The 143362-nt window shown below is 39.1% G+C and overlaps 10 protein-coding genes and 2 long non-coding RNA genes across 14 annotated transcripts; 7 read left to right on the top strand and 5 right to left on the bottom strand.

Annotated features, from left to right (window-relative positions):
- The first annotated feature begins 13685 nt into the window (after positions 1 to 13685).
- Positions 13686 to 18090, top strand: LOC122056277 (putative disease resistance protein RGA4). Its single transcript, XM_042618154.1, has 3 exons — positions 13686 to 17263; positions 17711 to 17850; positions 17945 to 18090. The coding sequence occupies exons 1-3, from the start codon at positions 13690 to 13692 to the stop codon at positions 17960 to 17962; spliced, it is 3732 nt and encodes a 1243-aa protein (XP_042474088.1). The 5' UTR covers positions 13686 to 13689; the 3' UTR covers positions 17963 to 18090.
- A 25532-nt stretch (positions 18091 to 43622) lies between these two features.
- On the top strand, positions 43623 to 46303 carry LOC121968175 (WRKY transcription factor WRKY24-like). The gene is made up of 6 exons (XM_042518650.1): positions 43623 to 43756; positions 44102 to 44509; positions 44622 to 44771; positions 44850 to 45277; positions 45389 to 45550; positions 45648 to 46303. Exons 2-6 carry the CDS (start codon positions 44111 to 44113, stop codon positions 46075 to 46077), a joined length of 1569 nt encoding a protein of 522 aa, XP_042374584.1. The 5' UTR covers positions 43623 to 43756; positions 44102 to 44110; the 3' UTR covers positions 46078 to 46303.
- Positions 46304 to 48645: 2342 nt separating this feature from the next.
- On the top strand, positions 48646 to 49059 carry LOC122054785 (chaperone protein dnaJ 11, chloroplastic-like). Its single transcript, XM_042616218.1, has one exon. It carries the CDS (start codon positions 48646 to 48648, stop codon positions 49057 to 49059), a length of 414 nt encoding a protein of 137 aa, XP_042472152.1.
- Positions 49060 to 49822: 763 nt separating this feature from the next.
- Positions 49823 to 53778, bottom strand: LOC122056275 (ras-related protein RABB1c-like). 2 transcript variants are annotated; one of them, XM_042618151.1, is made up of 8 exons: positions 53650 to 53778; positions 53299 to 53394; positions 53028 to 53110; positions 52796 to 52935; positions 51776 to 51858; positions 51497 to 51701; positions 51332 to 51400; positions 49823 to 50199 (listed from the first exon to the last, which is right to left on the bottom strand). In XM_042618151.1, exons 2-8 carry the CDS (start codon positions 53334 to 53336, stop codon positions 50107 to 50109), a joined length of 711 nt encoding a protein of 236 aa, XP_042474085.1. In that variant the 5' UTR covers positions 53337 to 53394; positions 53650 to 53778; the 3' UTR covers positions 49823 to 50106. The 2 variants fall into 2 exon arrangements, with proteins under 2 accessions (XP_042474085.1, XP_042474086.1); XM_042618152.1 differs by lacking the exon at positions 53650 to 53778 and having other exon boundaries at positions 53028 to 53122; positions 53299 to 53440.
- LOC122056276 (protein transport protein SFT2-like) lies at positions 53587 to 56380 on the bottom strand. Its single transcript, XM_042618153.1, has 4 exons — positions 56075 to 56380; positions 54691 to 54958; positions 53972 to 54076; positions 53587 to 53897 (listed from the first exon to the last, which is right to left on the bottom strand). Exons 1-4 carry the CDS (start codon positions 56278 to 56280, stop codon positions 53787 to 53789), a joined length of 690 nt encoding a protein of 229 aa, XP_042474087.1. The 5' UTR covers positions 56281 to 56380; the 3' UTR covers positions 53587 to 53786.
- A 115-nt stretch (positions 56381 to 56495) lies between these two features.
- LOC122056274 (coiled-coil domain-containing protein 22 homolog) lies at positions 56496 to 63570 on the top strand. The gene is made up of 7 exons (XM_042618150.1): positions 56496 to 56799; positions 57067 to 57173; positions 57248 to 57518; positions 60943 to 61118; positions 61749 to 61889; positions 62084 to 62308; positions 62854 to 63570. Exons 1-7 carry the CDS (start codon positions 56527 to 56529, stop codon positions 63095 to 63097), a joined length of 1437 nt encoding a protein of 478 aa, XP_042474084.1. The 5' UTR covers positions 56496 to 56526; the 3' UTR covers positions 63098 to 63570.
- An 8335-nt stretch (positions 63571 to 71905) lies between these two features.
- LOC122054784 lies at positions 71906 to 73653 on the bottom strand. The gene is made up of 2 exons (XM_042616217.1): positions 73234 to 73653; positions 71906 to 72355 (listed from the first exon to the last, which is right to left on the bottom strand). The coding sequence occupies exons 1-2, from the start codon at positions 73651 to 73653 to the stop codon at positions 71906 to 71908; spliced, it is 870 nt and encodes a 289-aa protein (XP_042472151.1).
- A 15124-nt stretch (positions 73654 to 88777) lies between these two features.
- LOC122056273 lies at positions 88778 to 90492 on the bottom strand. The gene is made up of 2 exons (XR_006133088.1): positions 90256 to 90492; positions 88778 to 90170 (listed from the first exon to the last, which is right to left on the bottom strand). It is a non-coding gene; the product is annotated as an uncharacterized LOC122056273 (long non-coding RNA).
- On the top strand, positions 89297 to 91393 carry LOC122056272 (probable trehalose-phosphate phosphatase 6). Its single transcript, XM_042618148.1, has 10 exons — positions 89297 to 89572; positions 89652 to 89792; positions 89899 to 89970; positions 90050 to 90139; positions 90216 to 90269; positions 90358 to 90459; positions 90575 to 90652; positions 90742 to 90811; positions 90899 to 91062; positions 91167 to 91393. Exons 1-10 carry the CDS (start codon positions 89297 to 89299, stop codon positions 91221 to 91223), a joined length of 1104 nt encoding a protein of 367 aa, XP_042474082.1. The 3' UTR covers positions 91224 to 91393.
- Positions 91394 to 112622: 21229 nt separating this feature from the next.
- LOC121968174 (plasma membrane ATPase-like) lies at positions 112623 to 116828 on the bottom strand. Its single transcript, XM_042518649.1, has 13 exons — positions 116589 to 116828; positions 116386 to 116505; positions 116180 to 116278; positions 115956 to 116093; positions 115235 to 115874; positions 115024 to 115145; positions 114819 to 114941; positions 114326 to 114743; positions 113738 to 114252; positions 113475 to 113648; positions 113205 to 113387; positions 112927 to 113117; positions 112623 to 112843 (listed from the first exon to the last, which is right to left on the bottom strand). The coding sequence occupies exons 1-13, from the start codon at positions 116643 to 116645 to the stop codon at positions 112747 to 112749; spliced, it is 2877 nt and encodes a 958-aa protein (XP_042374583.1). The 5' UTR covers positions 116646 to 116828; the 3' UTR covers positions 112623 to 112746.
- Positions 116829 to 118622: 1794 nt separating this feature from the next.
- LOC122054782 lies at positions 118623 to 119765 on the top strand. Its single transcript, XM_042616216.1, has one exon. It carries the CDS (start codon positions 118623 to 118625, stop codon positions 119763 to 119765), a length of 1143 nt encoding a protein of 380 aa, XP_042472150.1.
- Positions 119766 to 131022: 11257 nt separating this feature from the next.
- LOC121968173 lies at positions 131023 to 132545 on the top strand. Of its 2 annotated transcripts, none has more exons than XR_006107978.1 (5): positions 131023 to 131183; positions 131366 to 131404; positions 131537 to 131600; positions 131951 to 132025; positions 132233 to 132502. It is a non-coding gene; the product is annotated as an uncharacterized LOC121968173 (long non-coding RNA). The 2 variants fall into 2 exon arrangements; XR_006107979.1 differs by adding an exon at positions 132509 to 132545 and having other exon boundaries at positions 131024 to 131183; positions 131951 to 132416.
- The last annotated feature ends 10817 nt before the right edge of the window (positions 132546 to 143362 follow it).

The raw sequence follows: 143362 nt of genomic DNA, 5'->3' as shown, positions 1-143362 counted from the left end.
ATATTTTTAAAGCATATCCTTCCCTTAACCTGATATTACTTAAAAATAATCATCTATGACTCATCCTTATTTAAATATCTAACTTTTAGTTACTAGCTATCCAGAAGATAGTTTTTACTTAGTTAGTCAAATTAAGTATAATTATCTAATTAGTAGTTTACTAGGGAGAATTACTTAACTTGATTAATACGAGGTCATATTTTTCACCCAAACTTATGTTGATGCATTGATATAAATATCTGAAGTCCAGGCAAGACCCTATGCATCTCATGTTATTCTAAATCTTTTGAATACACAAGCAAGGTAATCTTAGTGTGTTTGTGAGATGCTGGCTGCCTAAAATTATAGGATTATGCTTTCTAGGGGCAGAACCTAGGCTAAGTCCCCCAAAAAATATTTTCTAAAAATACTTTCTATTTTCAAAACTCTTTTTGATGATAAAATTTTTGTAAGCAAAATATTTTTTTCAAAGTAAATATTTTCCCAATATATTCTCCCCCTAAATTGACACCCCCCTTAACCTAACATTCTTTAAAACATGTAAGGTATAAAAATAATAAACTAGAGGAAGCAATCAATAGATATCCAAAGACACATATACTCAAAAGAAACCAGTAAATAAGTCAAACAGATAGAAAGTACAAGCATATCCAAAAAGTAACATAAACCAATAAAGCAACAATGTCTAAGGATCGTCAGTGGATAGGGGGTGAGGGAGGGTGAGTCAAATGTAAATCACATAGAATGTCCTCCATCTGCTGATCCATTTGCTAAAATCCAGTAGCCACCTCCTCTCGGAGACTAGAAATGAACTGCTCAAGATGAGTGGATGACTCCTCTAGTCTTGCAACTCGCTCGTCTAAGGACTGAGAAGTTGAAGGTGGGGTCAGAAATGCAAAGATATTGGGAAAGGTGAACTTTGGAATCTCCTCCTCAGCTGCTTCGTTGGCCTCAGTTGGGACAATTGGTGGGATACCCACCTCTAGGTCAGACCCCCTTGAGCAGCTGCCTTTATATGGATTAATGATAACTATCACTAGCCAAACATATCATATTCACTAAGGGGAGTGAGTGTACCCTTAGTGTCATCTAATCCTATAGCCGAAAATATAGATGGTAAGACGTGGCAATAAGGCATATGGACTCGTCCCCTAGTGACAATACTAGATACATGAATGAAATTATGAAACATATACAGAGCAATATCTATGTCCAACAACTGACACAATGCATAAAGAAGGGAATCGGATGGATGCATTGTAACAACATTGTGAGTGTGATTGGTAGGATGTAGGTCGTAAGAACTTGATATAACACATAATCCTACACCCTCAAGGAGAGGGACTTAAAGTCAGTCATAGTAGGTGCTTTTTCCTCCTCAAAAAAATATATATAAATAGTATCTAAGGTAATATAAAAATAGAAAGTGCCAAATGGTAACTCCATACTAGGGTAGCTCAAAATTGGGCATGTAGACTGTCGCAATCCTAAGCAATCAACTAGAAGAGTGGGGGAAAAATTAAAATCTTTATCAGCTACTCTAGTAAAAAATGTCAAGTCATCTAGCCTAACTAAATTATTATAAAATTGAGCACACTGGTCTATATATGTTGACTGACTGGTTACAGAAAATAAGGTGATTTAATTGATGATAGTTAATAATTTAATGTTATTGGGGCAATGATGTGTAAAGAAAGCTCTACTCAGATACATAGTTTTAAGAGGTACATATGTATTCTCTGAAAACTGTAGCCTAAGTTGTACAGTGAGAAATCTATCATCAGTAGAGAGGGTACGACTAGTACAACCAATATACGGATTAAGAATCCATTTTTCTCTAAATAAATAATATTGCAAATATATTCAAGAAACACTTCAAATATGTAAAAATTTATGGAAAGATTCGAATTTGAAGTTACCTAGGAGGCATATTGGAGAAGAGCACATGAAAAACGGATAAAACGTGAGTTGGGCGGCTGGAAGGTGCTTTTGAGTTGAGGAAATGAATAACAGAAATAGTGAAAATGTCATCTATTCTCTGTTTAATTTTGGATTAGAGGTGCCTTTGACTTTATAGAAGACGCCTCGAACGTGATTTCAGTGAAAAAACTGCCGCCTCTTTGCGAGGCACCTTGGCTGGTCCAAGGTGCCTCAACTGAGCTTAACTAGGGTACCTCAGTCAGTTTGAGGTACCTCGGTTTTAGGTTCGCCGAGTTATAGGTTTTAATTTTAAATTTTTAATTAAGTTTTAATTGAAATGTAATTTAGGTTTTAATAAGTTTTATTAAAGTTTTAATTAAGTTTTAATGAAATTGAATTAACTTTTATTTAAGTTAAGTTTAGGTTGGATTTTAATTAAGTTTTAATCGAAATGTAATTAAAATTTAATTAAGTTTAATGTTTTAGTTACGTTTTGAATATCGTTTTGAATACATTTTAATTTAAATTATGTTTTAAATTAATATTTAAATTAGTTTTTAATTAATTTTAAATTACCTTTTAAATTTAAGTTTTAAATTAGTTTTTAATTACGTTTTAAATTGAATTTTAATTAAGTTTAAAATTAGTTTTTAATTACGCTTTAGAGTGATTTTTAATTAAGTTTTAAATTTAGTTTTTAATTAATTATGTTTTAAATTAATTTTAAATTACATTTTAAATTTAAGTTTTAAATTGAAGTTTTAATTAAGATTTTAATTATTAATTTAAGTTAATTGTTAATAAAGTTTAATTTTTCCTTATTTATCTCACCCGATCTATATTTTCATCAATATAATCCTATAATTTTAGATTTAGTTTTAATCGTTAGTTAATTAAATATATATTTAAAAAATTGGCTTCCCGACTATGGCAAGGCATAATGACCTTCTTAGGTATCGGAGTAATGACCACCTCCCGATAAAACCTTTTTAAGTAATTAGACATTTACTTTTTCTATTGATAAACCTTGATTTAACTAGTCTAGGATATGACAAGGTATTTTCGGTTAGTTCCAGTTAGCTAATTAGACCAAATATGGTACGCCTTACCCTACCTGACTGCCTAGACCAAACTTTCCTAACGTACTATCATCTCACCCTACCTTGATATTATGTTGGACAAGAGTCAAAATATCTTTTTCATTCTAGTCCTAATTACACAAAAGGGAAGGCTATATTTTTGAGGTGCCAACTAATTTAGTATCCCCTGAATCATATACTTTATGTCTTAATTTTATATAGTAAATTTAAATTTTGGGTATATAGAATTAATTTTGTCTTACTTGCTTTTTAGGTAAGCTTTTTGGAACTCAAGTTTTGATTTATTTTTTATTTTGATTAATTAGTAAAATAAATGATTTATTTGTTAAGCTAAGTTTTATCTAAATCCGAACTTGTTTTATAGAGCTCTTTGTGATCCAAATATTAAATCTAAATTTTGGATTTGTAGTGAAAATTTCTAATAGTCTTTTAAGTTTATCAACTTCACATTTCAAAAAAAAGTTCTCTTCCTCAAGTTTTACCACTTGAGTTGAGTCTCCATTTTGAACTTGTTTAGTTGAGGAGTTTAGGTTAAGTTGTTCCTTAATATTTTGGTTTTTGTTAATGAGCAAATTATTTTTTTCAAATTCAGATAATTTTTATCAAACATGAAATTACTTTAAAGAACTTTGCATTTAAAATAAGTTGTACCTCATTGGAACCTTCGGAAACGGGTATGAATGCATGGATTAATTCATACTATGACTTATTTTCTTGATCAGAGTCGCTTTCTTACTCGAGTTCGACTACCATTAGTGCGAGGTAGTTGTCTTTCTTTGGTACTTTTGTGTCTGAGTCTTCTGAGGAGAATTTGTCCCAGGTCGCTTGTGTAGGTCTCGAGTAGGCCGACTAGAGGGGGTGAATAGCCTACAAATAAAATTAGTACCTCTCTTGCTTTGTAACTTAGTAAGGACACACAATTAGTTAGAAATCAAAATAACTTGAATAAAATAAAGTAGGAGGCTAAGAGTTATTTGGTTACAACTTGAGTGGTTGTTAATTTAAGGTAAATGTAAGCGAACTAAACAGAACTCCTTCGGTGAAGGTGGAAGAGCCTCTTACAAATGTTGAAAGTACTAGCAACTAAACTGTAGATTACAGAAGTTAAAACACAGTGTGTTCGCATGAACTTTGAGCACCAGGACTCTATTTAAAATCCATTAGTCGAAGTTAACCGTTAGCTGACGTGACACCTCCCGAGCGTCTGGACTGGTTCCAGCACCTAGACTTAGTCGACTCGATCCACTCTACAACGACTTCTTTCGAATATGATTTTCACTTCTTGGGTGTCTGGACTCGTTCGGGCACTTAGAGTCGGCTGACATGGACTCTAGTGTCGATCTTCTCTGTAATGGCTTGCTGATGTGGCTGACATGATCCGGGTGCCTTGACCTGGTCTGGGCGCCTGGATTCTAGGCTCCTCAACTTGGTCAGGCGCTTGGAACTAGCCAACTTCTAGGTTGACTGATTTTCCAGGTTGGTAGCTTGGGTGATACTCTGACCATCCAGATTTGAGCTCACTCGAACCAACTTTGGCATTCTCTTCGAGCAGTCTTTCTTTCGACTTCTCGTCCCTCTGAAGCGCCATGCGTGTCCTTCTCGTCCTTTGATGTACTCTTCCGTAGCTCTTTATCCATCGGATGCACAAAGCTCATTGACTCGATTCACATGCCATTGTTCTCGCTTGCTGCATCTTTTGCTCAACTTTTTGTATTCCTAATTCCCTCCATATTTAGACACAAGGGATCAAACCATAGAGCCTAACTTAATTCAGTTATCAAAACTCACATGAGATACTTACAATCTTTCCTTTTTTTAATGTGAATTAATCCAAATTAAGTTAAGATTAAAATAAAATAATAAAATAATTTAATCAAAATAAATTTGCAAGTATTAAAAAAAAATTGTAATCAATTCAAGAAAAGAATATTAAATTTTATACCTCCCCTTAACTTAATCCCTAAATTATCCTCCTTTGATTACATTAAAAAAGATAGGGAAAATGTAAAAAAAAAAAAAAGTTAGAAAAATATTGGAACTTTTTCTATTGGTTTTAAACAGAATTTTTAGTTATATGTCTTTTTACCAAAATTAACTTTTAAAAAGAATAATTTTTATCAATTAATTCGTAGGTTTGTCAAAAATAATTTAAAACTATTTTAAAGGTTCAAAAAATCCTAAAAATTGTTGTCCGTAACAATTGTAAGCATTTAAAAACATGATCAAAATTTCATACACAGAATATTTATATTTTAACCTAATAAATATTTTGAATAGATAAAGTTATTTTTAAAATTAAATATTTAAAAAAAAATCGAGTCCTAAAAATTTGGTTGATTTTTTTTTCACATTCATAATACAACAGTAACTTTCTAAAAAATCAGCTTATATAATCGTCAGAAAATCTTAAAATTTTTTTATCTAACAACATAATTAATTATCAAAAAAAAAAATCAAAAATAAATTTTTGAAACATTTTTAATCGTTAAAATTTATTTTTCAAAAGAATTTTTTAAAGAAAATATAATAGTAAAAAAAAATTTACAAATTTTCTATTAGCAGATAATATTTTTATTTTTGACAAAAAAATAAATAGAAATTCATAACAAAATGTCTGCAAATTTATTTTTTTACTAAAAATATTAATAAATTAAAATGATTAAAATTTCAAGCATGCTCATGAAATTAATTTAATAATCTAGTATATATTTTGGTATCTAAAATAAGTTTCTATCTATTAGATTTATCAAATATTTTCTAAGAATATTATTTTTAACTTTTCATAATTTAACCCTTATGATTTCTTAAATGCTAATTAAGTTTATATTATCAAAAATTTGATATTCGAAAAATATTAGGACTTGAGCATACAGAATTCTACTTTCAATGTTTTCATTTCTTCTTTTAATTTTGTATTTTCAATTTTAATTTTGTTAAATTTTTCTAAGAAACATGTGCATGGTATTTTTCTTTCAATTTTAAATATTTAGTCCTATTTTTGTAAAGAGATCTAGATAGCATTTTAATACCATTATATAATTGTTTGGGAGGTAAGAGGCGTACCTCACTTATCGTGTCGGACTCATAGTTTGACACTCTCCCTTTATCATTGCTTTCGATACTTATGTCAGATAAGCTTTCTTCATCTTCATCTTCTTGATGACTTGTCATAAGTGCAAGTCCGACGTAGACGTCGATCTCGGACTCTGACAATGACTCATTTCACGTGGCTTTTAGATTATTGTGCTTCATCCGTCTTAGCCCTTTGTCTTTGTCTTTCTCCCTTTTCCTCAACTTTGGGTAGTTGTTCTTGATATATCCTTCTTCTTTGTAGTTATAGCAACTAACCTTTCTTTTGCTTTGTAGTATCTTTGTTGCTTGTTTCCTATCAAAATTATTAGTTTTAAAAAACTTACTAAACTTTCTTACAATGTAGGTTTCTTCATTTTTGTCGAACAATTATTCTGACTCTGACTCGATCTTCTTGTTTTTGAGTGCTAATTTCTGAGTTGACTTTTCTTCTTTATTTCTTAAATCTACATATCTTGATTCGTGTAATTCGAAAGTAAAAAATAAATTTTCTAAAGTATTTATTTCCAAGTCCTTGGATATGTAAAATGAGTCCACTATAGATGTTTACTCGGGAGTTCTCAAAAAAGAATTTAATGCATTCCTTAGGGAATCTTGATTTATTACCATTTTTTCGAGGTTCACGAGTTCGATGATCAGCTCCTTGATTCTTGTATGTAGATGAGCTACTATCTCTTCCTTTTCCATTCGGAGGTTGCTGAGTTACTTCTAGAGCAAGTCCCGTCTTATGAGTTTGACCTTTGAGGTTCCTTTGTGTAGTTCCAAGAACTTCTCCTAGAGCTCTTTTATGGAGTCATTGACACTAATTAGATTGACTTCTTGGGGCGGAAAAACGTTCAGTAGATGGATTTACTTTGCCATTCGCCACAAAGTCATTTTGCTCCTTTTTAAGCCAAACGTGTTCTTTTTTTTCCTCTCCATGCTGATATCTAAGTGCTACAAAATTATATTTATTGTTAAAAGAATTTCAAAATATATTTTAAAAAAATACTTCTATGCTATGCTTCTATAGTACAAACTCCCCCTTGAATTTTGTTTGGTGAATGCTCAATCCGGCCATCTTCTTTTTACTTTAGTAGGTGGTTAGCCCTTTTAGAGTGATTTGACTCTAATACCATTTATTAGTCCAAGTAGGCCAGCTAGAGGAGGGGGGGATGTGAATAACCCTGAAAATAAAGTTAGAAAAATCTCTTGATTTTTGAACTTAGCACGGACACAATATTAGTTAAACAAAAATAACATTAAAGAAAACAATAAGAAGGTTCAAGAATTTACTTGGTTACAACTTTAGTGGTTATTAATTCAAGACAATTGAAAAGCTCCACTAAAAAAACTCCTTCGCGAAGGTGGAGTAGCCTCTTACAGACTTTGAATGCTCAAGAATTACTTAAGAAATAAATACAAGAGTTGTTATTCAATTCCTAGCTCTAGGAGACTTTTTATAGCCTCTTGAGAGAATGCTATTGTTGGCTGACGTGGCTCGAAGGCGCCTCCAAAGGGATCCAAGGTGCCTCCAGTGCGGATAAAATTTTATCTGAAGTGTAACGGTTGGCCAACGACTCTGCTCAATGGGAGGCACCTTGGTTGAACGAAGGTGCCTCGACTACTGTTCATCCAAGTCACCTCAGATCACCTAAGGCGCCCTCGCACTCCATAGATTGGAGGCGCCTACAGCTGCCTTGAGGCGCCTACAGCTGCCTTGAGGCACCTTAAGTCCTTTTCTCGGCAACTTCAACAGATGGGCATCCGAGTCACCTCCAAATATCTAAGGCACCTCGGGTCTTCAAGTCAACTTTTGAGATGACCTCTTTCGCGCTCTTGCTTGCTTGAGTGATGTTCCAGTCGACAAGAGTTGAGCTCACCCAAACTCAACTCTGTCTTTCTCCTCAAGCAGGCCACTTCCTCCCAGCTTCATGTCCCTCAAACGCTACGAGCATGTCATTCTCATTCATCGGTGTACTCTTCTGTAGCTTTTCATCCCTTGGATGCACCAAGCAGGTTGACTCATTTTCCGTGTCATCCTTCTCACTCGCCACTCTTCCGTTCGACTTCTTGTGTTCTTAAATTCCTATACACTTAGACATAAAACATCAAAAAATACAGGACCTAACTTAACTCGGTTGATGGTATCAAAATCAACCTAGGGTACTTACATACACGACTCTAAGAATTAAGTGGTGAAAGTTAAAGGATGGAAATCAAAACATATTTAAGGAGAAGGTAGGAGTATAAGCATTAGGTGAAATACACAGTGACTCTAATATAACATGGGATAAGATAGTATCAAAGTTGAAAATAGTAGCCAATAATGTACTCAGTGAGTCAAAGGGGCATGTAACACCAAGTAAGAAATCTTAGTGGTGGAATGAGAAAGTACAAGAGAAAGTGAAAGAAAAATGAATAGTTTTATAAAGAATTATATATTTGTAAGAACGAGAAAAACTTAAAAAAAAATATACAATAATCAAGAAAAAAACTAAGAAAGTAGTGAATGAAGTTAAAAAATAAAATAAAACTTTTGAATAATTATATCGAAACTTGGATACAAAAGAAAGGAAAGAAACATTTATAGAATAGCTAAAGTGAGAGAGATAGGAAAATAAGAGATCTTAGCCGAGTAAGATGTATTAAAGATGAATACAATAGAGTACTAGTAAATGATGGATAAATAAAAGAGTGATCGAAGATATGTTTTTATCAACTTTTTAATGATAATTTAGGTGACCAACTTAACTTAGGAAATTTAAGTATGTCAAATGAGTATAGAAATTTAAATTTTTATCATAGAATTCAAACTTTAGAAGTAGAATAAGCTTTAAAAGGAATGCAAAATGGAAAAATCATGAAACCAGATAATATTCCAATAGAGGTGTGAAAGTGCTTAGAAAAACAAGATATTGAATATCATACAAAATTATTTAATATGATATTGAAAATAAAAAAATGTCTAATCAATGGAGGATAAATACTCTAGTTCTCTTATATAAGAATAAAAGAGACATACAAAATTATATAAACTATATGAGTATTAAACTAATTAGTCATATGATAAAACTTTGGAAAAGAGTAATAGAAAAAAGAATAAGAAAGGTGACCACAGTGATCGAAAATCAATTTGGGTTCATGCTTAGAAGGTCAACAATAGAAGCTATACATTTTCTTAGACAACTAATTGAAAAGTATAGGGAGCAAAGTAAGATTTACACATGATATTCATTGACCTAGAAAAAGCTTACGATATAAGGTCCCAAGATAAATTATATGGAGAATTCTAGAAAAGAGAGGTGTTAGTGTAATATATATTGAACTAATTAAGGATATGCATGAAAATGTAATAACCAGAATGAAAACCTCAGGAGGGTCCCAAGATAAATTATATGGAGAATTCTAGAAAAGAGAGGTGTTAGTGTAATATATATTGAAATAATTAAGGATATGTATGAAAATGTAATAACCAGAATGAAAACCTCAGGAGGGTTAACTGAAATATTTCCAATAAAGATAGTGTTACATTAAAGATCGGGTCTAAGTCCCTATCTTTTTACACTAATCATGGATGAACTCACTGGACACATTCAAGACCATAGTGCATGTTATTTGTACATGGTATTGTTTTGATAAATAAGGCACGTAAAGGAGTAAATACTAAACTAGAATTTGATAAGAAACACTAGAAGTGAAAGACTTCAAGCTTAGTAGAGTAAAGATAGAATATATGAAATTTAAGTTTAGCAATATTAAGTGTAATAAGACAATTGTTAAGATAGGTGATGACGAGTTGTTTGAAATTGAGATCTTTAAGTATTTAGGATCATTTTTGTAAGATGATAGAGGGATTGAGAGAGATGCCTTACATAGAATATAAAACAGGATGATTGAAATAGAGGTTAGTGTCGGTATAAAGTACCTCTAAAATTTAAAGGGAAGTTTTATAAAATGGCAGTTAGACCTGCTATATTATATGACATTGAATGTTGGGCTATGACTCGAGCACATGAGCTGAAGATTAAAGTTGCAAACATAAGGATGTTAAGATGGATATGTGGACATACGAGGATGAACAGAATAATGAATGAGAGCATTAAAGAGAAAATTAAAATTGCATCTATTAAGGATAAACATCAAGAGACGTGTTTAAAATGGTCAGACATGTACTTAAACGACCAATAAATGTTTCGGTTAAACAATATGAAACTATGACAAATACGTACATCAAATGAGGGAGAGGAATGCTAAAAAAAAGCTTGGGTCTTCAAGTCAACCTTTGAGTTGACCTCTTTCGTGTTACTGCTTGCTTGAGTGATGTTCTGGTCGACTAGAGTTGAGCTCACCTGAACTCAACTCTATCCTTTTCCTCGAGCAGGCTGCTTCCTCCCAACTTCTCATCCCTCGAATGCTCTGAGCATGCCCTTCTCATCCACTGGTGTGCTCTTCAACAATTTTTCATCCCTCGGATGTACTGAGCTCGTTGACTCATTTCCCATGCCATCATTCTCACTCGTCGCTCTTCCACTCGACTTTTTGTGTTTCTAAGTTTTTACACATTTAGACACAAGGCATCAAAAGACTCATGATCTAACTTAACTCGATTGATCACATGAAAACTAACCTGGGGTACTTACATACACGACTCCTAGAATTAAGTGGTCAAAGTGAGAGAATGGGAAGCAAAATATATTTAAGGAGAATGTAGGAGTACAAACATTAGGTGAAATATATAGTGACTCTAATATAACATGGGATAAGATAGTATCAAAGTTAAAAAATAGTAGCTAACAGTGTACTCAGTGAGTCAAAGGGACATATACTACTAGGTAAGGAATCTTGGTGGTGGAATGAGAAAGTATAGGAGAAAGTGAAAGAAAAACGAATAGCTTATAAGGAATTATATATTTGTAAGAATGAGAAAAACTTTAAAAAATATACAATAATCAAGAAAAAAAATAAGAAGGTAGTCAATGAAGCAAAAAATAAAATTTTTGAACGATTATATCAAAACTTGATACAAAAAGAAGGGGAAAGAAATATTTATAGAATAGCTAAAGTGAGAGAGATAGAGGAAAATAAGATATCTTAATCAAATAAGATGTATTAAAGATGAATTCAATAGGGTACTAGTAAATAATGGATAAATAAAAGAGTGGTCAAAGATATATTTTCTCTTGAGACCTTGACGTTCGCTAGAGGGGGAGGTGAATAGCGTCTCACCCAAATCGTCACTTCCTACACTTGTTAGTACGTAGCGGAAAACAAAAATACAAACTAACAAGAAGATAGCTAAACCCTATAAACAATAAGGAAAGACAATAAACCAAAACAAATCGTAACACAAGGCATTTACGTGGTTCGGAGATTAGGGCTCCTAGTCTACGGCTCTCCGTAAGGTGGACGATCCTGATCCGTCGGTGGATTAGTCCCCGGCAAACTCTAGCTATCTCAAACCTCCTTGTGGGTGGAGAAACCTCACCACAACTTCAACAAAGCACACTTGGACACAAGAAAACCTTTGAGCACTTGTTGACTACTAATTAAGGTTAACCACCACTAATTTCGTCAATCTCAACCAAGCTCCCAAGGCTTGGTTATATAGGCCACGAGTTGGAAAACCCCGCCTACCAGTCGACTGCCAAAATCATTAGTTGACTGTCCTCTTGTGGAAATTCGACCATTACATCCCAACGGCTTGATACCAGTCGACTAGTAAAAGTACCAGTCGACTGCTCCACACTGACCGAGCGAACATAAGCATTCTGTTCGCTCCCAGTCGACTGCCCAGTCGACTACACCAATCGACTGATGAAACCATCAGTCGACTGCTACAATACTGCTACAGTAATGCTACAGTACTGCTATAGTAACGCTACAGTAAAACCCTAATTCTAGGATTTTACCCCCGAGTACATTCACTTAGCACTCGTCCTCACCCGACCAACCTAGACCTATCCTTCTAGCCTCCTCCATTAGTCTTACGTCCCTCAGATGCCTCCCCATCCTTCACATCTTGCCTTCTGGAGCTTCCATCGACCTTGTCATTGTTGTCGGGTCTTCCTTTGCCAAGAGGTTGCATCTTTAGGACTTCGTCCATTGCCAAGTCACACTTGGACTTACGTTACCAAGACTACATGCTTGAACTTACACCGCCAAGACTCATCCTTGGACTTTTCTCCTTTGCCAAGATCACACTTGGACTTTCCTTGTTGTACCTGTATCCTGCACACTCACAATGCATATCAAATACAACAATAAACCTAACTTAAACTTTTGCCCAAACATCAAAACCTAGGGTACCCAAATTACTCCAACATTTTCATCAACTTTTTAATAAAACTTTAGGTGACCAACTTAGCTTAGCAATTTAACTAGGTCAAATGAGTATAAAAATTTAAATTTTTATCGTAGAATTCGAAGTTCAGAAGTAGAACAAGCTTTAAAATGACTGCAAAATGGAAATGCCATGAGACCTAATGATATTCCAATAGAAGTATGAAAGTGCTTAGGAAAACAAGTTATTGAATGACTTATAAAATTGTTTAATATGATATTAAAAATAAAAAATTTCTAATCAATGGAGGGTAAATACTCTAGTTCCCTTATATAAGAATAAAAGAGATTTACAAAGTTATGCAAACTATAGGAGTATTAAACTAATGAGTTATACGATGAAACTTTGGAAAAGAGTAATAGAAAAAAAGATTAAGAAAAGAGACTATGGTGACCCAAATCAATTTAGGTTCATGCCTAGAAGGTCAACAATAGAAGCTATATATCTTCTTATATAACTAATTGGAAAGTATAAGGAGAAGAGTAAGATTTACACATGATATTCATTGACTTAGAAAAAACTTATAATATAGGGTATCAAGAGAAATTATATGGAGAATTCTATAAAAGAGAGGTGTTAGCGTAATATATATTAAATTAATTAAGGATATGTATGAAAATGTAATGACTAGAGTGAAGACCTCAGCCGGATTAGATGAAATATTTTTAATAAAGATAGTGCTACATTAAAGATTAGCTCTAAGTCCATATTTTTTTATACTAATCATTGGCAAACTACGACAATAACAATTAATTGAAATATTGAAGTAGCCTTTCATTATTGACTACATTAAAATTCAAGTGAATAATCTAATAGCTTTTTATTTTCCTCAATCACTTTTTAATAATTTTATTTATCTTTAAATAAAAATTTAGAGACTGAAAATTATCAGATTAGAGGTTTCATGAATAAATGAGCTATTTAAATGGTAATTTAAAAATATAAAATAGATATTTTAATCCGGAGTGTTTTTATAATAAAATAAAAAATTTATAACTATTTTGGCATTGATCAAATGTTGTGACTATTTTAACATGATTAAAAAAAACATAGCGACGTCAATTAAAATATGTCGATATTTTTTTCCAAGTAAAAGAATCCTATTTGGCAGAAAAACTTGTATTTTTTTATCCCTTTTTATTTTTTTAAAATACTTTTGATTTTAGTTAAAAAAAAATACTTTTGTTATAGATATACTCTTAATAATATAATAATAACCCAACAACTTGTGCATCGTTCAAACTTGCAGGCATAGCTATGGAATCTTCGGCGATTGCTGCGGCTGGCTTCCTGGGCAAGAGGGTGTTTGCTCTCCTCCAACTCGAAGAGAAACTCAAAGAATTGGTTGGTATTGAAGCGAGGATGGAGAATCTTAAGGAGTTGTCAACAATTATTGACACGGTAATCCAAGATGTTGAGGCCTGTTCTGTGACGGATGCTGCTTTGAAGAACTTGCTTAGGAAGCTCAAATACTTAGCCTACGATCTGGAGGATGTCGTTGATTACTATGACACCGAAGCGTCGCGGAAGGAAAGATCAAGAGCATATTCCAGGCCGGTGCGCGATTTCTTCTCTTCTAATAATAATCAACTTGTATTTAAGAGCAGGATAAGTGGCATGATAAAAGCAGTGAGGAAGAATCTAGATTCTATTTTGAAGCAAAAGTCCATCCTTGAAAATTTGCGACAAGGCACTAATCGGATCTCACTAAGTGCCTACAGAGGGATCCACCCGCAGAATAGCTTGGATGTTAAAGGGAGAGAAACAGAGAAGGAGATGATTGTCAACATGTTAACAGCTGATGAAGGAAGCAGCAATGATACAATGAAAGTCATCTCCATCGTTGGTATGGGTGGCTTGGGGAAGACTACACTTGCTCGGCACGTTTTCAATGACGAGAGGGTGAAATCTTATTTTGGAAATTTTAGAATGTGGAAAGTTGTTGGAGCAGAATTTGATCCCACCAAAATAATGAAGTCTGTTTCAGAACTGGCTGCTACTGCCATTGGCGCACCGGTCAACACTTTAGAACCCGGGATATCTAATTTACAATTGGCTACGCAAGCACTGGTCAACACCTCAGAACTAGAGAGAATGAAGTCTATCTTAAAATTGGCTAAGGGTGCACCGGTCAACACCTCAGAACTAGACTTAATGAAGTTTATTTTACAATCGGCTAAGGGTGCAGCGGTTAACACCTCAGAACCAGAGTTAGTGAGGGGAGAACTGGAAAAAGCTTTATCAGATAAGAGATTTCTGCTCGTGTTGGATGATGTATGGGATGAAAAAATATTACAGTGGAGGGAACTGAAAGAAGCCTTATCATGTGGGGCAAGAGGAAGTAAAGTTTTAGTGACTACCCGTAATCAAAATGTCTCTTCGATAATGGGCTCATTCAAAACCCACCACATACAGCAGTTGTCCCGGGATGATTGTTTGTCCTTGTTTCAACAATTTTCTTTTGGAGACGAAGAACCAAATGAGAATTTGAAGGAAATCGGTGGAAAGATTGTTGAGAAATGTGGTGGTGTGCCCTTAGCTGCCATATCTCTTGGCAGCATGCTCCACAGCACTCGAGATGAAACTTATTGGTCCTCGGTATTGAATAGTGAAGTATGGCAGCTCAGAGATGAGGACCAAACATTATTACCTGTGCTCAAGTTGAGCTACGACGCTCTCCCTCTACGGTCAAAGAAGTGCTTTGCGTTTGGGTCTCTATTCCCAAAGAACTACGTGATGGACAAGGATGAGTTGATTCAGATGTGGACAACAAATGGTTTCGTATGTTCAGATAGGAATTTTGATGCTGAAACACTTGGCAACCGCATCTTTGATGATCTAGTACTGAGGTCATTCTTTCTCTTGGCACCTTCCGAGAAGTGCGATGATGGTCGTCATGTAACCAAGTGCACAATGCATGATTTGATGCATGACCTGGCACGATTAGTATCTGAAGATGAATATTGCAATATTAAAGATAATCAAGCAAAAAATATTCAAAAGAGAACATACCATTTAAGGATAGAATATACAAAAGAGAAAATTTCTTTATTCAAGAAGGAGAAGCCATTCTACTTGCGCACCTTGTTATTGAGAAAATGTAATTTATCTGGGAAGGTTCATCTGCTTCAGTTTATCTTCTCAGAATTGAAATTCTTGCGGGCATTAGATTTAAGTGAAAATGGCATCAAAGGGGTGCCGACATCAGTTGGAAATTCGATACATTTGAGATACCTCACTTTGTCTAAGAATAAGATTAAATTTCTACCTGACACCATTACTCTTCTCCAGAATTTGCTATTTCTCAATCTCACTGAGAATCCCCTTCAAGAGTTACCAAAAAGATTAAGGTATATGCAAAGCCTTTGGTATCTTTATTGCGATTGTGATTCTTTGACTCACATGCCCCCCGGGTTGTCTGGACTGACTAGTCTTCGAAGTTTATCAAGCTTTGTTGTCGAGAATAGAACTGGCTCATGTTCAATTACACAACTTGAGGATTTGAAGCTTCATGGAGCAATGGAAATCAAATTTTCCAAGAATTTCAGCAGTTATTCTTGTGGTGGTAGAAAAATTTTCACGAATAAAGATTTTAATGAATTATCTTTATCATTTAATTGTTCAACCACTAATGACATGAGCATGCTGGATGATCTTTGCCCCAACACAAGTTTAAAGAAGTTGAAGATATGCAATTACGGGAGCCGACACTTTCCAACATGGTTGATGGAGTCCCAGTTACCAAATTTGGTTGTAGTTATTCTACAAAATTGCAATTTCTGCGAGCATATTCCTCATTTTCGAAATCTCCAATTTCTTAGAAAGCTTGTCCTAGATGGAATGAGTGGTGTGAAACACATGGTTGCCGAGTGTCATGGGCACGGACCAATCAGAGGCTTTCCTTCCCTCCAAGAGTTTAAATTGATATCGATGACTAATTTAGAGGGATGGTCAGAGTCGGATGGTGTCGATGAGTTGTTCCCTATACTGAAGAAACTGGAGATTTGGAATTGTCCAAAACTGAAAAACATACCAAAACTTCAAACAATTGAACTTCTTAAGCTACATGACTGCAGTGGGAGCCTACTTTCAAGTGTTGGAAGAATGACTTCTCTTTCTCATCTCAAACTGGAGGACGTGAAGGGCATGACATCTCTTCCAAGTGGCTGCTTAAGAAACCTCACATCCTTGATGAAATTGGAAATTATAAGCTGCAATGGACTCCGATTTCTACCTATGGATGAAATGCAACAGCTAACTATGGTTCACTCATTGTTCATCCAGAAATGTAACAATCTCAGTCTCCAAAATTGTGACAGCAACACACTGCAGCCAGAAATACTTGTACAAATCCTGAATTCACTGCATGAGTTCGACATTCAGATTTGTTTCAAGAATGGGAATTTACGAGGGCAACTGCAACACTTACACAGACTCGGACGATTGTGGATAAGTGGTTCACATCATGTTTTTGATCCATTCAAGTCAAGTTCCATTAAGACAAATTTAAGTATTTGTTGTTGTGATGAATTGGAATCCTTGATGACAGAAGCACCATCGACCAGTGTGCTAGAAGATCTACACATATGCTATATCCCCAACCTCACGACCTTACCTGAATGGCTACAACATCTCGGATCACTTCGTCAGCTATGGATCTACAACTGCTCCCGATTAGAATCGCTTCCAAGGAGTCTACAGGAACTCCGTTTGCTGGAATATTTGACGATTTTTGGGTGTCACAGACGACTGAACAGAAGATGCAAAAGGGTGACAGGCGAAGATTGGCCCAACATTTCTCATGTGCGATCTATTGAGATTTATCCAGGAGGTACGACTAAAATCAGTCATTTGAAAATTCAAAGTTTGATAAAAAGAAAAAGATAAGTATTCCTTTTAATCAAACTTAAGCAACTGTTACTGCAGTCTTGCGGATTTGTTATTTAAAAAAACAAATCCTATTACTTAGGCAATTAATACAAAACCAGATGAAGAAAAAAAGGAAATTTTTTTATCTCATTTTCATGAATAACATACCGAATCCATAATCTTATTTCATTCTCATCATATTTATTTTCCCTTGAATATTTATTTATTGCTAGCTGAGAAATTTGTATATGTATGATATTATGATTTTATCCCATCATTTAGTTTGGTAGACGTTCAATTGCATTAATGCAATTATTGAGTTTTTTTTTTGTTATGTGATCAATTGTTTGTGCTAATTTGCTAATAATTTAATTATCTCCATTATATTGTTTTACTATTATTTTTGCAGAAACTCCATGCTGTGTTGCAGCTCTATGCTGTGTTGCAGCTCTATGCTGTGCTGCAGCTCTATGCTGTGTTCCATTAATCTTATGTTACCCTTTGTTCGAATATTTAAGTTCTTCAGAGTCGATCCCACAAGATCGAGAGGTAAAGATACAATACAATCTACATCTTAATTGGTCTACAATAGGATTATTTATTTATTTATTAAAAATAACAGAGTGTTCAAAATTATCCGCAGAGACATAATTTCAATTGACAGCAAGGAAGCAGACCAATTGGTTCTACGAGCTCTTGGACTGGCTGTTGGGGGTTTTGCTAAATATTTCTTTTAAATTGACTTTGTGCATAATTAGACTTGTTATAAACAAAAGATATGTGATTAGCTATGGAATTATTTTGAAAATAAACTTTTCACTACTCTTATTGCCTCTTGTGAGTGTAACATCAGTCATTAGCCGATTTGATTGAATTGATGAACTCAATCGGCTTGACTGAATTAATTAACTAGACCAATTGGCCTGATTGAATCATCCAATTTGATTGATCCAACTGGATTGATCGAGTCAATCTATCCAACAAGATTGATTGTTTTAGTTATCTCATTTAGCAGGACTAAAATCAATTAGCTTACTCGAGAATATGAAGGCAGGCTTTTTTTTATAAAAAAAAAAAATCAGCAAAGATTTCTCTTTAAAAAAAATATCAAACGTAAAAGATAATCAAAACTCACTCCAAACTCTTAATCTGAAACACCAATAATAATAATAAGTTGTTCGTAAAATAATTCAAAAGCAAGAGAAAGCTCAACTTGGTAGGCTCAGATAATCATGTGATGGTCGTCAATGCCGAACGATACGGTAAAATTGTCACTGATATTATGCACAACTGCAAGTAAATCATTTATCATCCTTCTTGTCCTCCCTCCGTTGCATCAAAAGTTGTTCTCCCCAGGTTCGAAAAAAAGTTGTTTGGCCCCAAGAAATGATGCAGCGTCAGCGCCTTCTCAGTTTCAATTGTTGCAGAGGATTAGGACCAGTAGCCACACCACCACTCTCTTCTTCTCCGCCTCATCGATAGACAAGCTTCCATTAACACTCATTCCTCCGTGAAGAACCCCACAAGCTTCCATCAGCACTCTTTTCTTTGTTACCATTTTCTCTTCCACCACTTTTAGGACTGAATTCTGCAAACCTGTCACGTTAATTCAGTCCTTCAATCCAGGGCCGTCTCAAGGTTCTATGAGGTCCTAGGCAAAAAAAAAAAAAAAAATTAGGTCTTTAATATTTTTTTAAAAAAAAAATTCTCTCACCCTTTTTCATTCAGACTTGGGAACGACAATGGTGTGTTTAAATTTTTTTTTTTAAAAAAATAAACTATTAATTTAAAATATTTTTTTTATATAAAATTTAGTTTTCTAACTTTTTGAGATGCAAAATTAGTAATTAAATCTTTATATTCGAGTTTTGATAATATTTTTTTTTCAATTGATAAAATTGTTAGATTATTTAATCTTTCTTGAGACATTATTGAACGTAAATAAGACTTTATTAATTTTAATTTTGAAAAATTTCTTTCTGCTGAAGCTACACTAACAGGTATAGTTAATAATATTCTATAAGCTATTCATGCATTTGGAAAAGAATTTAATTTTTTTATAAGGTTCTGTTGGTGCAGTGAGCACCAGATGATCGAACCTGAATTTTGATTATGGCAAATGGCTCAAAGTTAAGTGGTGGTATTATCTAACAAAGTTCATGGAGCTTGCAGGAAAGTCCTAAGTGATACTTAGGCAAAAGTCCTAGCTGCGGTTAGGCAGGTGAAAACCCTAGGGGGTGGTAACCCTAGGTCATAGGGGGTGGTAACCCTATGCGGAAAGTCTTGGCAGGTCGATGGCTTCAGGCAGAAGTCCTAGGGGGTGGTAACCCTAGGTGGAAAGTCCTGGTGTCGCGAACCAGGTGAAAGTCTGGACTAGCCGGGAAGCGGATGTCCAGCAGAAAGTCCGAGAGCCTCGAGTGCCGAGCAAAAGTCCAGTCGATCTGGAGGATCGAACTGGCATCAGGTAATCTCTCCTGAGGGGAGTAGGTGAGGACGCGTTCCCCGTAGAGGGAACAGTAGGCGTCGGGTCGACCTAGGATTTTCGGGTCGGAAATCCGAAGTCAGACCCGGACAGTCCGGAGACTGTCATAATATTCTTTATCATCTTCATATTTATTATTGTTTTGTGCTAACTTTGTGCTGCAGGGTATTTTTGGGATTAACATATCTTGCAGGGGCAAAAGTGCACAATTACTCTCGGATGAACAGTGTCCGAGGCGCCTCCATGGGGCTTGGAGGCGCCTCGGGTGCAAAACATAAGCTGGCTGCGAAGCAAGCTTCAAGGCGCCTTGGATAGGCTTAAGGCGCCTTGAACAAGTTGATGAAGGCGCCTTGGAGAGGTTGGAGGCGCCTTGAACAGGATAGAATTCGACCAGGTCGGTTCTGATCCACGCGGGTGATGCGGCCAGCCTGGAGGCGCCTTGGAGGGGTTTAAGGCGCCTTGAACACTGTTTATAAAGGGGATTCGACTAGCAGCTTGGATACACAACATGCAAGTCTTCCTTCTGCATTTAGCTGCTAACGAACTCGTCCCGAAGTGCTGCAACTCGACACCGACAACCCGAAGCTTCAATTTAGTATTTTCCATTGTCGGTATAAGATTATTTACTGCATTACTTGTAATTCATCTTTGTATACTTTCAAACTTATAGTTGTTGCCCACCGAAAGCGATCAAGGATCGCGGGCCTTCGAGTAGGAGTCGCCTTAGGCTCCGAACGAAGTAACTCCTTCGTGTCTGTGTCTCTTTTAATTTCCGCTGCATTAACTCTTACGTTTTACGATTCCGATAATCGAACGATTTTAGCCACGAGTGCTATTCACCCCCCCTCTAGCACGATCTCGATCCAACAGGTTCAATACCTCAAGTGCGGTTTTTAATTCTGGATTTATTATTTCTCTTAAAACTTTTAATTCTAAAAATAAATCTAAACCATCAATATCAGATAACATGTCATGTTTTAAAAAGTTTTTCAAGATTTAAACACTTTAATTTTAAAAACTAATCATCAAACAATTTTAACTTTTCTACATCATATAAAAAATTAAAATTATCTTCATATATTTTAAATTGTTCAAATCTACTTTGAAGTGAAGAAATGACATGGTCAATAATATAATTAAAGTAATTAATTTTAAAAGATTTTCAGGTGAGAGTTTCACTTCATTAATTTTATTCTCATCAAATCGTTTATTTCTTCTAATTACATGTTTTTCACGAAATTTTGGTTCTATATGTTGGTGCAACCTTAGGTCAAGGTTGACCTGGTTGACCAGACTCGAGTTGACTTGACTCGAGTTGTGTTTTGATGTTTGACGAGTTATGTTTGACAATGTTTGACGTGAACAGAAAAGTTGTATCTTGATGTTTTACAAGGATACAAGCTTGGGAGATTGTGGGTGCAACCCGTGGTCAAGGTTGACCTGGTTGACCCGAGGTGAGTTGACCTGACTCGGAAAAGTCCAAGCAGGGAGCTTGGCACGGGAAAAGTCCAAGCAGGGAGCTTGGCATGAGAAAAGTCCAAGTAGGGAGTTTGGCATGGTGAAAAGTCCAAGCAGGGAGCTTGGCACGGGAAAAGTCCAAGTATGGAGACTTGGCACGAAGAAGTCCAAGTATGGAAGCTTGGCACATGGGAAGTCGGAGAGGGCTCGGTAGCTCATTCTCCGGACTGTGGTCAGAGAGGGCTCGGGAGCTCGTTCTCTGGACCGGATGGAAGTCGGAGAGGGCTCGGTAGCTCGTTCTCCGAACTGTGGTCAGAGAGGGCTCGGTAGCTCGTTCTCTGGACCGGATGTGGAAAGTCCTGGTGAGTGAAGCCAGGCAGTGGGAAAGTCCTGGTGAGTGAAGCCAGGCAGTTGTGAAAACCCTAGTGAGTGAAGCTAGGTGAAAGTCCTGGTGAGTGAAGCCAGGCAGTGGGAAAGTCCTGGTGAGTGAAGCCAGGCAGTTGGAAAGTCCTGGTGAGTGAAGCCGGGCAGATTGGAAATCCTGGTGAGTGAAGCCAGGTGAAAACCCTAGTGAGTGAAGCTAGGTGAAAGTCCTGGTGAGTGAAGCCGGGCAAGGGAAAATCCAGATGGATCAAGGGTGATCGGACATCTGGTGTTGAGAAGGTCAAGTAGGTCAAGGGAGTGACCGGATACTTGACACGAAGAGAAAAGCCCAAGTGGGTCAAAGGGATTGACCGGACACTTGGTGGGGAGTCTTAGCAGGTCAAGGGAGTGACCGGATGCTAAGCATGATGTACCAATAGGTCAAGGTTGATCGGATATTGGTTTGGGCAAAAACCAAGACCTGGATCGGTCTGGTGACCGATCCAGTGATACTGTGGTTTCCTGATCGGTCTGGAGACCGATCAGAAAGCGATCAGTGACTCTGTGAGCTTACTGATCGGTCTGGGGACCGATCAGCAGGAAGCCTGATCGGTCCCCGGTACGCACAGAGAGTTGGGCAACTCTCTGTGAAAGCAGCCTGATCGGTCTGGGGACCGATCAGCATAGAGCCTGATCGGTCCCCACGACCGATCAGATCAGCCCCAGACCGATCAGGGTGATGCCTGATCGGTCTGGCCCTAGCCGTTGAGAGACAACGGCTAGATTCTTCTGCTGTTTTTGGCCTCTGTTCTTATCGCAGGTGGATGCAGGCTATAAAAGGGCTGAGGGCTTCTACAGTGGAGACTCTCTCTAACGCTTCTACTTCTCCGAAGCTTCTGCTTCTTCTTGTTCCTGCCTCTTCTTCTTGCTGCTGCAAGTTCTTCTGCGAGCTTTGCTGAGCTCTTCGTTCCTGAAGCTTTTTGTGAGCTTCCACTCGGCTGGGACCAACTGATCAGTTGCTGTTGCTGTTGCTGTTGTGGTTGGATCCGAGAAGCTACTGCTTCATCCAGTCGAAGAGAATGCAAGTAAGCGAAGGTGTTTCATACATTTGTATTGTATTTTGCTTCTTGCTGCTTTCTACTCCTGTATTGCTTTTGCAAAACATTGTGGCGAGGTTTCTCCACCCAGAAGGAGTGTTACATTAGCCGGTTCTCCGGGGTCTCATCCACCGACGGATTGATAGGCTTCGTCCACCTTACGGACACGCCGAGGAGTAGGAGTATCATCTCCGAACTTCGTTACATCTTCGTGTTGAGGTTTGCTTCTCCTTTTTCGTTTCTATTTGTTATTTCCGCTGCACTAACCCTAATCGTAGGAAGAAACGAAAGAATTTGGGGCGGCTATTCACACCCCCCCTCCTCTCTAGCCGCGATCATCGGTCCTAACAAGTGGTATCAGAGCGAGGTCGCTCTTCGCCGGATTAACACCCGAGGGAGCACAAGCTAGAGATGGATCAACTCGGAGAAGACATCAACATTCCACCTTTCTATGACCGCGACGACTTCGCGTATTGGAAGGTAAGAATGAGGTATTTTCTTATGACTAACCTTGAAAATTGGAGTTGTGTTCAATTAGGTTTCAAGCCTCCGATGGACAAGAAAGGAGAAACCCTAGAGAAGAAGAAGTGGACCAAGGAACAAGTCCACCAATCCATAGTCAACGATGAGGTATTGAAAATTTTTGAATTTTCTTTACCTAATGATGTTTTGTGTAGGATAGGTGGATATAACGATGCCAAGGAGTTGTGGAACAACTTGGCGAAGTTCCATGAGGAGAGCTCCAATTCAAGCCATGAAGAGGAGTCAAGTGAGCCAAGTAGCTCACATCATGGAAGTGTTGAATTAGAAGTTGAGGGCTAGTCAACATCTAAGGATGAAGAGGAGGAGAGTTCTTCTTCAAGTGCGGAGCAAGAAGAAGAAGAAGCGTCTACCTCCGGAAGGGATGAAGAAGAGAGCTTTCATCCATCCTCAAACCTAGGTAACTCAAGCATTTTAATTTCTAGCAAATTACATATAATGTGCTTTGAGTGTAGGGAATTTGGGCACTACAAGAGTAAGTGTCCAAAGAGGATTAGAAAGTCTCCACCGGCGCCAAAGGTCAAGAAAGTCGGAGTCCCGATACGCAAAGGCAAAGAGCACGTGGTGTGCTTTCAATGCAATCAAAGGGGACACTATAGGAGTCATTGTCCGAGGGGGAGGCAATCTCACAAGGACAAGAGACCGAGCACGTCTATAGGGGGAGCTAAGATAAACCCTAAGGTAATCTCTAAGGCTCATTTTTTGCAATTCAAATAGAACACATGCTAGTAGTTTTGTTGCAATTGTTAACAATAATAAGCATGATAACCTTAGAAATCAATACATGTGCTTAGGAGCAAAACATGTTAACCTAGGTAAGGAAAATACTAGAAATGTCAACCCTAGGATTAACTCATCTAAGGTTAAGGAGAACCAAGGTAGGAATCCCAAAACAACTAGACATATGCCTAGGAATACCTCAAAGAAAAATGACAAATCAAGTCTTGAGGTATTAAGGAAGGAAATCAAGTCTTGAGGTCAAGACTTGACATTCTAGAAAAGACCCTTAAGAATTTGGAGAAGTCAACTCTAGGGTCTAAGGATCAAAAACCAAAGACAAAGGACAAGAGAGGTTTGGGTCACAAACCTAAGTCCCAAATGGTCAAGCCCACTTATCACAATGTTCCATTCGATTATGGAACAAGACCTAGGGCTAGGAAGACCATCACCAAGGTCACAAGGGGAGTCACCCCTAGAGTTGATCTTGATGAGTCCCAAATGACCAAGGCTTTAAAGCCTAAGAGGGTCATTAGGAGGGTTGCTAGGGAAGTCATCCCTAGTGAATATTTAGTGAACCCAATGAGCTCAAATAGGTATTGGGTTCCTAGGAGCGTGATTTCATCACGCTAGATGAGTTAGGGTGTGCCAACCTTACTTGAATAGGTAGTTAACCTAATCATGGCAAAAGGTGGCACTTTAGGAATTTTCAAGGTCTAATCAAGGCTTGAAAATGAAAGTAAAAATTATTCCTAAGATAATTATGATGTGCCAACCACATTTGAGGAATTTTCTAGAGTCAATCTAGTTGGCACATAGTGATCTAAAAGTCTTGAGGATATGATTTTAGGTCTATTACACTTAGGAATATAGAATTTATGGCAAAATGATCAAAATTATCAAAAATGGCAACTGAGGCTAGAATTAGGTATTTTCTATACCTTGACATGTTATTTGCCATATATTGTTTGTCATATGTCATGTCATGACATCATATTTAATCTATGATCATTTGAAATGTCATGATAATGCTTAGGTTATTTATATGTCATGCTTTATTTAAGTTTCATACTTTTTGCCATGACATCATGACATTGGCACATGTTATTATGTATGATATCATTTTATACCATGTCATCATTTCTTGCATTTATAATCAATGAAATTGATTTAAGGTTAAAAACACAATTTGATATGGAGATCAAATTGATGTTTAGAAATTGCATGAGACCTTAGCCTAAGATAATCTAAACTCATATCTCACATCAAAATTGACTTGGATGTGTTTGATACACCTTAGATGTGTGTGAGATATTAGGATGATGAGTTAGGAACAAGGTGCATAGTTCTTGTACCTAGATAAGCCTAATTCAAAATTGGGGATCATAGGGAAAGCTTATGTACAAGTCATGTACATTTAGCCCAAAGATTGTGGTCCTAAATTAAATGGTTTAAAATCATTTCAAAATTGATTTGAAAAACCTTGATGAAGCTTTTCTAGTGATAGCATTCATCATTGAGCAAAGTGATACAAAGATGAGTTAACTTTGAGCTATTTCAAAGACTTTTGAACTTTGTATCAAGATTTGAAAATGGAACTTATTTTCATAGAAAATTATTTTATCATGATAGTATATGTTATGAGGAATGCATCCTCAAAATTTTATAATTTTTGAAATTTTCTGTGATTTTCTAGAGGTTTCTGAATTTCGGGAGAAGAAAAATTCAGAAATCAGAAATCAGAGGTCGTGGACCGATCAGGAGGTTCCCTGATCGGTCCAGGTCTGTGTGGATCGGTCACTGGACCGATCCAGAGGGAGTGACCGATCAGGGCGTGCCAAATTGCTGAAATTCGACTGGTTGTCTGAAATTTCAGCTCGGGAGTTGGTATTTTGAAGGTTTGAAACTCTCCAAGACATTGTTGGTGCAATGGTCAAGGGGGAGTTGACATTTAGGGGCAATTTTACCTATTAGTCAAGGGGATTTGACTTTTAGGGGGAGTTTTTACTCCTAAAAGACTTAAGTGATATGGGATTATCACTAAGTTAATTGTTGACTCTAGTATCAAGGGGGAAATTAAGAGTTTCAATGAAAGGTATGAGACTTTCATTAGGAAGAAACTCTTGACCTTGATTCACTCTTTTTGATGTGTGTCAAAAAGGGGGAGAGTAGAAAGGAGAATGGAGAATGTCTAGAGAATGTTCAGGGAAGAACATTGGAAAACCTAAGTTAGGTTATCGGGTTAACCTAACTTGATTATGAGTTTGATTATGGGTTTTGTCAAACATCAAAAAGGGGGAGATTGTTGGTGCAACCTTAGGTCAAGGTTGACCTGGTTGACCAGACTCGAGTTGACTTGACTCGAGTTGTGTTTTGATGTTTGACGAGTTATGTTTGACAATGTTTGACGTGAACAGAAAAGTTGTATCTTGATGTTTTACAAGGATACAAGCTTGGGAGATTGTGGGTGCAACCCGTGGTCAAGGTTAACCTGGTTGACCCGAGGTGAGTTGACCTGACTCGGAAAAGTCCAAGCAGGGAGCTTGGCATGGGAAAAGTCCAAGCAGGGAGCTTGGCATGGGAAAAGTCCAAGCAGGGAGTTTGGCATGGTGAAAAGTCCAAGCAGGGAGCTTGGCACGGGAAAAGTCCAAGTATGGAGACTTGGCACGGAGAAGTCCAAGTATGGAAGCTTGGCACATGGGAAGTCGGAGAGGGCTCGGTAGCTCGTTCTCCGGACTGTGGTCAGAGAGGGCTCGGGAGCTCGTTCTCTGGACCGGATGGAAGTCGGAGAGGGCTCGGTAGCTCGTTCCCCGAACTGTGGTCAGAGAGGGCTCGGTAGCTCGTTCTCTGGACCGGATGTGGAAAGTCCTGGTGAGTGAAGCCAGGCAGTGGGAAAGTCCTGGTGAGTGAAGCCAGGCAGTTGTGAAAACCCTAGTGAGTGAAGCTAGGTGAAAGTCCTGGTGAGTGAAGCCAGGCAGTGGGAAAGTCCTGGTGAGTGAAGCCAGGCAGTGGAAAAGTCCTGGTGAGTGAAGCCAGGCAGTTGGAAAGTCCTGGTGAGTGAAGCCGGGCAGATTGGAAATCCTGGTGAGTGAAGCCAGGTGAAAACCCTAGTGAGTGAAGCTAGGTGAAAGTCCTGGTGAGTGAAGCCGGGCAAGGGAAAATCCAGATGGATCAAGGGTGATCGGACATCTGGTGTTGAGAAGGTCAAGTAGGTCAAGGGAGTGACCGGATACTTGACACGAAGAGAAAAGCCCAAGTGGGTCAAAGGGATTGACCGGACACTTGGTGGGGAGTCTTAGCAGGTCAAGGGAGTGACCGGATGCTAAGCATGATGTACCAATAGATCAAGGTTGATCGGATATTGGTTTGGACTTGGTTTGGGCAAAAACCAAGACCTGGATCGGTCTGGTGACCGATCCAGTGATACTGTGGTTTCCTGATCGGTCTGGAGACCGATCAGAAAGCGATCAGTGACTCTGTAAGCTTACTGATCAGTCTGGGGACCGATCAGCAGGAAGCCTGATCGGTCCCTGGGACCGATCAGGGTACGCACAGAGAGTTGGGCAACTCTCTGTGAAGCATTCTGATCGGTCTGGGGACCGATCAGCATAGAGCCTGATCGGTCCCCACAACCGATCAGATCAGCCCCAGACCGATCAGGGTGATGCCTGATCTGTCTGGCGCTAACCGTTGAGAGACAACGGCTAGATTCTTCTGCTGTTTTTGGCCTCTGTTCTTCTCGCAGGTGGATGCAGGCTATAAAAGGGCTGAGGGCTTCTACAGTGGAGACTCTCTCTAACGCTTCTACTTCTCCGAAGCTTCTGCTTCTTCTTGTTCCTGCCTCTTCTTCTTGCTGCTGCAAGTTCTTCTGCGAGCTTTGCTGAGCTCTTCATTCCTGAAGCTTTTTGTGAGCTTCCACTCGGCTGGGACCAACTGATCAGTTGCTGTTGCTGTTGCTGTTGTGGTTGGATCCGAGAAGCTGCTGCTTCATCCAGTCGAAGAGAAGGCAAGTAAGCGAAGGTGTTTCATACATTTGTATTGTATTTTGCTTCTTGCTGCTTTCTACTCCTGTATTGCTTTTGCAAAACATTGTGGCGAGGTTTCTCCACCCAGAAGGAGTGTTACATTAGCCGGTTCTCCGGGGTCTCATCCACCGACGGATTGATAGGCTTCGTCCACCTTACGGACACGCCGAGGAGTAGGAGTATCATCTCCGAACCTCGTTACATCTTCGTGTTGAGGTTTGCTTCTCCTTTTTCGTTTCTATTTGTTATTTCCGCTGCACTAACCCTAATCGTAGGAAGAAACGAAAGAATTTGGGGCGGCTATTCACACCCCCCCCCTCTCTAGCCGCGATCATCGGTCCTAACACTATATTCATTTCATTTGCAATCTCTTTAGCAGAAATCATAGCAGATATAAATCCATTTTCTCTATAATCATTAAAAAAAGAAACAAAACCTTTTAACTGATCTAATGCAATAGCAATGTTCATATCTTTATAATGTAAAAATTTACTAACAGTGTTAACTGCAAATAATATATCATACCAAATAACCATACCTAATAGAAATTCAAAATTTTCAAACTCATATGTTGCTAAAGAATTTGCTTCACTTTTTGTTTTAGGATCATCATTAGTTTCTGCAAGTTTATATAAAGCTTCTTTTATCTGCGGAGCTTGATATTTTATTGCTTTAACGCTTTCAAGATGACTTTCCCAACGTGTTTGTGATAATGGTTTAAGAGTTAAATTAGAAACATGGTCTTGTAAAATTTTCCATCTTTTTGTAGAAGAAGAAAATAATGAGTAAATACGTTGTATCACACCAAAAAATGTTATAGCACTAGGACAAGAATTAGCCATATCACATAGTACTAAATTAAGACTATGACAACCACATGATGTATAAAAAGCCCTAGAATTTATATCTAACAATCTCTTTTGTACACCTTGTTGTTTACCTTTCATATTAGCTTCATTATCATATCCTTGTCCTCTTATGTCATTCACATCCAATTCAATTTTCTTTATTATATTAATAAGCGTATCAAAAAGACCTTTTCCTGATATATCATCTACTTTTAAAAATTCTATAAAATATTCTTCTATTTTGATTGGACTTGTTGAAATATCTACGCATCTTAATATAAGAGACATTTGTTCTTGATGACTTACATCAGGAGTACAATCAAGTATAACTGAAAAGTATTTTGCTTCTTTTATTTTTTTAATTATAATATTATTTACTTCTTTTCCTAATATATTTATTAACTCAGTTTGTATATTATGACCAAGATAATGATTATGAATTTTACCATTTTGAATACGTTTAAGGTGTTCTTGTATTATAGGATCAAATTCTGCTATCATTTCAATTAAACCTAAAAAATTTTCATTGTTATCTTGATAAATTTTCTCATTTGTGGCACGGAATGCCAAATTATTTTTTGCAAGATTTTTAACTATAGCAATAGTTCTTATTAATACATTCTTCCAATGTTCTTTTTCCTTATTTATTTTTTCTTGTAAATTTTGATCAATGGTTTTATTTTTAAGCAATCTCATTTCAATATCAAACCAAATATTCATATTTATAATATGTTCACTGCTTGTTTCATGACTTTTAAGCTTGGCACTATGATTTTTCCAATCACGACACCCTTCGTTTGGTAATTGAATTGTAATTGATTTTTGACTAAATAATTTACAATAAAAACAAAATACTTTATCTAATTCTTTTGAATATATTAACCATTTTCTATCATGTTTTTCTCCATTTGGTAATTTTCGAATGTAATGAATTATAGAAAAATGTCTAGAACTTTATCATTTGGAAAAGAAATATTGATTTCTCTAATTGGGCCCTTCAACTAATAAATCTATTAAATTTGTATTTATATTTTTCCATTGTACTAGATCATATATATTTTGAATAATAGTTTCATCAATATTATTAAAAAAATTATTTTTATGATTTATTAAGTCGTCTTTTTCTTCTTCTAAATTATAATTATTTTCTTCATTAATATTAATATTAATATTCATTAGAAAGTTCTTGATAGATTTCTTTTTGTCCTAAAGTATTATCTTCCGGTGAAAATTCAATTAGTTTTTCATTTAAATTTTCAATTATATTATTTTCTGAGTTTTGATTTTGATTATTAATAATAAATCTATCGAGTGCGCCTTTTTGAGATTGAATAAATTCTTCTATTTTTTTTTCATACGTTTCATATATCCAGAATCATATTTTTTCATAGACATATTTATATTAAAATAATATTAGAAAAGAAAATATAAGTCTCTATTATTTTATCAAAATAAAATTACTTAGAATTAAATGAACAATAAAATCTGATTTACGCCGTGTAATTTTAATTTGATGATATTTCAAACTGATTACTGAGTATTACCTACACAAATATAATAAAAAAGATAAAATATTAAATTTGATTTGAATCGGTTAATTTAAGCCGTTTATATTTTATAATAAATTATACTTAACAAATATATAATAAATGAGATAAGTGCATAAATCAAGTTTACGATGGTAGTAATTTGTTTGCAAGAGAGGAAAAATGAGAAAAAAAATTTTCATACAACTTCTAATAATCTATTTTTCCAACCATATTTCATATTTGGATCCATTTCATCAAGACATCAATAATTTATTATTCATACAGAACAATAAAGAACATTTCAAGTGATCCGGCGGTTAGAACAGGGGACCCCTATTTTGAGGGGCCAGGTGGCCGACCGGAGAAGGATGGGCCGGCCGGGACCTCCAAGGGGGCTGACTGGAGAAGGATGGGCCGGCCGGGACCTCCAAGGGGGCTGACCGGAGAAGGATGGGCCGGCCGGGACCTCCCGGCCGGCCGACCGAGGAATATCTGACGGTAAAAGGCGCCCCGGCAGGAGTCGGGGTTCCGACGCTGAGTGGAACAGTAGCAAGACGCCGAGCGGAAGGCCTAAGAGAAGGTGATGCTGCTAACAGTCCCTACATAGCGCCCTATCGAAAATATCCCCAGCATATCGATGTCAACGGCAAGCCGGACGTGGTGTGAGTGCCGTCCGGCCGGCGCGTAAGATGAGGGCTGGCCGGACGAACTCTCCGTCAAGCCGGCCTGCCGGACGCCCCGGCCTGCCGGACGCCCCGGCCTGTGGTCGGTAGAGAAGGGCAAGAACATCTTATGACAACTGTCAAGTCCTATGGCTAGGCCATACTTCAAGTCTGACAACGAGATGTTCTGTTGTCCCATCGAGGACGTGCTTGGACTGTAGCAGTATGACGTCAGGTAAGCTTTCTGACAGACACATACCTAGGTATGGGCTGCGGACGTGCAGGCGCCTTGGTGGACGTGCAGGAGCTCTCTCACCGCTCTATATAAAGAGCCTCATATTTCGCCGGAGGTACACGTTCGAGACCTTTTGGAGCCACTTTTTACATTGCTTGCTTGCCTGACTTGAGCGTCGGAGGGTCACCGCCGGGAACCCCTTCCCGGCCCGACTTCTGTGCAGGTTCGCCAGAGCTTCGTGAGACTAGCCGGAGATCTACATCGGCGACCCGGAGAGCGCCACGTGTCCAGCGTCCGTTGATTCAACATTCGGACAGGATCAATTTGGCATCGTCTGTGGGAACGCTCCTGCATCCGATCGGAAGCAATAGACGAGGCTGGACGACCGCCCGCGATGATGCTCTCCACGAAGGAGCTCGACGCTCTAATCAAGGCAAGAGCAGCTAAGCTCGTGGAGCAACAGAGAGAGAATGCGCAAGCCGAGCGGCTGAAGCAACAAACAACGTCAGCATCAGGTGGCCGAGCGGAGGCAATGATCCCCGAGCGGATGTCTCCCCCGAGACAATGATTCAACCGGCATTCAAGGGGGACCACCGCCGAGCGGATGAAGATGGATTGGGACTTGGATCAACCATGAAGCGCAAATTATCTCTAGCCTTTCCGGGGCAGGATGAAAGGTGCGCCAATGTAATGTATGCTGTATACTTTCCGTTTGGCTGTATATTTGAAATGCAGGAAGCAAAATGTTAAAAAACGCAATTGGCATTATCCGCCAAACGGCCTATCTCCATGATATATAAGATCCGAGCCACCGACTCAATGGCGGAGACCCCGTGCCGATCGGCCGGGCATATAGTTACACGAGTCAAAAACTCAATGGCGGAGACCCCGTGCCGATCGGCCGGGCGTATAGTTACACGAGTCAAAAACTCAATGGCGAAGACCCCATGTCGTTCGGCCGGGCGTAAAAATTATCCGAGCCAAGTCATCGAAGACGAAGACCCCTCGTCGCTCGGTAGGGCGTATATCATCCGTGTTAAAATTAGTCTTAGAGGCCGTCGATCTCCGACGTTAAAAATCGAGAGACGAGCCGGCGTCTATAAACGTCCGAGCTGAAGACCGTCGAGCTCCGACGTTAAATATCGAGAGACGAGCCGGCGTCTATAAACGTCTGAGCGGAAGGCCGTCGAGCTCCGACGTTAAATATCGAGAGATGAGCCGGCGTCTATAAACGTCCGAGCGGAAGGCCGTCGAGCTCCGACGTTAAATATCGAGAGACGAGCCGGCGTCTATAAACGTCCGAGCGGAAGGCCGTCGAGCTCCGACGTTAAATATCGAGAGATGAGCCGGCGTCTATAAACGTCCGAGCGGAAGACCGTCGAGCTCCGACGTTAAATATCAAGAGACGAGCCGACGTCTATAAATGTCCGAGCGGAAGGCCGTCGAGCTCCGACGTTAAATATCGAGAGACGAGCCGGCGTCTATAAACGTCCGAGCGGAAGACCGTCGAGCTCCGACGTTAAATATCAAGAGACGAGCCGGCGTCTATAAACGTCCGAGCGGAAGACCGTCGAGCTCGACGTTAAATATCGAGAGCAGCGGCGTCTATAAGCGTCCGAGCGGAAGACCGTCGAGCTCGGCGTTAAATATCGAGAGACGCGGCGTCTATAAACGCGTCCGGCGGAAGGCCGCGAGCTCGGCGTTAAATATCGAGACGAGCGGCGTCTATAAATGTCCGAGCGGAAAACCGCCGAGCTCCGGCGTTAAATATCGAGAGCGAGCGGCGTCTATAAAGCGTCCGGCGGAAGACCGCCGAGCTCCGGCCGAATATATCGAGAGACGAGCCTCTCTCGAGCCGGCGTCTATAAACGTCCGAGCGGAAGGCCGTCGAGCTCTGACGTTAAATATCGAGAGACGAGCCGGCGTCCGAGCGGAAGACCGTCGAGCTCCGACGTTAAATATCGAGAGACAAGCCGGCGTCTATAAACGTCCGAGCGGAAGACCGTCGAGCTCCGACGTTAAATATCGAGAGACGAGTCTGCGTCTATAAACGTCCGAGCGGAAGACCGTCGAGCTCCGACGTTAAATATCGAGAGACGAGCCGGCGTCTATAAACGTCAGAGCGGAAGGCCGTCGAGCTCCGACGTTAAATATCGAGAGACAAGCCGGCGTCTATAAACATCCGAGCGGACTAATGTAGCGATCATTACTCAGTCAGATCGGCAGTCCAGTCAGTCGGACTTCGCCTCCTTCGACTAGACTCGAGGGGGAGGCAAGTGATCCGGCGGTTAGAACAGGGGACCCCTATTTTGAGGGGCCAGGTGGCCGACCGGAGAAGGATGGGCCGGCCAGGACCTCTCGGCCGGCCGACCGAGGAATATCTAACGGTAAAAGGCGCCTCGGCAGGAGTCGGGGTTCCGTCGCTCAGTGGAACAGTAGCAAGACGCCGAGCGGAAGGCCTAAGAGAAGGTGATGCTGCTAACAGTCCCTACATAGCGCCCTATCGAAAATATCCCCAGCATATCGATGTCAACGGCAAGCCGGACGTGGTGTGAGTGTCATCCGGCCGGCGCATAAGATGAGGGCTGGCCGGACGAACTCTCCGTCCAGCCGACCTGCCGGACGCCCCGGCCTGTGATCGGTAGAGAAGGGCAAGAACATCTTATGACAGCGGTCAAGTTCTATGGCTAGGCCATAATCCAAGTCTGACAACGAGATGTTCTGTTGTCCCATTGAGGACGTGCTTGGACTGTAGCAGTATGACGTCAGGTAAGCTTTCTGACAGACACATACCTAGGTATGGGCTGCGGACGCGCAGGTGCCTTAGTGGACGTGCAGGAGCTCTCTCACCGCTCTATATAAAGAGCCTCATACTTCGCCGGAGGTACACGTTCGAGACCTTTTGGAGCCACATTTTACATTGCTTGCTTGCCTGACTTGAGCGTCGGAGGGTCGTCGCCGGGAACCCCTTCCCCGCCCGATTTCTGTGCAGGTTCGCCGGAGCTTCGTGAGACTAGCCGGAGATTTACATCGGTGACCCGGAGAGCGCCACGTGCCCAGCGTCCGTTGATTCAACATTCGGACAGGATCATCAAGAATGAAGAAAAAATTAAAAAAATATTACTTGGCGATTAAGGAATGCGAAGGGTGTTTTGTTGTATTCAGTATTTTGAGACTGAAAGAATCACCGTCGAGATGATGAGAGACAAAAAATACAGATTACAGAGGATGAAACTTAAAGGATGAAAATATGAGCAGGATGAGACTTGAGAGTATGAGACTATAGAATGAAAAGTAGTTTTATATAGAATTATATGAGAATTATATAATTAATTGAAGTTTGAATAGGTGGTTGTACAGTGTGTTACTGCATGCTGCATGGAAATCGAAGCGGCAGTATGCTTGTGCAATGTGCACAGCAAAAAATAGAAGCGGCGACGGTACATTAAATATCACTGTGCACGCCTGCACGGCAATCGAAGCGCCGAAGCGGCCTTGAAATGAAACGTCTACTTTTAATTAAAATTAAATTTTAATTATTAAATATATTTTTAAAAAATCTAATATTAATGGGCTCCAATTATATTGAGGCCCTAGGCATAGGCTTATAAGGCCTATGCCTTCAGCCGAGCCTGCTTCAATCTCTTGCTCACAAACATTGCTGAGCCGATATTCATGTGGTAGATTTGCAGATTGAGCATGGGTTGAATTCTTACGAAAATTATGGAAATATCTTTCTATATGAGGGTCTGTTCGGTACCTGATTTACTCCCTTCTAATAGTGTGAGGCAATTGTGAGAGATTGATAGGACGACAGATTTCACCTATTACAAAATTCAATTCTTCAATCTCTTGACTTAGTACACAAGAAAACAAACCAGGAACGACCAAAGTCAATAAAAATGAGACCAAAGCATCGACTCTCGTCCTCATTGCCTATCACGGATTAAAGCAGAGCAAGCTTGTTGAAGGACAGAGAGAAAGCATGAGTTGAAAGAGCAAGCTTGTCATCGCCATTGTTGATCGTTGGGATGGGTAGCCTGGGAAAGACTACACTTGCTCAGCAAGTTTTCAATGACGAGAGAGTGAAAGCTTATTTTGGAAATTTTCATATGTGGAAAGTTGTTGGAGCAGTGAATTTTATCCTACAAAGATAATGAAGTCTGTTTTAGACTGGTTACCGGTGCACCAGTCAACATCTAAGAACCAAAGTCACTGATGAGGGAACTAGAAAAAGCCTTTATCAGAGAAGAGATTTCTGCTTGTATTGGATGATGTATGGTATGAAGATGCATTCAGTGGAGGGCATTGAAAGCAAGCTTAACAATGAGAAAGTGTTTTTTACCTGAGATGGTCCATCTAAGTCAGTTTGTCCTCCCATAATTGAAAATCTTGAGGGTGTTAGATTTAAGTGATAGCATCAGTTGGAAAATTTGATACATTACCTCAACTTGTCTAGGAATAAGATTAAAGTTCTACCTGATGCCATTACTCTTCTCCAGAATTTGCGATATCTCAATCTCACTCAAAATCCCCTTCAAGAGTTATCAAAAAAATTAAGGAATATGCCAAACCTTTGGTATCTTCATTTCGATTGTGATTATTTTGACTCGCATGCCCCCTGGATTGTCAGGACAGATTAGTCTTTGAAGTTTATCATGCTTTTATTAGTGATAATAGAATTGGCTCATGTTCAATTAGAGAACATGAGAATTTGAAACTTCATGGAGAAATGGAAATCAAATTTTCTGAAAATTTCAGTAATTATTCTTGTCACCCCTAGGGGTATAGTTCCCAATACCTCATTTGGTGATAATATAATGTAAAAAATCTTAAGAATCATTTAAACATAATAAACAGGAAATTTATCAATTTTGTATATATCATATTTTTTCTAGACAACAAAACTATATAAGTAACATGACATATGAAATAAATTATAAATACAACGAAATGAAAATAAAGCATACTAGAAATCAGCATGTTGAGATCTCTGAGCAATTTTATGTAAATCCGAGACCAACTATAATATTAAAAAGATCCATGTAGTTGTAGAACTAGAGGCCAAGGAATGCAGACAGTAAGCCAAATGGCTAAGTGAGTAATTAGAAAAGATGTGCATGAATTTAATCTTGTTTAAGAAATCAGAGAAGTAGAGTAAATCATAATATCTTATTACAACTTTTGTAAGTACCCCGGGTGAGTTTTGATGTGATTAACCAGGTTAAGTTAGGTCATGTTATTTTTAATCCTTGTGTCTAAGTGTGTAAGAACTAGGAACATAAGAAGTCGAGAAGAAGATGCAGTTAGCGAGAAGTATGGAATAAGAAGTGAATCGACAAACTCGGTGCATACAAGGGACAAGGTGCTACGGAAAAGTACATCGGGGGACGAGAAGAATGCACGAGGTGTTTCCGATGGATGAGAAACTGGAGCGAAAGACTGTTCAAGGAGAAGGTCGGAGTTGGGTTCAGGTGAGCTTAATTTTGAATGACCGGAAAATCGCCCAAGCGACTGGAGCATCAGCTGAACAAGTCAACACAAAATTGACTTGCCCAAGCGCTTGGACTAAGTCTAGGCGCCCGGACTCTAGGTGCTCGGACTGCCCTAGGTCAGCGCAGGGCGCCTCTTCGAGTCGTTGCAGCGTGGTTAGGTCTTGGGTCCACGTCAGCAACACTCCAAGCGCTCAGATTAGTCTATGCGCCCGGACAAGGATAAAATTTTATCTTCAAGTCGTTGTGAAACTGATAAACTTGTATCGCAGGAGGCGCTCGGATCGGGTCTAAGCGCCCGAAAGTGCCACGTCGTCAAAACAGCTATTTTGGACCAGTGGGATATAAATAGAACCCTGGTCCTAAGAGTTCAGAACAACACACTTTCTATAATCTCATTTCCAATTATGTGCTTTTAATTTTTGCTTTCAAAGCTTGTATGAAGCTTCTCCGCCTCCGATGATTCACTCGTAGAAGGAGATCTTAGTGAGCTTTCATTGCCTTAGCTTGGATTAGCAATCATCTGATTGCAAACCAAGTAAATCTGGTTGTCTCGTATTTCCTTTATGTATTTCATTTTACTTTAATTAAGTGTGTATCTGCTAAAGCCCAAAGATGACAAAGGTTAACTTCTATTTCAGGCAATTCACCATCTCTTGTTGGCTGCATCAAGACCAACAAATAGTATTAGGCATTCGGACACCTCAAAAGAACTAATCGTCAACTAAAGTAACACGAAGATGGCCAGAGCGAGTATTCACCCGCCAAAGTTTGAGGAAAATTTAGCCACATGGAAGAAAAGAATGGACGTATTTTTTAAGTCTGATTTTGAAATTTTATTAACAATCATATATGGATTTGTAGCACTCAAAGATCAATACGGAGTAGAGAAGGAAGAGTATCTTTGGAACAAGGAGCAGACCGATGTAGAAAACGGTAAAGCAGAATTCCATCTACTTACCGTATTATCGTCCCAAGAAGTTAATCACATCAGAACCTATGACACAGCAAAAGAACTTTGGGAGAAGTTCCTGGAACTACAGTAAGGTACCTCAGAGGCTAAACTAACAAGACACGACCTACTCTGAAACTAGCTAAGCAACCTCTGGCTGGAAAAAGGGGAAACAGTAGCTCATCTACACGCAAAGATCAAGGAGCTGATCATCGAACTCAACAACCTCGGAGAAACGGTAAGAAACTGGGATTCAATAAGGTATACTCTAAATGCACTCTTGAGAACAACAGAATGGGCATCGATAGTCGACGCCTACTACATCTCCAAGGATTTAGAGGTAAGTAATTTAGAAGAATTATTTTCTACCTTTAAATTATATGAATCTAGATGTGCAGACTCAAGAAAAGAAAAAAAGTCGACCCAGAACTTAACATTCAAAGCTGAGAAGATTGAACCGGACTTTGACACATTCCTCGATGAAGATGAAAAGGCTTACGTGGTAAGAAAATTTTCAAAATTCTTTAAAACTAACAAATTCAACAAGTTTCAGGCAAAGAAGCTTCCACAAAACAAAAGAAAAGTATGATGCTACAACTGCGATGAGGAAGGACACATAAAAGAGAACTGTCTGAAGTTAAAAGTCAAAGAAAAAAGATCAAGCAAGCCGAAACAAAGGAGAAGTATGTCGAACTAGTACTAATGGCGAGTCATCAAGAGGAGAGCATCGATGAAGGAGGAGCTACTTCAGAGGAAAACAACGATGAAGAGGGAGAGTCAAACTTCGTGACTGACATGGTAAGTCAGATATGCATTCTTACTCCTAACTAACTTTATGAAGGTATAAAATCAATGTCTAAATCGTTATGTAAGTTTAAAGCTAAGAATATCAAATTGAAAATGGAAAATGTGAATTTGAAAATAATCTTAGCTAAAGATGTTCACTAGAAGAATTTGATGAAGTTAAAAATGAAAATGCAAAATTAAAAGAACAAATAAAATTATTGAAAAAGAATGATACATGCTAAAATTCAAATTTTTTCTAAAATTCAAATTTTAGAAATTATGGTAGGCTTAACTGGTATTTACGAAATCATAGGGGCCAAATTATAAAAGTAAATAAAAAATTTATTCTGAGAAAGTATTTGAGTCTAAATTAATTTTTATCCATGCCTCAAATATAAATTTAGCTCGCTTTTAATATTGCTGGAAAAATTAAATAATTTCGTACACTTACTCTTGATAATTTAGGTTGAAATTTTTTCTGTGTAAAATAAAAAACATTATCCACTCATAGAAATATTTTCAAAATTTTCTTCTTGTTATATGTATTTTAAAAATTCTTCTTTCAAAAATGAGTTTTGACAATTTAAAATGAGTAGAAAATTGATTTTTCAAAATAATATTTTTTATATAATCATGAGTTATGTTTTTTGTTAGAGTAAAAATTTTAAGAATTTTTTTAAAAGTTATTCGATTTTTTATGAACTTTTAATCAAAAAATGTAATTTAAATTTTAAAATTATTTTGGAGATTAGTTTAAAAAATTTTGTTTTTTTTGGAGATTAATGTTGTATTTTGAATATTGAAAAAAATTAGTCAGTTTTTTAGACATGGAAAACTATTTTTAAAATTTCATTTTTGAAAACAATTCTATTTGTTTAAAATAATTTTTATGGTTAAAATAAAAAAAAATTATACTTGAAATTTTTATCATAGTTTTAAATTATTATGATTATCATTGAAAAAATATTTCAAGAATTTTAGACACATTAAAATAATTTTAAAATTATTTTTTTTAAAGTTCTTATTAATTGATTAAAAAATATTCCTTTTTGAATCTAATTTTCATAAAATTTGCGTATAACTGATGGTCATTTTTCTAACTATTTTTCCTTTTTTTTTTTTTTTTTTTTTTTTTTTTTTTTTTTTATGTGGTCGAAAAAATTAAAAATTAAGTTTAGGGAGAGGTATAGATTTTAAGATTCTTTACTAACTTTAATTGCAAACTTTATGTAGTTAATTGCAAAATCAATAGTTACTTATTTTATTATTTATTTTTCTTACTCTAACTTAATTTGGGTTGATGTACATAAAAAAAAAGAGATTACAAGTACCCCGGATGAATTTTGATGTGATCAACTAAATTAAGTTAGGTTCTGTTGTGTTTGATCCTTGTGTCTAAATGTGTAAGAATTTAGAATACAAGAAGTTGAACAGAAGACGCAGCTAGTGAGACGAATGACATGGAAAGCGAGTCGACGGTCTCGATGCATCTGAGGGACGAGGTGTTGCGGAATACATCGATGGACGAGAAAGATGCGTGTGACACTTCCGAGGGAAGAAAAACCGGAGCGGAAGACTTTTCAAGGAGAAGCCCATAATTGAATTCAGGTGAATTTAATTCTGGATGACATAAATGTAGAACCATAAAGTACGTTTAGCTACTTAATTTTATTTTGAGAAATGATATTCTTAAGGAAAAATCTCAAGGAAAACTCTTAAGGATAGACACATAAATGATGAGACCTATAAAAAATAAAATGATGGGTCTCATCATTTATGTGTCTATCTTTAAAAAATTTTCTTGAGATTTTTCCTTAAGAATATCATAGCTCTTTTATTTTATTGTCACGATAACATCCGTCCAACATTTACGTCTCAATTTCATTATTTATTTTCTTGTCTAACTTTGATAAAATATGGTGGCAAAATATAACTATTCTCATCCCAACGCCCCGTTAACTCTGACAAAACATACTTCAAGGATAGATGTGTCAAAGGGTGGCAAATTAAAGGTTCTATAAATAAATTAATCATTTAAAAGAATCTCCATCAAAATTCTTATTCTTCAATGAGAAATTATCTTGTGAATATGTTTTAGCATCTGAAAATATGATAACATCATTCGAGACTTGTTTAATTTTATTTTTATAATAAAATTCTTGTATAAAGTAATTCTTGTATCTGACGACCAAATTAAATAAATATCTCAGTCTTCGACACTAAATAACTCTTGCTAATTTTTTGAAGAGATGCATAATTTTATTGATTTGTGGTTTAGTGAAATAATTTATATTAAAACTAATGAAATCAATTAATCTTTTATTTTAAAAAGTATAAAAATTAAGCTATTAGAAAATGGACAATATTTCTTTTTTGTTTTTATTTATTGAATTATTTTAAAGCATGATAATCTTTCATCAAATAACTTGATGATTGAAATAGATAGAATTAAATTAAATTTCCAATCTTCCATTATTTATTAAATTAAATGGGTAATTGCTTTCTATTCTTAGAAAAGGTTACAATTTGTCAAATTATTTAAAAACTAACGGAGCCCGCTATTTTCTCCTAATTATTTATCTCAAACATAAAAAATACTAGTCAAATAAAATATGAAATTGCCTCTTATTGATTTTTAAAACAGAAAATCATGTATTAAATTGCCTTATTTAAATTTGAAGATAATTACGAACATTTTTTATAAAAAGAAAAAAAGACAGTAAATGGTGTATTTCGTAATAATCAAGTTCCTTTGAACATATCTTATATATTACGGGTATTTATTTTGGTAAAATCCTATAAAAATAATAATTTATTTTTATTTAAAAAAAAAAAGATAATTCAGCTAGTCCTGCTGAATTTATTGGGGAATTTTTAAGGAAAAAAGCAAAGACGTATTTTAATAATTATTAGTTATAAAGTCCACTTTCACAAATCTTATTGCTGTGATAAAATACTTTAGAAATAATATATTTTTTAATTTTTGAAAAAATAATTTATATTACTGCTGATTAATTATTCTTTTGAGTGCACGCTTAATTAAAAATTTTGTTTGAATTAGTTATTTTTTAATGCAATGAAAAAGCATGACATGCAAAAACTTCCGGTGAAAGCACTTATATAACATATAAGGTCTCTATAAAATTTGGCATAGTAAATTAGTAATTATCCGTATAATTTTAAATTGTTATTCTTACCCTTCTATAATTATAAATTAAGCTTAGTATGTGGAAAAATAAATATATTATAGAATATCAAATATATTAAATTTACTTACTAATTCGCCTTGATCCACTTATGGAAATCGTATATCTTCTCTCAGGCATGCTTTAATTTAGTTGATTTAGTCCATTTTAACTATGTGAAATTAATGTGCGTTTGTTGTGAAACTTTCTATTTGTTCTGTATCATTCATCAGATACAAGTTATTAAGTTATGACTTGTAAATTTGTTGTAACTTATTAAGACCTGAGATACTTTTTATGAATTTCTACGACTAATCAAATCAATTTTTTAATATTTATCCGTGAAACAAAATTCCTGGATATAATTTATAGTTCTTTAATTTGATTCCTGGGATGTTTTAAAAATTTAATAAAAAATATTAATTATTTTAAATATTATCTTAGATTATTTTATTATTTATTTAATTCATAAATAATAGATAAAGTTAGATCAAGTCTATGGGATGTGTTTGGTAAATATTTTACTAAGTCAAATCTTATCTTCAATTTAGTATATAAAAAGGAGGCGTTTTTGTTTTCTACCATTACAAAAACAATGTGCACATGTTTTCCTTTTTGGTTTTTTTGTAAATAAAACATTATGTATGTTACTAAATTATAAAGTGTAATAAGCCTTCTAACTTTAATTGTACTTTTGAATAGAGATTTGGGAATTTTATCTTTATTTTGATTTCATAAATTTATTATCTAATATTTTTTTAACATGTGAGTAGACACAAATTTAACATATTAATGTGATTATTATCTTGCTAATTTAATTTAAATGTATAAAAAATATTATATTTGTTTAAATTATTTATAATGAGCTAAAAATGAGACATTGTATGTACAAGTCTTATTTATTAAATTAATAATTTAACTCAATCAATGAATAATAAACTTAAAAACCTTCAAAGTTTACTTGGCTCAACTTATTTACGACTCTATTTCCTTATTCATATCTCATTAAAGTAAAAAAATATCACCGATACATATACTTTCATCCTTTTATGGAAGTAGTTTACAAGGAGAAAAGTTTTACGAGGAAAAACAATAAAGAGCCGAAAGTGATGAAAATACAAAAAAAAAAAAAAAGAATATTATCATTTTTTAAAGTTATTCCATTAAATCAAATTATCATTGTTAGTAATAAATGTTATTAATTTTAAATCCATAATAAATATATGATTTTAAATGCAGATTATCCAAATTGATTAGTAATAGGATGTTTTTAAATATATAAAATTATTACCATATGATATATATGTAAATAGGTAAATGGCGTGGATCTTCAACTTAAACTGCATTGGGCTAAGTTACAAAAATAATAATACACGAGATTTTAGAGCATAACGTCGTTTAGCGAATAAGATTGAGCTTGACTGAGTTATTTTCAATTATTCTTGATTATTTTAAATTTAGACTCAATATATTAATTTAAAAATTACTGAGGTGCATTGGGCTCTATCTAGTGCAACCAATTTTAACTATGCCACTATAAATAGGTAGTTATCTTTTACATTTATCAATTTAGATAATTATTAATAACAACTATATATCTTTAAGCTAATGGATAAGTATCTTTATGTTTTTTTTTTTTAAAAAAAAAACAAGTTTTAGTTATTAAGATATAATTTTATCATTAATTATTAACAGCAAAATTATCATGATTATCATCTCATCTTCTCTTTTATAGTTTAGCCGTATTAGTGATTAGATAAATATAAATTTTTCTAAAATATAGAGACATTTTAAAGATAAAAATAATAATAATTTTAAAGAACATAGAAATATAATAAATTTAGAGGGTGAAATTTAATTTTAAGATGGGTAAAATTGTAATTATAAGTTATTGCATCATTCATCTTAAAAAACCGAATCCAAATTCCAACGCCTTATAAAAGTTTAAAGCCCTTCCCCTTTTCTCGTTGCTAGCGAAGCTTAGCCGCTTTCTCGCTCATCTCACGGCGTGAGCGATTGAGCGACTGCCGGAGATGAAGTAGACGGCGGCGCGCTGTCTTTGGTCATCGCCAGCGTTAGAATCTGTATTCTTTTGATTGGGTTCCTATTTCCCTGTTTTTTTTCCTTGTTAATCTTCTGTTTATTTTGTCAAGAAACAAAGTTTCTATATATTCTTTTTCCTCTTCCGAACACGTTAAAAATATATCTCTTATTCTGATTTATGTTTTTGGCTTGAATCTTCCTGTCATTTTTTCTCATGATTGTTGATGAAATTGAAGACAGCGTGTTCTTTACATAATTTCTTGGTTGTTTTTTTTTCTTTTATTATTGTCTGTTTGATCATCTAATAACTAAGGTATATGATTGAATGCATTTATTTTTACCTTTTCTTTGTCTTCCTTTTTGTCTCATAATATCATACCTTACAGGCATTGGCAATGAGTCAATCTCGAGAAGCCATGCCTGGATCGTATGATGATCAACAATCATCCTCAATCTTCTTCGACAATTCCAACGATGAGCTCGATTCGATACTCATGTCCAACTGGGCCGACGGCGAACTGGAAAGCATGATGCTCGATTGGCAATTTGATGATCAAAAGTTTGTTCCGGATAGCTCGCAGATTATAGGAGATCATCAGGTTGCGACAGGAACGCAAAGTTTATCTGCAGGATGTGATGATCCCTCATTACAAGCATGTCAAGATGGGATGGCATCAGAAACCAAAGACATAGCTCCATTATCAGATATGTTCACTTCCTGTCTTGAACTCGAGCAAAGCTTCATCGATCCCCAGCTTTTCAAAGGATCTCCATTTTGGATTCCAAACTATACGGTATATGTGATATCGTAAATTAACATCAAAGTCCTTCAATTGCCATATGTAAACAAATTAAGGTTGAAGAAACTCAATACTGTTTCTTCTTCTTCTTCTTCTTCTTCTTCAGGTTCCAATTTCTCCTGGAAGCATGCATCAGCTTCCGGCAACGACTGCACCATTTCTAAATGGCTTATTAAATGATGAGATGTATGAAAATAATATTCTTCGAATGTTTTCCTCTGAGCCTCCCCAGGATCTTCCAGTTCCTGCCCAAAAGGTTATAAGCCATATACTCACTACAGCTTTCTTGATCAGTAAAGATCTATCTAGTTATTTTGAGCATGCGTGTTTTTAGTTTTTGAATGTTCAGCAAACAGAGCCATTGATGATGATGGAGGAGGCCATTCATCCGGTAGAGCCTGCGGCAGCGCCGGACTTGGCCAATCCGTCGACCATCATCAGTGATCAGCAGCAGGGCGCTGCCGGTATCGTTCAACCTACGAGAGGACCTCGTGCCGTTCTTGGTGCTTCAATTAAGGACGGATACAATTGGAGAAAGTATGGGCAAAAAAATGTGAAAGACAGCAATTCCCCCAGAAGCTATTACAAATGCACCTATCCTCACTGCAAAGTGACGAAAAAGGAAGAACGCTCTCCTCAAGGAAACGTCACTGAAATAGTCTACAAAGGGGGGAGACACAATCACCCCCGACCAAATCCCTCTTCTAGTGCTTCTTCATACCTCAAGCGTGATGCTCCTCTCAATGCCCGGCAACAGAACCAGTATGGCACTCGTTTTTTTTCGTCCAATCATTGAGCAAGAGAATGTTTGTCTTCTCCATTCTCCTTCTCCTTCTTCTATCTTATTTCATGTTCATGTCTAATTGGTCTCAGAAATATGGAATTCAATTCTACTGAAATAACGCGCCCATCTTCAAAATCCGGTCGGCAAGTTAAATATTTGGTCGTAGCACTCGCCGACATTGACGTTATCAATGACGGGTATCGTTGGCGCAAGTATGGCTCAAAGGTTGTGAAAGGAAACTCAAATCCAAGGTACAGTATCGGTTCTATTATTTGGGAAACTCCAACTGGTTCTTGTTAATTTAGAGACCAGATGAAAGAAGTATGAGAAGTTGATGTATGGGTGCAGGAGTTACTACAGGTGCACCAATTCAGGATGCAAAGCAAGGAAGCTCGTAGAGAGGTCGCCGGATGATTTAAAGAAGCTGATGACGACGTATGAAGGCACCCATAACCATGGAGTTCCAGGGCCTAAAAACAGCAGCACCGGTGGTTCATCTGTGAGGTCGTCTGCGCTTCCTCAAGCGAATGGCAGCCTTGTGCCGAGATTCGGGTGCCCCAATCTCATTTCTCCACCAAGGTCCCTCCCCAACCTACCTCCTTCTCTGGCACCATTACCCACGAGGATGCGGATGTCGGTGCCGATTCTTCCTCAGCTTAGCTCCTACTCGGGATTCCGTGGGCCTCTTCAGCCAGCTATGATGACGATGGTGATGCCCAAATTAGAGACCACAATTCAACCCCCTCCGTCGAAGACACAGCGACACAGCTGCCTCTGAACCCATGAATTGTTGATGGCCGGGTTCCCTCTACAACGTCAGATGTGAATATACATTAAAATGTTCTCTCTCTCTCTCTCTCTCTCTTTTTTTTTTTCTTTCTTTCCAATGCAAGACTCGCGTGAGCGATAAATTTCTTTAAGAAAAATGCTGGGACATGATAGGATGGAATGCTTGATTGGTTCATCATTTAGGGTTTAGGGATTATGATTTAGGGTCTACAAGACGAGGAAGGAAAATGCTACCTCTTTTGGAACAGAGCATTGTTAAAGCAGAGCACCAACAGCTACTTCTTTTGGACGTTTCTTCTTCTTCTTTGCTTCTCTTCTCTTCTCTTTTCCTCAAGTGACTCCCAGTTGCATCCTTGGTCCAAAGGAAGCTCGAGGAAGAAGAAAGAGATGTAACCGTGTGAAAAAAAAGTTCTAGCAGAAGAAGAAAAAGAGCAATAACCGCTATTGGTGCGTTATTTTAGTTGAAAAAACAATTAGTTTAACTTATTTTAGGCTCGGTTATTTTAATAAAAGTATTTTTCAAAACAATATTTTTAAATTTTCTAATGCTTATATTTTTTTCAAAAAATAATAGTTTTAAAAGTATATTTGTATTTTTATTAATAAAAATTAATTGATCATAATTTTCTACTTTATCAAAATTGAAATTTTAAAATTTTTTAATTTTGGCTAAAAGTATTCGATTACCATTCATACTTTAAAATCGAGGGAAAAACTATTAGAGTGCATGCTTGTTTGATACAAATGATATAGTGGTCAAAAGTTAAAATAATATGGCAGTCAAGGGCAAAGGAAGAGGGCATGCCCCACTTGACTTTGGCGCTCACCCAGCATTAGGTCTCTAGGGTTTAGCTCTTACAAGCTGGGCTATCAGAGGCCAACCAGTCCTTAAGCTGATCAAGCATAAGGAGCCTAGTACTTTACTGAAAAGGTAATACGTTTGGTTATTCAATAGTTGACTATGTCTTGAGGAGACCAACCTTATAGGTCGGACGGAATGTCAGACACATCCCACAATTAACCAAGCGTAAGTATGGTCAGGGTATAGTTGTATCGGTTAGCTTCTTCGAGACTCACAAATCTCTCTATGTATGTCCGACCAATTAAAAGGCAGGTCGGGCTCAAGGCTCACAAAGCTCTATATGCGTGCCTGACGAGGTAAAAGGTCGGCTGGGCTTTAGACACGTAATCTCATATTGCTACTTGGACGAATGGCCAATACTGAGACAAATATACAAGCGACCGACCTTTCTGGCCGACCGAGAGATACACAAGATAAGACATAATAGAGCGAACTATACAGAATATAACTGGGTAGCTTAAGGCAGAAGCAAATATAAAGGTGACTGATCTTATTGACCGGCCAAAAGATACTTAGCAGACAACATCCTAATAACTTGTCAGAATAAAAAAAATGTGTCAGAAAATATTCTTCTGGAACTTTCATCAGGAACTATCTTGTCTCCTATCAGCCGACCACTTATAATAGTGTATTCCTACAAATGGCCTTAACAACGACCCAAGGTAAAAAACGACAAAAGAGGTATATATGTAGGTAAAAGAAATATTTCTCTAATAATTATGGCATATTACCCAAGTTGTACCTTTCCCTTTACTTAGCAAACTCTGACCCACTACGTTACCTTATGGTTGCGGAGGTTATATGAAGTGTTATATAAAGGAGAAGTACTCTCCATAGCAAATGTATGTTCTCTAAATATTTGCAACTTACTCTCACATGCACGTTCTTACTGTTTTTCATTTATCCATCCAGACTACTACTGACTTGAGCGTCGGAGAGCCTTCGCCAAGGATCCCTTGATTTTAAGACGCTGACATTTTGTTGATTCATCTTCTTATGCACAGGATGAAAGTAAAAATTTTCGACGAATCAACTATCAATTCATCATAATCTAATGTATCATCTTTATAGTTTTCAGATAGTATCATTTCAAAAATAATGAGACATTTTTGTTAATTATATAAGAGAGAGAAAAAAAGATAAATATGAATTATTATGTTTATAATTTGATAATCATGATAAAATGTACCTATTTTTCACATTATTAATATTATATCATTGAAATGATATTCATCTAGAATTTTCATCTAGAAAATTCATCTAGATAGACACATAAATGATGGGCCCACAAAAAGTAAAATGGTGAGTCCCATTATTTATGTGTCTATCTAGATGAATTTTTTAGATGAAAATTCTAGATAAGTATCACAACTCTTTAATGAAATACATCCACTATTTCTTCAAGACAGAGACAGCTTCTAGATTAGTTTTTGTCTTTTTCTTTAATTTTCTTAATGGAGTTGCCATTTTATTAGTGCGTGGGCTGCTCCGGTCCCCACTGCCTGTCCTACTCCCTTCTAGAAGACCCGCCCTCCACTTAACACTGTTACGGTCAGGTCATCTTCCCAATCGGAGTTTAAAAATAAATAAATAGTGAAAACGGAGAATCTATTCGCCTATAAATAAACGATCCCATTGACAGGTCGTCGCTCGTCAAATTCTTCTTTCAATTCATCCCTCTGTAATTCTTCGTCCATGTCGACTGTACAGGTCACTTTCGCCGGAATGTCTTCCCTGCCGGCCAATCCCGTCATTTCCCTACGGAGACGGGCGACGGTGGCGGCGGCTTCTTCCGTCCAACGCGGCAGAGAGGTGCCGACGAACTTGTACCAGGTGCTGCGGGTGACGGAGACTGCGACGGCGCGGGAAATCAAGACGGCTTACCGGTCCATGGCCAAGCGGTCACACCCAGACGCGTCGCCGCAGGTAGGCGGTGGGGCGGCGGACTTCATCGAGATCCGCCGCGCGTACGAGACACTGTCCAACCCAGCGGCCCGGGCGCAGTACGACCGGTCCGCTGCCGAGCGGCGGCGAGAGCCACGGACCGGCGGGATCGCCCAACCGGTCCGATTCCGGTCCAGGAGATGGGAGACGGATCAGTGCTGGTAGATATGAATTAGGCCGGAAATGTGAAAGTCCATGCATATAAATAACTTATGCCGAATTTCTGATTTCGTTCATAACTTTCATAATACCAAACTCAAAAGTCACTTTTCTTGAAAGTTTTGTTTTACCCCTTCAAAAATTTATTACTTTTCACTTACACGGTCAAATTTAAATCTGACAACATAAATAAGACTTCCAAATTCCAATCATATGTACATTAATTTTAATTTTAAATAATTCAGAATTTTATAAGTTTATCAGTCCATTTCGGATAAAATGACTAGGATAATGATATTTACTGACCAATAAAATTCTAGGATTCCCTTAGTTTAAAAAATAATAAATTTTAAAATAATATAGATCCATCAATCAATTTAAAAATTAATTGATGGATCTAGAAAATTAAAATCATTTTAAATTAAAACTAATATACTCTTAAAATCTCCTTAATATATCTATTTTTAAAAGTCTCTTTAAAATACTATGTCAAATCTGAATTCGAAGTAAATTGAGAATCGTAAAATTTTTAATGGGTAAAGGAAAAAATTTAAATATGAAAACAAATAAGAAAAAACAGGGCATAACGGAACAGACATGTTCTTGGAATTCCGAAAGTTGAATAGAAATTTTCTCCCACGGTTCAGTAAATGTTGTAATTTATTAATGCTAAACAGTCAACATTTGTCCTCTAATCACTAAAATAGAAAATCTAAACTAATTTGAGTAATTTATAGGTTAGATATTAAAAGTTGAAATTCAAGAGGCAACAGTTAACTGATATATATTTAATTTCTAAAATTAAATAACAAATATGCAACTATACAATTAAAAGAACAAAGCACTTATTACTAGGAAATATGCAAGTATCAAACATGTAAACATACCTGAGGCAAAATTAATTCATGTACAGAAGAATTATACAATATGTACCAGTATGCATGCAGCAGGGAGGAAGAACCAGATTTTTAACTCTGGATCAGCAAATTAATGCACCACGCACCTTTCACTTGGACTAAACAGAATAATAAAAAGGAACACGAGGCAGAAAGATCAACTGCAACAACCACTAGCTTGAGAAGATGAGCCATCCCTTCCACCTAATTGCCCAGGAATTCCTCCGTATCCAACTTTAATCCCAAACGACTGTAAAGATGGAATTAAGACAAACATCACGAACAAGAATTCAAGACACAATCTAGGAAAGTTCATTTGAATAGAATTTGAAACAGAAAAGACAACTTGCAACCCTAAATCCATAAAATAGATGTTATTGCCGATGTAACTGGTTGACAATATAAACTCATAGGGTTAAACCAGTAGTCGAGTCAATAAAAAAATAACTGTTGTAATATTATCACCCTGTGTTTTTCCTAGGTGAACTACATCAATTTTGTATCTCCATTAAACTCTATTACATTAAGCTCTACACGAAGTTGATTGATTAGTAATGCTAAAATCAATCAAATTATTCTATCTCCCCCTATGCCTACTCTAATTGATATCATACAAACCAAGATGATGAGTGGAAAGTAAAGAACATGTTAATATAGAAATACATGCATCCATTGCATTGTTGGCATATCTGATGTTTCTAGGATAATGGCAACACTATGCCAAACGATTCCAGTTCCTTTGCCAATATTGGCAGATTAATATTGTAAACCTCAATAAGAGTAGCTCAAAGCCCCTACTTCAGGATGACAAGTAGTTCTCCAAGTTCCTATTGTCAGTTGAAAGAAGCAATTGTTGTACCCATTTTATATCAACTAACAATTGAACCTGCCATACAAACTCTAGTTTACACTTGAGATGTATAGACTTGCTCTTGCTTGGTATAGTTCCTTTGCGATACCTTGATTCAACATCGTGATTGAACCACAACATGTTTACTAGATAAGGTTATCTTGCTGAAGAAAGAAGTTGCCAATTGAGGTAAATCTTGCATTGTTTTTTAGTTTATCTGCTAAATTTAGAACAACTTGTTTAACAATATTTATAACAGATCCTGACAAGTAGAAATAAAAGAAAACGGTGAGAACAAACAGCTGTTCTAGAAATTGACTTTGTTCAAACAAATAAGACGAACATAAAAAATCTTGAGTCTAGAAGGTCAAAAAAGCGAATAAGAATTTTCTTTTTCTATAGGCAAGTACAAGGATGGGTATAAAAGAGAAATCAAAAGAAGAAACAAAACAGCAGGGTTCAGTAACTTCAGAATATCCCCTTCATATAAATATTTTGATTTGTATCTGACAAGATAATGCTATGATCTTACCTCATTTGACACATCGAAGACACCATCCTGAATTTTCTTATATATACTTGCTGCAGTCTTAATGAAGGCCTGGATACATAATCATGTAAAACAAACCAAACTTGAAACCTCAACACTAACAAGGAAAACATAATACAAAAAGAAAATTCTTTGGATTCAGTTCACCTCCTCAACATTTTGTGCTGTTTTAGCTGAAGCTTCAATAAAGATTAATCCATGCTCTTTTGCAAACTGTTCTCCTTCTTCAGTGCTCACAGCTCTTCTGTGAGCCAAGTCACATTTGTTACCAATCAGCATAATTGTCATATTAGCATTGGCATGTTGCCTGGCATCTTCCAGCCAGCTAGCAAGATGATTGAACGTCTCCCTCCTGATGACGAGTTAAAGAACAAACATAGTAAGGCATTTGTAGCCCTCAAATTAAAGATCTCTATGAACATATACCTAGTTATGTCATATACCAGCAGTGCGCCAGCAGCACCTCTGTAATAAGATCTTGTAATTGATCGAAAAGATTCCTGACCCGCCTGCAAAATTTTCAGGATGAATCAGCTAGTCAATGAGACAAATTCCATATAAACTTATTAGATGAAAAATTCAGTTATCTCCTACTCAATGTCTTACTCTCCTTGCAAGCAAAAGTTATCTGATAAAAGTGCCTGCTTCCATCTAAATAGATATAGATATGTCAAACTATACAATTAAGTACTAAACAGTTGTGCTAACTGAAACTGAAACTTCACATGCCATCATTTCAAATCTGGTCAAAACAGATGTATTACTCATCTGAATAACCACCAAAACAAGAATTCTAGTTCATGCAGAAATCTGCAAATTGAAGTTATTGCAAAAATGTAAATTTATTAGCATTGAACTAGCAAACACCATGATCAAGAAACAAAAAAAAATAGCATTTTTCTATTAACATTTGGCTGTGTTTGATAATTTTATATTATTTTTTACATTATTGACACTTGTATCATGTTATAACTACACCAAATAGATAGGGTAGGCATATACTTGTCGATGTGATACTAAATGATAGCCCGAAGTCTAAGATGCAAATCCAAGCTTAGTATTCCTCTCCAAACATGCGTTTCACCACTTGTAGAGATTCATTCCATTCAAAGAGGTATCATATTAGACCCAAATTTTAAGTTTCTTTAAATAGATAGGACCCAATCCATAATTCTGTAGCCCATACATGCAATAATCATATTAACCATCATCCTTCTCTTCATGGTCCACCTAAAAGACACAACGCCCTAATGAGACAAAATCAAGGTATATACAAATGACCAAGAAGGGAAATTTGGCTATCCCACCAAACTCTACTTCATAAATAAAACTCTCGAATATCATTGTATCCTTTAAGGTAGCATTCTCAGACTCAAAAACATTAATCTCAAACTTCATTGTTAGTACTGGTTCAGTATAGAAAATAAAATTCAAAATTTCACTAACCGTATCCCATATCTGCAATCTTATAGGCTTGTTGTCAATAGTAATCATTCTAGTCCCAAATTCAACACCAATTGTCAAGTCATGAACAGGTTGGAAACGCTTGTCAGTAAACTGCAAAAGAAGACATGATTTCCCCACTCCTGCAAACAGAGAATGAACAACAAAATCGTACAAAAAGGAACTGGTAGAGAATGAAACTCCAAAACACTGAAAGCAAGAAGAAGAAACATACCCGTATCGCCGATGACGATGTACTTGAACAGGTAAGCGTATGACATCCTCCACGAATCCGCCGACGGACAATCCGAGCTTCTCCTTGATCAAACCCTAAAAGATTAACTCAATCGATACTTCGGAATCAACGAACAGAGTAGTAGAGAAGATCGATAATGGAAGGAGAGAGGGGAAGAAAGGATGCACTTGTTCAGAACTCGAAGAGAACTAGAGAAGAAAAGGAATCGTTGACGCGAGTAAGAGTATGTCGGATTACGTACAACTTGTACCTTTTATCTACCTCGCTTGCAATTGGCATAAGCAGCATACGTTTGTCAGTTGGCAACGTGAGAACCCTTCATCTGCACCCGCCATCGGCACCGACCCTGAAATAATTCCGACTATAATTTTATTTTCTTTATAGTCTTTATCGTTCTTTTTTTCCAAAAAGGGTAAATAACTACAAATATAGAATTGACGACTATAATTTCCTAAGGAAAGTTACATTATTGATTTCTTTGTTGTCCACCGAATTTCTATATTATAATTATATTTCCCACGTGTTAACCAATTCAAGATTAATCAAGAACATATTTTCATTCTCAAAAAGTCCTTAAAGGGCCTTTAGTTTGCAAACATACCCTCGGAGTACTTTTTACAATAGGTTTCATTGTTTTGTTCGGAGACGTAAATTCAATCACAGAAGCACTCACAATATTCTACACATATCCGTTTAGTTTCTAGAACACAAAAACATGACTTAGTTTACATATCAACATCATCTGCCAAAGCATTTTAGAACGGAGGAAGTTAAAGCTGAAGACAGGAATTTTAAACCAGTAGATCCTCCAGGAAAGTAGGATATCGAATAATACGTGAGTGAAAGAACCTAGGGGAAAAAAAAGAAACAACAAATTAGTAGGCAACCACGGCATTGGTGATTTACTACAATTAATCACGTACCTGAATCACAGAGAAGAGAACAGAAAGAATGTAGCTATGAAGCACCATGGAAACGTAAATTGTGCCAACCATACTAGCAATGAACAGCACTGTAAAGGGCAACCTCTGCAGCATGAGCAAAAAGAATTAAGATAAGCACATGTACAAAAAAAGATGTCATCAAATATTCAATGTATCAAACATGAAAATCACTGAAGCATAAAGGAAATAAAATTTTTAATGGGGTTGGCTGACACCAATTTACTGTATTTTTCATTGATAGTTAAGCTTTCAGAAATCCATCTACACTCACCAGCTGCTGATAGTCACTTGTAAGACTAGTTTCTTGATATCATATAAGCAATCATAGACAATCACAACCATTAATGGTATCATAGCAATTTGCGAGATGGCTTGCTCATCAAAAAGAATAAAATAAGACAGTTATAATTGCTAACAATCCAGATTAGTCTAGGTGACAAGGAAAATCAATAGCTATAGGGATCAACTGTTTCAGTGTGCTTTGTTGTTTTGGCTTATACAGACTGAACTCCAAATACATAAACTCGATCATAAACAAGTCCATCTATACCATCATAATGGCTCCCTACAGTGATTTTATTGCAACGATTTAAAAAGTGAATTCTGCTCTGCATTTTGAGTTAGTTTCCACATGTAAATCATGGGCTTCTGGTAAATAGAGACACATATTAAAGAGCAATAAGGTCCTATGAAATTACCTCCTTGGAAAACATGTGAGAAAGCTGATTCTTAGGACCCCTGAGTGCAAAGAATGACCCAATGATCAATGCACAGCCGAAAGTGAAACAAAGAGCAAATTTTTGAGGCAGCAGAACCATCACTGGAAGGAACATGGTAAAAGCAATGAATACAAAGAACACGCCGCTAGCAAGGAGCACACCGAAGTACACAAGAGATTTTCCAGAAGGTACATTACTAGTAGCATTCTGGAAACTTCCAGGCAACTCCTTGACACCTTTAGTAACCCTGTTGTGCAAAAATAGAGAAGCTACATAAGTCAATTCCATACAAGTGAGTATACTTTTGAAAATATATGTGAGTATCCAATACAATGAAATTGAACTAACAAAGTTGAGATACAAAACCAAAAAGTTCTTTTATACAAAGAACCATGTCGAACATGTGATAATTATCCATGATTTCCTTTACTGTATATATTAGATATTAAACCATTCATTGAGGCCCAACTTAACCGATATAATAAATAATAAATTCAAGAAAGTATTTTCCCATCACTTCATTTAAGACTTCAGATAATAACTGGATATTTTCCTAACCTCTATCAGCCTAGCATCAAAAAACCCGGTAAAAGCACTCACAAGTAACCTAAACACTTGATGTGAGACTTACAAAAACTAGGAAGATAATCTTTAAAATTATACTAGAGACAGGAAGGGTTTAGAATATGGGGAAGTCAAACATTGAGTAACAGAATGTAAACATTTGAGTTTCAAGCGAAGGCCACTAATAATCATTATAGCATGTGGAACCACATTTGTTAAATATAATTTAAATAAGATTTGCATTGTTCAAAAACATTCTCATAGAATGGAACCACAAGTAAAAACTTTCATAAGTTTTGACCTTTTTGAGGAAGGCGCACGTACTACAGGGAAAAACAAATTAAAGGAGTCGAAAACACAAATCTTGAGCTACATTAAAGCCACAATCTAGACAAAAAAGTGGACATATCATGCATCTGGCCTTTGAACAATCTTAGATTCACACCAAAATAATCAAGTTTTTAGAAAACCAAAGCCCTTATAAGCCCTCAACGTTGTCCAACCAAACATTAGTTTTTATTTTCAAACTTAGCAAAATAAAGCTAGATCTTGCAAAATAAAGGCCAATCCTCATGCATCTAAAAGAACCTTATTCGGCCGCCAGCATCAATTGGAGGAAAACTCTAGATTTCAAACATGAGGAACCTATAAAACTAGACGAAACTATATCTCCATCACAATTTCCCATCCAGACCTAATTAGATCCGCAATTAAAGATCGAAAATTGTACAATTAATAGGGATAAAAACAATAGGGGGAGAGAGCAATTAAAGACTACAATCTATAGAGTGATCCTTACACGTTGAAAGTGCCGGTGAACTTGTCGTTGGCGGTCCGGACGGCGGACTCGATATCAAACCCTAATACAGAGGTGCCACCATCCTCAGCCGACCTGGACGCAGCGTAAGAGTTCCAATCGGAGAGGAGGGAGGATGAGGTTTTCTGCAGCTCTCCGCCGCTCCCGCTCGGTCCCCCCTGGAACCAAGACTGCGCCGTCTGCATCATGTAACCGGATCCAAGGGTTTCTCGATTGAGATATCTGTGCTTGACAAGGGGGAGAGTCGAAGAAACAGATCCACCTTGTCGTGATCGCGTTGCCGAGGCACAAATGCTTCGGGAAGGGTGGACCGTCGACCAACCGGTTCGGTTTCGAAATGTTTGGTTCGAACCGGTGGTTCATTCAAATAGATATCCATAAAACAGAGAGGCCCAAATAACACAGCCCGGTTGGATAGCGGGAGAGACGCCGCCATGGACGAGGCGGAGGCGATCCTGCTGAGTTCGCTGCGCAGCTCCGCCGTCTTGCTCCCGCCGGACTTCTCTACTTCCTCCGCCTTGCAGGATCTCTCACCTGACGCTCTCGTCTCGATATGTGTTCAGTCTCTCCAACTCATCATCGGCGCCACGGCTTCGTCTCTCCCGACCTCGCTCCCGGACTCCGCCGCCGAGCGATTCAAGGTATGCGAAGACATCTCCGCAGCCATCAAGTCGGCCGGATACATAGATGAAATCAGCTTCCGTCAGGTAATACTCTTTTATGGCTTTGTATTCTTCGTAGCCAGTCGGCGATGCTATTGTTCATTTGTTGAAAACGAAGTAATTTTGTCTTAATTCGAGGAATTCAAGATAATAAGTATAAGTTGACATTGAAGTATTATTACAGACGAGAATTTGTGAAAATTTATACCTAGAATAAGAATTTGTTAGCTTTACTTGGAGTTTTTTTTTTCATGATTAAAAGTCGATGAATATCTATGGTAAAAAATGGAAATAATTTGTTTCTATTTCCAGTTTCTGTATCCGTCCAAGGATGAGTCCCATAAGTTGCTCAGATTTCTGGTGGAAAGGCTACCTGAATCATCTCAGAATAGAGATGCATTAGATGATATAGCAACAAGGTATTCTTCTAACGACATTATTACTGGGTCATAGTTCTCTGTAGATGATAATTTTTTGTTTTATGAACTTTCAGAAGATCAAACCAAGGATTAACGGAAACAATTGGAATTTCGGATAACGAAGTAAAATCACATGAATTGGCTGATAATGAATTAATAAATGGGCATTTGAAATGTGATAAAGTAGAGAATTATTGCAAGGACGAAGAGGTTAAAGATGATTCAAAAGAATCAAGGAAACCTGAAGAAGTATGTGACAGTGATGCAGAGTCTAGATGGAAAGATGTAAAATTCAATTTGGAACTTGAACAGGCACTGAGTTTGTTGCAGTTGGAAAAGACAAAGGTAAGATATAGGTATTCTTAGTCATTGTATGCTTTAATGATTTTTTTTTAATCATTTTATAGTTCTTCCTTTTGTCAAAGCATACATTTGCATGGTCATATTTTATTTGTGGAACTTCTACAATCATGCCTTCGTCAGAAAGGTTTTCTTCAAGTACTTTGAGGTAGCTCAAATATAGGCATGCTAAATTTACTTAAATATGAGGTACATAACTTCATAGTACAGATGTTGATAGTGGTTGCTTTGCATGAAATTATTTCAAATTCAATTTGTTTCTTTTTGCCATAGTACATTGACACCGGAAAGTGTAGGAGAAATACGAGATAACATAAGGCACACTCAATCCTCACCACTCTAGGGAATTGACCAAAGAGTTGAGAGAAATAACCAAGAAGATAAATCTTCTAAGAAGCTTAAAAGCTCAAATATATTTTAATCTCAAAAACAATACAAAGTAGAACTTTTATAGGCGAGACTTGGAACAACCCTCCAAGATGAGTCAAAATGCATTAAATGCGATTTATATTTCCTAGAGCCTCAAAAATGAAAAGTGCATTTAATAATGAAACTAAACATGCAAGACATTAAAAACATTTTATCTTGTAAGTACCAAGAAAACGTTCAAGAATACCAAAAACTAGTTGATCCTTCCCAATTCCTTAGTAGCATATTAATCTTTGAATTCCCGAGTAGATCTCTAGCTTTTCCCGAGCAATATGTCTTTCCCAAGTAGCATCTTTCCCAAGCAATATTTCCAACCTAACTGGCGTAGGGGAAGAAACTCCGAGTGCAACGTTCGAATTAGAGGTTTGTAAAGAAAGACATAGGAAGATAATTCGTAAACAAAGAGGAGTCGTCTCTAAGTTTAAACGAAAATAATTTGTTTATTCAAATCAAAACCAAACTCAACATGTTTTTACAAAAGCCCTAACCCTTCTTTAAATAGCGTAAGAAATAAGAAAAAGTTACAGCAGAAAAAAAGAAAAAGTAAAAGAAAACTCATCCTAAAAAAATAGAGATAAAATCTAAACTAACTTTTAGAAAAGAAAATTAATCCTAAAAATTTCAAACAAATAAAAGAAAAAGTTAAAAGTCCAAATCTAGAGTTTTGATGACCCAATTAACCGATTTCGTCTTTTCTTGACTTCGAATAGAGTGCAACCATGTCAGCAGACCACGAGCTAATCATCTTCCTTGTAAGTAGCCTCGATCATCCTTCTTCAAGACCCAAAAGGGAAGTTGGTAGCCTTGTTTTTTTATCGTCATAACTCGAAGGGAAACATAGTCGTATCGGAGGACATAAATTGGTCGTGCTGCCTCCTGCATTAGACGCCCCAGGTTCAAAAGAATTTGTGCTCGAGTTCATGGTAGTGTGTTCAAGATCAAAAGTCCTCAAGTGCTCGACATATATTGGCTCGCTAGTTGACTCGGTCTCATCTTCGTCGTAAATTAGATCACCGACAATTTTGATCTTGTCGTCCATATCTTTCTCAAGAAAATTTTTATTTAAATTAAAATAAAATAACTTACGACCTTTAAGATCTCGGGTACTATGATTGTGAGTCTTCCTAAGCGGGAACCTGTTTGTCATGATCTCGACCACATACCTCACGATCTTCAAGATCTTGCACCACTAGACGCTGACAGTGTTCTAAAAATCGGCCTAGGCAGCCGCCTAGGCGCTAGCTAGCCGCATCGAAAACATGCTAGTCGACCAGCCTAGGCACCCTTGGCTCCTAGGCGAGATTAGACAACCTTAGGCGTCAACTCATCAGTCGAATCATTTAAGGGCCACGGAAATAGTGCACGGTTTTCATGATCTGTTTTAATTTGGGCTTTAAATTTAAAGCCTAATTAAAAAAAACTGAAATGTAACCTTGAGTTTGTGTCCGATGATAATATTGAGTGTGTCCGATGAAGAATAAGTTATTGAAAATTATAGAGAACAAGAAGCAGTAGAATAAATTTGTGATATTTTATTAGTTGTGTAATTTTGCACTCATTTTAAATTTGATGTTATTGTGTTGTAGTTATAGAATGTGATTTATTATGTAATTTATATTGATACCGTGGAATCCACCTAGCGACGCCTAGTCCTCGCCTAGGTGGCCTTGGCGCTGGTCTAGTGCCCGACTAGCGTCTAACGAATTTTAGAACTTTGCATTGGGATAACTCCGTGACTTGTCTTTATAGATCTTCGATGAACTTGTAGGGTACGCTTCGATCCTAGTGTGAGACTTCTTTAGCCGGAACCTGTCTTTCACGACCACGACCACGGCCACGATGATCATCCATGGATCTAAGGCTTTGATACCAACTGGGGAAGAAACTCCGAGCGCGATGTTCGAATCAGAGGTTTACAGAGAAAGACTTAGGAAGATAATTCGTAAATAAAGAGGAGCCGCCTCTAGGTTTAAACAAAAATAATTTGTTCAACATGTTTTTACAAGAGCCCTAATCCTTCTTTGAATAACTTAAGAAATAAGAAAAAGTCGCGATAGAGACAAGAAAAAGTACAAGAAAACTCATCCTAAAAAAAATAGAGATAAAATCTAAACTAACTTTTAGAAAAGAAAATTAATTCTAAAAATTTCAAACAAATAAAAGAAAACGTTCAAACACCAAATCTAGAGTTTTGATGACTTAGTTAACCGATTCCATCTCGTCTGGACTCTGAATAGAGTGCAACCATGTTAGGAGACCACAAGCTAATCATCTTCCTTGTAAGTAGCCTCGATCGTCCTTCTTCAAAACCCAAAAGGGAAGTTGGTAGCCTTGTTTTGTTATCGTCATAACTCGAAGGGGAGCATAGTCGTATTGGAGGATATAAATTGATCGTGTTGATGGATGCTCCTGCATCACTAACACACTTCAACCAAAATGGTCATAACATCCTATAGAAATATTATTTTCGGGAACTATTTTTTTTTTGTTAGAAACTAGACATCCGTAGCTTTCCAATGATATATAACTTGCTTTGTAATTTGTTCACAAGAACAGCAGATTAATAGTTTAAGTTGACACAAAAATCTAATGGCTTCTAAACTTTTATGTGTCATACATGTTGTAGACTGAACCATGCATTAAAATGATTTCAGATTTTAATTTTGTCAAAAGTGGATGGTTTAACAAATTTTCCATGGGAACTTGAATTATTATGCATGTGAAATGCTTGACTTGTAAATGAAGTTTTAGGCATGGCCCATTGTATATTTTGGAGAATTCAATACATTAGTCTTCTTGCTTTGGTATTTTTACTCTCTGTTTTATAGATATGTTCCAACTCATTTGTGTTACTAGATAGATACTTTCTTAGTTGATAACATTCAAAAAACATCATCTCAGTAATGTTAGTTGCCTTGACCATCTTTTACAACGAAGGCATGAAATTGAGAGTTTGAAATATCAAGAGAGATGATTGCAGGTGGGAACACAGTCAAAATCCTTTGAAGTTCATAATTTAGGAGCTCAACATGAACTCCTAAAGGAAGCTACGAAGATATCATTTGATGATCAACATTCTGTTCGATCCTGTTCAAAAGAGCATAATGAGCAAGCTGAAACAAGAAGTGGCACCCTTGAGGATTTGAAAATGCGACGGTAGGAACTCATGGTATATTTTTATGTTAAAACATACTCCATGATTGGAACATGGATCTACATAAATTTTGCATTTTGTTGATTACCATGTGCCTCATTAGTATAGCCTATAAGGCGAAAAATTGTCAAATGCCATGTACCTCACGTATATGCAACAAACAATCATTGGGAAACATAATCAGGTAAGAAAGAGGTTGATCTTATCTTAATATTAGTTGAGATGCAAATGTGGATTGTGGCGAAATTTGAGAATGAGGTAACTATAAACACAGTTTCTGAAGAAGATAATTTTTACACAATTTCTTTCAAAAATCATAGTTGGCTTGCTTACCTTTTGATTGTTTTCTAAATAACTATTTCATTGTCTCACATACCCTTGTAAATTAGCCATTTGATTGCTCGTTATTCTATATTGTCGGTACAATTGTTTAGTCTAAACACATTCAGGCATTCTTGAGTGTCTTGGAATAATTTAGCTTAATATGCCAAGTATACGCTGATTGACTAAAGAAGCTCTACTAAATACCTGATGGTGTTTCTTCTTTGGAGGCTTAAAACTGCACATTTACATATAAATTATGTTGTCAACATACAATGGTATGTTCACGTTCAGACTATTACTTGTTCCAGGAACACACTGGAAGCAACAACAGAAAAGACACACAGCATTGAGCAGGAGCTTGCAGAACAACCTACAGCACAAGATAGGCTTCTGAAATTAAAGGAAATTGAAAAGGAAACAGAAGCTACTTTGTTAGAAATTCATAGAAGGTTAGATTTGTTAGTAAGAACATTGTCTTTCACTTAGAAAGTGTTTGATACTTTTGTTCTTCGTACCTTAGTTTGGTCCAAAGTATACTCCAATGGACTGATCAGTATTTTGTTAAACATAAAATGACTGACAGTTGTAAGTTCATTGCTGTGTATGTACGTCATCACATTCTTTTTATTTCTGGCTTCCTCAGAGAGATTGAACATGCTGAGCTTCTGGCAGAGTTGGATAAATTACCCAGCAATTTTCCTAGGAAGTATTACATTGATCGAGTGACTGAATTGACAAAGACTAACCGCAAACAAAACACTGACATTCTCCAGATATCGAAAGACATTCGAGAAGTTCAACTAGATAGTAATTCTGCACAGGAACGACTGCATAGGACATACGCTGTGGTCGAAGAGACTGTTTTCAGGTATTATTGATTTCTGAATCTGGTATTGACTTTGTCCTTGTCCTTGAAGTACTTTACAGTTTCAATGGTATATGGTTTAGTTTGTACAATCAAGTCGACAAACTTTTTTTTTTTTATAGCAAAAAAGTGGTACAACTCTCCTCATATATGTTTCTTGGTTCTTTGATCTTCTCCTTGATCATAACAGAGAATTCTTATCTGGCATTCTTGTATGTTTCATAGATTCTCCTGTCTTATCACTCTATAGTCAATACACAAACTTCCAGAGGCAGGAGACCTAGGACATAGTGATCATTTTCTATTAGACTACTTATATTTCTCTTTAATTTCTTCTGCAACCGTTCTGTTGAATGTGGCTCACTTCTACACTTTACCACTATGGCATTTGAGGTCTCATTTCTTTCTAGGCATTCTTCTAGATTTGGTTCTATATATTTCTACTTTAGATTTAAGCTTGCGCTTGCTTGTAAGTGAAACTGATATGCAAAGCATAAGCATCTGGTAGTTGCAGGCATCTTTGCTTAAGCACTTTCTTTTGCCCATAGGAACACTAAAGATGATCCAGCAGGGCGCCAGTTATACCGGCTTCTGACTAGCATACATGATGTTTTCGAACAAATCAGAGAGAAAATTCTTGCAACTGACAGAGCTAGAAGGGAAGCTGCTGAGCATGAGAAGAAACTTGCAGCTATTTCCTCTAGGACTCTCGACTTTGACAAACTCCAAGCAGATCTTGATTCCATCAAAAAGGAAAACGAGTCTCTAGAGCAGCAGCTGTGCGATGCTTAGCCTACAGAGTTTTCTAAGCCATGTAATGTACAGTTTGGGCGCTAGTTACTGGTGCAAGTTTTTCTGATTGAAGATCCTGAAGTTACTTGTATCTCTGGCGACGTTAAAACAAGTAACTAATACTCGCCACAAGCTTCCCAACTCGAGCTCCTCAAATTGAGTCAAAGCTTGGTCCGGCGGAGCAGGGGCAGATCAAGCAGGTAGAGAACCTTCTGGCCAACTTAGTGGGGGTTGAGTCAGAGCTCGATCAGGAAAGAAAGTAAGAAATGGATCCAATAGATTTCAAGATTGTTCTGTTCTTATTTCTATGTTAAGATCTGAGAAGTGGTTCTTCCAAGTGGTCTTCATGATGAAGTTCTTTAATTTATCCCTTCCATTCATTAGTAAAGCTAAATTCTTATACCACTCAAATCCAAAATCAAAATTCCCTATAAAGAAGCATCTGCTAAGTGGTTCGAATCCTCTGTCATTAATCTATTTTTATCATCCTGTGTTTTTTTTAATGAAAATGGATCTTTAGAGCTGCTCTTCTTCTGTCAGTCTGATAGGATTAATTTTTTAATTGTGCTCGACAATTAATTAATACTGCATGATCATTCCCATTCCATTTCATTAATGCATAAAGTCGTGTTTGATCTAAAGGATCAATTAAATAAAACTGTCTCCAAAATGTCATCCACTTTTGGGAGATGGTCATGGCGGAAACAGCTGGCAAGACGCCGGTGAGAATGCGAGGGAGAAACCAGGCTGAGCGGCTGATGGGCTCAGTGGAGCTGGATTCGGAGGGGCCGAGTAGGGGGAGGCGGAGGGCCCGAACGCTAGGGAAGACAGCGAAGGTGGCATAGACATGGAGGGACTCCACGGTGGAGACCGTGGGATGGGTTGTGAAGAGGAAGATGGAACAGTGTCGGCCAGAGAGCTGGATGGTGAGGAGTAGGAGGTAACCCATGCCAACGCTTGGGAGGAGGACAATGTGGGGAGCTCGCCGGCGATTGTCGTATGCCCGTACGTAAAGATTTTTAAAGAACTCTGTGTGGTTAAAAAAATCAGTCTGATTTAATAGTTAGGGTATTTTAGAGTTAAAAAATGTGAAGTGAAATTGACTGAAATGAACCTAATCCTGTTCGAGAGTCGAGGCGATGGACATTGGAGACGTGGCATTTCTGTTGACTCCGTGTGGATCTTCGAAGGACGTGGACCTGCAACCATAAGACGTCAGTGCCGAGCTAGGGAGAGGTTCCCCGGCGATGGCCCTCCGACGCTTAAGTCAAACACTGGCGATGTAGAAATAACGAGGAAATGAAATGGCAGAGTAACTGTAGCTACAGTGGAGATTCTCCATACCTCCGACGAAACTTGGGACTCCTTATATAGGACCCCGGGAGCGTGCGTGCATATTTCTTGATGTGTGCACGCTTCTCAAAGCATTCCCTGTAATGACATATCAGAAAAAATACCTCTGACATCATACCTCAATAACCCGAGTATATCCTGACAAGACAGTGGAAACTTCCGTCGTATGATTCTCTACCTGATCTCTACTTGATCATACCGCCGACCATGCTGTCTATCGACGGCACGGGTCTCGAGAAGGATATCAGTCGATCCTGCTTTTATCTACTAGTGGACCGAGCAGGTGGGACGCTCGACCAGCTTTTGTCTGCTAGTGGATCGAGCAGATGACCGCTCCGCTACTTCCGCTGTCTGGGCTGAGCGGGGCAGCCGCTCGGCTACTTCCACTGTCTAGGCTTGCTGGGTCGTGTTTCCGCTTCGCTGGTTGTGATATGATCTTTGGCCGATCGGGATGTCCGCCTGGCACATGCACAGTCGCTCGGCATGTGACCTGTCGGTCGGTGCCTGCTTCGGTGATATTGGGTCTTTGAGCGTCAGAAGCTCGGTGCGAGACCGAGCTGTGATAACGTCGGACAGGCCATTCCTTAGTCCGATCGACTGATGGGGTCGCCCGGTCGGACTCTAGCCTGGGGGTGTTGACTGCCTTGACTTTGACCTTCCACGTAGCGCTAACCTCCTGCAGAGCGGGGCCCCACCTTACCACCGGATCACGTGTCTCCCCCTCAAGTTTAGTCGAAGGAAGCTGTAAGTCCGACTGACTGGACAAGTAGTCTGGAGATCGGTTGGTCGATCGGCCATGATGCTAGTTGGACCCCGACCAGTCCGTGCAGGACTGATCTTCTGGGCCGCTCGGTGATCCGATGGTTTGCACTTCGGAGGTTGCTCCTTCGACGTCTTTGGATGGGCACGGACCGCGCGGTCAAATGCTGACGTCGCCCGAATCTCCTCGAACTTTGTGCAAATCCTCTTCATTAAGGCCGAGCACGCACTCACGCCTAATAATAGCGCCCATTAAACGTTGTCATGTGGGAGTATGCCACATGTCATCGTCGTAGTCGCTGCACGGCTGAAGTGACAGCTGTTGATGTGACGTTTGGCGATTTGAATTCAACGGCTAGATCTGCATCTTGGTTCCCATGACCTAGATTCGACGGCTCTGGTCGGCTGAGCCTTCTCCTAATAAAGCTGCCACGTCTCCTTCCTCTTGCGCTTCCTGCTATAGTTGCCGGTGATCCTCCGTATGTGACCAGTGCTCCGGCGACCCTGCGCTCCTCAACGGCGATCCACTGTTCTTTGCATCTCCCTTTCTTTTTCCTGTAAGCTTCTCCAAACCTTTCTATTGGTGATCTTCCACTGTTCTTCTTCCACCATGCCATTGTTCCGGCGTCTGTTATGCGTTTTTCCTTCCTTTCGTTCGTCGAGCTTTTTGTTTTCCCGGACGAGTTTCTCTGGCAATGGCCAGTTCGTCGCAGCCATCGGACACTGCTCCCAGACTCTGGTATACCACTATGGAGACCAGGTTCGACGCAAGCGACGCTACGAGCCTCATAAATGCCTTTGACCTTCCATCCGACCACGAAATAGTTCTGGCCTCCTCGTTCGATCGGCCCAATGACCCGCCGACCGACACGATCTATTTTTTCCGAAACCAATTCGTGGTCGGTCTTTGATTCCTCATCCATCCTTTTATAACTGAGGTTTGTAATTACTTCCGTGTCCCTCTTGCATAGCTCGTCCTTAATTCCTTTCGCCTCTTGTGCGGTGTGGTCTACTGTTCAAAGTGCACAGTATTCCCCTAACCCCTCAAGTATTTTATTACTTTTATTATCCCAAGCAATCTGAGCTGGGCACCTAGCTCTTCCAGTCTCGGGTCGGTTTGGTCTTTTTCGACAAAATGTCGTCTTCCAATAAACATTGGAAAGATTACTTTTTCTATGTGCGACTTCCCGAGCGGCCGAGCTTTCGCACTAAGTGGCAGGTCGGACTGCCACACCACCAGATCTGAAGAATACAAGAGCCAGCCAGACTACCTCCATGAGGCGAACATGCTGGCCGGTCAAAAATTTAACATTCACAAGCTGCTGCAGAGGGTGTGATGTATATGTTTGGACTGAGTCCGACCCGAACGAGACTCCCGAGCAGCCTAGGTTTGGAATTTCCCGACCCTCCTCTCTTGAGTCTAACTGATTCTTTTCTCCTTTTGCAGCTGGCATCATGCTGCACTCCCGGGCAGCCGGTCTGATGAAGCTTAAGAATGTTGAGATCGAGGCGGCAGTAGCCAAGGAAATGGCGAGCCTCGGTTTGACGCCGGTCGGCTCGCACGAAGATACACCTGAAAGCGAGGGCACAACAACTGTAGACGAAGGCGCTGCCGATCGGACAGCCTGCCTAGAAGGGTCGAGTGACCTTCCTCCCGACGTGCCGCCCATCGCTCGGACCGAAGGCTCTGATTCTGAGGGTGATAGCCTTCCGCTCAATAGGCGTAAGCGACGTCAGACAGCCACACCGTCCCGTTCTGCCATGTCGGTGGTGCGGGTCCTAGGTCAGGGGGCACCTCATCTCCCGCCGACGTCCTCAAAGCAGTAGAAGCCATCTCCTCCGACCGGACTCCATCACTTTTCGATTTGCCAGTAGGGCCTATTGCGACAGAGCCGATCGTGTCCCTACCTCCTCGTCGGAAGATTCTGCGGTCCGGCATCCTCCTGGCTTCAGCCGGTCAGTCCTCTGGTCTCGCGGCATTGGCCCAATCGGCCCCGAGCGGCGGCCGATCTGTGACAGCCATTCTCCACCTCCCGACGGAGGAGTTCCTAGCGGCCGACGATCAACCGCAAACTCCGGAACATCAGATACTCATCTGCGAGCCGCTCGCCAAGGTTTGGAAGGAGGCCAGAGCACGTGCCACAACAATGCCGCTTGGGCTACTCGCCAACTGCACATGTCCACCGGGGGCATGTATGTAATAATTAATTCATGGTTTTACCTCCGTTCGACATTAACATTTTTCAGTTCAGCAGCAGTATTGGGTGGAGAGCGTGGCGATGTGTCGGCGCCGGGTGCTTGTGGAGGATGAGCTTGATGTGCGTAGATTATATGATCATTTATGCACATTTGGACGCACATGTACTTGTATTTCATAGCATATTCTATGTTTATTGCACCCTATTTCTTTATAATGTCATACTTTCATTATATTTGTTCAGAGATATACTCTTTGCTTATTTTCTTGTTGACAAGATGTTATTTGGAGCGAAAATGGAATAAAAGTGCACACAGGAACTTGGGCCGTGCAAGCACCACACGGTCGTGTGGCCATGAGCATGTTCCGGCCGTGTCAAATGGCACGGCCGTGCTTGCAATACAGAGTCGAAGAGGGTCACGGCTGTGCCAATCACACTGTGGCCAAGCAACACACGGCCGTGCCAAATGGCATGGCCGTGCCAACATTCCAGAGGGGAGGAAGGCTACGGTCGTGTGAATTTACACGCCTGTGTGACCTCAGCAGAGACGAAGAAGGCCACGGCCGTGTGACCCCACACAGCCGTGTGACTCAATCTGAGAGGAAGCCGTGTGAGGCCGTGTGGATTCCACACGGCCGTGCGATGAAGAACACGGGCTGTGCCACGCCAAAATAGAGCTGTGCTTCTGGGCAGATTGTAGACCGTTCGTAATTTGGCTATAACTTTGCGCTCCGTTGGAGTTTTAGGCTGTTCTTTATACTGAAACGTAGCTGACTTCAAGATCTACAACTTTACTTCAAATCCAACAGGGAGAAAGAATTGTTTTCCCGTGCTAAATGGCACGGCCGTGCCTCCCAACCGCGGGTTCAACTGGACCTCCGCCCAGACTGTAGACCAAAATTCGAACCACCATAACTTTCGACTCGGTTTGAGCCAGGGCTCGATCCAAGTATCAGATTGAAGATAATTTCAAGGGCTACAACTTTGGTTCAGGGTGAATTACGAGAAAACCTAGTTTAATGGGTGAAAAATCTGGTTTACTGGACGCCTGTAATCCTGGTTTTCCTGGGCAGCATGGAGGAGGTATAAAAGGGTCAAGAACCATATTCTTTGATAATCTTTGGTTCGGGACTTTGTCCCTCCCCTTGGGGGAAAGCCGTAGAACTTCATCCACCGCTATCTCTTCATGATCCGTCCATCTCCGGAGCAAGGAAGCATCCCCAAGACATCGAAATCATCAAGCATCTCTTCTTCCTTTTCTTCCAGGGTTGTAAGTATGTTTTTCTTTATGTTCTGGGGTTGTTCTTCCCCCGCAATGGAGTAGATCTTCTCTTCTAGGATTAGGAAGTATTTGTAATATGATGGAGATGTATAACTATGTAGATTCGCCTTGTTTCTATTCAATGACATGTTAATGCCTTGTTCGTGCTTGATGAGTTACGTGTGTGTCATGTTTATATTTCTATGCTTTGATTGCTTGATATGGAGAATTGTTGATCCCGCAAAGGGGATACCTTAGAGCGTATTGACCAAGGTACCCTAGTGACAGGGGTAACCCTTTCCGGATGTCTAAGACGTTCCCTTAAAAGGAGAAACAATCCCTTAGGAACTGCTGCTCTCGTAAAGAGAGTGCTCTAGATCATATACCCGAGGGGCCCTAGTGACAAGGGCAACCCGTTCACGGACGTCTAGGACATTCTCTTGAAAGGAGAGGCAATTCCTCCATAAGGAAGTGGGTAACCGTGCTGAACTTCTACCCTTATCATTATCGTTCTCTACTAGATATGTATCCCAGTGATCTACTGAGGCGCCCTCGTGACAGGGGGGTTAACCATTACAGGATTTCACAGGGATCGTCTCTACGTGATACTTAGGGATACTGACTCATCTAACTTCCTACAAGAGCATTGACATAGAGGATGGAAGCTAAGCAATCTATGTAGTTCCTCCTAGTATTATAATAAAATCGAAATCCTAGAATCCATCTCCCAAAGTTCATTCCCTCCAAGACTAGTTCTCTCTTCTCTCTCTTCCCACTTTCCTCTTCTCTCTCTCTTACTCTCTTTTCTCACCAACCTTAGATTTGTCTAGATAACGTACTTTGCGATATCTCTAGTGCTTAATCAACAGTCCATGTAGATTTGATATTTTTATTATTGACGATAAAACTGTACACTTACGGTTGCGTAATAGAGCTCAAGAACCTCAAGATTTCTGGTGGAGCATCATCATCCCAGGGGCCTTCAATTGTCGAACTACAGGCTAACCTGGCCCAAACCAATAAACTTCTGGAGGCTGAGCGGAAGACCTCTGCCGACCGGGCAATTATGCTGAGCCGGCTCGAGACACAGGTGAAGTCCCACGACCAAAAGATCGAGCTGGCCACAACAAGGAAGAACCGAGCCATAGCTGACATGGAGCTGAAGAATCAAGAGGCTCGAAATCTGGTCCAGAAGCTCAAGAATCTTGAGGACTGTATGGCCACCGAACGGGATAGCCGCTCGGCTGAGGTGGCTTCTCTTAGGGGTCAACTGAAATCCCTTGAAGAAGCTTTAGACGCCTCCTACGCTGCTTAAAGAAGCACCAGGAGGACGAGCCGAGCCGCTTCGAGACCATGAAGCAGGAGTATCTCTGCTTAGAAAAATTCACGAACAAAGTTGTCCATCGTGTCGTTCGGTCTTTCGAACTAGCTGTCACAGGGACGTTCAACCAGTTGAAGTCGAGCGGGCATCTCCCTGAGGCTTTGACGGACGTCGTCATTAATAGGCAACAGCTGAATGACTCGATGCCCGATGAAATTTTTGACTATCTTGAGTAAGGAGGGATTCTGTAACCCCAAGTTTTGAATGTTTGACTGTCGTTCAGCAGCGTTTAGTTTGTCATTAATGAAGTCATTTTGCAGTTATCAATGAAGCCTTTGACTATGTAGCCCCGAACGGGTGTCATACTCGCATTTCAATCATTGATAAATTCATCAGGGTCATACCTCTGGGTTTTAAGGTCGCCGATCAGCCCCGGGATTTATAGTCGCTGCTCGACTCTGGGGTTTATAGTCACCGCTCGACTCTGGGATTTATAGTCACCGCTCGACTCTGGGGTTTAACATTCCCACTCGACGGTTTGGTGAAAATCGGAGTTTAACGTCGCAGCTCGACGATTTGGTGAAGACCAGAGTTTAACGTCGTCGCTCTATCATTTGACGTGCCGTTCGACACCTCTTTTGGAAATTCTTCCTGCATTCAAGGAACATAGGGATACAGAGCTATATCAATTATTACATCGTGCACCTTTCACCCGGGTCGGTAGGGTTGAAGGTGGTTCGCGCTCCATGGACGTTCGAGTCGTCGCCCGTCCTCATCCTCTAAGTAATAGGCGCCCGAGCGGATCTTTTCCATGATCTTGAAGGGCCCGGCCCACAGAGCTTCAGTCTTGGCGACGTCGCCGACCGGCTTCACCTTCTTCCACACAAAGTCGTCGACCTGGAATGACCTTGAGATCACCCTTCGATTATAGGTCTACTTCATCCTCTGTCGGTAGGCCATCAGCCAGGCGGTGGCCTTAGCATGTACCTCGTCTACTAAATCCAGCTCCAAGAGCCTCCGCTCGGCGTTGTCCACGCTGTAATGTTGTATCCGATCGAACTCGATTCCGACCTCTACGGGGACGACCGCTTCGCCGCTGTACACCAAGTGAAAGGGGGTTGCTCCTATTCCTTCTTTGGGGGTTGTGCGGATCGCCCAGAGCATGCTGGGGAGTTCGTCCACCCAGCTATCTCCCATATAGTCGAGCTGCGCGCGTAGGATCCACAAGATCTCTCGATTGGCGACTTCAGCCTGTCCATTACTCTGAGGGTATGTCACTGAGGTGAATGTCTGCTTAATGTCATACCATTCGCACCATGCTTTGAGCCCTTGACCCATGAACTGCCTCCCGTTGTCCAAGATGAGCCGACGCGGGATGCCAAACTGACAGATGATTTGCTTCCAGATGAACTTCTTGACCATCTGTTCGGTTATTCTGGCTAGCAGCTCAGCTTCAACCCACTTGGAGAAATAATCGACCGCTACAAGCAGGAACCTCCGCTGTCCTGTCTCCATTGGGAAGGGTCCCACGATGTTCATGCCCCACTAGTCGAACAGGCAAGATACCGTAGACGTCTTCATCTCCTCAGTCGGCCGGTGCGAGAGGGTATGATACTTCTGGCAGGACAAGCAGGTGACGACCGTTCGAGCGGCGTCCTCCTGGAGGGTCGGCCAAAAGTATCCTGCGAGTAGAATCTTCCTGGCTAATGAGCGGTCGCTCGGGTATTCTCCACACGCTCCTTAGTGTACCTCTTGTAATATATAGTCGGCGTCCTCTGCTCCGACGCACTTAAGTAGAGGCCTGGAGAAGGCTTTTTTGTAGAGCTGATCTCCGATGAGTGTGAACCAACCAGCTCTTTTCCTCAGTAAGTTGGCCTCTTCCCGATCGGAGGGTGTAGCTCCCGATCACAGAAACTCTACCAACGCCGTCCTCCAGTCGCTTGGAAAGGTGAGCCCCCCATCCGATCAATGTGGGCCACCAGGGACACCTGCTCGATCGGCTGTGATATGATGATCGGAGATAGAGAGCTAGCCAATTTGGCCAGCTCGTCCGCGGCCTGGTTTTCTGCTCGAGGGATCTTCTGTATGACAACCTCCCGGAAGTTGACCTTCAGTTTTTCAAAAGCCTCGGCATAGAGCTTGAGCCTTGTGTTACTTATCTCGAATGTCCCAGTAAGCTGCTGAGCGACTAATTGAGAATCCGAGTGGATGAGAACCTTGATGGCTTCGACGTGCCGGGCGGCTTGCAGACCGACTATCAGTGCCTCGTATTCAACTTCATTATTTGTTGCCCTGTAGTCCAGCCTAACGGACAGTTGCATCCGTTCGTCCTGAGGTGAGATGAACAGTACGCCGATCCCGCTCCCCTGCCGAGTAGACGACCCATCCACATATATTTTTCAGATCGAGTTAGGCTTAGGATTCTGTACCTCTGTGACGAAATCCGCCAAGGACTGTGCTTTGATGGTCGTTCGGGGCTGATACTGGATGTCAAATTTACTGATCTCCGTTGTCCATTTGATCAGCCGTCCTGACGCCTCTAGATTGAGAAGGACTCTCTCCAAAGGACTATTAGTCATCACAATGATAGTGTGCACGACGAAATACGGGCGGAGCCTCCGAGCGACGAGTACTAATGCGAAAGCGAGCTTCTCGAGACCAGTGTAGCGGGACTCAGCGTCTTTTAATATATGACTTAGGAAATACACTGATTGTTCTTCGCTGTTTTGCTGGACTAGTGCCGAGCCGACAGCATGCTCGGTCGAGGACAGATAGATTCGGAGCGGCACACCGGCGGTTAGCTTAGCCAGTACAGGCAATGAGTTCAGATACGCCTTGAGTTCCTCGAATGCCAGTCGCACTCCTCATCCCACTGAAATTTGGTGGTTCGGCGTAATATCTTGAAGAAGGGCAGGATCCGATCGGATGATTTGGAGATGAACCGAGATAATGCAGTTAGACGCTGGGCTTCTTTCAGGTTTCGGGGGAAAGGGGCGGCATGTCCTGTAGCGCCTTCAGCTTGCTAGGGTTTGCTTCGATTCCCCATTCGGTAACAATGTAACCCATAACTCGCCCGCTCTTCGTGCCGAACAGACACTTGCTGGGATTCAGCTTTTATCCCATATGCCCTGAGTATCTGGCAGGTCTCCGCGATATCTGTACAAAGGTCAGCAGCTCGGAGGGACTTGATTAGTATGTCATCAACATATACCCCCATGTTGCGGCCGATCTATCGTTGGAATACCTTGTTCATCAACCTCTGATAGGTAGCGTCGACGTTCTTCAGTCCGAACGGCATGACGTTGTAGTAGTATGTTCCATCGACCGTGATGAAATTGACCTTCTCCTGATCTTCCCTGGTGAGCGACACTTGATGGTACTCTTGATACGTATCCAACATGCATATTAGCTCGCACCCGACAGTGAAGTCTGCCATCTGATCAATCCGAGGCAAGGGATAGAAGTCTTTTGAGTACGCTTTGTTGAGGTCCCGGAAATCGATGTAGACTCGCCACTTATTGCTCGGCTTGGAGACCGGCACTACATTTGCAAGCCAGCTCAGGAATTGCACTTCCCGAATGTGGTCGGCTTCCAACAGCTTCTCAATTTCGGCCCGGATAATTAAATTTTGTTCGACATTGAAGTCTCTTTTCCTTTGCTTCATCGCCCGAGCGTCCGGTCGGACGTGCAACTCATGATGGGTGACGCTCGGGGAGATGCCTGGCAGTTCATGCGTCGACCAAGCGAACACATCGTTGTTCTACTAGAGACAGGCGATTAGCTCGGCCTTCTGCTCGGCCCCCAGGTCGGACGCTATGAAAGTCGTCGTCTCCGCTCGTTCGGGATGGATCTGCACTTCCTCTTTGTCTTCATAGACTAGAGTAGGAGGCTTTTCAGTTATGGTGTTTACCTCTAGTCGGGGGGCTTTCCGACCGAACTTGGCCTCAGTCTTGATCATCTCCACATAGCAACAACGAGCGGTCAATTGGTCCCCCTTGACTTCTTCGACCCAGTCTTCAACCGGGAACTTGATCTTCTGGCAGTACGTTGATACTACTGCTCGGAACTCATTAAGGGTCGGTTGGCCCAGAATGACGTTGTACGCTGAGGCGACATCCACCACAATGATGTTCGTGGTCCTGGTCCTCCTGAGTGGTTCTTCTCTTGACGAAATGGCCAGCTTGATCTGTCCGACCGGCAGAACCTCGTTGCCAGTGAACCCGTACAACGGGGTCGTCATCGGCAATAACTTGGCTCGGTCGATTTGGAGCTGGTCGAATGCCTTCTTGAAAATGATGTTCACCGAGCTTCCTGTGTCAACGAAAATCTGGTGAATGGTATAGTTGGCTATTACCGCTCGGATGATGAGGGCGTCATCATGGGGGATCTCCACTCCTTCGAGATCTTGGGGCCCGAAGTTGATCTCGGGCCCGTTCGCCTTCTCTTAGCTACAGCCGACTCCGTGAATCTCCAGCCGCCGAGCGTATGACTTCCTAGCTCGGTTGGAGTCCCCGCTGGTTGGTCCGCCAGCGATGATGTTTATCCCCCCCCCCCCCCCGAGCGACGTTGCTCTTGTTCTCGTCTTCCCGGGCGGACGGATGATGTCGTTCGCGCGAGGCTTGGGCTGAGCCGACACTTTGCCTATGCTGATGCTGCTGTGGTGATCTTCGTCCATCATTCCACCGCTCGGCGGTTTGACGCTCATGTCGCCGATCCGGAGAGGGGGATCGACGACGATAGCTCCTTGGCGCCGGTCAGGCGACCAGCATAAACCCGTGATAGTCTCGGGTGTTGTGCGATGCTAACTAATGGAAAGAGAAAAACATAGGTGCCCATACCTTTCCTTTTGGCTTCGATCGCGCGGAAACCACATGCTGAACGGCGTGCACCCTTGTCTCCTGATGTGGTCGAACTCCTTCGGCCCTGGGGCCTCTTGGCGGCTGGTGATTGCTTGGCAGTCTTCTCTCGGTCGACACCGCTGGTTTGGAGGGCACTTCCTTCCTTCTCGCTACTTGAGCTTCTTCCACGTTGATATATTCGTTGACCTTTTTCAACATTTAGTCGTAGTCTTGCGGCGGCTTCTTGATGAGCGACAAGAAGAAATCTCCTTCGACGAGCCCCTGAGTGAAGGTATTCATCATGGTCTCAGATGAGACCGAATGGATGCCCATGGTGAGCTGGTTGAAGCCCTGAATGTACGCTCGGAGGGATTCTCTGGGCTCCTGCTTCATTGAAAACAAATTGACGCTTATCTTCTGGTAGCGTCGGCTACTCGCGAAGTGGTGGAGGAAAGCTATCTGGAAGTCTTTGAAGCTTCGGATTGATCCGTCCGGCAGCCGTCGAAACCAACGTTGAGCCGAGTTGGAGAGGGTGGTGAGGAAGACTCGGCACTTGACTCCATCTGTATACTGATGTAGGGTAGCGACGTTATCGAACTTACCGAGATGGTCGTCCGGGTCGGTCGACCCGCTATATTCTCCGATCGCCAAGGGAGCGTAGTGCCTTGGCAGGGGATCTTACAGAATCTCGTCGGAGAACTGCCTGTTGATCCGCTCGGGCGAGGCGTTGCCTCAGGGCACCTTGCCTTTCCGCGCGTCCCAAACGGGAGCTTCATCTGATGAAGATCCTCGATCCTGGTTTGCTTGAGCGATTTCGGAGGGCGTTTGAAATAAAGCCCGGTGGAACGGTATCGAAGTGGGTGACGCTTCTCCCTGTGTGCCGGTCAGCCCTCTGTTTTGTCACCAAATGGAGAGCTGTTCTGGCCGGTCCTCGTGCGCCGCTCGGCCCCCGGATGCTGATGTTGCTTGCTGGGACAGCCGATTGGCTAGCGCATTTTGCTGCTGTTGCTTGACTATTTTTGCCGCTCGTGCCTGGATGAACGCGTCGAGCTCCTCTTGAGTGAGCGTCACGGTGTGTAATCGTTTAGCTTCTTCCATCTTCTCGGTCGGATTCAGGTGCGTTCCCACAGACGGCGCTAAATTTGATCCTGTCCGAGAGTCGAGACGATGGACACTGGGGGCGTGGTGCTCCTGCTGACTCTACATGGATCTTCGAAGGACGTGGACCTGCAACCACAAGACATCAGTGCCGAGCCGGGGAGGGGTTCCCCGGCGATGGCCCTTCAACGCTCAAGTCAAATACCGACGATGTAGAAACAACGAGGAAATGAAATGACAGAGTAACTGTAGCTACAATGGAGATTCTCCATACCTCCGATGAAGCTTGGGGCTCCTTATATAGGACCCCGGGAGCACGCGTGCACACTTCTTGATGCGTGCACGCTTTTCAAAGCATTTTCTGAAAGGACATGTCAGAAAAAGTACCTCTGCCGTCATACCTCAATAACCCGAGCATATTCTGACAAGACAGTGGAAGCTTCCGTCGTACGATTCTCTGCCTGATCATGTCGTCGACCATGCTATCTGTCGGCGACACGGGTCTCGAGGAGGATATCAGTCGATCCTACTTTTGTTTACTAGTGGGCCGAGTGGGTGGGCCGCTCGGCCTACTTTTGTCTGCTAGTGAGCCGAGCGGATGAGCACTCGGCTACTTCCGCTGTCTGGGCTGAGCGGGGCGGTCGCTCGGCTACTTCCACTGTCTAGGCTTGTTGGGTTGTGTTTCCGCTTCGCTGGCTGTGATATGATCTTTGGCCGATCGGGATGTCCGTCTGGCACGTGACCTATCGGTCGGCGCCTACTTTGGTGATACTGGGTCTTTGAGTGTTGAAAGCTCGGTGTGAGACCGAGCTGTGATAACGTCGGACCGGTCATTCCTTAGTCTGATCGGCTAATGGGTCGCCCGGTTGGACGCTAGCCTGGAGACGTTGACCGCTTTGATTTTGACCTTCCATGTGGTGCTGACCTCCTGCAGGACGGGGCCCACCTTACCACCGGAGTAGAACCCAAATGGGATTAAAAATAGGATGATATAGTTTCAATAGTATTATGTAGTCAAATATTCAAATGAACAATTAAGATGGTCAAAATTCAAAACTCATAAAAAATATTCTAAAATTTGACTTGTAAATTGTCTTTTGAATTTATCCGGAGACCATCTATCTCAATTATTTCATGAGCTCGAGCGATTAAAAGATTCATTCAAAATTCCTAATTTAATCGACTTCCTTGGTCCACTTGATCCATCAAACTTGACTTGATCATTTGGTGTACTTAACCTAATTCATCAAGCTACTTATCTTATCCAATTTGATTAATTTGCTTGATTTACTCATTTTGTTTGTATCTATTAGTCAATCTAGCTAGATCCAACTCATTAATTAGATCAATTACCGTCGGCTCAAGCAATCAATAAAAACATGTTACCTTTTAATAAAAACATGGAAATAATGAAGTAAAATTATTATTTAGAATAAGACAATACAACTTTAGAGAGAGTGATTATACAATCCATTAGTTTACTTATTTCTTATCTAACTATATTAATTATTAGTATCAATATTAGTTGAACCATGCTAACTAACTAGTAGGAAAGAGCCAAGATTGTTTTTCATACAATACAATGAGAGTTTGAATTTCACATTGAGCATATTTCCAAATATGTCTGCCGACTTCCAACTACTGCCTACCAGGAACACGTGAAGCTTTACAACCATGTAATTAAAGAATTGTTGATAAATAAGGTGCAAAGGGACCATGAATGCCTTGCCCCTCATGATATGAGCTCAAAAGGAGTAAATTAAGCTGGATAAGGAGCCACTAATAAAGCCAATCATCCAAACCATATATTCATCTCTTTCTAATCCTTCATGTAAGACCATAAACTCGCAAGATAAAGCACACTGCACCTTTCTACATTGCTCACTTTTTATAACAATGCTATCCTCTTATCCACTCCTCTAACCCTTAATTAACTTTGATCAACATATATTTTGAAACTCGAAACATGAACTAGCCGAAAACATCAATACATCCACCAAACAAATCGAATGCCGACCCTAATAATCAACCATACATTTTGGAAACCTATCGAAAGACCGATGTACATGCATATGCTTTATTTCCTTAACTCGAAGTGTTAGATATCTGGCTGGTGCTTTGGCAAATGGCTATGGTGGAACTCCACTAAGACGGAAAGGCAAAAAGGCTGGGTAGTCCTCGTCGATTCCATCTTATAGTGATAGAAAAGGAAGTCGATAGATAACGAATTATAATCGAAAAAAGTGAGCAAGGATAGAAAGAAAGTGATGACAATGTGAAGGTGTTGGGGATGCTTCCAAATGAATAAAGGGGGAAGAAGGGTTGCCTGCTTATATTAGTGCCCAAATCTGATTTGATTCAGAGTATTTGAGCATAACTGATAAAAAGGCTACTGTCGTAGCTTGCGTGGAGCCAGCAGGTGGATATAATTGGGCTCATGCTAGATTTATGGTGGGGCCCGGTGAATGCAACTTATGTGTGACAGTTGATGGTGTGAATATTCCATTTGTAGGTGGACGAGAACTAATTTATAGAAAAAGACAAACAATTATAATTATAATTGTGCCACATCAAATATTTTATATTCTTAGAATTTATTGTTTAGTTTGATTAAAATAAAATTGAAGATTTTCTATACTAAAGTTAAATTTTAAATCTTCTTACCATTTTGAACCCTAAATTTTAAATTATGAATATTATTATATTAAAATATTCTTTATCAACTTGGTTATAATCATTTTAAATTAATCAAAATTACTTTAAAACACTTATACAATTTATTAAGTAGTTGCTACGATACTGCATATTGTAGCAGTTATAGAATAGTTTCTACACATTATAGTAGCTAGTCATAATTGTTACAATAACTATGAAAATAAAGAACAATATTGTAATAATTACTCATTAGTTACTTGATGTAGGAGGATCCCAATATCCTTCATACTTTTTGAAAAAGTATGATCTATATTCTAAATGTATGATAGACGAATAAAATAAAATTAAAGTGGTAAAAACTTATAGGGATCTCCCGCAGATCCGCAATCGGCAATGGCGAAAACTTACTGTCGAAAGAACGATCACAAGATCGGAAAGCCCTCCGCAATTTCACAAACCAAATCCCACCGCCTTGGATATTCACTTCTTACTCTTGTCTCCAACGCACGAACGATCCTTGGGCGCACCCCCTTTATATAGGGAAATAAACCAGGGGCATAATGGACTTTTCCATTATGAGTAGTGGGGAACATGGGTCATGTTTCCACATCCCCACTATCCCCATTTTCAACATCTCCCACTCGTCCAAGGTAAGTCACTAAGACTAGTTCATTCAGGTAAGTCACAAAGACTTAATAAGTCACATAGACTATTAGAGAGTTTGGTCACATAGACCATATGAGAACATCCAATCTATACTTAGAGAAAATGGTTCGTGCGACAACAAGCACATTGAGCGATAGTTGCTAAGAAGATTGTTACACCTTGACTTAGCCGCTCTTTGAGCAATAAATGCTAATAAAGTTTTTACACTTTGCTTAGCTACTCAAATAAATTAGAAACACACTCTTCATGGCACTTAGCCACTTTCTTGGTGGCACATAGCCTTTATCCAGGATCCATCCAATCTTCAAGTGACACAGCCATTATCTTGGAGATATCCATGTCTTGCTATTTACCCAGATTAAATAATTTTCATTTACATCGATATGAACATCTCTAATCCCTTATAATGACCATTATGTCAAGAGCATGTTCCATATCCTATATTCTCATTCATTTCCGTACATAACAGAAATGAGTCGACCAGTGAATAACAACATAAGATGTAAATATATTTAATCTTCCTTTTTAGCTAGAATCTATTCATTTTAATCAGTCGCTTTCCTAGTTATGCTCCATAGACCGAATCACCCATAGCCATTGGATACACGCTAAAGTAGCAGACACTGATTAAAACTTCAAGTAAACAGTCAAATAGTCACTAAGGCAAAAAATTGAGATTAACTTATAATCTCAAAGGTCTCATATAGTAGAGAAACAGAGATTCATTCTCCTACTACCTTTATTGTCGCAATAGCATATGTGGTATGAATCACATGCTACGATGTTATTCTCTTTACTAAAAAGAGTGCATGTTGTCTTCAAATTTTAACATCGTACAGATTTTGATCTATATATACTTAACGTCTAATCCTGAATTCAACATATGAATTCTAATCTGGCTTTCAACAGGTTTAGTAAATGGTGGGTTCATTTCCTTAGATCATTATTTACACATAAATGATCTCATCTTGACACAATTATCAAGACGGCCTCAACTTATGAATCTGTCTCTAATTTCATAATTTCAGCTACGTAAGCTGTTTCATAAGTAACGATCTTGTCCCTATTTGTACTTAAGAAACAGAGATGATTGTCCATGTGAGTGGATCAATCTTCACCTGCCAACATGCTCACCAAGATCTTATATGAATGTAACAAATACAACATATACACTGAATAAATTATGGCAAATTACACAATCATAACACAAAGTCTGATTGTTATTTCAATATTGTTACATTCTACGAAGTCCCAAAGACTTTACATGTTCTTTAAATGACTCTTTAGTCATTGGCTTAGTAAAAAGATCTGCAAGCATAACACGTGTAGGGACATACTCAAGGATGACTTTTCTTTTAGCCACAATATCCCTTACAAAATTATATTTAATTTTTATATGCTTGCATTTGCTGTGATATTTGGGATCCTTGGAAAAAGCTATTGCAGCTTGACTGTCACAGTAGACAGTTACTGGACTCCCACTATCCTCAGCAATTTTCAGATGCTTCAGAAACCTTCTCAACCAGACTACTTCTTGCACAGCTGCTGAACATGCCACATATTCAGCTTCCATAGTCGACAAAGCTACACAAGCTTGTTTCTTACTGTTCTAGGAGATGGCGCCACCATTCAACAAGAATGCATAGCCTGATGTGGGTTTTCTATCATCCAGGTCTCCAGCCCAATCTGCATCTGAATAACCTTTCAGATTCATATATGATCCTTGAAAACAGAGACAATAATATGTTGTCTCCTTCAGATATCTGAATATCCTTTTTACTACCTTCCAGTGTCTCGATCCTGGATTTGATTGGAAGCGACTAACCAAGCCCACAACATAGCTGATATCGGGACGTGTACACAACATAGTGTACATCAAACTACCAATAGCACTGGCATATGGTTTTTTATTCATCTCAGCTAATTCCTCTGGAGTTTAGGACACATACTCTTGCTCAACACAGTACCTTTCACAATAGGTGTATGTTCTATGTTACAATTAGACATGCTGAAATGATGTAACATCTTATTTATATAAGACTTTTGTGACAGACCCAAAAGTCTTTTAGAATGATCTCTTATGATCTTCACCCCTAAAATGTATTCAGCTTCTCCCCTATCTGTTGTATCAAATTGTGATGACAGTCACTTCTTGACTTCATTCACATATTTTATGTCATTTCCAGCTATCAGCATATCATCAACATATAATGATAAAATGACATACTTTCCTTTTTCCCCCTTTCAGGAAAACACAATGATCCTCATTGATCATCTCGAAACCATAAGATAAAATGACTTCGTTAAATCTTATGTTCCATTGTCTTGACGCTTGCTTTAGCCCATATATAGACTTTTTAAGTCTACATACTTTCTGCTCTTGGCCTTCAGCAATGAAACCTTCTGGTTGAACCATATAGACTTCTTCGTCAAGATCACCGTTGAGGAAAGTGGTTTTTACATCCATTTGATGTAATTCCAAGTCATAATATGCCACAAAGGCTAAAATAACTCTTATTGATACAAATTTCACTACGGAAGAAAATGTCTCTTCAAAGTCAATACCCTCCATTTGGGTATATCCTTTTGCAACTAAATGAGCTTTGTATCTGTTAATCGATCCATCTGCTTTCCTCTTTATTTTGAGAATCCACTTATTCCCAATAGCCCTTCGGCCCGGAGGAAGATCGACTAAGTCCCAAACATGATTTTGAATCATGGACTCCATCTCTTCAACCATTGCAGCTTTCCATTTTTCTCTAACTCTATATCCCAATGCTTCCTCAATGGATTGAGGTTCGTCGTCATCAATTGGAAGTGTAATCAATGCCTCATTCTCAATATCAAACATCTTCTTAGGTCTGATCTTACGAACACTTCTCCGTAAGTTGGGTTGTTGAGAAGTCAACTCATGACTCGGCATATCACTCCCACTCGGTTGACTAGACTTAGGTATCCCTTTTGACACCTCTCTCGTTGATAATATCTCATCCTCCTCAAATAGAGGAACATTTTTATCAACATTACCTCTGAAAGGAAACTCTGTTTCGAGAAAAGTCGCATCTCTCGAGTCTATTTCGGAGATGGTTCCATCTAGTTGCTCACCTATGAAAACATAACCTTTGGAGGTCTCATGATATCTTATAAAGATACATTTCTTACCCCTAGGCCCTAGTTTTCCATACTTGTGAGAACTGTCATGAATATAAGCAGCTGACCCCCAGGGTCTCAGATTACTCAAATCTGGTTTTCTGCCTGTCCAACGTTCATATGGGGTAGATGGAACTGACTTTGAAGGCACTTTGTTAAGTATATAGGCTGCAGTTAATAATGCATCTCCCCAATAGGAGATTGGCAAATTAGCTTGCGTCATCATAGACCTAACCATTTCAAGAAGAGTTCTATTTCTTCTTTCAGCTACCCCATTTTGTTGTGGAGTTTCAGAGATTGTCAGCTGTCTAATAATCCCTCTATCATTACATATTGTCTTGAACATATCAGACAAATACTCCCCTCCACGGTCAGTGCGTAAAGCCTTAACTTTACGTTTCGTTTGATTCTCAACTTCGTTCATATAACGAATGAAGCAATCTAATGCTTCAGATTTGTGAGAAATCAAATACATATGACCGAACCTAGAGAAATCATCAATAAATGTAATGAAATAGGAAGCTCCATGTCTAGCCTTCACATTCATTGGACAACAAATGTCTGAATGAATTAACTGCAATGTTGATTCAGATCTAATAGTCTTACCAAATGGTTTCCTAGTTGCTTTTCCAGCAAGACAATGCTCACATATTGACAATTGAATCTTAGCTTGAGTGCCCAATAGACCCTCTCTAGCTAACCGATTCATACGTTCTTGTCCTATGTGTCCTAATCTAGCATACCAAACCTCATTAGTTATATCTGCATCACTAGTTAAAGCAATGTTTGAAAAACAACCATCAATAGCATAATTGACATATGGTTCTACATCAAGAACCATAAAACCATTTGTTAAAAAAACCATATCCGATTGACACTGAGTCAATCTTAAGTTCAACAGACCGACTGTAAAAATTAATACAATACCCTAAATCAAGAAGACACGTAATGGAAACAAGATTCCGTCGAATTTCAGGAGCATACAGGATATCATGTAGAAACAAAACTCTACCACCATGGAGGTTGAGTTTGCAAGTGCCGACTCCTTTGACTTCAACTCTTGCATTGTTTCCCACATAGATCCACTTGTTGCCAGCTGGTATCCGACAGTACTCAACAAATGTAACTCGTTCCCGAGCTACATGGTTGGTTGCTCCCGAATCTATAATCCACAAAGGATAAGAATCAATTAACAACACTGAACTAGCAACAAAATGCTCTTGAAAAGAAGACACACTTGGATTTACCTTTTTCGGCTCAGTGCACTCCCGAGCAAAGTGGCCTTTTTTGCCACAGTTAAAACAAGTCAACTTGTTTTTAGGTTTCTTTCCAGTCTTCTTAACTATCTTCTTGATTAGGCCCTGTCCCACACCAGCAGTTTCCCTCTTCTTTCCCTTCCCTTTCTTGAATCATTTCCTTTTCTTGGATCCATATGATCCAGCAAAACCTACAGCCACATAGGCTTGTCCAGAAATCCTTGCAGATTCAACTCTCTCCACCTCCAATTCTACATGGCGTGAGATGTCAGTGAAGGTCTTGATACTCTCACTGTGAGTTAAGGTCTGCTTCATGGTCTCCCAAGAATCTAGAAGTGAACGTATAACTGCTTGAACCTGCTGTTCATCAGTCAACTCATGACCAGCAGTTTTAAGCTCTCGAATCATGTTCGACATCTCCCTGAAGTGTTGAACCATTGATACATTCGGACGCTTTTTGTAGCTGTCAAACTTGATTGTCAGCTATCGAAGCTTGCTCAGACTTACTCCACTGTATTTTTCTTTAAGGGCTACCCAGACTTCATGAGTCGTAAGATATGACTCATACTCAAAAACTAGGTCATCTACCATTGAACTAATCAATATGTCCTTTGTAGTGGAGTCCTTTTTCTTCCATGCCTTATAGGCATCAAGATCTCGTCTGTATTGTGCAGTGGAACCATCTACAGGTACTTCCATAACTCGATTCACAGCCTCTAGAACTTCTTTTTCCTCAAGTACATATTGTATCTTGAGGTGCCAGATCTTATAGTTATCCCCATTAAGTTTTTCACCTTTGTTGAGTTCAGCTATTATGTTTTTGGTTTCCATAATCTATCATAAATAAACACATTATTTAGTATTCAGTGTAAATCATATGTATGTAATTTATGATTGACTTAATATTACTTTGAGTTGGTTTACAAAATCAAGTGACAACTATGTTTTCACTCATCATCCGTATGACCAATCAAATTAATATTAATCAATTCTATTACATACATCCCAACAAATGAACTAATCATTTATCATATCATGAATTCTTTAATTAAATGAACTAATCATTTAATATATCATTTTTTAATTAAATGAACTAATCATTTAATACTTCATGAACTAATCATGCATCATGTCAAGCAAACAACATAAATAAATGAACACATCATTAACATAAAATTATGCTGCATATTATTAACATATAACTAACTGACATGAATGAAATGGACTAACTATTGTTCATACAAAACAACAATAAAAATAACAGAACTCTAATAAACTAGATATACAACTACCACTTCCACTAGGACAGACACTAGTGCAGTGGCCTAAATAATCCCTCTCAGCCTAGATTTATTTGGGGTAATCACAGGCAGGACAGCTTCAAGATTTTCAATTGGATCCCACACACACTCTCCCAAATCCTCTTCAGATTCATCTTGATCCTCCTCTGGGTCTTCAGGATCTTCTGAATGCTCTTCAAATTCTTCTGGATCCTCCTCTGGAGGATCTTCAGGATCTTCTGAATCCTCTTCAGATTCATCTGGATCCTCCTCTGGGTCTTCAGGACCCCAATAGAGATGAAGCAACTGTCTGCACATCTCTGAATACGAGATGTGTCCATCATAATCATCCCAAAGTTGGAATGCTATCTGCCTAAGGTTTTCTGGCAGTGAATAGACTAGAGAAAATCTTCTGTGTGTATCTTCGACTGGAAATTCTTCTCGCTCGAGTTTTCAGAACAACCGATCGAGCCGACCAATAAGCCATCCGAGTCCTTGAACAGGGTCGAAATCAAGCTCCTTAATCTCCTCCCAAAGCTCATGTTGTCGTAAATCACGGCTAGCCATCTGGAAAAATTGAAAATAAATAAGTCAGTACAAAACCGACTAACCAGTACAAAACCGGCTTATTTCAATTTATACAGGCATAATACCAACATAATAAATCAAGAAATACAAATCTTCTCGATTTTCAGGAGTTTAAGTCGACAATTAGAACTAATCTAATTGGTCAGGCCTATTGGATCGGTTGATTAGGGATCCAGATCCTAAGCATGGTCCATTGTCCATAATTAGAACTAATCTAATTGGACAGAGATTTTTGTACCTATATTTTGTTACTTTTTCTCTAAGTCCATTTCTACCAATTTCAGACTTATTGATCAAACTCAGATCCGTTTAATCAAACCAATGCCCATTGATTTAAGTCCGACCAATTAGAACAAATCTAATTGTTTTGATTAAATCTGACCCAATAGAATAAATCTGGTCATTTGATCATATTTGGTTCAAGTCCAATTAATTAACCCAAATTGATTCGGGTTTAGATCAAATTTATTTGATTAAACCAATTAATGATTCAATCTAAATTAGGTCTAATTGGACCAATTAGGTTAACCCCATATAATTAATTAAAAATGGACCAATAATCCTAATTTTAATTAATTTCACCATGCATATAATTTATTTTTTTTAACATAAGCTTAAAAAAAATTTTGCAGGAAGAACCATTCGAAACCAAAAGGTTTCTGTTTTTTTTAATTGCATGCGACAACCTTTTTTTTATATAAATTTGATTTATTTAAATCAAACTTTTCCTCATGAAATGTTTCCTCACGAAACACGTTCTTCCTTTTTCTTAGCATCGTGTTTTCTCCGTCGCCCGCTGCCCACGCCCGCTGGCCACGTTCGCACGCCGCACATCGTGCACGTTATGCACGCCGTCTTTCCCGTGACGAACACGGGTTGCAACGCGAGGTAGCCATGATCACTTCGCCGACCAACTGGAAGTTATCGCCAGCCTCTGCCGGTGGTAGCCGGTTCTTTCCAGCACCAAAAACCAGTCATTTTTAGGCTCGACGAAATCGCCGACAGTGGTTCTGCTTGTCCTAGCCACCAACACATAGCTGGCCAGTCAGGATGCCAACAACGACCATGGACTACCGTCGCCGGCAAATCCAGCGGTCTTGATTTTACAAATTTGGCACAACGTGTATGCTACGATACATTAGTCATGCAAAACAGCGACGAGAAATGACAAAAACGAGGAAACATTCGTACAACAATTTCATAATTCGTCTATAAGCATTTAGAAATAACTACGCGCTCTGATACCAATGTAGATCTATATTCTAAATGCATGATAGACGAATAAAATAAAATTAAAGCGGTAAAAACTTACAGGGATCTCCCGCAGATCCGCAATCGGCAATGGCGAAAACTTACTGTCGAAAGAGTCATCACAAGATCGGAAAGCCCTCCGCAATTTCACAAACCAAATCCCACCGCCTTGGATATTCACCTCCTACTCTCGTCTCCAACACACGAACGATCCTTGGACGCACCCCCTTTATATAGGGAAATAAACCAGGGGCATAATGGACTTTTCCATTATGAGTAGTGGGGAACATGGGTCATATTCCCACATCCCCACTATCCCCATTTCCAACACTTTTTTAGTATTTTTTTTAAAAAAAATTATATTTTTGATATTTAAGGTATTTTTTTTGATAATTTTTGTTTTTTGTATTTTTAAATTTTAAATTCGTTTAAGGATTTTAGGATTATGAGTATCTTAAGAATTTTGTTCTTTTGGTTAAATTTTTTTTCTTTTCTTTATAGAATTTTAGGTCTATACAAGTGTCTTGTTAGTTGATGTTTAGGATAAGATTTTTTTATTTAATAATATTTTTGATAGTACTATTTATTTTTTTATTTAATGTTAATTTTTTTAAAAGATTATTTTCGATGTTCATCGAACTAATAAAATTAATACAACCTGCAGGATAATTATTATCCTATCTATATCACTAATGTATATTATAGTAATTACAGGTAGATACTATAATAATGTTAGAATAAAGTATATTATGGAAATAGAACATCTAATGTGACACTCTTTTGATTTTTTTTTAATGGACATCCATCTAATATTTCTTTTAATTTGGAGTAAAATAAGTCTAAATTTCTAATTCTTTTAATTTGGAGTAAAATAAGTCTAAATTTCTAATTCTTTGAAGTATCAGGAAGAGAAATTTACAAATTTATCGACTTAAGTAATCTAATATTTTAGTAGAGAAATCAATTAGTATTTAGATGAATAATTGATTCTGTACCTCATATATTATTAATTAGATATATGAATATTATCTAATGAGATAGATTTAAATTAATTATATACTACCTATAATTTCAGCCACTATCACGCTTTGCAACTTTAATAAAATATAATGACACATAATCACTCAAATCATTTTGAGAAAAAAACAAACAGAGAGAGTTGTTCTCTAATATATTATTCTATTTCGAGAGCAAAAAGAAAGAAGAAAAAATGAGTTTAAAGAGGGAGGGTGATAAAGTAGTATCTATTTTGATCAATAATTGAACAAGCAAAAATGGCCTAACAATGGCCTAACAACCGATAGTGGTCTAACGAAGGAGAAAGGATATGTAAAAAAAAAATATTTCTTCACTGTTTTTGTTTATTAAATTAGGAAAAGCAATGGCCATGGTTTTGTGTTGGAGGATGAAATTTAACAACAATCAAACTAATAATTAAAAGTGTTCTAACAATGGTAACAAAAAGATGATTACATTCACCTCAAATATTCCTCACCGGCAAAAGTGTGCTAACAATATAATAAATAGTAATCTAATGACTATTTAATGATGTAATTCAATGAGATAGTTGGTCGCTTGTGTTGATCAATTTTGGAATATCTATCTTTGATTCTTTCAATGTTGGCTTCTTTAGTTCTAAGTAAACACAACCTTTGGCGGCTTAGAGAGCTCATGACCTTTCTCAAGTTCAAATAGTCTTCAAGCTTCTTCCCTTTCGGTTGGATTCTTATACTCTCTGTTTTTCTTTGGCTCACCGAATCTCACATATTAAAAACATGGGCAATCAACTCCAAAAAGCTGATAATTATAGTTCCCGATTAGTTTATTCTTCCAAAATTAATCAACACAAATATTCCATAAAGAAAATACAATATAAGCAAGAACTCGATTCTGTCCAACACTAATACAATCCAAATACAATTTGCCATTTAGATGTGGAGCAACTTGCTTGATGCCGGGCGTATTGAAGCCCTAAAACAATTCAATCTCAATTAAACCATATAACATTGGTAATGTGGTTCTTTGTTGATAAACTAAAACTGTCTTGGAAGATTTGAAGGAAGAATAAAAAAAGAAGAGCTATTTAATTAATAGATACCCTAAACGCAGGGTTAAATGTTAATGATTCATTAATTATTTGGATGCGTATTAATAATTAATTATTAGAGGCTTCTTGGATTTATTGCCTCCGACCGTCAACACGTGAGCACAGCGCGCTCGTGCGCTGCGTCCGCCGCCACGTCGACGGGTTTGGACCGGAGAGGGGCCCGCCCGAGCTCTACTCCGTTCCAGGCTTCCAGCTCGGGCGGGACCCACCCTTCCTTGTCCTCTTGCTCCCTCCGCCACCCATAAATCCACCGCCCCCGCGACACCTCCTCCATCGCTAACTCCCGATCTCAACCACCCGCACCGCTTTACCGAGTCGAGGAATCCTCGGAGCTCCTATTTTTGGTCGACCGGGGCGAGGAAAAGAAATCCGATCTTTGCTCTTCTTCTCTGACATTTTCGCCCCGGTTTCTGTTAAAATGACGAGCCAGAACATGTTGGTGCCTGAGGCGATGCCGGGGATCGCAACGCCGGCGAACTCGCCGGCCGCGGTGCCGTACCCGCCGCCGCGCAGCGGCGGCGGCGGCGCGTCGATCAGGAAGAAGCATTATTCTTCCATCGAGCTCAGCGGAGGGCGGGCTAACGGGTGGGTGGAGTCGATGAAGGCTTCCTCTCCGACCCACGCGAAGGCGGCCGCCGCCCTGGCTGCAGCGCCCGCCGACGAGCTCGAGATCCCCGAATACTCCGCGTGGATAGTAAGTCGCCGTTATCTCAAACGATCAAAAAGCTCGAATCTTTCCAGTTCTGACGCGTAATTGCATTTGCTTGGAGCAGATTCAGCATCCCTCGGCTTTGAGCAAGTTTGAGCAGATCATGAACGCCACGAAGGGGAAACAAATCGTGATGTTCTTGGACTACGACGGGACTCTCTCCCCCATCGTCGACGATCCCGACTCCGCCTTCATGTCCGAAGCGGTGAGCTTCCCCTGCATTCATTCATGAAATCAATGCTAGAAAGAAAGAAAAAAAAAAGAGGCAAAAGATGGGATTTTGATCGCCTGTTTGCAATCTCTGTGCTCAGATGAGAGCGGCGGTGAAGGAGGTCGCACGGTGCTTCCCGACAGCAATTGTGAGCGGGCGCTGCAGGAGCAAAGTAGCCAGCAATTTCTTGATACTTCGCCTGCTTGTTCTGCTACTCAACTACTAAATTCTAATGCATGCATCAATTTCAGGTATATGATTTTGTAAAATTAACCGAGTTATTCTACGCTGGAAGCCATGGCATGGACATCAAAGTTCCCAAAGGAACCAAATACACCAAGGTAGTACTTTTCCCTCCAAATAAAGCCTTTCCTGCACATAAAATTTAGCTCAGATCAATTTCATTCTGTGTTTCAGAAAAAAGATGTTATCCTTCAGCCTGCAAGTGAGTTCCTACCTGCAATGAATGAGGTTGGTTCTTCAATTTCCACTTTTTTTTTTTCCTTGAAACTTTTCATGATACTAATTAATACACACTGAATCATTTCCCTTTAATCAGGTTCACAAAAAGTTACTGGAGAAGACCAAGCCCATTCCTGGTGCCAAGGTGGAGAACAACAAGTTTTGTGTATCTGTCCACTTCAGATGTGTGGAAGAAAAGGTCAGCAAAGTGATCTTACATAGTCATACTTCGCACTCCATGCATATAAATTATAATAACAATGTCTTCTCCTTCATTAGTTGCTCATGCTCTATTATGCAAATTCTTTATGCAGCATTGGGGATTGCTAGTGGAGCAGGTGTGCCTAGTGTTAAAGGAATACCCCAAGTTAAGGATTACTCAAGGGAGAAAGGTGGCACTTTTAGTCACACTAATTTTCCTTCTTAAGCTTGGATTTAGCTTGTGCTAATTATTTTTGCTATGATTTATCCGATGAAGTAGGTATTGGAGATTCGCCCCACCATTAAATGGGACAAGGGGAAGGCCTTGGAGTTCCTATTAGAATCTCTTGGTAAGGCCAAGGAATTGAATGCCTGAACATACATTGCATTGAACAAAAACAAGGTCAACAAGTTGAATTACTTGTAATGGTTGTCAGGGTTTGCTGACTGCAAAAACGTCGTGCCTGTTTATATCGGTGACGATCGCACGGACGAGGATGCTTTTAAGGTCTTGTGTGAGAGAGGACAAGGAATTGGAATCCTGGTTTCAGAGTTCCCAAAGGAGACAAAGGCTTCATATTCCCTCAGAGAGCCTTCTGAGGTGAGCTGATGGACTGGCTACTAGTTTGATCAAACAATGGAGTTTGTGTGCTAACTTAAAGTTTGACTTCATCTAAAACTAAGTTTTTTATTAACTTGATGAAGGTTATGGACTTCCTACTTCGGCTGGTGGAATGGAAACGTGTTTCTGGAGCTAAGTAGGAATGAAGAAGCTACATTTGCCTGCATTCACTCCCCTTGTATATTAAACAAAGGGGTAGCTGAATTAACCTGTTTTTGTTTCCTAGATAACCTTTGTCAACTTTTAAGCACCACAAAAATGAGACTTCTTGCCTAATTTGTAAGAGGAACACAAGTACACTTGGGAGGAATGTGAACCTTTTTCTTTCAGGGATGGATAAATAGAAAAGAAAAGATGTTATACAAAGAAAAAAACAGTAAATCTACATTCATTTCTAAGAATTTACAATACTAGAGATGTTTTATGGAGGAAAAAAATAATTCAGCAAGTGAAAAGTTGGTCATCTTGTGCAAGTAAATCCAGCAATCATTTCGAAGACTGATTAGAAATGCAATTGTACAGCAACAGATCTTTAATCCATAAAAACAGAATCCACTCCATTTGTTTAAATTAGTCCTTGTTATAGGAGAATGACCAGCACCAGGCTAGGATGAAAAAGGTTGAAGGGTAATACCTAAAGAGTTTCAGTTGCTGCTGACATACTTTCAGCAGAAATTATGGAAAGTTTATATGAAACAAATGAACTTGTGGAAGATTCAGAAAATTCAAACAGGGAAAAACTTGACCGAGGCCACAGACTGCATTTTTTTAAAAAAAAAAAAATTATGAACTTGTGGAATACTCAGAAATTGCTTAGTTAAAACAATAATGAGAAGTAAGTAAACCTTATAGGATAAATTTCCTAGATCAAGTAGGAATTGCTAACTTCTTATGCAACAACAAGCCATGTAGACCAACTATTTGGGAATGTCTACATATCTTACAGGATTGAAGTTTCATGTCAGTTATCGTCAGTAATGCTAGGACCGTTAAGCTAAAAAATTGATTTTTATGCTCGCCTAAAGAAGTCTTGGTTTTATGCTGATGAATACAGAGAAATATCGCTACAATTCTGATAAAGAGAATCGATATCTAGGATTTAGGAGGAGGGCACCTTAATTTCTAAAGCATGATCCAGAGTTGGGTTTCCCAAAACACAGCTTTTAGGTTAAACACACTGGCATATCATTTATGTTATCCTATCCCGATCGGGGAAGCAGACGAAGGGCACTGAGAAAGAATGAGGCTGGAAAACAGCAGCTCGGAATCATGATTAGCGATTTATCAAGGTTGGATACTACACAAGGACTAAGAACTTCGTTACCAGATTGGATTCAGCAGTAGCCGTCGGAGGCGGAGAAAAGGAAGACGAGGAAGCGGCTGCGCTCGAAATACCGCCCACAGGTAGATGGCGGTCGGCGACGAGGCGAGGCCAGGGAAGGAAGCAACGTCGTGAGGAGAGGACGCTGCCGAAACTTACCACCGGCGTACTCGCCATTCTCTCTCGCTCGTTCGCTCCGGTGAGATCCCTTCCCATTGACGCCTATGCATGATGGGTTCTGTCACAGGGGTAAATTTTCACCTTTGAAACTCCTGCGCGGCAGTCAAGTTCCGCACTTGATTCAGCCTCCGAGTTGCACCACCAACGTGCTAGAGAATGCACAAGCCACGCACAAAGAAGACAAGTCAAACGTACAGGAAACTCCCAACCTTTTGTATTCACAAACAAAGGATTACAATGGCTCTCTTGGCAGAATGCTCATACAAAACTCTCTTGTGCCTTGCCTTTGCCACCCACTTGCCTATTTATAATGCATAGGCAGGGTTGGTTTGGCAGTTTACAAGCAGTTGCATGGCAGTTGGCTCAACTGCCATGCCACCTGTCCCAAACCGCCAGCCACCTCGTCGCTGCCTTGGCGCCATGTCAAAGCCAGCCTGCACCCTTGTGCTGTCCATGGTTCTGCTTCATGGGCTTGGGCCGAAGTAGGCCCCTTTTGCTGCATCCTTCCGTATGCTGCATTGCATGCACCCGCTGCATGCCATGGCTCACGATTCCTCCGAGCCATGCTTGGCCAAATGCTCCGATTCCGCGCGTCCGCTTCTTCGCATCTGTTTGCCACCGCCAAGTCGACCTCCCGCTCGACTTGTGCTCGGACAGTGCCCGCGCACTGCCACTTGTCCACCCGCTGCTTGGCATGTCTTGCGCACATGCCCACTTTGCTGGATCCAAGGAGCAACGAGCCAATCCTTGCACCCAGTCATGCCGTCGAGTCTAAGGGGCTAACAAACCACCCCCACCAGAAGAAGTCGACGCCATCGTCGATTGCTTCTGTAAGTATGCCTGGATTTGCTTCTCGAATTGCCACAAAGTAACATCTCTTTCCCATGTAGCCTCTGACTTGGGTTTTCCTTTCCACAGCACCAAGAATTCTGTCCTTCTATTCTTTTTGCTCATGCCAAATGTTCTGTGGTTCAGGATTTCCGCAACATCATCACTGAATTGCATCCGTACAACAGGCGGAGCTCTCTTAGCACAGCTTCTTGAGGGATCCATGTCATCTGCATGATATTTCTTCAAGAAACTTACATGAAACGTGGGATGTACCTTGAGCCTTTCAGGCAAGTTCAGCCTGTAAGCCACATTCCCAACCTTCTCCACAACTTGGAAAGGTCCGTCATACTTGGCAATTAGCCCACGGTGAGCATTCTTGCTGCTTATTCTCTTCCAAATTTGAGGAGTTAGTTTCAGTAATACCTCGTCCCCAACAGAGAATTCCAAAGGCCTTCGTTTCTTATCAGCATACTTTTTCATCCTTCTAGCCGCTTTCCTCAAACTGTCTTGGGCTTCCTCAAGCAACTCCTGTTTCTCCCTTGCATATTTGTAGACTGCAGGGCATTTTCCTCCAGACTTTTGCTTTGCTATCTCCATAGGAGTTGTAGGTTGCTCGCCCAGCACAATTTCAAATGGACTCTTTTCTGTTGCTGAGGACTTGTGCAGATTGTAGCAAAATTGCGCACTGTCCAGCAGCCCCAACCAGTTCTTCTGACTTGCTGTCACATAGTGCCGCAAGTATTCTTCAAGCACATGGTTTATTCTCTCAGTTTGCCCGTCCGTCTGCGGATGATTTGCTGTTGAAAACTTTAGATCGGTCCCCATCATATTGAACAAGGCCGTCCAAAATCTCCCAGTGAATCGAGTGTCCCTGTCACTCACAATGTCATTAGGCAAGCCAAAGAACTTTACCACATGACGGTAGAATAATTCCGCAGCGACATCCGAGGGGCAAGCCGAAGGAGCCGCAATGAAGATGGCATATTTTGAGAATCTGTCCACCACCACCATGATGGAAGACATGTCGTCCACCTTCGGAAAGCCACTAATGAAGTCCATCGAAACATAAACCCAAGGTTTCTCCGGAATGGGCAGCGGCTGAAGTAGTCCTGCCTCCTTTTTCCTTTCTGTCTTGTCTTGTTGGCACACAAGACAAGTTTTGACGTAGGCTTCTACGTCATTTTCCATCTTTGGCCAAATGTAAGAACGCCCCAATAAAGCCAGCATCCGCTCGACACCCGGATGTCCAGCCCATAGTGGATCATGAGTCTCTTTCAGCAACTCTTTCCGCAGACCACCCGCTGCAGGCACAAAGACTCTCCCCCCCTTGTAGACTAGGAGATCGTCCTCAATCCAGTACCGCCGAATGACTCCGTCTCTTACTTGCTGCACCAACTTCCCATAAGCTGTGTCACTTGCAGCAACAGCCTTTATCCTTTCCATCATATCAGATTCCACTCTAGAGATAGAGTAGAAAGTAGCAAAAACTTCCTTCCGACTCAATGCATCAACCACTTGATTGTGCTTTCCAGGTTTATGCTCCCAAGCAAAGTCGTACTCAGCCAAGAATTCCTGCCAACGGGCCTGCTTAGGAGACAACTTCTTTTGGGTTGCAAAGAAAGTGTTAGCAATGTTGTCTGTTCGAACAAGAAATTTCGTTCCCAGCAAATATACCCGCCAAACCTGTAGGCAATGTACTACTGCCACCATCTCTTTTTCATGGGCAGAGTACTTCTGTTCTGCCGCATTGAGTTTTCTGCTTTCAAAGGCAACGGGATGGCCTTCCTGCACCAACACGCCGCCAATGGCTCTATCAGAAGCATCCATATGAACTTCGAAGGGCAACTCGAAGTCCGGTAGTCGCAATACAGGTTCAGATGCTATTGCTGCCTTTAATCTTTCAAATGCTTCCTTGCATGCATCTGACCAATCCCACCGCATGTTCTTCTTTAAGAGGTCTGTCAATGGGGCAGCCTTCTTTGAATATCCAGCAATAAACTTGCGGTAGTAGTTCGCCAAGCCCAAGAATGACCGTAGTTCTGGAATAGTTGAAGGGGTCTGCCACTCAACAATGGCAAGCACCTTCTTTGGATCCATCCTCACCTTGCACTTGCTGACCAAATGTCCCAAGAACATGACTTCTTGGCTAGCAAATTCGCACTTCTCTTTCTTCACAAAGAGTTGATGCTTCCTTAGCCGCTCGAGCACCATCCCCAAGTGCTCCAAATGTTCCTCCAAGGACTTGCTGTAGATAACAATATCGTCCAAGTAAACAACAACAAAGTTATCCAAGAAGTCGTACAGCACCTCGTTCATTAAGTTGCAGAAAGTGGCAGGGGCATTGGTCAAGCCAAAAGGCATGACCAGAAACTCGTATGAACCATAACGAGTTACACAAGTTGTCTTTGCCTCGTCTCCTTCCGCAATTCTGACTTGCCAATATCCCGATCGCAAGTCAAGCTTCGAAAACCATGATGCCTTGCTTAGTCTGTCCAATAGATCTTGCACTAGTGGAACAGGGTACTTATTTTTCACCGTCACTTTGTTTAGGGCCCTATAGTCCACACACATCCTCAAGTCGCCATCCTTCTTCTTTTGGAACAGCACCGGTGCACCATAAGGAGCCTTTGATGGTCGCACATGTCCTGCTTCCAGCAACTCATTCAATTGCTTCCGTAATTCCGCAAGTTCCAAGGGAGACATGCGGTATGGCGAACTCGCAGGAGGGACAGCACCAGGGACGAGTTCGATTTTGTGGTCGATATTCCTCCTTGGTGGTAAGCATCTCGGCAACTCCGAAGGCATCACATCTTCAAATTTCGACAGAATGTCTTGAACACCAACTGGCAGTTCAACATTCTGGTCAGGTTTTGCATCGATCAAGGCCGCCAAGTAAGTTGTTTCGCCTCGCCTCAAGCCTTTCTCCAAGGATATGGCTGATATGATGTTGGTTTTCCCCTTGTTCTGGCCCTTTCCGTAAGGATGCACAGCCGATACGAAGCACGGGTTGGACTCTTGCATTACCATCACTCCATCCAAGTGAGGCATAGGCACCGTCTTCGTCTTTCGTAAGAAATCCATACCAAGTATGATTTGGAAATCTTCAAGTGGAATCACCATCATGTTCGCTTTCCCCACCTGAGTGCCAACAGTTAAGGGTACATTGTAAGCCATACCCACAACTGCTTGCGCCTTGGCATTCACCGACTTGATATATTTCGGGCATTTGCTTACTGACAGCCCAAATTCTTGCACCAGTTTGGCAGATACGAAGGTATGAGTAGCCCCTGTATCCACCATTGCATATGCACTTTTCCTGTTCAGCATCACAGAAACGTGCAGAAGTTGAGAATGAGTCCGCACCATGTCCTCTGACATATTGGTTAGTAATTCAAGGGGCTCATAGGCAACAATTGTGTTGAGCAATTTTAAAGGATTGACAAGTGTAGCAACTTCCTGTTCGTAGTCATCCTCTTGGTCACCCAACAAGAGAGTGTTTAACTTCTCGCGTTTCGGACAGTCCTTGGCAAAATGAGGGCCGTTGCATAGGAAACAACCCTGATTCTTCGAGTTATCTTTCCCTCGAACCGCCGAATGTTCTGCTTTCCCTTTGCCATGGTTGTTCCCCGGATCCTTCTTTTTAGCATCCTTCTTGCCTTCCTTCTTCCAATCTCCTTTCTTGTCCTTGCGAACAAAATTGGACTTGGAAGATGAAGACACGTTCAGATTTTCCTTGCTCATGCGAAGGTCCACCAAGGCGTCGGCAGCAGCAATTGCACTAGGCAAATCCCTGACATTTTGCCTACGAAGTTCAACCTGCGCCCAAGGTTGTAAGCCATACATGAAATTATACAATTTGTCCTCCTCGGACATGTTCTGAATGTCCAGCATCAAAGAACTGAATTCTTTGACATAGTCTCGCACAGAACCACTCTGTTTGAGACGCTTCAAGCCGTCGCGCGCAATCCAGGAAGTATTGCCAGGAAGGAATTTGTCCTTCATTTCCTTCTTCAACCGATCCCATGTATCAATCTTCTGTCGGCCCGCATTTGCATCATCCACCATGCGAGTCCGCCACCAGAGTTTCGCATCGCCAATAAGGTACATGCTAGAGATTGTTACCTTCTCGGTTTCAGGCACTTTGGCAGCAACAAAGTACTGCTCCATGTCCCATAGAAAGTTCTCGAGTTCCTTGGCACTCCGCGTGCCTCCGAAAGACTTTGGTTCGGGAACTCTCACCAACGGACGTTGTGGCACCGCTTCAGAACTAGAAGCCATTGCTCTTCGCAGAACAATGATTTCGTAGCGAAGATCCTCGTTGTTCTTCCGTATCGTCGCCATCTCTTCCATAAGAGATTCTTGGATATGCAACAGACTTGCCTCCAAGTTGAGGACCCTTGCCACCAGATCGCAAACGTCCTCTCCATCCGGCACCGCACCGAGCAAGGCTTCCACAACAGAAAGCCTTTCCCTTAGTTCGTGGCTACCACCAGCCATGAATCTGCGCTCTGATACCAGTTGTCACAGGGGTAAATTTTCACCTTTGAAACTCCTGCGCGGCAGTCAAGTTCCGCACTTGATTCAGCCTCCGAGTTGCACCACCAACGTGCTAGAGAATGCACAAGCCACGCACAAAGAAGACAAGCCAAACGTACAGGAAACTCCCAACCTTTTGTATTCACAAACAAAGGATTACAATGGCTCTCTTGGCAGAATGCTCATACAAAACTCTCTTGTGCCTTGCCTTTGCCACCCCCTTGCCTATTTATAATGCATAGGCATGGTTGGTTTGGCAGTTTACAAGCAGTTGGCTCAACTGCCATGCCACCTGTCCCAAACCGCCAGCCACCTCGTCGCTGCCTTGGCGCCATGTCAAAGCCAGCCTGCACCCTTGTGCTGTCCATGGTTCTGCTTCATGGGCTTGGGCCGAAGTAGGCCCCTTTTGCTGCATCCTTCCGTATGCTGCATTGCATGCACCCGCTGCATGCCATGGTTCACGATTCCTCCGAGCCATGCTTGGCCAAATGCTCCGATTCCGCGCGTCCGCTTCTTCGCATCTGTTTGCCACCGCCAAGTCGACCTCCCGCTCGACTTGTGCTCGGACAGTGCCCGCGCACTGCCACTTGTCCACCCGCTGCTTGGCATGTCTTGCGCACATGCCCACTTTGCTGGATCCAAGGAGCAACGAGCCAATCTTTGCACCCAGTCATGCCGTCGAGTCTAAGGGGCTAACAGGTTCCCATCAATTAGGCCCATTAAAGACACAAATATCAATACCTGATCACCCTAAATTAGGGATGGTAATGGCCTTGAGGTCAGATTTTAGAGCACGGATCGGTCCAATTTTATAGATTAATCTATTTTGATGGACATATCATTTAAACAGATGAGATTTATCATCATAATTCATCAATCATGATCAATGAATTATCTTTTTGTTCATAATTTATGGACCAAAAGATCTCATTTATAAATTTTATGGGAACAAATCCTCTGGACCATTTGTCCTGATCCGCTCCTCGGCCAAGATAGATGGATTGTTGGGATTTGATGACTCTACCTTATTAATAGGTGGGGATCATCAAATTCCATCAATGTAAATGAAGGATGCCCTTACATTTGCAGTCTAGTAAATTCATCTTGAAATTTTATATTCTCCATCTCATACCCATTGGATACTAGATCAGATATTTTTTTATAATAATAATTTTTAATATTAAAATTAACATTATATATATATAATTAAAAAAATTAAACAACTATATAAAATACTTTTAATATAAAAAATAATTTATATATATATATATATATATATATATTTAATCGGATATTAGATACCGGTAGTCCCTCCATACCCTCCTATATTTATGTCGGATATCTAATCCTCCATTTGTCATCCATTGCTACTTGCCACATGGGTAAATGCGAGCGTACAGTAACATAATAATTTTTTTTAAATATTTATATAGCAAAGTTATGCTACGTATCACACTGTCCATGATTATACGGTGCACAACTTGTTTTTTTAAGTTTGCAGTTAAGCCATTTAGGATTTTCCTTTTATGAGAGGAGGTGAGGAAAGGAGGAGGAGGTGAGAATTGCTTTGCTGAAGCATCATGTGTGCCTTGACTGAAGGCGCCTCCAATGCATTGGAGGTGCCTTCGTCATTTTTTTTACAGAGTTGAGGATCGAGGCGTCTCTGTCACGCCCCAGAGGAGTCCCTGTCGGTAAAATTTTGATAGCATCTTCCTTGTACCGGTGATAATCTGAAACATACATACAAAATACATCAGCTACATACAGCTGGAATATATTCAGAACCATGCAGTTATATATATTCAGCTCACTCGGTTGGAACAAAAATAGAAACAACCAGGCAATTAATATACTCAGCCTACCCGACTGGACAAAATGAAAAACAACCACGCAGTTATATATATATATTAAACAGCTCACTCGGCTGTACTATAAACCAACACAGCGGAAAGACGATAAAGAAAGCTCATACGAACTAAAACAACACACACTAGCCGGCTAGGTCTTATACAACACCGCAACAACACAAAATTCAACTCCATATAACAACTCCAAAAGGCAATCGAATTAATATAATACCAAATACAAAATACGAGTAAAGAATAAACGAAACCCGATGCATTCTTTGGATGTGACGTAGGACCGGCAGCCAGGACTCTCCCAAGCATCCTTAATTCATCTACCTGCGTCCTAGCGAAAGAAAAATCATTTTGTGGGGTAGTGAGTACTGGGGCTCAGCGAGTAAAGGAAAGATAGTGCATGAACATAATATCCAAATAGAGAGTGCCAACAGTATACAGTCTCATAAGAGAAATAGTATATACTAAAATAAAACCACAATAAATGTTCGTACTTGTAACCATATCCTAGGCTAGTAAAATTAGGAGTAGAACAATTCTGCTACAGAGCTACTCATAACTACAAGGGTAACATGTGAGGTATATACATATTACCAATAGATAAGTCAGTCTAAACACACACAACAGATATATATCTCAAAATATGTAAGTATATCAGCACAAGTAAGCAACAGCAGCATAAATAAGCAATAACATCTGCCGGTATGATAATAACAACATATGGATGGAAGGTCACCCCACCCACCTCTCTACACCATGACCCCTGTATGGTCGAGAGGCCGGATCGATGACAACTGTACCACTCAAAGGCCTCCACTACTTTCGAGTGACCGAATGGATAGGTGCTGAGTAGCTAACTAGCTACACAACGAAGGGGGCCCCTACTGCTCGTAACTCCAGCTACTACTACTCATGAGTAGCCGAGTGCGGCACGATAGGACAAGCGACATCTGCTCTAGCTACCACTTTCTCGAGTGGCCAAGCGTGCGGCCTTGGTTAATGACTCTCTCGACCGCAAGGGAGAATTTGTCGTTAACATGTATGCAATGATATGATGCGCAACATACAACAGTCATCATATACATTTAAACAGAATAAAGTATGCTACATAAAGCCAGCATGCTCAATACAGTACATAAATAAACCAAAATCAAAACATGCAAACATAGTATCTAATATCTACTGTATATCATGGATAATAATGAGAGACTGTATAATATGGAGACGAATATCTCAAAGATCGAGTGGAAGTATCAAACGCAGGAAAATAAGAGTGGAGTCAAGGTAGAAACAATTCCTTATCCAAAATAGTTCATGCACCAAGTTCAAAGAACTACAGAGTCAAAGTAAGAAGTACCCGCATTAAATATGTAGTCTGAACCAAAACACGCCCCGTCACGTCAACCATCTCAATCAACGTCCTACACCAGCACGCACAAATTAGCTACTTCTGTCCCAACAGTTCACTATCAAAAGAAACCTAGTTTAACCTCGAGTATAGACTCCTAACTCTCAAATCAAATCTGTCCAACAATCTTTCGATTCAGTAGCAATAGGCAAGAACACATCAAAACTCAAATCTCATTCTACCAATTGATACTAGAAGTCCGGTACCATCATGAAAATAAAGCAACAACGGAGACAATCCCCAATCCACTCAAATCTATTACAACATCCTCAATTACCACAAGATGAACCCAGCATCAGTTCACTATAAGGAAAACATCAATCGAAACCCCCAAACTTCCTAGGTGTGTCCGAACCGGAAACTATCTCAAGAGAAATAACATGGAACAAAAATCAAAACACCACTTCAAATCTATCTAGATCTGAAACTATCACAAGAGCAAGAACAATGAAAAACCAAATCAAAACACCACTTTAAATCTATCCAAATCTAAACTATTACGAGAACAGAAACCATTAGAACCTTACTACAACATATTAAATCCATCCACTACATGGAAGCAATGCAATCACCGAAACCTGATACAATCTCTCGCAACAAAACAGAAAATCAAACAAACTCTCGCCGGGAACTAGGAAAAGCATCTAAATCCCTATGCGAAACTACCAAAGGAAGCACACATTCATACCTACAAGAGGAAAATCTACTTGCCTTTCTCCGTTTAGTGCCACCGATAGGAGCTTTAGCCCACGGGATGATGCGCCGGCGGTGAAGGGTAGCTGCGGAAGATTCACGACTGGTGGTGATGTTCACTGAGGAAATCTCTAGCATGGCGGCGCCAGCTGGCTGAGCTTAGGGCACGACGATGGGTTTGGTTGAGGCGGCGGGGAAAAGAGGAGATAAAGGCTTGACTGGCGCCGGGATGAGCAGCGCTGAGACGATCAGGTGTAGAGGCACGCGTCAAGGCTGAGGACAGTCGGTGAAATCGGGAGAAGAGGAGGCTTGGCCGACGGTGGCTCGAACATTGCCGGCGACAGTGGATGTGGGGTGACGCGAGGAAGAGGAGAATCGACGCGAGAGGGAGGGTATCAGGTGGAAAGGGTTCAGCGAAAGGGGGGTTAGGGCACGGTAAAGAAGAGAAAAGGAATTATAAACTTAGGTATTTTTGATTAAGCCCTAGATTAATTTCTCATTCAACTCCCACTTAATTGGGATATCCAAACAAACTCTCCTACAACCTAATAATTGATCCCCTTAAAATACGTCATACAAGCTCCGAAAAATTCCTAGAAAATTTCTAAAAATTCATGAAAAACTAATAAGATTATTTTTTGAATAACCTTATTATTTAAATATTATTTGGATATCGTATTTTACAGCCTCATCTCATGATATATATATATATATTTTAAAAAAATCAAAATTTCTTTAAAGAGGAACATTATACCCTATGAACATCTAAAATTTTTAATTTTAAACACTATAACCCAAGAAGGAATCCTGAACCCTAGGGGGGAAATCTTATTAGTTTAAATTTATTATAACCCAACCCCTAAATCCTAAAATCTTAAACCCTAAATCCATATAATATACCCCGTGAGCATCTAAATTTGTTAATCTTGAACACTATAAACAAAGAGGGAAGCCTGAACCCTAGAAAGAAAATCTTATTGACTCAAATCTATTATAACACAACTCCTAAATTCTAAAATCTTAAACCTTAAATAGATATAATATACCCTAAAAAAATAAACAAAAAATAAAAAAAAACAAGAAATAAAGAATTGAGGCGCCTGGATTTGATCCAGGCGCCTCAACGATATTAAAAAAAAAATCCCAAGATGCCTCCAATGCATTGGAGGTACCTTGGGTGTACATAAAATCCGTAAGAACGAGTCCGCAATATATATATATATAGATTGGATATCAAATATCGATAGTCCCTCCATACCCTCCTACATTCAGGTCGGATATCTAATGCTCCATCACATAATGATGAAATTGTCATCCACTACTACTTGCCATAGGGGCAAATACGAGCGTGTAGCAGTGTGCTAACGTAATAATTCTTTTTATATTTATACAACAAAGTTATTCTACGTATCACACTGTACATGACTGTGTAGTGCATAACATGTTTTTTTTTAAGTTTAGAGTTTTGCCTTTATAAGAGGAGGTGAGGGAGGAGGAGGGAAGGATAAATAAGGGGAAGGGGAACTTTGAAAAAAAGTAAGAAAGGGTAAGCTTTAAACTTCCTATGAATTGCATGTTGGATATAATTATCCCAATTATGTGGGCTTATTTATAATTTGCACATGTGAATACGATCCAAATCCTTTAAAATGATCTAACTTATATTTAGTGGGTTTCCGGTTATTGGATGTGGGTTGAATGTGTAGAACCCTTTAGTCCGATCCGTTTATCATCTATGGGCTGATAACAGATTAGTTATCTATATAAGAAGAGGTCCCCAAAGGTTTAGGGTATCATCTTGACCTAGTTTCTTGTTCCCCATTAATAAGAAGTTTTTCAGCGCCGTCATCCCATAAGCCCTTTGGAAGATCCTCCTTGTTTGCTTCCACTTCTTCTTCCTCAGGATCTTCTAGACGACGCTAAAAGATAAAGACATGACTCTTCAATCAGGTTATTTGTCATTATATTTATGTATTTATTTTCTTATATCATATTCTCGAAGAAACAAAAATCCATACTCATATGTTCTTGTATTTCCTATATATGAATTCATATACAGTCCTTAGAATCTATAAGGCTTAGGTTTTATATAAGTTCTATCAATTGGTATCAGAGCCACATGTTCTGTTTTGTTGTTTTTATTAACAATAAAGTTTAAGTTTTTTATCGATTGTTGTTTATATACTAGATCATGTTTTTCCTAATTAATATAATTTTTTTATCGTCAAAAATCATATAAGAGAAAACTAGGATAGACTTGATCTTCGAGTTTTTCGTGTTTCTGCCAAGAATACAAAGAACGGTGAAAATTATCATTGTTTAACCTAATTTCAAGTAATATTGTGCTGATTACTTTGATCGAGCAATCGATTGCCGAATCTAAAATTTTGAATAGAAGTAATTAAAATTCAATTGATTAACCGTCTTAAACTAGGGACTACTTTAATTATCAATTAGAATTATATTTAAACGATTGAGATTATTTTTTCCTCGATTAAGTTTATATTTTTTTAATCTTAATGTTTTAATCAATTAAGAAATGGTATGTCACCGTTTCATACCATTAATTCTGAAACAGTAATTTTAGTGTTCCACGATTTTGTGCTTTTTTTTTATTTACATGAAATAATAATTTATTGTTTATTGTTTCATGATAAATTGTTTCAATTGAAATAGTATGTTATAAATTTAAAAAACAAACTGTTTCAAGTAAGAATTAAAAAATAAATAAAAGACACTGTTTCAACGAAACAGTCTTTCAAGAAAAAATTAAATAAATTTTAATGTAATGATCCACGGATTAAATAGTATGAAATAATATAATCCTATTTAATTATAGAATTTAAAAGAAATTTTAGTTTCTTAAAGGAGAATTTTATATATAATCATATAATCATATATAATAAGTTTTCGGATTAATTAGGATAATCAATTTAATAATATCAATTTATTACCATAAGATATCAATCGAATTAATAAGCTTAATTTTATGTGGTTAAGGATGATTAAATATTTTATATTCGAATTAAGTTTTTAGAGTTTCTTTGAGTCTATCTACACAACATGCTACTAAATTTAATTAAAGTATCAGCCCAAAGGAAGTAGAATCGACCCCGGGCCGGGTCTAGCCCGGACCCGTCCCAGGCCCGTAACCAGGTCAACCGGCCCGACAAGTTGTGGGGCCGGTTCCGGTTCCGTTGGTGCAAAATCGGCAGACAGTCGGTTAACCGTCAGTTCGACCCACTGATTCAACCTTTGTTTTTTTTTGAATGGCTTGAACCGCTAGTTAACCGGCGGTTCATAGTACTGCCGGTTAACCGGCGGTTCATAGTACCGCCGGTTAACCGGCAATTCATAGCCGTTGGGAGAGGGTGGGGGGTTTTTTGGGGTATTTTTTTCAACAGTTAGGATCATTTGACCATTTTTTTTTTATCAATGACTATGATTTAGTGTTCGTTATTATCAAAACTCTATAAATAGAGAGCTCATTTCATCATTTTCACACACATCTTCTATACTATTAATCTCAATTTCTTATTCTCTACACGCTTTCGTTTCTAATTTTCAATTACAATGGAAGAAGGCCGCGGAGATGCGTTATCTCGAACTCGGAAGGGAAAGAAAATAATGAATTTGCGGGAGGAGGACCCCAACATTCAATCCACTGATGATGAGATCGAGCATCTTTCGAATCTGACACCCGAAACATAAGAAAGTACCGATGCAATTACTTCTAAGGTTCGGGAACCTCCTCCTCTAAAGTCTTCTATTTTCACTAAACATTTTGAGAAGGTCACTCTTCCGTCGGGAGAAATGCGTGCAAAATGTAAGCACTATAATGCTTCCTACAAATTTCAAGCCAGCGACGGCTATGGGTCGTTGAAACAACATGTAGAAATGAAGCACCCGATGGAATTTAGACTCGACCATTCTCAAACACAATTATCAAGATTTTCTTCAACTAGCAGTAGTATTGATTCCGATTTATTTTTATATTCGGATAATAAATTAAGAGAATCATTAGCTAAATTTATTTCTGTAGAACATCTTTCTTTTAGTTTTGGATCTAAATGCACATTTGAAGATTTTTGTAAAGAATTTCTTAATTCATGTGCTAAACATGTTCCTAGAACTACACTTACTCGTACAATTAAAAAATTAGTAAAACAAGGAAAAAAATAATTTACTTGATGAATTTAGTAAATTAAATAATAAAATTTCTTTATGTTCCGATATTTGGAGTGATCATTGGCAAACACATTCGTATATGAGTGTGACTTGCCATTGGATCGATAACTCTTGGAACCTCCAAAAAAGATTATTAGCTTATAGAGTTTTTGATGAATCACATAATGCTCATAACATCGCACAATTATTATGTTTAGTTTTAGAAGAATATGACTTAACTCATAAAATATTTTCAATATCATTAGATAATGCTAGTTCCAATACCGCTTGTATAGATGATCTAAAATTTGTTTATAAACTTATTATTGGCGGTTTATTTTTTCATATTCGTTGTGTATGTGCTATGTTTTAAATTTATGTCTTCAAGATGGTTTAAAAATTTTAGAAAGTTATATTAAACCAATTAGAATTGTATTTTCTTATTTATGGTCTCATCCATCTATAATGAAACAATGGGGTAGGTTTTGCAAAACTAATGGAATGAGACCTAAAAAATTTCCACTTGATGCATCAACACGTTGAAATTCAACATACTAATTATTACAATATTCATTTCAATATAAAGAATTATTATGTTCAGTTTTTTTGCATAAAATACTAATACTAATATATATTTATTTTCACAACAATGGAATATTTGTAGTAGTATTTGTGAAATTTTAAAAGTATTTAATGATGCAACCGAACAACTTTCCGGTGTTTATTATCCCACTACTCAATTTTTGTTATTGTCAAACTTCTGGACTAAGGCTGTATTTAAAGCCTTGGTCGGGGCACCTGGAAGGGTTCTAGGCTACTAGAAGGGGATAAAATCTTATCTCCTTCGCAACGGTCAACATCCACATCAACCGTGGATAAAAAGAGGTTCCGGGCGCCCAGACCCTTAAAGTCAACAAGGTTGACTTTTTTGATCAGGGCTCTCTGCTCCGGTGCTGCGCGCCTCAGTCCGGGTCTTCCGCTCCGGCTCGTCTCACTTGAGTGATTTCGGCCAACTGATAGGGCTCATCCGAACCCAATTTCGGCCTTCTCCTCGAGCAGACTTCCGCTCCGACTTCTCGTCCCTCTAACGTCGTGTACGTTCTTCTCGTCCACCGGTGTACTCTTCCGCAACTCTTCTGTCCTTCGGATGCATCGAGCCCGTTGACTTCCTTCTCGTGCCATCCTTCTCGCTAGCCGCGTTTTCTTCTCGACTTCCTGTGCTCCTAAGCTCCTACACACTTAGACACGACGATCAAAAACCAACAGGATATAATTCAACTTGTTTGATCATATCAAAATAATCTTGGGTTCCAATAGATATATCATACATGTCTGACTTGGAAGAAGGAAAGGAAGAATTGCAAGAAGGAAGGAAGAAAAAAATGAAGAGTGAATGGTGAAGGCCAGGAAAGAGGAAAGAGGAAAGAGGAAAGAAAGAGAATTAAAATATTTGTCTACTTAGACAGAAAGGGGAGAAAAAAAAGGAGAAATAAATGTTTGTCTTCTTTTAAAGAAGATTTGGATTAGATTGGGATGATTTTTTTTTTCATAATCATAAATCTTTACTAGCTTGGTGGGATCGTAAATGCAAAGCGTTACACCGGCTTTAATTTGATCTAAAATAACATGCACATTGAGTGAATCGTGCCAACAATTCGATGGAGGGATGTAAATTTCATACTTGCAAAATCTATAAAAGATCAAGCCTAAGCTTGAGATAATATTGGTAACAATCTCGAACTTCAATACTTGCATTCAAGTTAAAATTGACTTGCACATCAAATTGTCTATAGTAAAATACTTCTATCTCTTTTTCACAAAACATATAGGACCACTTCTGTACTTAGTCAATAGGGTCGACCGACCAACATTAGCAGGACCGGACCAGACCATCCTTGAACCATGAATATCACCACCTTAAACTATTATACTATTAGAAGAGGGATGGTTCGATACACAAAAATTCCTATTAATATAGATCTCGAGGAATGCACCTTGCTTTATTGTTTCTTAGACTCAAACGTGTGACCTTAGATTATACAACAACTTTACTCTCCTTCCACCGTACTACTACAATTTCATTAAAAAAAACATTCCTTCTTGTTAAATATTTCATCCAATTGGGCACTCCCTCTGTACTGGACCTGATTGCCCATTTCAATCAATCCAGTTTTAAAGACACACCAATGACCTATCGTATCTCTGTTTTCTAAAGCTTCAGCCTTGGAACACGAGCAAGATCTCCTAGACCCTTTGTTACTATTGCAAGTAACTATAATTTTTTCTACATTCGATCTTTTCATTTAGATTTTAATTTGAATCAAGATCGAACTAAATTATAATTTAAATGAGAAGATGAATCTAGAAAAAATCATAATTAATTATGATTGGATTTCAGTCACGATCCGATGTATCAATTATGGATCTTCTTCTCGGACACCATGCAAAGCAGTTCAGATGTTTTGCTCATGATTTTTGATCCCCTCCTGAACCCTAGTCTTTACACACTTCGAATATCATTTTATTTAATGAATTTATTAAAAATATATATATATAATGACTCAATTTTGTATATAAACTATACTTTTTAAAATATTTTTATCATTTAATGAGATTTTTTTCTGGTTACAAGGCAGGATCGAAATAACTAGAAGCATCTAAATCAATTTCTAATAAAGATATTTGTCCAACGTGATTAATTTTTAGAAAATTCAACTGTGAATGTCAGACTTCTTGTCGCTTGCTAAATTTACTCTAATGATGAATGAGAACGGCTCACCTATTGTTAAAATATTATTTTCTAAAGTGATACGGTGCATGATAGAGGGGTCGGATAGCGGACGAGGTTGGAAGTCAAGCCCATGTGGCGGTCAGAGGCTAAGCCCACGAGACGGTCAGAAGTCAAGCCCATGTGGCGGTCAGAGGTTAAGCCCACGAGACGGTCAGAAGTCAAGCCCACGTGACGGTCAGAAGTCAAGCCTACATGATGGTCAAAGGTCCAGCCTACGTGGTGGTCAAAAGTCCGGCCTACGTGGTGGTCAAAGGTCCATATTACAGGATGGTCCAGGTCAAGCATAAGTGGCATTCAAGGGTTAGGCCTATAGGACGAGTAGGAACTCGGAAGGTAGGGCGTACAGGTCAGGATAGGCGGACTCAGAAGTACAAGGCATGACTTATAGGATACAGGTCAGGACTCACAGGATAAGACAGGTAGAACAGGAGACACGGATCAAGACGTACAGGTCAGGATAGGCGGGCTAATGATTACAGGTCAGGACTTACAGGATACAGGTCAAGACTCACAGGATAAGACAGGCAGAACAGGAGACACGGATCAAGACGTACAGGTCAGGACTTACAGGATAAGACAAGTAGAACAGGATATACGGACCAGGACGTACAGTGCAAGGGTCACGCATAGGGGACAAGACTTAAGGAACGACAAGTGAAGGCTTCGATTGGCAGGGCGGTAAGCACAGGTCTGGATTTACCGGGATTCACCAACTGGCAAATGCAGGGCTGGACATACAGATCTGGATTTACGGGGCGACAAATACAAGCCAGGGAATGTGCCCGGGAATGCAGGTCTGTGCCCACAGGTCAAGAGTTGCAGTTACGAGGACCTAGTCCAGGGTTAATGGACCGGGGCGGGTATGCACTATACGCCAATCAAGTTAGGGAATCGTAACAACTTGTCAGAGAATAATCACCGCATGTCAGGGAATATGCTAACGGTTTAGGGCTCATTGCTCACTAATCCTTCCTCAGACTTATAGGAGGATGTCATGTGTCATTCACCGCCAGACAAATCCTGACACCCGACATTCCCTGACATTCTTCAAACTCCAGAAGTACCCACTGCCATATAAAAAGGGAGGCTTTTTCCTTACGCAGGTACACTCACTCATCTTTTCACATTCGTCGTTTACCTTTCGTCCTTTCGTTTCACTGTACTTCCGGGAAAAAAAATACCTGACTTGAGCGTCGGAGGGCCTGACCAGGCGACTTTTTCCCTGATTTTTGGTCTCTAACGACCTGGGTGCTTGTCTAAGTGTGCGCATGAGACCCTCGCCTCATCGTCAACGTCACCACCCCTCATCACTCACCCATGGGAACCTTTCCGGTAGGTGCCAGGTCAACAAGGCGTCTCCACGACTTTCCATCAACAACAAGGACAACGTGGACAGCCTCTGTCCGACTCAACTTTCGGACGGGATCAAATTTGTTGAGGAGCATGCATCTATGGAACATGATAATAGAAGAAGAGACAAGGAAGTACAGACTCACACCCTAATAGGCAGATAATATAGAGAACATTGTTTATTTAATAAGAGTTGAGCAACATTTTTCAATAATTCACATTATTACAAGATCAAGATGTTTGGTCCCTCTTCGCTAGATGAGCCTGCGCTTGAGCCAGTTCTTCCTTGATACGTTGGATGCTGCTTTGTAGATGTGCAATGGTTTCATCTTTTATCTGGCTTTCCTCTTGCAGGAGGGCTACAGTGTCTTCATGTTTCAGCTTCAGGTAGGTAATAAAATGGGTCTGACTCTTCAAATCTGCATAAGCCTTATGCTTTAGAGCTGCCTCTGCTCGAGTCCTGGATTTAGTCGCCAGCCAAAGCTCTTCCATTCCCGACGGAGAGAGGACTGAAGGCCCCTACTTTGTGTCATTTCAAGCAAGGACTCATCTTTGTAAGTTAACAACTGGGTCAAATGAGTGAGTTAGTGGCACAGAGAAGATATCTCGTCTGATTCCATGAGCAAAGAGGAAGGTAGCCTGAGGAAAGTGAAGACAGCAGTATACGCGACCCCTTTTTTAAGAGAGGGGAATGTGAAGAGTGAACTTCGGAACATGTGAGGATGTTTGGGAAATAGTGTGACATTTATGGAAAAATAGTAGGATCGAGGATTGCAGAGTGAACGCGCATGCAATAAAGTCTCACTTAGGAAGGGTGATAAGTTCTGAGTGGGATATTGGGAAAAGTGCTAGCAGTCAAAGAGACACAAAGGCAAGGTCAGGTAAGAACGGGACATGGGTCTAGTCAGTCGGACTGGAGCCTCCTTCGATTAGATTTGAGGGGGAGGCTTGTGATACAGTGCATAATAGAGGGGTCGGATAGCAGACGTGGTTGGAAGTCAAGCCCATGTGGCGGTCAGAGGTCAAGCCCACGAGGCGGTCAGAGGTCAAGCTCACGTGGCGGTCAGAAGTCAAGTCTACATGATGGTCAAAGGTCCAGCCTACGTGGTGGTCAAAAGTCCGGCCTACGTGGTGGTCAAATGTCCAGATTACAGGATGGTCCAGGTCGGGCATAAGTGGCATTCAAGGGTTAGGCCTACAGGGCGAGTAGGAACTCAGAAGGTAGGGCGTACAGGTCAGGATAGGTGGACTCAGAAGTACAGGGCAGAACTTACAGGATATAGGTCAGGACTCACAGGATAAGACAGGCAGAACAGGAGACACGGATCAAGACGTACAGGTCAGGATAGGCGGACTAATGATTACTGGTCAGGACTTACAGGATACAGGTCAGGACTCACAGGATAAGACAGGTAGAACAGGAGACACAAATCAAGACGTACAGGTCAGGACTTACAGGATAAGACAGGTAGAACATGATATACAGACTAGGACGTACAGTGCAAGGGCCGCGCATAGGGGACGAGACTTAAGGAACGACAAGTGAAGGCCATTGGCAGGGCGGTAAGCGCATGTCTAGATTTACTGGGATTCACCAAATGGCAAATGCAGGGCTGGACATACAGATCTGGATTTACGGGGCGACAAATACAAGCCAGGGAATGTGCCCGGGAATGCAGGTCTGTGCCCACAGGTCAAGAGTTGCAGTTACGAGGACCCAGTCCAAGGTCAATGGACCGGGGTGGGCACGCACTATACGACAATCAAGTCAGGGAATCGTAACAACCTGTCAGAGAATAATCACCGCATGTAAGGGAATATGCTAACGGTTTAGGGCTCATTGCCCATCGATCCTTCCTCAGACCCATAGGAAGATGTCATGTGTCATTCAACGCCAGACAAATCCTGACACCCGACATTCCCTGACATTCGTCAGACTCCAGAAGTACCCACTGCCATATAAAGAGGGAGGCTTTTTTCCTTACGCGGGTACACTCACTCATCTTTTCACATTCGTCCTTTACCTTTCGTCTTTTCGTTTCACTATACTTCCGGGGAAAAGTACCTGACTTGAACGTCGGAGGGTCTAATCCGGTGATTTTTTTCCTAGTTTTTGGTCTCTAACGACCTGTGTCCTTATCTGAGTGTGCGCAGGAGACCCTCGCCTCATCGTTTCCGTCATCACCCCTCGTCACTCACCCGTGGGAACATTTCCGGTAGGTGTCAGGTCAACAAGACGTCTCCACGACTTTCCGTCAACAGTAAGGACAACGCGACCAGCCTCTGTCCGACTCAACTTCCGGATGGGATCATAAAACATCTGAATTTTGTTTTTCAAATTCAATAACAAAATACATGAGACACAGATGAGCTGTAATCTCAAGCTCTCCTACCAATTATACATGTTTCTTGATAAATATACATTTCCCTGAGTTCTTTCCCTGTATCTTCCCTTCCGAGCAGTAAGTAATCAAACATCACATTCACACAAACACTCGAACTAAACCGCCGCCATCAATCTTCATCCTCAGAGAGTGTAGTGCTGCTGGATCGTGTCGATATCCAACCCCTTCAGCTTCACCACGGAATCAACGTGCCCTTTCAGTGTGTGTAGCTCCCTTAGCCTGCATCGAATTAACCGCTTAAGCTAATTTCCTCATATGTGGAGATTGCTCGAAGAAGTTGTTGGTCAAGAGAGACTAATTACCGGGCAATCTCGGCGCGCCGCTTGGCTTGCTCGGCGATTTCCGACAGCTCCCGGTAGTTGTTGTTGTTGTTGTTGTCGTTGAAGAGCTCCGACGTGTTGGCTGGCTGAAGGCCGTGCAGAGTGCGTTGTGCCGTCGCCCACTGTGCTTCCCTCTCTTCCTTCCCGTAATCATTCTTGTTGGTGAACGCAATCTGCATCGATCATGGATAGGTTTTTGAAGTAGGAACGCGAAATTAATGTATTGGGGTTTCAGCCCGATCGAAGAGGCGATCTCTCACCTTGTTGTCGAGCAGGTTGCCCCAGGCCCTGCCGGTGAGAGCGTATCGGATGATGAACTTGAGGACGTCGAGAGGGAAGAAGGTGATCAAACTGTAGATCCAGATGACCACTGCCCATCCCCAGCCCATCCCTTGGATCCTAGCGAACTCCCATGATGCGTACACCGCGATCAGCGTGGCCACCTTTCATCGATCAGTTCGTGATTGATCAAGTCGATTGAGCAAGAGTTGGAGGAAAAGTGTGCAAGCAAGATCGAGTAATGAGATTACTAGTTGGGCGGCGAGGAAGGCAACGACGAGTAGAAAGCCAGGGCGCTCGACAAAAGACCAGCTCCTGGACCTGGTGACGAAGATGAGCGCTTGGCTGATGATGCTCACTTGGAGATACAGAGCAGCCACCATCTGGTCAGGGCTGTCCCTGATCTGCCTCACGCCGAACTTTTCCTGTTTTCGATCGATATATCCATAACGCGATAGATCAATCCAACTGTAAATGGCTTCTTTTGAGTCTTTGGGTGGCGTCGAGTACTCACAGGGAAGAAGTCTGTATCATGGGCGAGGTAGAAGAAGATGACGGTCATTATGGCGAGGTAGGCGCCGAGGACGACGCCGGTGGAGAAGATCTCGCCGAGTTTCCATGAGTCCGGCAAGGGGGAGGGCTTGACCCTGTCCTTGGAGATGGTCATGATGGTGCCGTCGTTGAGGATGGCGATGATGAGGACCATGAAGGGGGAGAAGTCGAAGCGCCAGATGAGGGCGATGAGGAGGAAGCCGAGGACGATGCGGATGGTGATGGAGACGGCGTAGATGGTGTAGTTCTTCATCCGCTGGAAGATGGCGCGGCTGGTCAGCACCGCGCTCACGATCACGCTCAAACCAGGCTCTGTCAGCACGATGTCGGAGGCGCTTCGGGCGGCGTCCGTCGCGTCCGCCACCGCGATGCCGATGTCCGCCTTCTTCAGCGCCGGCGCGTCGTTCACGCCGTCACCGGTCATGCCGCAGATGTGCTTCATGTCCTGCAGCCTCTTCACGATCTCATACTTGTGCTCTGCATGCAGCAAGAACGATATTAAATTGATCTCAAAACGCTTTGTGAACGGCGAGGTCGGTCCTAGTCCTACCAGGGAAGACTCCGGCGAAGCCGTCGGCTTTCTCGATGAGCTCGTCAATGTTGAGCCCGCTGAGTTCTCCGCAGCTGTTCTTGTCACCAAGAAGGGTGGAGGATGGGTACATGTTGGTGCCCATGCCGAGCCTGCGCCCTGTTTCCTTGCCAATGGCGAGCTGGTCACCGGTGATCATCTTGACGTTGACGCCAAGGTGGAGAGCGCGGCGGATGGTCTCAGCGCTATCGTGCCTCGGGGGATCGAAGAGGGGCAAGAGACCTATGAATTGCCACGGTCCGCCGGCGCTCTCCTTGCTAGCTTCGGGGACCTCCTGCCTGGCGACGCCGAGCGAGCGGAGGCCGCGGTCAGCGAAATTGTCGATAAACTGGTGGACCTTCTTCCCGTCTTCATCGTTCAGCTTGCAAAGGTCAATGATCTGGCGCAACGTACAAAAATCGCGTGTTGATTAGAGAAGATGAAGCATTGGTCGATCCAAATCAAGCACAATTACTTGCTCAGGTGCTCCCTTGCTCGATCTGTGCCATTTCCCTTTGGAATCGATGTAGGTGATTGCAGTGCGCTTGTCGACGGGATTAAACGGCAGGAAGTGGACCTCATTGATTCCTGCACGCGCCTGCAAGAACAAATTAGAATCACCAGCCCCGATCAATCACGAACAAACCGAGACATTAAGGAACAAACGATCACAAATATACCTCTTTGGGGTCACCCAACATGTTAACAATGGAGGCATCAATGGCGTCCTGGTTCTCCACCCTCGAAGCCCTCGCAGCAAACAGGAGCACCGTATCCCTGTCCGCGCCATCGGCGAACACCTGAAAGGAACCCAAATTTTACATATTTGGAATACAACTGTCAAAACGAAATGTACAGTGATAATGAAGTTTTGTGGTTGAGGCATTTCCTCAATCAGGCTCTTGTCGACAGTCAGTTTGTTGAGCGTGAGCGTCCCGGTCTTGTCGCTGCAGAGCACATCCATGCCGGCCATCTCCTCGATGGCAGTCATTCGCTTGGTGATGGCTCCCTGCTCCGACAGCCGATGGGACCCGATGGCCATGGTGACCGACAGCACGGTGGGCATGGCGATGGGGATGCCACCGATGAGCAGGACGAGGAGGTTGTCGATGCCGTCCCGGTACCGACGGCGTTGGACCGGGTACATGACGATGATCTCGACGACCATGCCGACGGCGATGGAGCAGATGCAGAAGTTTCCGATGGCGGTGAGCACCATCTGGAAGTGGCCGACGTTGTTGGTGCTGTCGACGAGGTGGGCCGCCTTGCCGAAGAAGGTGTGGACGCCAGTGGCAATGACGACAGCCTCGATCTCTCCCTGCTTGCAGGTGGAGCCGGAGAAGACCTCGGCACCCGGGTACTTCGTGACGGGCAGGGACTCTCCGGTGAGGGCGGACTGGTCGATCTTGAGAGGATCGCCCTCCAGGAGTCGGGCATCCGCGGGGACGATGTCGCCCAGCTTGATGCTGACGATATCGCCAGGGACGAGGATGGCCGCCTCCTGCTCCGTCCACTTGCCATCCCTCAGCACCTGCGCCAAAACCAGTCGCGTTCCATCTTTTGCTCAGCAACCGTTCACCTCCATGGCGTGTCACGGATTACCAAATTGTACCTTGGTTTTGGGAGCAAGGCCAGCCATGAGCGCCGCCGCCGCATTGCCGGCGTTGTTCTCCTCGATGAAGCTGATGGTGGAGTTGATAAAAAGGAGCACCACGATTCCCACAAAATCTTGCCAATCCGGTGCCTCGCCCTGCAGCAAATCGATATTTATTACAGGATTAAAACCATTAACCAGCAACAAAATCACAAATAAATCACAGGTTTTTGTTTTCCTACCCCTCCATTAGCCAAAACGATGGCCATAATAGCAGCAATCTCCATCACCCATGAGAGCGGATTCCACATGAATCCTAAGAACTTGAGAAACTTGCTTTCCTATCACAAACATCGTTAAGGGAGAAACCAAAAAAAAAAAAAAATCAATCTTTAATTATTTAAACCCCAAAAAGATGTTTTTTTTTAAAAAAAAATCGCAATAGCACCTTTTTCTCCTCGAGCTTATTCGGCCCAAAGATGTTCAGGCGCTTCTCCCCTTCAGCCGACGATAATCCCTCCCTGCTACATTTTAATTGCACAAACACTTCGTCCACCGGAATGCTCTCCTGGAGAGAGAAATCAAAATGAAACCGAAAGGCAAGCTCGATCAACGAAGAATAAGATTATGAAGATCTGAAGAATCAATTACCAGATCAACTGTCTCATTCTTGATCTGCTCCAAGTCTATGCCGCCTCCCTCCGCCATCTAATCGGCGACCGTCGCCACCCTACGAATTTGGGTTGGATTTTTTTTCTTCGATTTGGATTTTTTTTTTCTTTTCCTTTCGGGATAAAACTGCTTGCGAAGGAGAAAAAGTAATTAAAACACAATCGTTTGATGTCTCAAATGTGTGCAGGGAAGATCGGAGGCGGCATTCCTCGATCGGTTTTTCTTATTGTTCACGATCGCGGAAGCAAGCAGTTAAGGGAGAAGGAGAGAAAGCGGGAGAATTTATGCGATGGCGGGAACGCCATTCGCGGGCCACGCTTCGCGGGCCGTCGCTCCTCGTCGCTTACGAATCTACCGTGGCGCGACAAATCGAGGCGGGGCGTCTGCTGGCCGTTGCAAATTATAACGTCGGACAGAATTATTAATATTAAAAAAAAAGGATGAAACGATGATTTATAATGTATTATTATATTAAAATTTAAATATTTTGTATTTATCTTTAGCCATAAAAAAAGTGTCAAAATAAGTCAGACCGTGTAGTAAAAAAAAAAAAAGCAGAAATTCATATTAAAAATATGACTTTTTTTTTCTATTTAATTGGATGAAAATATTTAATTAGATAAAAAATATATTAGATTTTTTTTAAATGATATTAAATTTATAATGAATTATAGTAAATATGAAAAAAATCGTACTTAATTAGATAAAAAATATATTTGATTCTAGTTTAAAATACTGAATTATACTCATTTCTAAATTTTTTGTATATAAAAAATATGAAGGATAATTTTAATATAAAATATTAAATTCAAGAGGATTTATGTTTATTTTTATTTTTTTTTTACCTTAAAAAAATATGAGAGATAATCATGTAATCATATTTATATGAAAAAATTGAAGAATAAAATTTTATATGTAAAAATTGAAAATAAAATTTGTTTAGATACGAGGATGACATACAAAGTTAAATAATTAGGAATTCTTCTCCAATTAATAGTAAAAAACTGAGAAATACATTAAATCCTGTCAAAATCTATTTAACTAGCTTGGACATCGATCTAGTCCTATTTTAGAAGATTGGTGTACTCACTCCATAATTTATTGTTCTTTACCCCGGCTATGAGGAAATCTGGGATGAAGGTAATATTTTTGATATTCAATTTTTATGTGAATTTATGAACGATTGATTAATATTTAGCAAATATTAAATGATTGATGCGGTCGTTTGGATGCCACGTGCTTTGCCTAACTCAGAAATATTCAGTACACTGCTGATTGCTCCATCTTTTTAAAAAATAATAAATTTGGACCACTTATGAAAAAAGTTATTAGGGATGAAATCGGGACCGTCATTGACTATTCCACATTCTCCGTAAAGAGATAAATCATGAGTAACATTTATTTTAGTATAGTAATATTTTACTGAGTATTTTATGTTAGCACAAAAAATCTTTTATATTAGAAGATCAGACAACCAAATAAGTACTTTACCTCCACTGAAAATTTACTCAACCAAAAAATAAAAATAAAAATTTATATATATGGTAACAAAAAATGAAATTTATTGGATCCCATAATCATTTATAAAGAGATAAATTAGAAAATTATAATTGATTAATGTAGAGAAAAAAAATTTTCCCGTAGACTTTTGTTTAGATTCAAATCCTTGCCTATAATAATAACTCTGTTTACAGTAGCTAATTCAATCTTTTCTGGAGGAGGAGTGCCGAAGATAGTTAATTACGTACTTAATCACGTAAAGCCATCTTAATAAATTACCTGCATTAAAATAAACTAAAACTAATAGCCGCGTCAAGGTACACACCCTGGCCTGTCGCTATTTGAATCGTTGTTGGTGTTCCGCTCACCTTCTGGTAACTTTTATCTGCTGCACGGCGCTTGCCCACTCACGCTCCATTAAAATGTAAGCGGCTTCGTCGAGCTCGATTTCCACCGAACCCTGCCCTTCGATCGCTTCCGACCGGGTTGGCTCGGCACCCTCCGGCTTAGACGATGCCTGTTCCTGTTCTGGCTTGCTTCCGGAGCGGCTCCGCCATGGAGGCGTCGGCGTCGACAGCCGCGATGCCTACCTGGACGACCTCAGTCTACGCGACCCGCCTCGGTGTCGCAGCGCTCACCTGGTCCTGCACCTTCCTTGGCATATCAGTCCGCGCCGTTCTCCGCCTCGCCGACGAGCAAGGACAGGTCGAGGGGGAGGAGCCTTTCCTTTTCCGCATCAGGCCGCGGTTTCTGTGGAAGCGGCACGGATCGAGGCGCTTCCGCTTCAAGGGACGCGGCGGCCGGCGCCGCTCCGTGGACTTCGTGTGGGACCTCAGATGCACGGTCTTCCCGCCTTGGGGAAGCCCTGAGCCCGTTCGGAAGTTCTTCGTCGCTGTCTCCGTCGACGGTGAGATGCTCCTTGTCGCCGGGGATATGATCGACGAAGCGTACAAGAAGGCTAAGATTCAGAAGCCCCCTGCGTGCTCTGCACTGGTATCAAGGCTGGAGCACGCGTTGATGAGGGAGCATAGCAGCGGCCGGAGGTCGCACCGGACCTGCGTACAGATGGGAGGCCGTAATCGCGAGATCTCAATCGAACTCGGGGCGAAGGAGAAAGGGAAGGAAATGTGGATGTCAGTGGAGGTCGATGGCGAGCAGGTCCTCCACGTGCGGCGCCTCCGATGGAAGTTCCGGGGGAGCGAGAGATTGGAGCTCGACGGCGGATGGATTCGTTTTTGCTGGGATCTCCACAGCTGGTTCTTCCAGTCTAAGTACGGCGGATCTGTACCATCAACCTACACCGTCGGCGCCTCCGTCCCGGCCGAGGTAGGGCGCGCTATGTTCCTGCTCCGGTTCGAGGGGGAGCAGAAGACAAACACGGAGCAAATGGATAATCACGACGGCAATTCAATCTACAAAAATTTGTTGGCCGAGAGATATAATCAAAAGGATGGGCACATTAATTGGAGTTGGAGTAACAGTGGCGTCGGTGGCGAACAGAGGAAGGGAGGAAGGAAGACCACCTACTCGTCCTCTTCGATCTCATCGGCCTCGTCAGCCAGCACTTGGTCGGTGATGGAGTGGGTGAGCCCGGAGGAAGCTGAGCTGCGGAGGATGCAGGGCATCTCACTGCTTGTCTACGCCTGGAAGAATTAATCGACTTTGGGGGTAAACCATTCCACCTCTCTTCCTTTCTTTTGTGTAATTTACTATTCAATTTTGTCCTAAATAGTCTGAACTGACTCAATCTTTTTCTTTGAAGATTGCATGCCTGAAAACACTGCAAAATATTTCATTATATATGTGTATCGAGAGCTAGTAATCGACAAAAAATGTTTTTTTTTCTCTCCACAATCTACTGAATTCATTTCTTTATCTGCTTTTAGAAAATTCTTCAAATTTGTCTGCATTAAGTTGATACCAACTTCTAAGTTGATACTTGAAAGCATTAGGAATTTCATCAGAACTCAAAAACAGTTCTAAGTCCAGTCTCATCTTGCCCATTTTTTCTCACTTGGTACTCCTCTCCTCTCTTTTTTCTTCTTTTGTCAAGTTGTGTTATTTCTACTGTTGGGATGTCATGGGTTTTCTCTTTTTTCTTCTTTTGTCAAGTTGTGTTATTTCTACTGTTGGGATGTCATGGGTTTTAGAGGACAGGACTTCTTGTGTGAGGAGAGGGAGTCCACCTCTGCCTCTTGTGGTTGGCATTTTGTGTGTGGCTTCTCTGAACTCTCTTCATCTCAAGTTTGCCCGTTCTGATAGGGATGGAACGAAGCCCACTGTGTTGGCTTGCTATTAAGTCTTCAAAATTGTGGGGACTCACGGACTACTCCATAAATTTGTGATCTTTCCTGCTACTTGGGGCATCTCTGTCAGTCTTTCTGGTTCCACGTGCATTGGTTCAATGTTGTCCATTTTCTGTAGAACTATACTTATAACACGCAAATAAACAGTTTGAATTTTTTCTGCTACTATGTTTGTTAATATTTAGTGGGTTTCACTGAGCAAGTAAATAAACTTTGGCTGGTGGGTTAAACAGTAGACCTTTCTATGTTACTGTTTCATACATATGAAGTTTACACTAGTCCAAAACTAAGCAGAATGAGCAGCTTTGCTCCATTTGTTGTGGATCAAAAATGTTAGGACACAAGCAAAGTCACTAAAAAGTTTGACCTTGAGCGTCATTAGATAACCTGTGTTGCATAAAAATAATCTAAAGTAGTTTCCAACCTGATACACAATGCCAAGGTTTTGATATGCAACTTGATGGTGATTATTTGGGAAGCCTCTTAGTCCCCAGTTTCTTGTAGGACCTAATTGAGATTTCCCATTTGTATCTTCTTTCCATTAGCTCAGACGTTGGGACCTATCCAATTTGCATCCTTCAGATTTTCATAGTGAGCTTTTCTTTGAGTTTTATTACTTTGACATGGATTATACAGAGCCCATAAAACCATAAACTTTTGTTTCAGTCATCTTTGCTTAAGATATGGTGCATTCACCAAATGGCAAAATCTTAAACTAGTACATTAAAAGACATGAGTATTTCACTAAGTGTATTACAAGGATCATTAGTTTGCTTAACATATGGTGTAAATCATATTATATGGATTCTGTTCTAACTGGAAGTAGTGTATTACAAGGATCATTAGTTTGTCTAAATGGTAGCATATAAGTGTACCAATCGTAATATGTGAGATTAAAAATCCTAGCGTATCGATTCTACTCCAATTTAAACAATCTCATGAGTCATAAAATGTAGTACCTGGGATAAAAAAAAAGGCAGTAGCATATAGGTTCCTCCGACCAAAACTCCAAAAGAAAGTATATGAGATTAGAAATTACATAGTTTACCCGCCATATTCAACTCCCTCCGTGCATGACGTTCTGCATGAGAGACGGTAGTCAAGGCATGCGCTCGAATTTTGGTGGAAAATTTATGTTGGACAGCCTCGGTCTGAAGTACCCATGTGCGAAAAAATCATGGGGGTTTGTCTTCGCAAGTAGAGTGCTCATTTTAGTATTGAAATGGCCCGCCAAAGATTGTCAAAATTGGCTGTCGACGTATTATTGTATTACTATTACAAGTGTTTCTGAATGTATCCGTTGGATAAATTAGGGGAGGGCCACGGGCCACCCGCCTCTCTGGGATTATGCTTGGATTATAAAAAAAAAAATTTGACAAATATTACCCCATGGGTGTGGTAAGATAAAAAAAATATAAATAAAAAAATATTTTAAAAGTTAACTTTTGCATAAGTTATATTTCGATTTTACTAGATTGGCAAATAAAAAAAAATGTCTACTTCCAAAATTAATAAGATCAAACCTGGACGCTTGAATTATAAAAAAATTGATAAACATTTGCGATAAAATTTTAAAGGACAATTTACCCAACAACACATTTAAAATTTTAAATTTATTAAAAAATATACGTTACTTTATTATTTAGTGTATATTTTCAAATGCAATTCTTATTAATATTAACAATTTGACTTTTTTTCATTTTCAGGTCCGACATATATTTTTTTATCGGTTTTTTGATTTTATATATTAATATATATGAAAAGTCGAAATAAATAATGGAGACTGTAATTAAACTCCTTGTAACATCAAAAATCCATAGGAACTGAAATAGGTGCAATCGGAGCTATTTAGGTTTATTAGTGGATTTTAACTGAAATCCACTGATCGACCTAGAGAGCTCCGATTATACTCATTTAACTTTCAATGGATTTCTGAAATTGTAAAAAGTTCAAATATGATGTCCATTGTTTATTTTGATTTTTTTTAAATGTATTAAAATGTTATTAAAAAATTCATTAAATTTTATGTAATGTTATTTATATTTTCTGTATGTTGATAAAAAAAAATGAGAGAGAGAGAAAAAAATAGTAGAGAAAAGAAAAATTGTAAAAAATAGTTTTAAGATGGAGTTGTTTTAATCAAAATAACTGCAAGATAAAATTATAAAGTAATGCAATTTTAATCAGACAATTGAAATTTGTGAAACACACAAGTATATAAATTTGAGACAAAAATTTATAGGTGAAATGTTATTTTATTTTTTAAAAAATTGAATGTTTTTAATAATAATAATAATAATAATAATAATAATAATAAAATGGAGCTCATTAATATTTGATTTAATATTAAAACCCTTTAAGACTAGAGCGGTAAACAAGCTGAGCTCAGTCAACTTTTGCAGTATTCAAGTTTATTTGATAAGATAATCGAGTCAGTTCGAACTGAGCCTAAAATGAATCAAGCCGTTAAAATAATTATTTAAATTTGACTTGATTTTTTTATGAACTTAAGCTTGGCTTAAGCTTCGTGTAGATGTTATTAAGCTCGTAATTCAAGTTTGTTTGATTATTTGGAACTTTAAAATTTTAAGTTTGTTTGATTAGTTATTGAAAAGGGGAGTCTTGACGCAACAGTAAAGTTATTATTTTATGACCAAAAGGTCACGGGTTCGAATCCTGAAAATAGTTTCTACTAAAAAGTAGGGTAAGACTGTGTATAATGGATCATTCTACGAGACTTCGCATAACAGGAGCTTCGTGCATCAAGCTGTCCTTTTTGATTAATTATTGAGCTTGATAATACAAATTTATTAGTTCATTTTGAATTTTTTTTATTTATTTAGTAAGTTGAAAAGAATTTTATTGATAAATATTATTCTTGAATATTAACCAGCTGAATAAATATGTATTTAAGTTTATTTACTTAATTAAATGAGTTATGCAAGCTTCTTCATTTAATTCATCTAGTGTATATTAAACAAATATAAATAAATTTTTATCAAGTCAAATATTAAATTTATTCATAAACATTCAATTAATTTATAACCCTTTTTAAGACGACAACAATAATATGAGAGTATGTATTTTCCAAAAAAAAAATATTAACAGACAAGAACTCAACTCAAAAGAAATATCATTATCACACCTTAACATAATACTCGTTCAGAAAATCGAGAATCCATGTTGACTCTCTTCTTCGCACCAATCATTTTCCTGTTTTTATTTTTTATTTTTTATTTTTTTAATAAAGTTCATGGAAAGTTCCCTACCTCAACTAAAGTAATTGCTGCACTTGAAAGATGAACTAACGCATCTCTAATGTAAGGTTCGTAAAAAAATTATAAAATTAAAAAAATCTTAATAAAAAAGTTTGAACCGGTAATGTTTAAAATTTATAATTAGTAGTATTGAAAATTTAAATCTATTTTTTTCTCTTAAAAATTAAGTTTATAATTAATAATAAAATAGTGTTACATTTTATTTGTGATTTGTAATGTAAGAATGATTTGTAACGGATCTATAAAAAAACAAGTTATAAAGAGATTTTCATTTTATCTAGTTTTTTTTTTCTATGATACTGATGTGAGATATTAATAGTTATAAAAAAATTTATTTAAAAATTCAACCATCGAACATGTCATAACAGCTTTCATGGTACATCATGTTCCTTTATTAGTCATTTAGATTTTACTATTACTAACTATTGTACATATAATCATATACTTTGCATATATAATATAATATATGAATTATAAAAATAAATATCATCTATAAATTGAGTAAGGTACGTCAAATCTATACAATAATATAATATAAAAGTAACCATCTTTATAAAAAATTAATTTAATATATCATATTGATCTTAGTCAAAAAAAAAATCGAGAAAAGTATACATTTTAATGTCACGTGCTCAAGGTATTTATAGAAATTTTTCTGCTCGCAGTGTTGTCAATTTTAAGATGTGAGACTAAAGATAATATTAGAGGATGTTTGGTTCTTTCCTAGGAATAGGAATCAGAATCATAGTATTATAGAATAGGAATGAGTATGACCATGGATATCACTCTTAAAAGTAATGTTTGGTTTGTTGAATATTTTCTATCGGAATAAATTAAAATTTTCTTTTTTACCTTTAAAGGAAAATAAGAGAAAAAAATTAGATGTGAGAGAAAGTTGAATGTGAGAGAAAAATATGATAAGAGAGAATGATGAGAGAGAAAGTGTGATAGGAAAAAATGAATAGAAAATGCGATGAGAGAAAATGATGAAAGAGAGTATGATGGGAGAAAGCATGATGATAGAAGATGAGAGAGAAAATATGATGAGAGAGAATGAAGAAAGAGAAAGTTTAATTAGAAAAAAATAAGGAGAGAAAGTATGATGGGAGATATTGAGAAGAGAGAAAGTGTGATGAGAGAAAAAGTGTGATAAGAAAAAATAGAAAAGTGAGTGTGATGGGAGAGATTGATGATAGGGAAAGTATGATGAGAGAGAGAGAGAAAGTGTGTTGAGAAAAAAATAAGAGAGTGTGATGGGAGAGATTGAGGAGAGAGAAAGTGTGATGAGATAGAAAGTATGATGAGAGAGAAAGTGTGATGAAAAAAAGAAAAAAGAGAGTGATGTGAGAGATTGAGGAGAGAGAAAATATGATGAGAGAGGAAGTATGATGAGAGAGAAAGTGTGATGAGAGAGAAAGTGTAATGAGAAAAAAAAAGTGTGATAAGAGAGAAAGTGGATGATAAAATAAGGAGAGAGAAAATATGATGAAAGAGAAAGGAGAGAGAAAGTGATACGAAAGAAAAATTAAATAAATATATTTTGATATTTGATATTAAGGGGAAAAATTTTAGTTTTGGGTCAAAGGTATTTTTGCAATAAGAAAATATTTTGATTGTTGAATATAGAATAATAACTCATTGAATGGGGAGACATGAGAATGAGTCATTATCCAATTATAAGGATTCATTCTTTTATTTATATTTTCATTCCTATAATCTAAACATCAACAATGACAATCAATGATTGCTATTCTCATTCTCCACTCTTATTCCCTTAAACCAAAGGTCCCTTAAATTTTTAATAAGAAAATTTTTCAATAATACACCACAACTACATTTTGAATTTATATCTCTGATTAATTAATTATAAATTTTTTTAATAATATGTTGTAGTTGGGTCTGAATCTTTAAATTTAGAATAGATTCACGAAAAAAAATCTATAACTCAATCTTTGATTGATGCATAGGTAAAAATTATTAAAAAATTTTAAAAATTTTTTATGTAAATAGAAAAAAATATTAATATAATTTTATTTTAAACATCATCAAATTTAATTAATAAAGAATTTAAATTTTTAATAAAATAAGTAAAATATTCATAAGATACGGTTAAAAATGAATGGTGAATTTCTCACCAGGACGTCGGTTTTTTTTTTTATGTTCAACGACAAGGCGATCTCACAATCCCGAGGAGAATAACAAAAGTTGTTGAACCGCGCGCACGTGCACGTAGGTTCTTGCCACGTGCAAGTGTCCTAACTAGCTTTAATTGCACTTGCCTCGTGTCACAAGCTTCTTCTCCAAGCTCCGTACCCCACTTCTAGATCCTTTCCCTGAGCGCTTTCTTCCTCAAAGATCACGCCTTTGATCACCTGCCATGGGCGAGCAAACACGCACAGACCTCGTCACCGGCACCTTTCTCCTCTGGCCCGCAGCCCTCCGCCGCAGGCTCATCGATGCGGTCACCTGCGGTGCCTCCTAGCACCGCGGCCGTCGCAAGGCCTGCGGAGGCATCGACGCTGCTGAGCCACGACCTCTCCGTCCCCGTACCGTAGGATTGGAGCGGCTCGATCATCTGTTCGAAGGCGGAGGCTGCAAGATGCCGCGGAAGACGTTGTCTAGGGAGAATAAAATAAAAAAAACCTTATGAGAGAAGAATTCACTCTACACTCTATATAGAAAAATAGAAAACATATCGAATTCAATTTACTTTTGTTTATTTAAAAATTTATTCGATAATTATTAATTTTAAATATATTAAATTTAGATATTTTTTATTCTATCTTCATGAATTTTTATCTTTATTAACAATTATCACCTCATCGTATTTTATTACTATTTTCTTATAACAAACCCTCATTCTTATCTAGAAATATCATATCATCATATCAATTATCGTAAACTTCTAACCAAACTCTTGAAAAATATTGGATCAACTTTTTCTAATTCTTCATGTTTTGATAGCTTGACTCTACATTCTACTGGAGTATTTATGAGTTTATTGTTATATTAGTTAGAGCCCTAAAGTCAATCATATGATGATTATTATATGGACTCGATGTATCATATTCCTATATATTAATAAAGACATTTCTTTATGGTTATTATACTTACTTGTATTGGTGTCAAATAACTAAGTATAATAGCATCCACTACAAAAAAATATAACTTTGGGGACAAACATTTGGAACGAAAAAAATTCGTCCCAAAATTGGAACAAATTTAGGGTCGAAAATAAATTTTGACCCAAATAACCAACAAAACTTGCAACAAAAAAATTTCGTTTCAAGTTTGCAACATAAAAATAATTCGTTGCTAAATTCGTCCCCAAATCTGGAACGAAAAAATAATTTGTCCCAAATTTAGGGATAAATATTGGATTCGTCCCAAATTTAGGAACGAATCGAAGATTCATCCCAAATTCTGGGACGAATCTAGGATTTGTCCCAAAATTTGGGACGAATCCAGAATTCGTCCCAAACCTAAAATTATTTTTAAATAATTAAAATGAAACATGTAAGGCTTAAATATGGACCTAGAGACCTCGGAATTTGATGAAACAAGTTTCTATGCATTGGTATCATTGAGCTAATCGTAAATACGTCATCATCCATAATTTTTAATTATTATTTTCAGTGATTTGAATTTTTAACACCAAATAAGGTCAAATTGGGATTAAAAAATTCCAAATATATATATATTTGTTAAAAAATATTTTTATTGATATATTTATGATCATGACAATGAGACGAGCACATAGAAACTTGTTTCATCAAATTCCGATGTCTCTAGGTCCGTATTTAATCAAGTTTGTTTATTTTTTAATAAAATGATTAAATTTTTGGGACGAATTCTGGATTCGTCCCAAATTTTGGGACGAATTCCTGGATTCGTCCCAAAATTTGGGACGAATCCAGAATTCGTCCCAAACCTAAAATTATTTTTAAATAATTAAAATGAAACATGTAAGGCTTAAATATGGACCTAGAGACCTCGGAATTTGATGAAACAAGTTTCTATGCATTCGTATCGTTGAGCTGATCGTAAATACGTCATCATCCATAATTTTTAATTATTATTTTCAGTAATTTGAATTTTTAACACCAAATTAGGTCAAATTGGGATTAAAAAAATTCCAAATATATATATATTTGGTAAAAAATATTTTTATTGATAGATTTATGATCATGACAATGAGATGAGCATATAGAAACTTATTTCATCAAATTCCGATGTCTCTAGGTCCGTATTTAACTCGTCCAAGTTTGTTTATTTTTTAAAAAAATGATTAAATTTTTGGGACGAATTCTGGATTCGTCCCAAATTTTGGGACGAATTCCTGGATTCGTCCCAAAATTTGGGACGAATCCAGAATTCGTCCCAAACCTAAAATTATTTTTAAATAATTAAAATGAAACATGTAAGGCTTAAATATGGACCTAGAGACCTCGGAATTTGATGAAACAAGTTTCTATGCATTCGTATCGTTGAGCTGATCGTAAATACGTCATCATCCATAATTTTTAATTATTATTTTCAGTAATTGAATTTTTAACACCAAATTAGGTCAAATTAGGATTAAAAAATTCCAAATATATATATATATTTGGTAAAAAATATTTTTATTGATAGATTTATGATCATGACAATGAGGCGAGCACATAGAAACTTGTTTCATCAAATTCCGATATCTCTATGTAGATATTTTTTAAAACATCTATAGATTGATACTAACTAAAAATGTGTTGTGTACTGAACGTTTGTAAATTAGTGTCCGAAAACTTAAATAAGGACCTAGAGACCTCGGAATTTGATGAAACAAGTTTTTATGCATCCGTATCGTTGAGCTGATCGTAAATACATCATCATCCATAATTTTTAATTATTATTTTCAGTGATTTGAATTTTTAACACCAAATTAGGTCAAATTGGGATTAAAAATTCCAAATATATATATATTTGGTAAAAATATTTTTATTGATAGATTTATGATCATGACAATGAGGCGAGCACATAGAAACTTGTTTCATCAAATTCGATATCTCTATGTAGATATTTTTTAAAACATCTATAGATTGATACTAACTAAAAATGTGTTGTGTACTGAACGTTTGTAAATTAGTGTCCGAAAACTTAAATAAGGACCTAGAGACCTCGGAATTTGATGAAACAAGTTTCTATGCATCCATATCGTTGAGCTGATCGTAAATACATCATCATCCATAATTTTTAATTATTATTTTCAGTGATTTGAATTTTTAACACCAAATTAGGTCAAATTGGGATTAAAAAATTCCAAATATATATATATTTGTTAAAAAATATTTTTATTGATATATTTATGATCATAATAATGAGACGAGCACATAGAAACTTGTTTCATCAAATTCCGATGTCTCTAGGTCCGTATTTAAGCCGTCCAAGTTTATTTATTTTTTAATAAAATGATTAAATTTTTGGGACGAATTCTGGATTCGTCCCAAATTTTGGGACGAATTCTGGATTCGTCCCAAATTTTGGGACGAATTCCTGGATTCGTCCCAAAATTTGGGACGAATCCAGAATTCGTTCCAAACCTAAAATTATTTTTAAATAATTAAAATGAAACATGTAAGGCTTAAATATGGATCTAGAGACCTCGGAATTTGATGAAACAAGTTTCTATGCATTGGTATCGTTGAGCTAATCGTAAATACATCATCATCCATAATTTTTAATTATTATTTTCAGTAATTTGAATTTTTAACACCAAATAAGGTCAAATTGGGATTAAAAAATTCCAAATATATATATATTTGTTAAAAAATATTTTTATTGATAGATTTATGATCATGACAATGAGACGAGCACATAGAAACTTATTTCATCAAATTCCGATGTCTCTATGTCCGTATTTAAGCCGTCCAAGTTTGTTTATTTTTTAATAAAATGATTAAATTTTTGGGACGAATTCTGGATTCGTCCCAAATTTTGGGACGAATTCCTGGATTCGTCCCAAAATTTGGGACGAATCCAGTCCCAAACCTAAAATTATTTTTAAATAATTAAAATGAAACATGTAAGGCTTAAATATGGACCTAGAGACCTCGGAATTTGATGAAACAAGTTTCTATGCATTCGTATCGTTGAGCTGATCGTAAATACGCCATCATCCATAATTTTTAATTATTATTTTCAGTAATTTGAATTTTTAACACCAAATTAGGTCAAATTAGGATTAAAAAATTCCAAATATATATATATTTTGTAAAAAATATTTTTATTGATAGATTTATGATCATGACAATGAGGCGAGCACATAGAAACTTGTTTCATCAAATTCCAATATCTCTATGTAGATATTTTTTAAAACATCTATAGATTGATACTAACTAAAAATGTGTTGTGTACTGAACGTTTGTAAATTAGTGTCCGAAAACTTAAATAAGGACCTAGAGACCTCGGAATTTGATGAAACAAGTTTCTATGCATCCGTATCGTTGAGCTGATCGTAAATACATCATCATCCATAATTTTTAATTATTATTTTCAGTGATTTGAATTTTTAACACCAAATTAGGTCAAATTGGGATTAAAAAATTCCAAATATATATATATTTGGTAAAAAATATTTTTATTGATAGATTTATGATCATGACAATGAGACGAGCACATAGAAACTTGTTTCATCAAATTCCGATGTCTCTAGGTCCGTATTTAAGCCGTCCAAGTTTGTTTATTTTTTAAAAAAATGATTAAATTTTTGGGACGAATCTCTGGATTCGTCCCAAATTTTGGGACGAATCCAGAGATTCGTCCCAAACTTTGGGACGAATTCCTGGATTCGTCCCAAAATTTTGGACGAATCCAAAATTCGTCCCAAACCTAAAATTTTTTTTAAATAATTAAAATGAAACATGTAAAATATGGACCTAGAGACCTCAGAATTTGATGAAACAAGTTTCTATGCATTGGTATCGTTGAGCTAAACGTAAATACGTCATCATCCATAATTTTTAATTATTATTTTCAGTAATTTGAATTTTTAACACCAAATAAGGTCAAATTGGGATTAAAAAATTCCAAATATATATATATTTGGTAAAAAATATTTTTATTGATAGATTTACGATCAGGACAATGATACGAACGCATAGAAACTTGTTTCATTAAATTCCGATGTCTCTAGGTCTGTATTTATTCCTTTTGATTTTTTCCTTTTTTTATTAAAAAAAAAAATAAATTCTGGGATGAATCCTGGATTCGTCCCAGATTTTGGGACGAATCCTGGATTCGTCCCAGATTAGGGTCGAAATTGGGAACAAAAAAATTTTGATGCTAATAACCCTATGTCTATATCCCATTCCGATTCTTGTTTTCTTCCCCATTTCTTTCTCCCCCGTTCCCCTTCCAACCTGCGATTTCCAGGGTTTCGGCCACATCTCCAACCGACGATGGCGGCGTGATATGCGACGACCGCTTGATCTCCGGCCGTGGAAGGTTTTCGATTGGTAAGCCCACTGCTCTCGAATCTCCCTCTCTGCCTGTCTGCCTGGACGGCGCCAGGCCCTACCTGGCCGCCGCCAAGCCGCTGCTTGGCCGGCGTGTGGCTGGCCGCTGCCAGGCGCTGGCTGGCCGGCGTCTGGCCACCGGCGTGGGCCTTGCCGTGGCTAACCGCCGTCTCCCTCTGCAGTTGAAGAAGAAGCCCAAGATCATGCAGCAGCATCTTGATGTAAGTTTCCTATAAAAACATGCTTGTTTTCCTAAATTTGGTTTGATTTCTCGCACTTGACTTAGGATTGATCTCTTTTCTGCTCTTTACCATTGATATGCGCCTTCTCTTATGCTTGATTTGCCTCTGCAGTATTGTTTCCCTGGTTTATGGCTATCCAAGATAACTCCTCGATCCTACAAAGCCAATGAATAAGGTTAGTTTTATTTGTCCTCGATTCTGCAAGGGTTAGAGATCGTTGATGAGGGTTTTAGTTCTAGAAACTAGTAAGAGCTCAGTTAAATGATTTTAGATTTGCCATTTATTTATTAAGAATCGTTTCAGATAACTCAGAGACTCTTTGACGAGATGACTAATCAAAATGGTATATCCAAATCTTTGCTAAGAAATCAACACCAAGTACATTGTTCAGGATTTCATTGTGATTTCTTCAATAATATGTTTTTAATTTTTAGTTTCTATTTTTTTTAATGAAATGAGAATTGAATTATTTGTAGAAAATATTGACTTTCATGCGTATTAATCAGTACATGTTTTCAATTGCAGACATGTGTTCTTATAGTCCGTATACATTGTGAAGGTTGTAAGGATAGGTCAGGAAGAAGGTGCAGAAGGTTCAAGGTAAGTTGTGGGGTTCAGTTGTATTTTATTCGTTGTTTAATTGGTTTATTGTTTGGCTGGGTTCATGTGGTACATGGAAGCAATAAATAACATATTGTTGTAGGAGCTTTGTTGATTCTTTGAAAATGTGAACTCAATTTTACTCTGTTTCAATTATGTTTCATATTCTGTTATTTACTTGAGTTATGCTTGTATTGTAATTCAAAGAAGGAAAATGTTTGTCTGGCAAACTCTATATCTGAAATGCATAAATTTGGAGCAATCTATAATATCAAATGGTTCTCATACTTTGGCACATGAATCCAATGATTTGGGTAAAAAAGATAAAAAGAAGAAAGGAACAAAAAGAGGAAGGCACTTTGATAGAGATTCTCGAGCTACTAATCCAGAGGTTCGTTTGGAGTCTCTAACTAGGCAATATGAATGAAGTCTCTAATACTCTAACTTTATTTTTGTCCTGATTTGATAATGTTGTTTGTGCAGGTCTCAATTTGGTGTGATCTCACTGTAGTTGAAGACACCTGTATTTGTTCACCTCTTTTCGGTATTCCTAAGTTCATTAATATGCATTTACTGATCTATATATACAGTTAGCTTTAAATAATTATGTTATAGTTGTTTAATTATATAAAGTTAACTTTAAATAATTATGTTAAAGTTAGCTTTAAATAGTTGTTTAATTGTGTTCCTTCTTTTGATAAGCTGCTCTTTCTTGTTTTGTCTTCAATGATAATGATGCATAAAAGTTCTGAATTTGATCTATGTACAGTCTCAAAACTATATAGATACATAAAAGTTCTATATTTCATCTAGAATTACATCACACTATTCTAAAATTCTTTACTAGATAACGATGCATCCTCCTACCTTAATATTTTGTAAAGAGTTGTTAAAAATGTGCTAAAGTTATTCATATGAAATTGTCAACTAGTTAACACAATGAAAGGAACAATTATTTTAAACATCCTTTAGTTTACATTAAATACCAACCAAAGACAAAACTATAAATTCAGCAAATTAAAATGAAAAATAAAGTTAACTAAGTGAGAAAATTTGAACCCTAATACCATACTTCACAAGATCTCTCTCTTTTTCTCTCTATATGATGTGCCAATTATATTAGGTTGTATCATAGTTACGATACATGTACTTAGCTTCAAAATAATGCTTATAATTTTATTTACCGTTGCTATGACATGGATGATTCATATCGTTGGTAAATATGACTTTTATTAGAATTAGGGCTTTTATTAGAATGTTTAAGGAATTTCACATTTATGTTTTGTTTCCAATTATTCTTTTTACATGGCCATATCGTATACTATTTACAATATTTCTTGTTACACATAATCTAGTTTATTTGTTTGTTGTTATGTAGGCAAAGGAGATTTGATGGGGATCAAAGATTTTGTGGCACACGAAGATGACTATATGTATTCTTAGTGTTGTTGGATGGATGATGGACTTATAAAACATTGGGTTGTTGAACTTGTAAACTTTGTTGAACAAGATGGATTTTATAAACTTTGTTGAAATCTTTATATTTTTTGAATTATGAGTTGATGTGTTGAATGTTAAATTAGGATGTGTTGAATGTTAAATTAGGATGTGTTGAATGCATATTATTTGTTATTTGAATTTGGTTTTTATGTATTTGGATTGTATTGCAGAAATAAATTGAAGCTGGAAAAAATATTTGATATAGGGACGAATTTGGCAACGAAAATGATTTGTCCCAATTCTATCGTAATTTGGGATAAAATTATTTTCGTCCCAGATTCTGGGACAAATTCTGGGACGAATCCACAAAATTCGTCCCAAAATTTGTCCCAGAATCTGGGACGAATCTACAAAATTCGTCCCAAAATTTGTCCCAGAATCTGGGACGAATTCTGGGACGAAAATTGATCTTATGATTATCAAAGAATTTGGCAAGTTTTTGTTGCCAAATTCGTTGCCAGTTTTGCAACAAATTTATTATTCGTTGCAAACTTAGGAACAAAAATGGCAAAAAAAAAAATTTTGTCACCGAATTTTTCCCCAAATTCGTTGCAATATTAGGGACAAATTTGGCAACAAAATATAATTTGTCACCGAATTCGTCCCCAAATTTGTTGCAAAAATAGAGACAAATTTGGCAGAAAATTTATGTGAATTCGTCCCCAAATTTGTTCCTAAGTTTGCAACAAAAATAATTTTCGTTGCAAATTTGTATACTTTTTTGCAACGAATTTGGGGACGAAAATTTTATTCGTCGCCAAATTCGTTCACAAATTTGCAACAATCCCTAATTCGTTCCAAAAGTTGGCATCAACCATTTTGGGACGAAAAAATTTTCGTCCCAAATTTTGTCCCTAAAATTTTTGCAACGATTTTTTTTTTAAAATTCGTCCCTAATTTTGTCCCAAAATGTCTTATTTTTTGTAGTGATCCTTGAGTAGAAGGTTCTTATCTATATCAATCGATTGGTTGAATCGATAGTGAGATGATATAGAGAACACTACTCTTAATCATTCCTAGTCAAGTATTAACATTAAGGGACAATGTTAATGCGACGAGACTAGCATGTAGGTCAACTCGATGACTTGTTCTCACAAGTCATGGATATAGAGATATCAAGTTGACACATGGGTATGCATTGGAGAATGTATACTGAATGACCCGCCATGAGAAAGTATCATGGATCGTTATATGAGTGTCATATCGTTATAAGAGTGTCATATACTTTCTCATGTGATTATTAGTATAACTATCAGTCCTTGGACCTGAAGTCACCACGGTTCCCTACTTAAGGAGTTACATACTTTGGCTTCGTCAAACGTTACCTGTAACTGGGTGGACTATATGATGGTTAGTCCTAAGAAAATCGTACCGGTTCCACTGTACAAAAATTTTTGTACAAGTGTCGAACATTTCCTTAAATAACCTATTGTGTTCTTTAGAAGTTAAATTAGGAATCGCAGACGGAACTTAACATCATTGATTCCAAATTTAACTTATCAGTTCTTAATGGTTTAGATTTAAATCACAAGCGGAACTTAACACTATTGATTCAAATCTACCTAAGTTATTAATTCCATAAATATTAATTTCCAAAATTAGCTTCCATGACTGCATGGCGAGGCACATGACTTTCTTGGATATGGGAGCAACCACCACCGCCTAGGCAAAGCCTTTTAAGGAAAGCTAATATTTAATTTCCTTAAATAACTCTAGGTTAACCAAAAAGAACAATCGAATCACAAATTTGAAAAAGAAGAAAACACAAACTCGAAAAACTATTTTGAAAACTCTAGAATCATATGCCTCTTGTGTTTGATATTTCCAAAAATAACAATACAAAGAAAACTAGTATGATGTGGAAAACAATTACTAGTTATACCTTTCTTTGTAAGCAAAAATAACCTCTTGATCTTCTACCGTATTCCTCTTCTAACCTCGGACGTTGTGTGGGCAACGATCTTCCAAGACGAGAACCACCAAGCACCTTCTTCTTCCTTCTAGGTTTCGACCACCACAATTCTCCAAGAGAAGTAGAGGTCCTGCCACCACCACCAAGCTCCAAGGGATGCAAGAAACAAAACCTCCTTTCTCTCCTTCTTCTCCTAGTTAGAACCGGCCACCATCAAGAGCACCAAGAGGGGTTGCCGCCGGCCATAAGAAGAAGAGAAGAGGGAGAAGTTAGGGTCGGCCACCAAGGAGGAAAAGAGAGGAGAAGAATAATAGAGTCGTTCCAATGAAGACACCTCTACCCCTTCTTTTATAATCCTTGGTCTTAGCAAATAAGAAAATTTAAATAAAAAACTTCCTTAATTCTTTTGCCATGAAAAGGAAAATTTATTTAATTAAAAATAATTTTCTCTTCTCAATATACATGGTCGGCCACTTATTTCCCCAAAACAAGGAGAGTTTTAATTAAAACAAAAATTAAAACTTCCTAATTTGTCTCCGAAAATTTATAAAAAAATTCTCCAATAATTTTTCCCTTCATAGTGGTCTGTAAAAAGGAAATTTTATAAATTAAAATCTTTCTTTTAAACATGTGGATGATTTCCAAAAAGGAAAGTTATCTCTAAAAATTAAAATCTCCTTTCAATCTACAAATAAAGAAAGATATCAAATCTTTTCTTAATCTTTTGTAGAAACTTATAAAAGAGTATATTTAATTTTTAAACTCTCTTTTAAATCATGAACATGGTTAAAAAGGAAAGTTTTCTCAAAATTAAAATCTACCTTTCAATCTACAAATAAGGAAAGATTTCAAATCTTTTCTTAATCTTTTGTAGAAAACTATAAAAGGAAATATTTAAATTTTAAACTCTCTTTTAAAACCATGGAATCCACATAAGAAAAATTTATAAATAAAATCCTTTTTAATATGATGTGGTCGGCCACCTAAGCTTGGGCTCCAAGCTATTGGCCGGCCACCTTAAGACTCAACCTTTAGGTTTGACCGACCCTAAGCTTGAGCTTCAAGCTTGGCTTGGCCGACCCCTATTGGTTGGGTAAGAAGGTGGGTATGTGGTGGGTATAAATTTCTATATACAAGAGGCTACGATAGGGACGGAGAGGAGGAATTAGTTTTGGTCTCTCGATGAAATTAAGCATCCCGTGTTCGCTCCGAACACATAACTTAATTTCATCAATAATAATTCATTCCACTAAAGAACTATTATTGAACTACCGCACCAATCCCCAATTACATTTTGGGCTCCTTCTTATTATGAGTGTGTTAGTCTCCCTGTATTTAAGATAATGAATGTCCACTAATTAAATGAGTTACTGACAACTCACTTAATTAATATCTTAGTCCAAGAGTAGTACCACTCAACCTTATTGTCATGTCGGACTAAGTCCACCTACAGGGTTTAACATGACAATCCTTATGAGTTCCTCTTGGGGTCATTCTCAACCTACATTACTAGGACACAGATTACTTCTATAATCAACAACACACATTATAAGTGATATCATTTCCCAACTTATTGGGCTTATTGATTTATCGAACTAAATCTCACCCATTGATAAATTAAAGAAATAAATATCAAATATATGTGCTTGTTATTATATTAGGATTAAGAGCACACACTTCCATAATAACTAAGGTCTAGTTCTTTTAACAAGTCAGTATAAAAAGAACTTACCTAAAATGGTCCTACTCAATACACTTAGAGTGTACTAGTGTAATTTATTAGTCAAGAAAAACTAATACCTAATTACACTACGACTATTCCAATGGTTTGTTCCTTTCCATCTTAGTCGTGAGCAACTGTTTATAATTTATAAAGAACTGATAACATGATCTTCTATGTGTGGCACCACACACCATGTTATCTACAATATAAATTAATTGAACAACTACATTTATCATAAATGTAGATATTTGACCAATGTGATTCTTATTTCTAGATAAATGTTTATACCAAAAGCTAGACTTTTAGTATACACTCTAGCACTATAAAGGCGATTACTGGGTATGTAACAAATTATGCGGAGGGATGTGAGTGATGTAGATGAGATTTATCCCTCCTATATAACAGGAGTGACATCATCATTCTTGATAGAGTGAGACCACTAAGTGTATGACCATGCCCAAATGAGTCAATATGAGATATTAAGCTCATTTGTTTAGAGTGAGTCTACTTGGAGTTCAAGATACAGATTGATTAAAGGATGACACAGTCTATGCCTCAATTTAATCAATCTAGATGTCAAGGATAGAAGGACATTATCATATATTGTGAGGGTCACAATTAGTAGTCACAAGGTGATGTTGGATCTCAACATTCTTGTAACTTGGGTAGTAATGATGTGTTGCTAGATACCTCTCATTACTTATGCTTCTAAATGAGTTTAGGAGCATTATCAACTTTACAAGAACCTATAGGGTCACACACAAAGGGCAATTAGATGGAGATTAGGTTCATATGATGAACCAAGAGAATTAGGTTTATGTGATGAACCAAATTGGATTAAAAGTAATCCAAATTAAACTAATTGAGTTGGGCTCAATTTGATTCATGTGTTAAATGAGTCTAATTTAGACTTAGATTCATTAAGTTAATTTAATCCAATGAATATAGATTCATTAGATTAAATTGGTATGAATCAAATGGTTAGATTTGATCGACCATGGGAGATAAGAGGTCAAGTTTGACTTGACTTAAGAGGGAAGATGAAGAGTCAAGTTTGACTTGACTTTGACTTGACCAAATGCCATGTCATTGTGACTTGGCATAGGGCCGGCCAATGATGGTGTTACACATCATCAAGGCCACATCATTTGGTCAAGATTGACTTGACCAAATGCCACCTCATGAGGGAGACCAAGAGCCATGACTCTTGGTATCCCATGGAGGTTTATAACCTCTCTATTGTGGTCGGCCACTTGAATGTGTGTGTGATTGCATTTGTGTGCTCATTCAAGAGGTCTTCTTCTTCCTCTTCTCTTCCTCTCTTCTTTCCCTCTCTTCCTCCATTGCTGTGACCTTCTAAGGGTGCTAGCACACTCTTAGTTGTGTTTTTCTCCACCTATTGTTCGTGTGGATACACATAGAGGAGTGTACGTTTGACACTCTCGAGATCCGACAACCCTTCTGGACGAGCGGGATTTGCGAAGGGCTTCGCTTCAAAGGTATAAACCTCTTTCTTGTAGATCTAGTGTAGATCTAGGATTAGGAAACATGTACATGATAATTTTTATATATATCTTCGTACGGATCCGTGTCAAGACTTCGGGGTTTCCGCAACGCAAAAAACGGTTTTTGCGGTCCGAAAGTCTCAACAATGGTATCAGAGCCACGTGCGAAGCATGTACTTGTTTCGTTTTATATTTTTATGAAAAATATCAAATCTGTAAGTTTATGTAAATTTTCTATTTTTATGTATTTTATGAGTATTTTTCTCGTAGAGGCGAAGCAACAAGTGTTTAGATACTTGCAGGCTTCGACTACCGAGAAAAACCTTCCGAATCGGCAAGGTCTCACCCAAATTATTTTGGGACAGCGGCTCAAGGCGCTGTAAGATCATAAATGGACACTCGTGTGACTCATTTCGCGAGAAGGGGAGCTGCCCTTAACCCCGCAAGGGGCATTGTCTAGCGATCGCGCCCGAAAATCGCTAAATGAGACCGTCGGGAAGTTGCGACTCATAAAATCGTAAAATTAGTAGTAAAATTATAGAAATTTATGAAAATTACATAATTTAGAATTATGTATAATTTTTGTGATGGTCATGGCCCAAGAACCCAATTTGATTGGACAAATGTGTTGTAATTCATAATATGGCCTGCGTGCCATTTTTGGATTGTGCGTGTTGTATTTGATATGTGACATGCGTGTCGTGCCTCCTCTATTTTAATATTCCCGTTTTAAAATAGTTTTAGACTCGAATGTAACTCGAGTTTCACATTTTTGTAATGTACAAAATGAGGCGGTGGAAGGTCCACTCAAGAAGGAGTTACGAGGAGGGCACTGTCAACACATGGTGGTCAAAGGAGACGCTTGGAGAAGCCGTTGACCCTAGGTTGACCGCCCGATATTTTCATTGGCTTGAGAAGATCGTAGTAGGGTCATGACCTTATCACAATTAATTATAATTATCATTGCTTGTGTATATGTGATGCATGCTAAAGTAGGATAATTAGTGCCTTGATGCGTATAAGATACGAATCCACGATTAGATTAGATCTAAATCAACTCAACTCGAAATGCCTACCAAGTTTTGATACCCATCACTACCTTGATCACATATTGTTGTTGAATCTGTCAAAGCAGAGCAACGCATATTATCTTGGTAGGGTGCGGAGGGATAATCTTGGTCCCGCCTATCAAGGCTTGGGTGAGTACAAACTCAATTAGATTGAGTATAACTAGTTACTCAATTGGATCGGGTATAACTATAGGCATTTTTCCAACGGTTGGATGATATGAAAAAAATCACATTTATACTAAATCTTGGGTGATTTAGCCAAAGCTAACTCAAGTTTTAATGTAAATGAGATTTTTGATCCTATAAACAAGAGTTGCATAACGATGTAATTGATAAATTCGTTATCTACCGATCATACTAAGTCTTGGGCGATTTAGCCAAAGCTAACTCAAGGCATAGTATGATGTGGATCTTGTCCCGCATGAATTATATCTCATTGGTTATAATCTAGTAAGTTTGGTTTGACCACATTCATGGCTTGATTCTACAAAAGTTCTATAATTCAATGGGAGTATCATTTGATTAAAGGTCTAATTAAATGATTAGTGAAATATGATATTTATTTTCTGTAATTTTCTATTATAGATTGCCATGTCGACAAACACGAACACCTTCTCCCTGCGTTCTGTCCTTGATAAGGACAAGCTCAATGGAGCTAATTTCCTGGACTGGTATAGGAATCTGAGAATAGTTCTCACTCAAGAAAGAAAACTGTACGTCCTGGAGCGGCCCATTCCGGAGGCACCTCCTGTCACTGCCACGCGAGCTGACCGAGATGCTTATAAGAAGTATCAAGATGACGCATTAGATGTGTCATGCCTCATGCTCGCAACCATAAACTCTGAGCTTCAGAACCAACATGAGTTGATGGGTGCTTATGATATGGTTGAACATCTACGTCGACTATATCAAGGACAAGCGAGGCACGAGAGATTCGAGATCTCCAAGGCACTGTTTCAGTGCAAGATGTAAGATGGGACTCCCATAGGACCCTATGTGCTCAAGATGATTGGGTACATAGAAAACCTACAGAGGTTGGGATTCCCACTTGGCCAAGAGCTGGCCACTGACTTGGCCTTGCAATCCTTGCGAGAGAGCTACAGTCAATTCGTCATGAACTACAACATGAACGAAAGATAAGCTACTACCCGAGATGCTTAGCATGTTGAGAACTGCTAAGCTAAACCTTAAGAAGGTAAAACCCAACTCCATTTTGATGGTGCAAAAGCATAAAGGGAAGGGCAAGCCTAAAGGTAAGGGAAAGTCCCAAGCCAAGGGCAAAGGCAATGCACTGAAACATAAAGGAGGGGTTGCCAAGGATGCTACCTGCTTCCACTGCGGTCAGACCGGGCATTGGAAGAGGAACTGTAAAGTTTACCTGGAAGATTTTAAGAAGAAGAGAAGTGAGACTTCTACTTCAGGTATATATGTTATAGAAGTTAATCTCTCTATTTCTTCATCATGGGTATTAGATACCAGATGTGCTTCTCACATTTGTACTAATGTGCAGGCGTTGAGAAATAGCAGGGCATTGACGAAGGGCGAGGTGGACCTACGAGTAGGCAATGGAGCACAGGTTGTTGTTGTTGCTGTTGCTGTAGGGACTTACTTTCTATCTCTGCCCTTTGGGTTTGTACTAGAATTAGATGAATGTTGTTATGTGCCTGCTCTTACTAAGAACATTATTTTAGTTTCTTGTTTAGACAAGAAAGGTTTTTCGTTTATAATAAAGAACAAATGTTGTTCCATCTATTTAAACGATATGCTCTATTGTAGTGCACCTCTGATGAACGAACTCTATATTCTAGACTTAGAGAATCCCATCTATAACATAAATACCAAAAGGTTCAAATCAAATGAAATGAACCAAACCTATCTCTGGCATTGTCGCTTAGGTCATATAAATGACAAACGCTTATCCCAGCTCCATAAAGATGGTTTGCTGGACTCATTTGATTTTGAATCATATGAGACATGCGAGACATGCGAGTCATGCATACTGGGCAAGATGACCAAGCCTCCCTTTAGTGGACACAGCGAAAGAGCGACTGACTTGTTAGGACTTATACATAGTGATGTATGTGGCCCTTTCAATGTCGCTGTCAGAGGTGGTTATAGGTACTTCATTACCTTTATTGATGACTTCAGTAGATATGATTATGTGTATTTGATGACACATAAGTCAGAATCCTTTGAAAAGTTCAAAGCATTCAAGAATGAAGTACAAAACCAGCTTGGCAAGAGTATTAAGATACTTCGATCAGATCGAGGTGGAGAATACCTTAGCCATGAGTTTCGTAACTATCTAGCTGAGTGTGAGATTCTATCCCAACTCACTCCTCCTGGAACACCACAGTGGAATGGTGTATCCGAAAGGAGGAATCGTACCCTATTAGATATGGTACGATCTATAATGAGTCACACAGATCTTCCTATATCTCTTTGGGGCTATGCTCTAGACACAGTAGCCTTTATACTTGACCGTGTTCCATCCAAGGCTGTGATAAAGACACCATATAGGATATGCACTGGGAGAGATGCCCAGGTGTCTTTTATGAGGATTTGGGGTTGTGAGGCTTACGTTCGACGTCAAGTCTCGGACAAACTGGAACATAAATCCGATAAGTGTTATTTTGTAGGATATCCCAAGGAAATGAAGGGATATTACTTCTACATTCCCAGTCAACACAAAGTAGTTATGGCTAAGACTGGGGTATTTCTAGAAAGGAACTTAGTTTCTAAAAAAACTAGTGGGAGTACGTTCAATCTTGAAGAAGTTCAAGATATGGACCATAGCACTGAAGCCTTGATGGAAGTTGAACTGGAACCAGAAAGTGTTGTGGATGATGAGATTGTTCTACAAGGAGTTGAGGAACAACAACCAATTCAAGTAGACATACCTCTTTGCAGGTCTGATAGGGTACGCCATCAGCCTGAGAGATACTCATTTCTCTTATCTGACCATGATGACGTTATGCTCGTTGAGAATGAGCCTACCTCCTATCAGGAAGCTGTGATGAGACCAGATTCTGAGAAATGGCTAGAGGTCATGAGATCTGAGATGGAATTCATGTACACCAACCAAGTATGGACTTTGGTTGATCCACCTGAAGGAGTCAAACTCATTGGGTGTAAGTGGGTCTTTAAAAGAAAGACTGACATGGATGGACTTATATATAAGGGTCGTCTGGTAGCTAAAGGTTTCAAACAAATTCATGGTATTGACTATGATGAAACCTTTTCTCCAGTAGCGATGTTTAAGTCCATTCGGATCATGCTTGCTATTGCAGCAAACCACGATTATGAGATCTGGCAGATGGATGTCAAAACTGCGTTTCTGAATGGAAACTTGCTCGAGGATGTGTACATGACACAACCTGAGGGTTTTGTAGATCCACAGCATACTGGTAGAGTATGCAAGCTGCATAAGTCCATTTATGAACTAAAGCAAGCTTCTCGGAGCTGAAATCTTCGATTTGATGATGCAATCAAACAATTTGGTTTCATCAAGAATGAAGATGAACCCTGTGTCTACAAGAAGGTTGTAGGGAACACAGTTGTCTTTCTTGTGTTGTATGTGGATGACATACTACTCATTGGGAACGACATCCCTTTGCTACAGTCTGT

Source organism: Zingiber officinale, chromosome 3B, assembly GCF_018446385.1.
Source record: "Zingiber officinale cultivar Zhangliang chromosome 3B, Zo_v1.1, whole genome shotgun sequence".
Classification (NCBI taxonomy): Eukaryota; Viridiplantae; Streptophyta; class Magnoliopsida; order Zingiberales; family Zingiberaceae; genus Zingiber; species Zingiber officinale.
The sequence above is the reverse complement of the archived record's forward strand: the minus strand, read 5'-3'. Positions and strand labels throughout refer to the sequence as shown.

Excerpts from the sequence above, each read along its gene's own strand:
- LOC122054785 (XM_042616218.1), top strand. The coding sequence starts at position 48,646 with ATGTCGACTGTACAGGTCACTTTCGCCGGAATGTCTTCCCTGCCGGCC.
- LOC121968174 (XM_042518649.1), bottom strand. The coding sequence starts at position 116,645 with ATGGCGGAGGGAGGCGGCATAGACTTGGAGCAGATCAAGAATGAGACA. Across the intron at positions 115,146-115,234 it reads TGTCGACAAGAGCCTGATTG|AGGTGTTCGCCGATGGCGCG; the intron begins AGGAAATGCCTC and ends TGGGTTCCTTTC. Across the intron at positions 113,388-113,474 it reads CCTTCCTCGCCGCCCAACTA|GTGGCCACGCTGATCGCGGT; the intron begins GTAATCTCATTA and ends GATCGATGAAAG.
- LOC122054782 (XM_042616216.1), top strand. The coding sequence starts at position 118,623 with ATGCCTGTTCCTGTTCTGGCTTGCTTCCGGAGCGGCTCCGCCATGGAG.
- LOC122056276 (XM_042618153.1), bottom strand. The coding sequence starts at position 56,280 with ATGATGCAGACGGCGCAGTCTTGGTTCCAGGGGGGACCGAGCGGGAGC. Across the intron at positions 54,959-56,074 it reads TTCACCGGCACTTTCAACGT|GGTTACTAAAGGTGTCAAGG; the intron begins GTAAGGATCACT and ends TTTGCACAACAG. Across the intron at positions 54,077-54,690 it reads CTCACATGTTTTCCAAGGAG|AGGTTGCCCTTTACAGTGCT; the intron begins GTAATTTCATAG and ends CTCATGCTGCAG.
- LOC122056275 (XM_042618151.1), bottom strand. The coding sequence starts at position 53,336 with ATGCTGCTTATGCCAATTGCAAGCGAGGTAGATAAAAG. Across the intron at positions 53,111-53,298 it reads GCAAGCGAGGTAGATAAAAG|GAGAAGCTCGGATTGTCCGT; the intron begins GTACAAGTTGTA and ends GGTTTGATCAAG. Across the intron at positions 50,200-51,331 it reads TCTTCGATGTGTCAAATGAG|TCGTTTGGGATTAAAGTTGG; the intron begins GTAAGATCATAG and ends CCATCTTTACAG.
- LOC122054784 (XM_042616217.1), bottom strand. The coding sequence starts at position 73,653 with ATGAAGCAAAGGAAAAGAGACTTCAATGTCGAACAAAATTTAATTATC. Across the intron at positions 72,356-73,233 it reads ATCAGAGGTTGATGAACAAG|GGGAGCGGGATCGGCGTACT; the intron begins GTATTCCAACGA and ends TCTACTCGGCAG.
- LOC121968175 (XM_042518650.1), top strand. The coding sequence starts at position 44,111 with ATGAGTCAATCTCGAGAAGCCATGCCTGGATCGTATGATGATCAACAA. Across the intron at positions 44,510-44,621 it reads TTTGGATTCCAAACTATACG|GTTCCAATTTCTCCTGGAAG; the intron begins GTATATGTGATA and ends CTTCTTCTTCAG. Across the intron at positions 44,772-44,849 it reads TTCCAGTTCCTGCCCAAAAG|TTTTTGAATGTTCAGCAAAC; the intron begins GTTATAAGCCAT and ends GCGTGTTTTTAG.
- LOC122056277 (XM_042618154.1), top strand. The coding sequence starts at position 13,690 with ATGGAATCTTCGGCGATTGCTGCGGCTGGCTTCCTGGGCAAGAGGGTG. Across the intron at positions 17,264-17,710 it reads TATTGAGATTTATCCAGGAG|AAACTCCATGCTGTGTTGCA; the intron begins GTACGACTAAAA and ends TTATTTTTGCAG.
- LOC122056272 (XM_042618148.1), top strand. The coding sequence starts at position 89,297 with ATGACGAGCCAGAACATGTTGGTGCCTGAGGCGATGCCGGGGATCGCA. Across the intron at positions 90,460-90,574 it reads TCAGATGTGTGGAAGAAAAG|CATTGGGGATTGCTAGTGGA; the intron begins GTCAGCAAAGTG and ends TTCTTTATGCAG. Across the intron at positions 91,063-91,166 it reads CCCTCAGAGAGCCTTCTGAG|GTTATGGACTTCCTACTTCG; the intron begins GTGAGCTGATGG and ends AACTTGATGAAG.
- LOC122056274 (XM_042618150.1), top strand. The coding sequence starts at position 56,527 with ATGGACGAGGCGGAGGCGATCCTGCTGAGTTCGCTGCGCAGCTCCGCC. Across the intron at positions 56,800-57,066 it reads ATGAAATCAGCTTCCGTCAG|TTTCTGTATCCGTCCAAGGA; the intron begins GTAATACTCTTT and ends TTCTATTTCCAG. Across the intron at positions 57,174-57,247 it reads TTAGATGATATAGCAACAAG|AAGATCAAACCAAGGATTAA; the intron begins GTATTCTTCTAA and ends ATGAACTTTCAG.